Below are 121,896 nucleotides of genomic sequence, written 5' to 3' on the forward strand. Positions count from 1 at the left end.
AAAATGGGGTCATTTGGGGGGGTTTTGTGCCACCTGGGCATTCCATGGCCTCCGAAACTGTGATAGGCAGTGAAGAGTGAAATCAAAAATTCACGCCCCTTAGAAAGCCTGAAGGCGGTGCTTGGTTTTCGGGGTCCCGTACACGGCTAGGCTCCCAAAAAGTCTCACACATATGGTATCCCCGTACTCAGGAGAAGCAGCAGAATGTATTTTGGGGTGTAATTTCACATATTCCCATGGCATGTTTGAGCAATATATCATTTAGTGACAACTTTGTGCAAAAAAAAAAAAAAAAAAAAAAAAATTTGTCTCTTTCCCGCAACTTGTGTCGCAATATAAAATATTCCATGGACTCGACATGCCTCTCAGCAAATAGCTTGGGGTGTCTACTTTCCAAAATGGGGTCATTTGGGGGGGTTTTGAACTGTCCTGGCATTTTATGCACAACATTTAGAAGCTTATGTCACACATCACCCACTCTTCTAACCACTTGAAGACAAAGCCCTTTCTGACACTTATTTTTTACATGAAAAAGTTTTTTTTTTTTTGCAAGAAAATTACTTTGAACCCCCAAACATTATATATTTTTTTAAAGCAAATGCCCTACAGATTAAAATGGTGGGTGTTTCATTTTTTTTTTTCACACAGTATTTGCGCAGCGATTTTTCAAACGCATTTTTTGGGGAAAAAACACACTTTTTTAAATTTTAATGCACTAAAACACACTATATTGCCCAAATGTTTGATGAAATAAAAAAGATGATCTTAGACCGAGTACATGGATACCAAACATGACATGCTTTACAATTGCGCACAAACGTGCAGTGGCAACAAAATAAATACATTTTTAAAAGCCTTTAAAAGCCTTTACAGGTTACCACTTTAGATCTACAGAGGAGGTCTACTGCAAAAATTACTGCCCTCGATCTGACCTTCGCGGCGATACCTCACATGCATGGTGCAATTGCTGTTTACGTTTGACGACAGACCGCCGCTTGCGTTCGCCTTAGCGCAAGAGCAGGGGGCGACAGGGGTGCTTTTTTTTTTTTTTTATTTTTTCTTTATTATTTTTTTGCTTTTTTATCTTATTTTTAAACTGTTCCTTTCATTTTTTTTTTTTTTAAATCATTTTTATTGTTATCTCGGGGAATGTAAATATCCCCTATGATAGCAATAGGTAGTGACAGGTACTCTTTTTTGAAAAAATTGGGGTCTATTAGACCCTAGATCTCTCCTCTGCCCTCAAAGCATCTGACCACACCAAGATCGGTGTGATAAAATGCTTCCCCAATTTCCCAATGGCGCTATTTACATCCGGCGAAATCTAAGTCATAAAATGCTCGTAGCTTCCGGTTTCTTAGGCCATAGAGATGTTTGGAGCCACTCTTGTCTCTGATCAGCTCTATGGTCAGCTGGCTGAATCACCGGCTGCATTCTCAGGTTCCCTGTTGAGACAGGAGAGCCAGAGAAAAACACGGAAGACGGTGGGGGGGGGGGGGCATTCCCTCCCACGGCTTGTAAAGGCAGTCTAGAGGCTAATTAGCCGCTAGGATTGCTTTTACATGAAAGCCGACCGCTGGCTGAAAAGAATGATACCAAGATGATACCTAAACCTGCAGGCATCATTCTGGTATAACCACTCAAAGTTGTGAATGGCGTACCTGAAGACAAAAAAATGGTTAACAATAAAGCACAGTAAACAATAAAGTATAAATAATTACATACCTGAAAAACAAACATGATAAAACATAATAACAATAACAATAACAATAAAACACTGCAGAATAGAATACAGTAAAAAAAGAGCAGAACAATAGAGAGAGAGAATAGAGAGAGAGAACAATAAAACGACAACTATTTTTTTTTATTTTATATATATTTTTTTTTTTTTTACACTTTTTTTGTAACTAACTTTTATAACTGTAACCGGTTCCAGGTTCGGGTCTCTCAAAATGCGATGGCATCTTGGGAGACCCTGTGAAAGTGTGCCTAGTCTGTGCAATGCTGTACCCTACGCTAATACTCAACTAGTGTATGGTAGCGTTCAAAACATTCACCAATGCAAAGACCAGGATTGTCAGGACAGGAGGGACAATAATAGCGAGTGTCACGCCTATATCCGCGTTTGCTGCAGACACAACATCTTTTTTGGGGGTTCGTTGGGTAGGGGTACTCGGGAGCACATAAAAATGCCTCTCATGCAGCCGACTGCATTTCGTTAGGGGATGTGAATGGGGGAAGTACGGGCGCTGCAGAAGCGGTGGGTTCCCAATTAGGATTGGCGAATGCAGCAGGAAGGGCACTATGGGCACGACGGCCCTGTGTTTGTCTTTTTGGTGGCAGCGGGACACTACTTGTGCTTGTCACCTCACCAGCTTGAACTGCACTTATGGGACTCGCCACGTCACCAAGTGTTACTGCAGTGCTGGTTTGACTACGACCGGGGTGTACTAGGCCGCTGGTGCTTGCCAGTTCAATAAAAAGCTTCCAAAAAAACTGTTAGCGATCGCAGGGATCAGGCCTGACTCTGCGAACGCTGCAGTTATGCGTTTAGTGTTTTGTAAGTGACAGTGATCGATCGATACTGCACTTGGGTGGGCTGGACTGGGCCGGGCGGAGGGGCAAAACGCAGGTGCTAGCAGGTATCTGGGCTGATCCCGCTAACACTGCGTTTTTGGGAACCCTAAACTGCTGGGGACGCTAGTATAGATCTGATCTGATCGGATCAGATATTGATCCGTTCAGATACTATACCACTAAAGGAGGCGTATGCTGCGTGCGTGGGTGTTAGTGGTACTGGCGCTAACCTGACGCTGCCTGGGGCCGGTGCTTGCTAGTTCACCAAAATGCTACCAAAAAAACTGTTAGCGATCGCAGGGATCAGGCCTGACTCTGCGAACGCTGCAGTTATGCGTTTAGTGCCTTGTAAGTGTCAGTGATCGATCGATACTGCACTTGGGTGGGCTGGGCTGGGCCGGGCGGAGGGGCACAACGCAGGTGCTAGCAGGTATCTGGGCTGATCCCACTAACACTGCGTTTTTGGGAACCCTAAACTGCTGGGGACGCTAGTATAGATCTGATCGGATCAGATATTGATCCGATCAGATACTATACCACTAAGGGAGGTGTACGGTGCGTGCGTGGGTGTTAGCGGTACTGGCGCTAACCTGACGCTGCCTGGTGCTTGCTTGCCAGTTCACCAAAATGCTACCAAAAAAACTGTTAGCGATCGCAGGGATCAGGCCTGACTCTGTGAACGCTGCAGTTATGCGTTTAGTGTTTTGTAAGTGACAGTGATCGATCGATACTGCACTTGGGTGGGCTGGGCGGAGGGGCAAAACGCAGGTGCTAGCGGGTATCTGGGCTGATCCCGCTAACACTGTGTTTTTGGGAACCCTAAACTGCTGGGGACGCTAGTATAGATCTGATCAGATCAGATATTGATCCGTTCAGATACTATACCACTAATGGAGGCGCATGCTGCGTGCGTGGGTGTTAGCGGTACTGGCGCTAATCTGACGCTGCCTGGGGCGACGCATATCACCGCCGGGCGATCAGGGGGCTAAACCTTTATTAGGTAATAAACGGCGGGTGCCCAGACACTATAAAAAATAAACGAACTAACCTGCGTCACCCGTAACGGTTATACGGTGATCAGTGGTGAAAGGGTTAACTAGGGGGCAATCAAGGGGTTAAAACATTTATTAGGTAGTATATGGGGGTCCCTGTCACTATAAAACGCTGACGGCGAACCTAAATATTTACCTCACTAACTAGCGTCACCAGCGACACTAATACAGCGATCAGAAAAATGATCGCTTAGCAACACTGGTGACAGGGGGTGATCAAGGGGTTAAAACTTTATTAGGGGGGGTTAGGGGGGTACCCTAGACCTAAAGGGGGGTAATACTCACTGTCCCAACACTGTAACTGTCACAAACTGACACTATGCAGTAATCAGAAAAAAAAAAAAAAAAAAAAAAAAAAAACCTGCTGGTGTCAGTTTGTGACAGGGGGGGGGGGGTGATTGGGGGGGGATCGGGGGGCGATCGGGGGGGGGATCGGGGTGTTTTGTATGCCTGGCATGTTCTACTGTGTTGTGTAGTGTGTTTTCACTCACATTGATGTCTTCTCCCCTCGGCGCTGGAACGGAAAATACCGAGCCGAGGGGAGATGACATCATTTCCTTTGCTGCTGTTTAGCATACAGCAGCAAAGGAGTGTTCCCATTGGCCGGCGGCGATCGCGAGGGGGGGGCCACGAACGGATGGCCTCCCCCTCATCTCGGATCGCCGGGGAACAGAACGGGACCGCTTCGGGCACCGGGGGGGGTCCGATCGGACCCCCCACCCGCGAGAGGCAAATCACGTACATGTACGTGATTTTGCCTGCCCGTGCCGCCTTGCCGACGTAAATCGGCGTTAGGCGGTCCTTAAGTGGTTAATAAACTGACATCTCTGTGTTTCTGTGAATTTCTGGTACTGTAATCTCGTAAAGTCTCACGAGATTCCAGTATCAGGGGCCGTTCCCCACTGTTTGAAGCGTTTGTAGATCGCTTCACTCCTCCAAAGGTAAAGCGATCTACTCCGCTTCATAAACAGGCACACAGAGGAGAACGATTTCCACTGTGAATGCCGGAGAACGAAGCACTGAATAGATTTCACTGCTTCATAAAAGGACACCTGAATGTGGACTGTTTAAGGAGCTTGTTGCACAAATAACTTTATTACACTTTATGATATCTATTTATTTAATCCATATTGAGCACTATTTGACTGTGCGTGTGTGCCCAGCAGAAGCAGCCAATCATATATAGTGCTCAAAAAGTGTAATAAAGTGATTTTTTGCAACAGCAGGTACTACTTTTAAATAGACTACTAGATGCGACTACAGGAGATGACCAGACTGCGAATGCGACATACTACAGGAGATGACCAGACTGCGATGACTACTATGATGCGACTACAGGAGATGACCAGAGACTGCGAATGTGACATACTACAGGAGATGACCAGACTGCGAATGTGACATACTACAGGAGATGACCAGACTGCGAATGTGACATACTACAGGAGATGACCAGACTGCGAATGTGACATACTACAGGAGATGACCAGACTGCGAATGTCACATGCTACAGGAGATGACCAGACTGCGAATGTGACATACTACAGGAGATGACCAGACTGCAAATGTGACATACTACAGGAGATGACCAGACTGCGACTTCGACATACTACAGGAGATGACCGGACTGCGATCACTAATATGATGCGACTACAGGAGATGACCAGAGACTGCGAATGTGACATACTACAGGAGATGACCAGACTGCAAATGTCACATACTACAGGAGATGACCAGACTGCGAATGTGACATACTACAGGAGATGACCAGACTGCGAATGTGACATACTACAGGAGATGACCAGACTGTGAATGCGACATACTACAGGAGATGACCAGACTGCGAATGTGACGTACTACAGGAGATGACCAGACTGCGAATGTCACATACTACAGGAGATGACCAGACTGCGAATGTGACATACTACAGGAGATAACCAGACTGAGAATGCAACATACTACAGGAGATGACCAAGTAGCCAGTTTTAAAATGTAAACTTTCAGCAATGCACAGCTATAGAGGGAGGGTAAAAAAACATTGCCAGGGCGGGTTTAGTAACTGTGAGTCTAAAGGTAGAAAGACCTCCCACTCTCAGGGGTTCGGAGGCGGAGCTTACCGCTGTAGGGGAGGGGCTTACGGTGGTAGGGGTGGGGCTTTAGCGGTAGGGGGCAGGAATATTTGTGGTCCAGGAGAGGTGATCTCAGCGCTCCGAGGCACATACAGAGTACATGGGGCGGGGTAGGGCAGGGTCAGAGCATCAGTGGAGCTCCCTGCCCCGCTGCGCCGGGGGCTATATTAGTCCGGGGGGGTGGGTGGGAGTTTTTTTTCATGCAGAGGGCAGCTTTTTTGCCGCCCCTTCCCCCCATGGCTGCCATACCTTAGATACGCCACTGGTTGGGAACTATGTAAATATATATGGACCTAACTGTACATTGGTATACAGATTTGGGAATTTATTCTGTTTTTAAAGTCCCACTCTGGGATAAAAATGTTTTTCACAGTAGTTTCCTCCCAGAGGCAAAAGAAAAAAAAGTGATTTAACCTGGATAAACATTGGCAAGTGCCTTGTGATGTCATGTCACATGACTAGGGTAGGTAAGAACTCACCTGAGACTGCCCTACCTATGTCTGCTCCACTTACCCCCCTCCTCCTCTACTTATCAGGAATGACAACGCAAAACATAAGTGGAGTTAAAATGGCTGAACCCCACCTTTTATTAAACATACACTTTCTATATAAAAGCATAATATAACCATACATAACTTATCAAGCCATCAAGATTAGAGATCCCTGACAGTGCCACATTGCCAATTTTTTTATGTCTGAGGCACCAGATAGCTGAGTTGCCACCCCAGCCGCAAACATCGGCTCGGAACCTAAACCAGCTGACCTCAGACACCCACCGATCTTAATATTAATATGTATTGTACCGTACACACTCAAGGACTACCTACATCAGATGACTCCCCACAGTTTTCCAAATAACCATGAATAGACCTCCGTCAAGGACCCCAACTGCCACAGCGCCACAAATGTAAAACCTTACACTTATGCGCCCCTCCACACCCGAAAAGCTTGTTGTAACCCTTCCTCCAAACCCAAAAGCCACAGATCCGTATCCACTGCATTAGGGTGGACACCATCACCCCTAAGAAACTGCCAAGTATCGGTCTCCAAATCCAAGTGGTGAATAAATAAACCCCCATTCCTAACAATAAACCTCCCCACCTCCTTGTTCACCTTGACCCGTGCCTTATTAATTTTTTTGACTGATCTGGCCATCCGCCAAGACATACGAGCCACGACATCTGACCAAAGTATGAGCATGTCAGGGAGCGCAGTTTGAAGTCTAAGAAAATCAAACTTTACTTCCCTGATGAGCTCCCTACTGGAGCGGAGACCCAAATCATTGCTCCCCACATGAAGAATCAAAATAGTGGGGGCCCTGTCCAACCTGGCAAAATGAGTGACCTCCGGGACTACCCGGCCCCATAGCATCCCCGGGACTCCGATCCAACGGATGTTACCCAAATCACGAGGTAGTCCTAACTGCCTGCCATTGTGCCTAACCTCTGCCCTCCTGGGCCCCCAAAACACAAAAGAAGGTTTCAGGATCCAGACGAGGCATCATGAGACACCTGAAAAGAAAACAAAATCACAGTGCACCCCAACAGGAACCAGGAACAACAACACAAAACAGTAGTACAAAACAAGGAAAAAAAAAACCTGCCTAAAATTATCTAGAGCAAATGCGGCCTAACATACGAGCGGAATCGGTTGGACTCCCACCAATGCGCCTAACAGTATTCTCATCCAATCCCTACTGGGACGCCTCTGTGGCTGTCCCAATACGAAAGGAGTGCGAAAAGTACTCAAACAGGCAAAACCCAGCAGCCGCCAGGCATGTACAAAAGACTGCTACAAATTGAAATTTAGATAGACATATGCCATCCTAATGCAGGAACACGGCACCACCGGTCCGCGGTCACACCAGAAAAAACTGTTCCAAGGCAGGCACCGGACAAAAACGGGGACCATTACTCCGAAAAAGCTGCACTAACATGACCTTGCCACTCTGGTCCATCTTGGATCGCTGAATCAAAATCCTGACTGAATAAGTGGAACAAGCAACGTCCCCCACCATCAAATCCCCAGCTACCCATTTAGAAGGACTAACCAGCTCGCTAATGCGAAGAGCCCCAAAAAAGGCCACCAAAAAGGACGCCCTGAACAATGTTTGTTCATAAGAGGATGAACAGACCATGCGTAACTGTCCTCAGATAGCACCTAGAATAGAAAAAGACACTGGGCGCCGTAAATCGATCGCTCGGTGACCCTTCCGATACCCACTCATGGCCTGTCATACCGAAAACGCCTTAGTACAATCGTGCACCCCCAGCAATTTGAAACAAAAGGCCAGGAAGGCCAATTTTCTATCCACCGCAGAAGCTGATACACCCCTTCCAAAATTGTGACTCACAAAATAAAGTACCAACAAAGCCACGTCCACCCCCCCCATCGCCTACCTCCTCCAACAAAGAAATCCATTCGTTCCAGGCCCTTGAGTAAGCCTCCCAGGTCGCAGTACTCAACGAATCCTGAATCAATCCAGCGGTGACTCCAAAGCAATCCTCTAAAGCGGCCAGGGAGAAGGCATCCCATGCTGTTCCGCTTCCAGTGCCAACACGCGAAACTCGTCCCACTGAAATTGAGATAAAGCATCTGCCACTTTGTTGCAAATTCCCGGAATATGTACAGCATAAATTAAAACGCATTTAGGCGAAGACAAAGCAAACCAAATGTCGCAAAAGGCGCACCACTGGTAGAGAAGATGCCGATGTAGAATTAATCGCTGACTCTGCGCCCATATTGTCACAGTGAAAGCGAACATTTTTTTGCGAAAAGCCTCCCCCCATATCTTAAGACAATTGGAAACAGCTCCAACAGTACCAGGTTTTTGAGAAAGCCAGCTGAATGCCACTCCTCTGGTCACTCTTACGTGCTCCATTTCCCCTGGAAAAATGCTCCATAGCCAGCTGAACCAAAACCAAGTCCGCGTTGCTCACTGGACCAGCCATCTAGAGGGAGCGTCCATTATAGGACTCTAAAAAGAGATCCCAAATCTTAAGATCGACCCGGAGCTCTCTGGTCAGACAGATATAGTGCCGTGGGGCACCAACACGTGAAGTCACCGGTGCCAACCGGCGGCTGAAAATCCTGCCCATCAGAATAATCTAACAAGCGAAATTCAGTTTACCCAGTAACTACTGTAATTCCCGCATCTGTACTTTCCAGTGACCACAGGCCTCCTTGACCTTCTTCCTCAGCGCTACCAACTTATGAAATGGCAGCTGGCATTCCATGGCCAATGAATCAATCGTAATGCCAAGAAAAAAGAGCTCCGTCATAGGACCTTCTGTCTTGTCTGGGGCCAACGGAATACCGAAGCGTTCCGATATATGCTGTAAGGTCCCGAAAAGAATCGCACAAATCCGAGTAACCCGAGGGCCTGATGCAAAGAAAGTCACCCAGATAATGGATGACTGAGTTCACACCCGACACATACCGCACTACCCAGTCAACAAATGAGATGAAAGTCTGGAACAGGGCACATAAAATTGAACAACCCATTGGTAAACAACGATCGAGAAAATACGAGCCCTGCCAGTGACAACCCAACAAATGGATACTGCCAGGATGCACCGGAAGCATCCATCTTTGCCAATAGTGAACAGCGGCCATATTGATGCACCCAAGAGATGGCCGCATCAAACGATGTATAGGTAACCGCGCAGGCAAGCGGATCGATACCATCATTGACAGAGGCTCCCTTAGGATAAGTTAGATGATGGATCAGTCTGAATTTGCCATTGTCTTTTTTGGGACCACCCCCCAAGGGCGAGCCAACCAAACCCGGAAATGGCAGAGATGAAAAGGGGCCGCTCTTCTGCCCAAGGGCAACCTCCTTAAAAGGTTCCTCCGATACCACTTCCGGGTGAAGAAGCGCCGAACTGTGACCTCTTCTTCTCCTGCCAGCAGCTCTGCCTCTCTCCTCCTCCAGCATGCGATCCCTGCTGTGTAAGCTGGCCATGGCTCAGAGGTGTCCGCTGAGCCGTGCTGGGGGTCTGCCTCTCGCTGACGCCATCCCCGCTCACCGCCACTCCATCCACTCTCCCAGGACCCGGCCAGGACCCGGAGGTAGTCACTTTTGTCTTCCTGGCAGAGGCAGACATGCCCGACCTCCCCCGCCACAAATCCAGACCACGAGGAGGGCCCCTGGCCGCACCAGGAGACAGGCTGATGCCCACAGATGTACCTCTCCCCCGCCGGGCTGTCCCACTAACAGGCACATTGCCAGTGGAGGCAGCCGCATGCTCCTGAATCCGGATGATGGAGGAGGTGACAGTGGCCATGCGACGGTAAGTGTCAACCCCCCCGCGTGCTCCGCCTGAGACAAAGATTCCTCCCAGGTCTGCACCCTGCAGAAGCTGGCATGCGCTTAGCAGGGGGGCCTGGAGGGTCCAATTGTGGGCTCTCTAGCGGCCGCTGAGCCCTGGGCATTTGATCTGGGCTAAAGTGCTCCGGGGGCCGAGAGTGGAGTGGAGGGCCCCGCTTGCGAGGGGCTCTGGTGAACCCCTTGAAGAGCGGCTGCAACCTGGCTCTGAACCCAATCTGAGCCATGAATATCTGCTGCAGTCCTAAGTTGAGCCATCAAATGCTCCAAATCGTTTTTTTTTTTCAGGACCCAGCACCGCCCAGGACAGCAGATGTTCTTCCAACGATTTCCTCTCAGCAAGTGAGCCGGGACCTCCCCTTCCGGACAACTGAACTCCCAGCCCCTCCCTGTCACACTGTACTCTGAGCCAATAAGGTAAGTGCAAAGACTGACTAAGCCCTGCCAGCCTGCCAGCAAACTGCAATAAAAAAATTGGGATTTTTAGCTCACATACATCGCAACACATGTTCAAGCTGGCCAAACTGCATCAAAGTAATCCCTCTCTGGCCAGTCCCTACTCTGCTCTGCAATATGCAAATGCTGCAGTGTATATAGTGCGAATATGGGGCAAATAGACACAAGATGTAGGAGCACTACAAGTCTCAGGTCTGGTCACTGACCTGCAATGCAATAGAAGAAAGATATACCTGTGCTCAAATCCCAATAACTTCTACATGTATATAATCTAGCAGGTGCTAAAGGGGTGTGCACCCATCAACAGGTGCCCCTGTTCCGTCAGATTAGGCGACCGATGAAAATTGTGTAACGGAAGTGACGTTCCGTCACGGCCATCTTTGTACACCTACAGCCTACAATCTGAAGTCGCCAAGAGGACATCTTTTTACACCCACTGATATTCTGCATTTCACACTTATTTCTATCATTAAACTGAGCTTATATCATAAAAAAACAGTATTTAGAAGTCCGTGACACTGTTTTGATGTTGAATTTTAAAAGCAGCTGCAAGCCTGCCGATCTCACACGTTTGATAATCTGACAGAAGACCACTGTTTTTAAAATTAAAACATCAAAACAGTATCACAGACTTCTAAATACTGTTTTTCATGATATAAGCTTAGTTTAGTGGTAAAACTAAGTGTGATATGCAGAATATCGGTGGGTGTAAAAAAAAGATGTCCGCTTGGCGACTTCAGACTGTAGGCTTAGTGTGGCTGAGTGCGGGGTGTACCAAGATGGAGCTGAGGGAACGTCACTTCCATTACCAAATCTGACGGGTCGCCTAGTCTGATGGAACACCCTTTCTCCTAATTCTAATAAGAGTTCCTCCAATCAAAGGAAAGGGTGTAAATCATACACTACAGTGGAATGAAAGGAAACCAAAAATCTGTAAGCACATTTTACAGGTTGCTGAGAAAGAAAGGCTAGGTAGTATGGACAGAATTCTATGCAATGCAGTACAGAGCGAAAAATCAAAGCACAGCAATCCATAGGAAGTGAACAGAGATCTCATAAGTGCACAGTCTATAGTAAATTAAACAGATTAAATGTAAAGTGTAAGTAAAGACAATTTTTATTTTTTTTCATAAAAAGAAAGGTAAAATCCCCCTTTGGGATGGTTTTTGCTTCCTGTTTTCTGCTGGGGAAATTTCTTCTTACTTCCTGTACTGGACACACAACAGGAAATGAGGGGGAATCTCTCCAAAGTGAACCGTATTCCCATCTAAGATATTTGTCACCGGAACAGGTTTCCCCTTTGGAAGATTTGCCCTCACCTCTTGTTCTGGTGACAACTCGCAATTTGTGGATTTCCTATCACTTGGTAGAGTACAACTCAATATCAATCCCACGCACAAGGCAGTAAAGTGGCAGTAAAGTGGTTGTAAACAAGCGGGATTTAGGTTATTGTGGTATTACACTCCGGAAAGGCTCCACAAGATTTTCCCTCAATGTACGGATCTTTGTTGAAGATGTGGGGAGGCGACTGGCTCGCTCCTTCTGGTCCTGTCACATCCTCCAGCCCTTTTGGACAGAAGTGTGTCGCATAGTGAAAAAATTCACCCAGGAGGTGCCAGAGATCCCTGAGTTCTTCCTCTTACACCACCAAGAGATTCCTACTAAGGTCTACAGGAGATCTATTTTGCTCCTCCTGCTTACAGCGGCGAAAAGCTGCATCCCCTAGCTCTGGAAGCAGACACAGCCCCCCATCGGTGGCCGTCTGGTTGGAAAAGGTAGCGGAAATCAAAGCAATGGAGGACCTGGTGGCCAAGGAAAATGGCCTTAGTGAGCAATTCTCAAAAAAATGGTTTTATTGGCACAAGTTCGTTTACAACGAGGAATTTAGAGAGCTGTCGATCTAGCTTCCCAGTGGCACGAAAAAATTGGAAGCTCCCCGGACGGGGATGGTGGGACTGGCTGGAGGTATATATATCTTCTCAATCCCCCCCCCCCCCCCCCCGTGGGGGAGGAGGACCTTAATTTTTTCTTTCTTTCTCTCTCTATTCTTTTCTTATCTTCCTTAGCTGATACTTTTTTTCCACATCTCTTTGGTCGTATGACCTTGGGATCAAAGCGGTTCTTGTTGTCCTTTTTTTATATATAATACTGTGTTTACCGTAAAAAAATTGGCCATTCAGGATGCAGAACCTCTCTTTTCCTATGCAGATTGGTGGAACCCCACAGATATTTATTATTAAAACTGCGCTGACTGTATCATTGAGTGTACTCGGGGGAGTTCACTGTTACCTTTATACATCCCACTGGGGTTGTCTCTGTATTTCCGCATGCTCGTCCTTCTTAAATAAAGAATTTATAAAAAAGTGGTTGTAAACCTGTGAAATGAATAAAGCATATCTTTCTATAGTGTGTAGTTCATCTGCCTTAGGCCCCTTTCACACTTGTATGACTTGTCCTACGATTTGGGCCTGCAAAGTCGCATGACAAGTCGTTCCCCATGATTTCCAATGATAACCGTTCATATTAGTACGACTTCAAGTCGTGCAGACATCAAAATAGTCCCTGCACTACTTTGGTATGACTTTGGTGCGAGTTACCCAGGCATTCCCTGAAATCACTGCAAAAATCGCCGCAAAATCGCGCCGCAATATCGTGGTAAAATTGTGTGACTTTGAAGTTGCGCTAGTGTGAAAGGGGTCTTAGTCTATAGCATCTACTGTAATTTTTGGATACAGGTTATTCTCTCCTTCCTCTACCAGAATGAGTCACTTCTGACAGTTTATGCCAACACCAAACCATCCTGCTAAAGGGCTGCCCCCCTCCAACACAGGACAGGTAAGTGTGTGTGTATTCCTTCCATTCAGGTCGGAGATTACACTCAGCTGTCGTTTGTGCTGTGCAGTGTGTGACATCAAATACCTGCCCCTGCCTTATGAAGCTCAGGAATGCTGTGTAAATTATGGACTTTGAATGGATGTAGAGGAAAAAGTGCTACACATAAACAGGTGCAACTTATATAGGAGGATTTGTTTCATTTCTGTGTATCTCCGGAGGCCAGTCACTTCACTGAGTATATGTAAGGGTTTACAACCACTTTAAATCCAGAGATCAGTATAACAGCAGTTTAGCAGCGGTAGTCCCTCTATTTCTCTTATTATAAGTACAGGTACAGGACAACTGATGAAACACTTTTTTTTACATAAATAAGTTTAATTTAATGAAAAAATCTATTTGACATAGTAAATAGATGACACACAGACCGACAGACCGTTATAGCACATCAGTTTACAATTTAACCAAAATAATGACCCTAAAATTATTTTTCTAAGACCCCTTTCACACTGGGGCGGTGCAGGCGTCAGCTTTAAAGCGCCGCTAGTTTTAACAGTGCTATACCGCTGTTATAGCGGCGCTATTTGGAAAGGGTTAATAGCGCCCAAAAATCATCGCTGCCAAAGTGCTTTGCAGGTGCTTCGGCAGCAGGGCCCATTCAATTTAATGAGCAGGGGTGGTGGAGGAGCGGTGTATACACCAAAGAAATAGGAAAGGGTACTAATAAAGTAACCAAAATGGGACTTTTAAGGCATGGAAACAATGGAGGGGCAAAACAAAACAAATAGTGATCATAATATTTATTGAAAAAGGTTCATAATATATCACAATGTTCAAAAAAGTTAAAAACATGCAAAAATGATTTTGTACAGTGTTATTGTTCTGGTAGCTACTTTCCCCTTGAACACAAGCTGCACTCTTGCCCCTGCCGTAGGATTGTCTAAAGGCTACATACTATTTGCTATAAGTATCCTATGGTTTATGGAAACCTTCCGGATACTACAAACTTGTACAGGAGGCCTAGTCCCTTTAAGATAATGAGATTTTCTTGTTTTCTTGCTACGCCTTTGAACCTTGATCGTGCCCTGAAGAAGCCTCATGGCGAAACGCGTAGACGCACAAGGGCTCACTGTACAAAATCATTTTTGCATGTTTTTAACTTTATTGAACATTGTGATATATTATGAACCTTTTTCAATAAATATTATGATCACTATTTGTTTTGTTTGCCTCTCCATTGTTTCCATGCCTTTTGGTTACTTCATTAGTACCCTTTCCTATTTCTCTGAATTTGCGGATGTGGCATCAGGAGTGCCTCCCCTTCTTATTCTTCCGGTGTATACACCACTCTTCCACCGCCTCAAAGATGCTGCTTGCAGGACCTTTTGCCCCATCCTGCAAGCACACGGCACAAGTGTGAAAGTGGCTTGAGAGGCGCTTTTCAGGCACTATTTTTAACACTAAAACGCCTGAAAAGCGCCCCAGTGTGAAAAGGGTCTTAGTCTTGATACTGTGGGGATATCTAATATGTGTGGTATAATATTTCCTGCAGATATGTGCATTCTGACTGCATGTATATTACAGTATATTTTATCCTTGGCTATTCTTTTAAACTTAAAGTGGTTGTAAAGTCAGAAGGTTTTTTATCTTCATGCATTAACCACTTAAGGACCGCGCCTATTTTTCAAACTTGTGGTTTACAAGTTAAAATCATTTTTTTTTTTTTGCTAGAAAATTACTTAGAACCCCCAAACATTATACATTTTTTTAAAACACCCTAGAAAATAAAATGGTGGCCATTCCAATACTTTCTGTCACACTGTATTTGCACACTTTTTTTTGGAAAAAATACACTTTTTATTTTATATTGTGAAAAATAATGTTATGCCGAGTAAACTGATACCCAACATGTCACGCTTCAAAATTGCGCCCGCTCGTGGAATGGCAACCAACTTTTACCCTTAAATCTCCATAGGTGACATTTTAAAAAAATTCTACAGGTTGCATGTTTTGAGTTAATTTTTTTTTTCTTATTTATTTTACCTTTATTTTTTCTTTTTACACTGTTTTTAATAAAAAAAAAAAAAAAAAAAAAATGTGTCACTTGTATTCCTATTAATGAAAAACATCCATTGTAATAGAAAAAAAGCATGACAGGAGCTCTTAAATATGAGATCTGGGGTCAAAAAGACCTCAGATCTCATATTTACACTAAAATGCAATAAAAAAAAATATATATGTGTCGTTTAAAAAAAAAAAAAAAATGTCCCTTTAAGAGCTATAGGCGGAAGTGACGTTTTGACCTAGCTTCCACCCTGCAATGGTATGGAGCTGGGTGGGGGCCATCTTCCCCTCACTCAGCTCCATACCACAGTGGGGGGAGGACCCGATCACCTCCGCCGTTGCCGGAGGCTCCAGTAAGCGACGGAGGGCACCAGAGCGCGACGGAAGGGAGGGCCCCTCTCCCGCCGCCGATAAAAGTGATCTTGTGGCAAATCTGCTGCAGAAACCACTTTTATCTAAAAGAGGACTGCCCGCCGTTGAAGAGGATACCGGGGTTATGGCAGCTAGTGGGCGGTCCGTAAGTGGTTAAGAAAAAAAGCCTTCTGTGTGCAACAGCCTCCCTCAACCCCACTAACACTTACCTGAGCCCCATCTCTAACCAGCTATGTCCACAAGTGTCTTGGCCATCCAAGACTCTCCCTCCTGATTGTCTGAGACACAGCAGCGGCGCCATTGGCCCCCCGCTGCTGTCATTCAAAGTCAGTTAGTCAATCAGGAGAGAGAGGGGCAGGGTCAGGGCTCTGTGTCAGAATGGGCACAGGGAGCTGTGACTCAGCTTGGGTGTCCCCGTAGCAAGCTGCTTGCTGTGGGGGCACTGAACAGGAAGGAGGGGCCAGAAGCACAGAAGAGGGACCTGAGAAGAGGAGGATCAGAGTTGCTCTGTGCAAATCCACTGCAACAGAGCAGGTAGGTATAACATGTTTGTTATTTTTATAGAACAAAAAACTAGACTTTACAATCACTTTAACTTACTACTACAAGGGTGATATAAAGTGGCTGTCTTAGAAGACAAGTGAGCCAAGGACCATGGGGAAGGACATTGGTGGGTATTAATAACCTATTAAATAGACTTTATGGGTAGCCGTACAAGTGTACAACGCCAGCTGGTAGTCCAGTTTTAATGCTAGCCAATGCAATTTTAAATTGGCACCTGGAGTTCAAATGGTTAAAAAAAGGAACACCAAGATAGTAGATGAAATGCAATGGCTGGAGTAAGGCTTCAGCCCCATATGAAGTCAAATTTACCAAAGGTGGATCCAGCCCTTTGAGGGTTGCTATATAGGGACATACTGTATACATACTGTAGCTCCCAACTGTCACTGATTTCGAGGGACTGTCCCTGATTTGGAGCAATGTCCCTCTGTCCCCCTCATTTGTCCCTCATTTTGGTCTGATCCATATAGTTGTATATTAAAATGCCCTTTTTATCTTTCAAAAAGTATTTCCCAGTACTAAACCTTTCATCCAAATTCTAAATTGCTGCATTTGTAAACTTTAAAAGCCAATATAAAAGGAATAGTACTGGTAAAAAAAAAGCCCTTGTGGATTTAATTAACATTTTTTTGTTAATTCTCCTTTAAGGGGGGTGTGGCAGGGGGCGTGTCCTATGGCTACATACGTTTTCTGGTAGGTTTCCCACATTCCCATGTGAAAATGTTGGGAGGTATGAGTATATCAGTGGCTGACTCCTTCCACCGCTTCTTTGTGTCTATGGTAATATAAACTCACAATCCAAAACATTCAATGGCTTTCATTATAACCAAATTAGCAGGAAAATGCTTTAGTAATGTCCATTAGTTCACTGTGATCATAGGATGCATTTTCTTTCCTCTGTTTATGCCTTGGGAAGTGTGAACAAAGTACAGTGTGAATATGTACAAGCCGAAGCTGAGTTTGGACTCTCGCCACATTGCTCTGTATTGCTGAATCCGTATTGCCTTCTTCAAATCCTACGTCCTGAAATATAAATGGTGATCGCAGATCGTAACAAGTTTCTCCACTTCACACACTCAGCTTTCTACACATTTATTTATTTCATTCTAAATTAATATACCACTAAGACATGTGGCTGTTATTGCCCCACTTCTGAAAAGTGAATCACGGCAGATCACTTTTCAGAGGTGTATGGCACGCAGCAAAGAGGCAATATGCCAGCTCCAGCGCCCCCATTCATGGCCCTAGTCAGTTGTAGGGTGGTTCCATACATTGAAGGCAGCAGGAGGGATTATTTCTGCCTGGGCCGCAAAGCATAGCGGCCTAGGCATGTATAAATTCCTGTCCAGCTGCACTTGCACTTAGGGGGATGCAGGTGGTTTTACTGCCCCCCAACTGCCTGGTTTTACTACCCCCAACTGCAAGTCTAAATAAATCCCTAAATAGTATGTAAACCAAACATTTCATATTCCTGCTATGTGCCTGCTGTACCATGTACTTGTATGAAAAAGTCTCCTGTTCTCCCTGTATTGCTTCCTTTATGTGAAATCCCTGGTAATCCTGTTAGTCCCCTCTGCTTTCCTACTAAAAACTGACCACACTAAGCAGGAGAACACACCGTGGTCAGCTCTCTAGCTATGCTGGGAACTCAGCCTGCTCTCCTCAGACTTGTCCTGACATACCCCTTCCTTCACAGCCTTTCACTGGGGAGCTCAGTGTGTTGCTGTTTCTCCTCCCCCAGCTCTTATGCAGCTGAAACCAGAGGGTATGTGGTCACTTATAAAAACATTATAAATACCCTTTTTTTATATGTATACACAAATGTTTTGCCTTTCATGTATATTTTAAACTGAATGGTTTGTTTTACAAGATGGGGAATTATAATCACTTTAAGGGAAATTATATATTTTTTAAGAGGAACTGAACTCTGGAAGCTGGGCCCCAAAACAAAGCAGGCAGAGGACTATTAAACTTGAATTTTTGTGACACTTTAAAGGCCAATTTATAATCTAGCAACCTAAAAGTGGTTGTAAGGGCACAAGTTTTTTTACCTTCATGCATTCTATCCATCATTATGGTGGGCATCTCGGACTGTTAAAAGAAGTTGAAAAATATCAAATTTACTGGCAGGATCAACAGTTGAAAGTAAAGGGAAAAAAAGAGTAAAAAAACAAATGCAGTCACTGCATCTAAAGGATTGGTAAGCTGCAATATAATACATTTTAGTTTTTGGGTTCAAATGCACTTTAATCACAGAACATTTTTCCTTTTGGAGATGTCTTGGTTCCGCACCTCATACCTTTTATCATTTGTCTTCCCCAAACATATTATATATTTTTTTGTGACAGATAGGGCTGTAATTCGGTAGCAGATCTGGATAGTATGCATTTTTCCGTACTTTTTCCCAACACAACATTTACATAATTTGCGCAACCCTCAAAATGTATTCCACAACATAACCAACAATTAATGCTTAAAGTTGAACTTTACCTTTAACAACGCAATAACAACAATTCTTTAGCAAGTAACATACATTCCACAGTAATAACTTTGCTACCAAAATTAGTGTGTGCTGTAAATTGCCTCCAGCATTATTCCTGCTGGAGGCTACCATTTTGCTGAAGCCCAGAGCCCCTGAGCAGCAGTAAATCTTTAGGCTGACAGCAGATCAGCCTCTACAAATTAGGCCTAGTTCCTAAAAATAAAGAGCAACTGAGTATGTGCAGAGTAGAGTGAGACAGTGTATTACTGGATTTTAAACAGTAAAGGCACTTATTAATGTTTTACATAGCTATATCTGCAAAATGGGCCAGCCTGAAGTTATCTAGCATGACTTAATTTTCTGACTAAAGTTCCACTTTAAAATTATATATATATATACATATATAGTGTGTGTACTGTAAATATATGGATGTAAGTTCCAAAATAGGAAGGTAAGCAGTAGCTGCAGAGTCATGAAGCAAGCATTATGCACTTTTACATAGTGTGTAAATGTTTCATACCTGAGAGAGACTGGCTGGAGATTCGACGGCTGCACTGGGTTGGGTTCCTTTAAGGCATGTAAAAAAAATGTAATATAATTCATATTTGCTGCAGGATCAACATTTAAATTCTCACACCTGTTACACTGAAGTCTCCTTAGAAGTGACATTTTAGTATTTGGTAGAGTCTGAGGGCTAAAGTGGAACTAAGGTGACAAGGGCCCTTAGTAGAACCTGACATGTTGTAAAAAATATCAAGTGCATAATTGCACATTAGGGAAAACTTCTTTATCTCTTAGTCTGCCCTCTTCTAGAGATGCCAGGTCAACACTCCCCCTAAACCACTTGTTCGATGGTGACAGGGTGGTGTCACATCCTCCATGTTTCTCTCCTCATTGGGCACCAAGCAAGGGTCACATGGGAGGCTCACCCTGGGGTGGGTTCTTCTGGTCTATGCTAAGCAATTTGCACAGGGCGAGTGAGGGGGGGTTATGGGGTTGGTTGGGGCTTTGTTTGCGCCCCTCCAAAAAAATGGAGCACCAGCCGCCACTGCACATAAGGTACCTTTTACTTGAGCCACACTCACAACCTGGAAAGATGACTAAACATGAACAAACGCTAATATACTCTATCAATGTCATATACACCAACACGGTCACTTGTCCATTTAGGAGGGACACGCAGAGCCAATGCCCTTACCACCTGTCCAGTGTATCACCCCTACCTCACTCCCAGTAACGCTATGGGGTCCTGCTGTGCACCCAGCGCAGACTCCATGCGTGCACTTCATTTCACTTAACTCTAATGCCCTGTACATACGGTCGGACATTGATTGCACATTCCGACAACAAAATCCATGGATTTTTTCCGATGAATGTTGTCTTGCATACACACGGTCGCACAAAGTTGTCCAAATTTCCGAACGCCAAGAATGCGGTGACGTACACCACGTACGACGAGTCTATAAAAGGGCAGTTCAGTACCAAGCGCGGCACCCTTTGGGCTCCTTTTGCTGATCTTGTGTTAGTAAAAGTTTGGTGAGAGACGGTTCGCGCTTTTTCAGACTTGTGGTTTTCAGATCCTATTTCTGCTTTTCAGTTTGTGCTTGTGGGTTTGTATCTGGTCTTCAGTGCGTGCAGCAAGCTACCATTGATTTATCATTGTGTTCTTGTTCATTCGTTACTGATTTTCAGGTCGCGCTTCACAGGCCTTGCTGTTCTTCAGTGCGTGTTGTTACTTCGTTCTGAGCAGCCGATCGTTTTCTAGCCATGTTGCGTATACGTACTCATCGTAGAGTTCATGCTGTGCGGGGGCTTGGTGTTGGGGTCCTTACTTTGACACAAGTCCAGTCCATGAACAGGGTGGGGAGGAGTTCATGGACCAAGAATTGGTTGCTCCAGCGTGACCAGTTCTGTCACATGCCTTTGCTCCGTGAGATCCGTGAGAATAATCCTGATGATTTCAGGAACTTTCTCCAGGTGATGGACCCCGTATTTCACCGTTTGTTGGCTTTGCTGACCCCCTATATCAGCAGGCAGGATACCTGCATGAGGCAAGCCATCACTCCGGAGCAGAGGCTAGTCGCCACCCTGCGGTATTTGGCGACGGGGAGAAGTCTGCAGGACCTCAAGTTCTCGACAGGCATCTCCCCCCAGGCTCTGGGGATCATTATCCAAGAGACCTGTTCTGCCATCATCCAGGTCCTGCAGAAGGAGTATATGAAGGTAAGATTTTTATCCTTTAATATCACATTTTATTGTATTTAATATTTGATAATATATTGTATTTCTTTCCTCATTCCCTAATTACCATGATTGTAATATGCTGTGAATGTCCACTTTGTCCTCATGCATGCTGGATTTTTATGTAATTTCTTTTTGGCCTTCATACATATTTGCCTTCACTTACCTCCCCAACATGCTCTCCTGGGCCTATATTCACCTCGTGTAGTCACTTAACAATGTATTTTGTCAGCTCCATAGTAGTGCTTTACCCTAAATACCCCCCCGGTTCGGTTCGCACCAGAACCTGCGAACGGACCGAAAATTCGCACGAATGTTAGAACCCCATTGACGTCCATGGGACTCGAACGTTCGAAATCAAAAGTGCTCATTTTAAAGGCTAATTTGCATGGTATTGTCCTAAAAAGGGTTTGGGGACCCGGGTCCTACCACAGGGGACATGTATCAATGCAAAAAAAACTTTTAAAAACTGACGTTTTTTCGGGAGCAGTGATTTTAATGATGCTTAAAGTAAAAAAAAAAAAAGTGAAATATTCCTTTAAATGTCGTACCTGGGGGGTGTCTATAGTATGCCTGTAAAGTGGCGCGTGTTTCCCGTGTTTAGAACAGTCCCTGCACCAAATGTCATTTTTAAAGGAAAAAATCTCATTTAAAACTGCTTGCAGGTTTAATGTAATGTCGGGTCCTGGCAATATGGATGAAAATCAGTGAGACAAACGGCATGGGTACCCCCCAGTCCATTCCCAGGCCCTTTGGGTCTTGTATGGATATTAAGGGGAACCCCGCACCCAATTTAAAATAAGGAAAGGTGTGGGGCCACCAGGCCCTATATACTCTGAACAGCAGTATACAGGCGGTGCAAACAAGACAGGGACTGTAGGTTTGTTGTTAAGTAGAATCTGTTTGTAATTTTGAAAGGGTACATTTTTAACGTGTTTAGCTCCAGCCAAAAAATCTTTTTTAAGCTTTTTGGAAAACATAGGGAAGGGTTATCACCCCTGTTACATTTGTTTTGCTGTCTTTCCTCCTCTTCAGAAGATTTCACCTCACTTTTTGTCCCAATGACAAATGTTTTTTGAAAATTTGGGGTTTTTTGTGGAACAAGGATTGGAAAGCATCAGTGGAAAGGAGAAATGTTTTTCCCATATTAACTCTTACAGGAGAGAATTTCCCTTCCTAGGAGTAGATTTCATCTCACTTCCTGTTGTCTCCTTCCGTTTGCAAGTAGGAGTCGTTTGTAAGTTAGATGTTTGAAAGTAGGGGCCTGCCCTATATACTCAGCAGAAATTTGGGCCTTAGGTGTTGTTGTGGCCACAACACTGTAAGCCCTCACAGGGCCCTGCTGTGAAATATTAGATCAAGAATTGTAATTACATGCCCCTGTTGAACAGGGGCAGAAAAACTGGGCCTTTGGTGGTGGTGGTGCTGGTGCCACAACACTGTAAGTCCTCACTCGCTCTTGGTGGGTGCAGAAATGGGCCCTGCTGTGAAATATTAGATCAAGAATTGTAATTACATGCCCCTGTTGAACAGGGGCAGAAAAATTAGGCCTTAGGCACTGGTGCTGGTGCCACAACACTGCAACCCCTCACAGACACTCTAGTTGGAACGCAGGAACGAGCCCTGCTGCAAAGTATTGCATCAAAAATTGTAATTACACGCCCCTGTTAAACAAGGGCTGAAAAATTGGGCCTTAGGCACTGGTGCTGGTGCCACAACACTGCAACCCCTCACAGACACTCTAGTTGGAACGCAGGAACGAGCCCTGCTGCAAAGTATTGCATCAAAAATTGTAATTACACACCCCTGTTAAACAGGGGCAGAAAAATTGGGCCTTAGGCACTGGTGCTGGTACCACAACACTGCAACCCCTCACAGATACTCTAGTTGGAATGCTGAAATGAGCCCTGCTGCAAAGTATTGCATCAAAAATTGTAATTACACGCCCCTGTTAAACAGGCACTGAAAAATTGTGCCTTAGGCACTGGTGGTGGCGCCCAGAACCAAAAATGTTCTTACAAGCTATCAGCGTGATCATTGAGGAGGAAGAGGATAATTACTCAGGGATAGTCACTCAGCATCAGCATAGGCAGTCTTTGAAGGGATCTGAGATTTCCAAAAAAATTATTCGGTTACATCAGCATCAGGTGCTTGGTAGCTGGTGGTGATCCAAGACTGATTCATTTTTATGAAGGTCAGTCGATCGACCGAGTCGGTGGACAGACGCACCCTGTGATCGGTTACCACGCCTCCAGCAGCACTGAATGTGCGTTCCGAAAGAACGCTGGATGCAGGACAGGCCAGTAGCTCAATTGCATACTGTGCAAGCTCTGACCAGTGATCCATCCTCAAGACCCAGTAACCCAGAGGATTTTCGGTGGGAAAGGTGTCCAAGTCTGATCTTGCCCCTAGGTATTCCTGCACCATGTAAAACAGACGCTGGCGATGGTTGCTGGAACCGATCATACCTTGGGGCTGCGGACCAAAAAATTGTCTGAACGCATCGGTCAGACGGCCACCTTCTCCACCGCTCCTTCTTTGACTGACCGAAGCCTCAGCAACACGTTGTCCAGAAACAGGAGTTTGTAACCTCCCAGTCTCTGGGAACGCGTTGCACAGACCTTTCTGCAAGGCCTCCCGAAGATGTTTCATCCTCTGCTCCCTCTGCGATGGCAAGATAAGGTCCGCAACCTTACCCTTGTAATGTGGATCAAGGAGGGTTGCCAGCCAGTATTGGTCCTTCTCCTTGATACCACGAATACGAGGATCCTTACGCAGGCTTTGCAGGATCAGGGAGGCCATGCAGCGTAGGTTTGCTGAGGCATTCGGTCCGGAGTCCTCTGGGTCACTAAGGACGACATGGTCCGCAGCCACCTCCTCCTAGCCACGTACAAGTCCATGTGTTTCTTGGGACTGATCCCTTAAAGACTGCTGCTGATGCTGAGTGCCAGGCTCCACCTCCATACTGACACAATCTTCCTCCTCCTCCTCCTCGTCCTCTTCCTGTGTGATCGGCGGGCACGTAGGAACACTGTCTGGATAAAGGGGGCCTTGAGAGCTAAGGAAGTCCTCCTCTTCCTGCCTCTGTTCTGCCTCAAGTGCCCTGTCCATTATTCCACGCAGCGTGTGCTCCAACAGGTGGACAAGGGGGACAGTGTCACTGATGCATGCACTGTCACTGCTCACCATCCTCGTGGCCTCCTCAAATGGTGACAGGACAGTGCATGCATCCCTGATCATGGCCCACTGGCGTGGGGAAAAAAAAACAAGCTCCCCTGACCCTGTCCTGGTGCCATAGTCGCACAGGTACTCATTGATGGCCCTCTGCTGCGCGTGCAGCCGCTGCAGCATGGCCAACGTTGAGTTCCACCTGGTTGACATGTCACAGATTAGGCGGTTCTTGGGCAGGTTAAACTCCTTTTGGAGGTCTGTCAGCCGAGCACTGGCATTATATGACCAGCGGAAATGCACACAGACTTTCCTGGCCTGCCTCAGGACATCCTGTAAGCCCGGGTACCTGCCCAAGAACCGCTACACCACCAAGTTAAGGACGTGAGCCAAACAGGGCACATGGGTCATTTGTCCCTGTCGGAGGGCAGAGAGGAGGTTGGTGCCATTGTCGCAAACCACCATTCCTGCCTTAAGTTGGCGTGGCGTCAACCACCTCTGAACCTGCCCCTGCAGAGCTGACAGAACCTCTGCCCCAGTGTAGCTCCTGTCCCCCAAGCACACCAGCTCAAGCACCGCATGGCATCTTTTGGCCTGTGTACTTGCGTAGCCCTTTGAACGGCTACGGAGTCCTGGTTCCGAGGACAAAGCACAGGAAGAGGCCATGGAGGAAGAAGAAGAGGAGGGGGTGGAGGAGAGAGGTGTGTCACAATCATTAGCATTTTGGAGGCGTGGTGGCGGAACAACCTCCAACACTACTGCACCTTGTCCTGCATCCTTCCCAGCTGCTAGCAGAGTCACCCAATGCGCCGTGAAACTTAGGTAACGTCCCTGTCCATGCCTGCTGGACCATGAGTCAGCGGTAATATGCACCTGTCCAGCGAGGCATGGACATTGCCTTCCACATGCCGGTAGAGAGCCGGAATCGCCTTCCGTGAGAAAAAGTGGCGTTTGGGTACCTGCCACTGAGGAACCGCACATTCCACAAACTCACGGTAGGGGGCAGAGTCTACTAACTAAAAAGGCAGCAGTTGAAGTGCTAGCAATTTTGCCAAGCTAGCATTCAACCGCTGGGCATGTGAATGGCTGGGAGCAAACTTCTTTCGGCGGTGCAGCAGCTGGGACAGGGAAATTTGCCTGGTACAATCTGACGTCGGTGTACCAAAAGCAGATTACCCACAAGTACTTGGCTGTGACACACCTAATTCTACACCTTCATTCCTCTCAGTGCAGGTCTCAGAGAGGACTGAAGGTATAGTGGGGTTGGAGATCTCAGCTGATGAGGAGCAGGGAGAGGTCCTCTTTGTTCTTTGGTGTGGGTCTTTTAGATACGCTTGCCAATGAACTGCATGGCAGGTCAACATATGTCTGGTCAAGCATGTGGTACCCAAGCGGGAGATGTTTTGGCCACGCGAGATACGCTTGAGACATATGTTGCAAATAGCAGCGGTGCGATCTGATGCACTCGTCTCAAAAAAGGCCCACACCAAATAACTTTTTGAATAACGCGCAGAGACTGCAGCGCCCTGCACATGTGGAGCTTTGGGGTGTGATGCAGTCAATGTGCTGCCCTTAGACTGGCCCCTGGAGGGCATCCTGCCTCGTTGGTGATGTGCCGCCTCCCCCTCCTCCTCCTCCTCTCTCCTATCAGGCACCCACGTTGAGTCAGTGACCTCATCATCCCCTCCCTCCTCATCACTGGAGAAAACCTGGCAGTATGCTGCAGCAGGGGGAGCATGACTGCCAGATTGCTGTCCTTCTTGAGCACCCCCTCTGTCCGTGCTCACGTTACTGCCTTCATCTAGCTCAGTATCATCATCAGAGCCTTCCAAACGCTGGGCATCCTCCTGGGGCATGTACCCAACACTGTGGTCAAACAGTTCGAGGGACTCCTCAGGAGGACATGGTGGGGCTAGGGAAGGAGTCACTGATGACATTGAGCCGAGGGAAGAGGCCGCTGCTTTGCCAGACAAATTACCCTGGGCAGAGGTGAGAGAGGATGAGGAGGATGAGGACGGCTTGGTCATCCACTCGACCAAGTCTTCCGCATGTTGCGGCTCAACACAGCCAGCTGCCGAAAAAAAGGCCAAGCGTGTCCCACGGCCACATGCTGATGAGGATGCACCGTCTCCACGACCAGCACTAGACACAGAGCCTGCTTGCCCTCTCTTATTGGCTTGTGACTGTCTGCCTCTCCTTCTTGGTCTTCCAGACATACTAATGGCCTGTAGCTGCACTAAGCTGGGATATATATATATATATATATATATATATATATATATATATATATATGTACTGATACTGCAGCTAGCAAAATCAACTGCCTGCCTGTAGTATGAGAACACCACCAACCTTCTACAGGTAGCTTTAGCTGAACACTGTGAGGTGGACGCACCCCACTAACTTGTAGGTTTAGCTGAACACTGTGAGCAGGACGCACCCCACTAACTTGTAGGTTTAGCTGAACACTGTGAGCAGGACGCACTGCACTAACTGTAAATAGTCTAGCTGCCTGACTGTGGTACTAATAGGATCAAAAGAACACCAGCAATTTTTTTCAGGTAGCTGTAAATACTGTAACAAGACAAGCCTGCCTGTCAGTAAGAAGATAACAGGAACGGATCTAGCTGAACACTGTGAGCAGGACGCACCCCACTAACTTGTAGGTTTAGCTGAACACTGTGAGGTGGATGCACCACACTAACTTGTAGGTTTAGCTGAACACTGTGAGCAGGATGCACCCCACTAACTTGTAGTTTAGCTGAACACTGTGAGCAGGACACACCCCACTAACTTGTAGGTTTAGCTGAACACTGTGAGCAGGACGCACTCCACTAACTTGTAGGTTTAGCTGAACACTGTGAGCAGGACGCACCCCACTAACTTGTAGGTTTAGCTGAACACTGTGAGGTGGACGCACCACACTAACTTGTAGGTTTAGCTGAACACTGTGAGGTGGACGCACCACACTAACTTGTAGGTTTAGCTGAACACTGTGAGCAGGACGCACCCCACTAACTTGTAGGTTTAGCTGAATACTGTGAGCAGGACGCACCCCACTAACTTGTAGGTTTAGCTGAACACTGTGAGCAGGACGCACTGCACTAACTGTAAATAGTCTAGCTGCCTGACTGTGGTACTTATAGGATCAAAAGAACACCAGTAATTTTCTTAAGGTAGCTGTATATACTGTAACAAGACAAGCCTGCCTGTCAATAAGAAGATAACAGGAACGGATCTAGCTGAACACTGTGAGCAGGACGTACCCCACTAACTTGTAGGTTTAGCTGAACACTGTGAGCAGGACGCACCGCACTAACTTGTAGGTTTAGCTGAACACTGTGAGCAGGACGCACCCCACTAACTTGTAGGTTTAGCTGAACACTGTGAGCAGGACGCACCCCTCTAACTTGTAGTTTTAGCTGAACACTGTGAGCAGGACGCACCCCACTAACTTGTAGGTTTAGCTGAACACTGTGAGCAGGACGCACCCCACTAACTTGTAGGTTTAGCTGAACACTGTGAGCAGGACGCACCCCACTAACTTGTAGGTTTAGCTGAACACTGTGAGCAGGACGCACTGCACTAACTGTAAATAGTCTAGCTGCCTGACTGTGGTACTAATAGGATCAAAAGAACACCAGTAATTTTCTTCAGGTAGCTGTATATACTGTAACAAGACAAGCCTGCCTGTCAGTAAGAAGATAACAGGAACAGATCTAGCTGAACACTGTGAGCAGGATGCACCCCACTAACTTGTAGGTTTAGCTGAACACTGTGAGGTGGACGCACCACACTAACTTGTAGTTTTAGCTGAACACTGTGAGCAGGAGGCACCCCACTAACTTGTAGGTTTAGCTGAACACTGTGAGCAGGAGGCACCCCACTAACTTGTAGGTTTAGCTGAACACTGTGAGCAGGACGCACCCCACTAACTTGTAGGTTTAGCTGAACACTGTGAGCAGGACGCACCCCACTAACTTGTAGGTTTAGCTGAACATTGTGAGCAGGACGCACCGCACTAACTTGTAGGTTTAGCTGAACACTGTGAGCAGGACGCACCCCACTAACTTGTAGGTTTAGCTGAACACTGTGAGCAGGACGCACCCCACTAACTTGTAGTTTTAGCTGAACACTGTGAGCAGGACGCACTGCACTAACTGTAAATAGTCTAGCTGCCTGACTGTGGTACTAATAGGATCAAAAGAACACCAGCAATTTTCTTCAGGTAGCTGTATATACTGTAACAAGACAAGCCTGCCTGTCAGTAAGAAGATAACAGGAACGGATCTAGCTGAACACTGTGAGCAGGACGCACTGCACTAACTGTAAATAGTCTAGCTGCCTGGCTGTGGTACTAATAGGATCAAAAGAACACCAGCAATTTTCTTCAGGTAACTGTAAATACTGTAACAAGACAAGCCTGCCTGTCAGTAAGAAGATAACAGGAACAGATCTAGCTGAACACTGTGAGCAGGACGCACCCCACTAACTTGTAGGTTAAGCTGAACACTGTGAGCAGGACGCACCGCACTAACTTGTAGGTTTAGCTGAACACTGTGAGCAGGACGCACAGCACTAACTTGTAGGTTTAGCTGAACACTGTGAGGTGGATGCACCCCACTAACTTGTAGGTTTAGCTGAACACTGTGAGCAGGACGCACTGCACTAACTGTAAAAAGTCTAGCTGCCTGACTGTGGTACTAATAGAATCAAAAGAACACCAGCAATTTTCTTCAGGTAGCTGTATATACTGTAACAAGACAAGCCTGCCTGTCAGTAAGAAGATAACCGGAACGGATCTAGCTGAACACTGTGAGCAGAATGCACTGCACTAACTGTAAATAGTCTAGCTGCCTGACTGTGGTACTAATAGGATCAAAAGAACACCAGTAATTTTCTTCAGGTAGCTGTAAATACTGTAACAAGACAAGCCTGCCTGTCAGTAGGAAGATAACAGGAACGGATCTAGCTAAACTGAATACAGTGTATATATATATATATATATATATATATATGCAACACCTGGGATGCATATATATACACAATACACTGTAAGTGCAGCTAACTGACTGACTGTTCTGCCTAATCTATCTAACTCAAATCAAATGACACTGTCTGTCTCTCTCTCTCTCAATGAACGCCGGAACACACACTACACAGGGCCGCCGTGCAGGCGGCCTTATATAGTGTGGGGCGTATACTAAATCCCCTGAGCCATAATTGGCCAAAGCCTCCTTGGCTTTGGCCAATTACGGCTCTCTGTTCAGATGGCGCTGTGATTGGCCAAGCATGCGGGTCATAGTGCATGCTTGGCCAATCATCAGCCAGCAATGCACTGCGATGCCGCAGTGAATTATGGGCCGTGACGCGCCACACGAATTTGGTTGAACGAGCGAACAGACGATGTTCGAGTCGAACATGGGTTCGACTCGAACACGAAGCTCATCCCTACCCCCTAAAATGTTTAAAATTGTGATGTGTGCTTTAAATCCTGGCAGCGTGCCAGAGGCTTTTTTTTTGGGTCCCAAAACCATTTGGAACCCTCCCTCCCCCCAACTGCTAAGTCAGCTGATGCCAATCCTCTATCTGCTGACTTTGCCAAACCCATACACACTATACCCACCTCTTTTGTGGTCAGATTTATGGATGAATTCCCCAAAGCATGTAGTGCAAGGGCCTGCCTGAATACTTTCAAATGGTACTGTTTAAAGTTTTTGTATCCTATTATTATCTTGATAGGTAATAGCAGAATGTAAAAATGTGCTAAAATGTGTACAGTGTGTATTTATCTCTTTGTATTATGACACTTCTTACCTGTCCAGCGGGCTGCCAATAGTGTAAGTAGGGAGGGGCTGGGCAAAGTAATACACATTATTTAGGCATTCATCTCTTAATGAAGTGGAGAGGGTTACCTGTCCAAAACATCCCCCCCCCATACATTTTTTTAAATGGCCCATGAGAGGGAGGGGGGAGGAATCTGATAGGTGGACCTTATACCTTTGTATTTAAATACTCCCTAAAATAAATGTTATACTGGTGTTGGCCAAGAATGTTTGTGTCTAATCTGCTTTCCATGTTTATGTGCAAAATTATTATTTTTTTTTTCTTGTTTGACTCCACAGTTTCCTTCCAACCCACAGGAATGGCAGACTGTGGCCTCCCACTTTGCCCAGCGGTGGGACTTTCCTAACTGCAGAGGGGCAATTGATGGGAAACACGTCCACATCGTCCCACCACCCAACTCGGGGTCATACTATTACAACTACAAGGGGTTCAATAGTATTGTGATGTTGGCGGTGATGTCGGCTACTTACAAGTTCCTGTATGTGGACATGGGGAAGAATGGCCGGATGTCAGATGGTGGACCGGGCCATAGCCGAAAGACAGCTGCAGAGCGGTCGGCTTATTCTGGGTGGGTGTCCATGGACGTCCTACCAGAATCCTGCTCTCGCGCGCCCCCTGGGGCGCGCACCCGAGAACATCCGTGACCGCTGGGTCCAGAGGACCCGGCGCATCACGGGTCACAGGAAATGGCCGCTGATCGCGGCCGTTTACCATGTGATTGCTCTGTCAAATGACAGAGCGATCACATGTAAACAAACCAGAGTCATGTCATGACGCCGGTTCCTCCCTCCCCTCTGTGTACTGATCGGTACAGAGGGAGAGGAGAGGGGGAGGGATCGGATGGCAGCAGCGCTGTTGGCTGGATCTGTAGTGCCCACAGCGCTGCTCAGTGACAAATACAATCACATCCATGGATCCATCCATCCATGCTCAGCCATTCCTCCATACTCTAATGCCCTGCAATACCCAGCACTACCCTGCAATACTCTGCACTACTCTGCAATGCCCCACAATACTCTGCAATACCCCGCAATACTCTGCAATACCCCGCAATACTCTGCAATACCTCACAATACTCTGCAATACCCCATAATAGTCTGCAATACCCCACAATACTCTGCAATACCCAGCACTACCCTGTAATACTCTGCAATACCCCGCAATACTCTGCAATATCCTGCAATACTCTGCACTACCCTGCAATACTCTGCAATACCCCGCAATACTCTGCAATACCCCGCAATACTCTGCACTACTCCGCAACACCCGCAATACTCTACAATACTCTGCAATACCCCGCAATACTCCGCAATACCCTGCAATACTCTGCAATACTCTGCAATACCCTGCACTACTCCGCAATACCCAGCCATACCCAGTCATACCCAGTCATACTCTGCAATACCCAGCCATACTCTGCAATACCCAGCCATAGGAATAATCATAGCGGCTGTTCCACTGCTTGATCGTTCTTATGGGAGGCGAGAGGGGACGCCCCCCCTTCCCGCCGCCCTCCGGTGCTTCTACCGACTCACCGCTATGATCGAAACAAGGATCTTTTTTTTTTTATTTCAGGCTTCCCAGCCTAGAGGTGAGATGTGGGGTCTTACTGACCCCATATCTCACTGTAAAGAGCACCTGTCATACCATATTCCTATTACAAGGGATGTTTACATTCCTTGTAATAGGAATAAAAGTGATCAAAAAATTTTTTTTTTGAGAAAAAAGTGTCAAACTAAAATAAATAAAGTAAAATGAACAATAAAAAGAAAAAAACATTTTTTTAAAGCGTCCTTGTCCGTGTGCTCGTATGCAGAAGCGAATGCACATGTAAGTCCTGCCCACATATGAAAACGGTGTTCAAACCACACATGTGAGGTATCGGTGCGAACATTAGAGCGAGAGCAATAATTTTAGCCCTAGACCTCCTCTGTAACTCAAAACATGTAACCAGTAAAAAATTTTAAAGCATCGCCTATGGGGATTTTTAAGTAGCGAAGTTTGGCGCCATTCCATGAGCGTGTGCAATTTTGAAGGGTGACATGTTAGGTATCTATTTACTCGGCGTAACTTCATCTTTCACATTATGTAAAAACATTGGGCCAAATTTACTGTTTTGTTTTTTTTTAAAGCACAAAACTGTTTTTTTCCCCCAAAAAAAGCGTTCAAAAAATTGCTGCGCAAATACTGTGCGAGATAAAAAGTTGCAATGACCGCCATTGTATTCTCTAGGGTCTTTGCTAAAAAAAACATATATAATGTTTTGGGGTTCTATGTAATTTTCTAGCAAATAAATGATGATTTTTACATGTAGGAGAGAAATGTCAGAATTGGCCTGGGTGCTCCAGAACGCCTGAAGGTGCTCTCCTGCATGTTGGGCCTCAAAATGTGGCCACGCCGTGTAAAAGTCTCACACATGTGGTATCGCCATACTCAGGAGTAATAACAGAATGTGTTTTGGGGTCGAATTTGTGGTATGCATATGCGGTGTGTGAGAAATAACCTGCTAATATGACAATTTTTGTGAAAAAAAAAAAAAGAAAAAAAAAATCTTGATTTTGCAAAGAATTGTGGGAAAAAATGACAACTTCAAAAAACTCACCATGCATCTTTCTAAATACCTTGGAATGTCTTCTTTCCAAAAAGGGGTCATTTGGGGGGTATTTGTACTTTTCTGGCATGTTAGGGTTTTAAGAATATAGATAGGCCGTCGGTAATTCAGGAGTGATCAATTTTCAGATATTGGCACCATAGCTTTTGGACTCTATAACTTTCACAAAGACCAAATAATATACACCAATTGTCTCCTTATTTTTACCAAAGATATGTAGCAGTATAAATTGTGGCCAAAATTTACGAAGAAAAATTACAAATTTGCTAAATTTTATAACAGAAACAAAGAAAATTTCATTTTTTTACCAAATTTTCAGTCTTTTTTCTTTTATAGCGCAAAAAATAAAAAAACCAACGGTGATTAAATACCACTAAAAGAAAGCTCTTTTTGTGTGAAAAAAAGGACAAAAATTTCATATGGGTACAGTGTTGTATGACTGAGTAATTGTCATTCAAAATGTGAGAGCACCGAAAGCTAAAAATTGGTCTGGTTAGGAAGGGGGTTTAAGTGCCCAGTTGTCAAGTGGTTAATGAACCAACCCTGACGGCACTTGAAGCTGGCCGTCCTGGCTTGCCCCCCCTGAGTTCCCACGAGGTCCATCTAAGATACATGGAATACTTTGCGGGTAGGGGGGCCATCAGTATATGAGACATTTTTAAAATAATTTTTTTTTGAAACTGAACAAATATTTGTTTACATTTACGGCTTGTCTTTCTTTTAGCTGACCCTGACTGAAATTTGGGGAGTCCTGAAAATGGCGTGATTCTGTAAAATTATAAAGCACTCTTGGGTGTTATTTACTAAAGGCAACGACACTTTGCACTACAAGTGCACTTGAGACTGGACTGAAACTGCACTTGTAGTGCAAAGTGGATTTGCCCTTAGGAAATAACCCCCACTGACACTGAAAACACCAATTTTACCACAAAAAATGTTTATGAGCATTGAAAGAAGAAGCCACACATTGTTGATTATCAATCTTTTTAATCCAAGCAAAATCACATGTGCATTTATAAAAGATTTTTAAAACAAACCAACATGTTTGTTGTATAACAAATTTTTAGGTCACATTAATAAAAAGTAGAAATTGCCTTTTAAGGTAAAACAGGCATGTTTCAAACCAGCAATAAATACATAAATCTGGGACTTACAAAGTTCAACTTTTATAGAAATTGAAGGCAATATCAGACATGAGTATTTATAAACTGTGTTTGATATTGCGTTCACATGGGGTGATGTCACCCCTGGAAAAGCCAAATTTTGAAGATGCACACAAATTGCCAAATGTCAACATGTGCTAGCTGCCATCATGGGGGATCAAGGGATGTGTTTTGTGGGTGCAACTACTCAGCTACTTTATTATTGAGGAAGGGGTTGCACCCCCAAACGCATACATTGATCTCCCGTGATGGCAGATAGCACATGTTGACACACTGTATGCATCTTCAAAATTTGGCTTTTCGAGAATATATCAAAATATGTTCAAAAAATTTTCCGGACAAAAAAACTGAAATAATTCGGGATTTTGAGGGGTTTTAAGTTCTCCCTAAAACATCAATGATGTTCTTCATTTTGTTTTGAACATCATTGATGTTTTGCTTGATGTTTTCCAAGTCCCTATTACACCCCATGATCTCCCCGATCAGGATCTGGGCATTTTCACTGGTGAAATGACCTTCATCCACAACATCACGATCACCTAAACATATATAAAAAAAAAAAACACACCATGTATTATAAATATGCCGGCATCCATCTCTTACCTGAGCCTGTGGTTGCAGACACTCACCTGTTGTGGTGACAATTTCCACAACGTCTCCCTCCTCCTCCTCTGCTTGTCTTTGAGGGATTTCCACTTTTTCCTGAGGTGGGGGGTCTGTGGTCTCCTCTGATGAGTGGTGTCCTCCGTGTCTTTTCTCCCCCATGTAAAAAAATAGGTATACTTGGCACACAGATATTTGATGGCAGAAATAGGAATATAAAACATTGCCTGGAAGTGGGGTACAATTGTCTGTTTTGGCAGAGTTCCAAGATGAAGAAATATTTTTGTCCTTTGTAAAGCTTGAATACTTACCTGTTTTGTACAAGCTTCACAGATGGAGACACCCCTATAGTATACACTGGAGCACCTGCGTGGGCCCCCTAATAAAAAGGGTGTTCTGGTGCACACTAGTGCTCCAGTGTCCAGATGTGTAAACAGCTGCTGAGTGTCCTCTCCTTACACAGAATCTAGTTTGCAGTTCATTCTAGTTACAAACCCATCTAGACACCAAAATTATTTTAAGAGAAGTAGGCCAGAAAAAATGTATTGAACTGCATCTGGACAAAACATGGTGTTTTATTGGCCGAACGAATAATGTTTCCTACGAACGAATAATGTGTCCATGAACATGAAATTTGCCATTTTAAACTGTACAACAGTAAAGAAAAGCACATGGAGCAGTACGAACGTCATAAAAATAAAGAATAGGAACACAGGACAACTACTTACTTTTTTGCAGCACTCTCCTGATCCTTCTATACTGATCGTGCTCCCTTAATTTGAGGTCCGACCACCGCTTCCTCAGTTGATCCTTGGATCGACATACCCCAAAATTTCTGTGCAGACTCTTCACAACGTTCGCCATTATCTTGGCCTTTCTGACATTGGGGTTGGGGTAAGGTCCATACTTCCCATCATATTCGGTCCTTTTCAAGATGTCCACCATCTCCACCATCTCCACAAAGGTCATATTCGATGCCTTAAATCGTCTCCTCTGGGATCCTGACGTTTCTGGCTCCGGGCTTTCCTCCTCCTCCTCCTCCTCCTCGTTGCTGTAATTAGCACGCACCTGCTCTGTCTCCGCCATGTGCTCTCCCCCACTGCGCCGAACGAGAAGGGGCGGGGAATAGACTAGAAAGAACGTCAGGGGCGGGCGGAGTTTCCCGCATGGGCAGTGTATATAAAGCATAACACGCGTGCATCGTACGTACGATCTGTGAGCGGAGGAAGGAGTATAGGAAGCGCCGATCGTGATAACAAAGGTAACATTTAAACTTGGGCCTATACTGCTTAGAGATTGAGGCCTATATTGGGACAAGATTAGGAAACTTTAGCCTGACATTAGGGTTTGTCTTGTGTATTGCAGATAAAATGGATGGCTTCAATGACCACAACTTTCTCCCCCTGTTCATAGACAAATACAGGGAGCTGCCCTGTCTGTGGTAGGTAAAACATCCACATTATAATCATAAACAAAAGAGGCAGGCAGCGCTGGAGAAACTGCTGGAGTTGGTGAAGCCGGTGGTCCCCACAGCAACCATCCCCTATTTAAAAGCCAAATTGGTGGCCTGAGGAGCACTTATCTTAGGGAGTGCAATAAGGTCCAGGATTCCCAGAGATCCGGAGCTGCAGCAGATGACATTTATGTCCCCAGGATGTGGTACTATGAGAGACTGCGATTTCAGTCAGACCACACTGAAGTCAGGGAATCCCTCTCCACTCTTCCTTCCACGCTTCCTTCCACCCTATCTTCCACCCCAGCTGAGGCTTCCGATGTCCAACCTGAGCCTTCCAGCCAGGAAGAAGTGGAGGAGCCCAGCTGGAGCCATGTATAGCATTGTTCTACAGATTTCTGGTCAAAAAATAAATGATGTTTACTAGATGTTATTATTGATCACTAATTGCTGATTTAATAAAGTGTTTTACATATCAATAGACAGTAGTGGGCAAAAATAATTGGGACAAGAATGAAAAATGCTGGGCTCAGAATGATAATCTTTTATATTTGTTAACATTCAATTTGCAACAGTCATGAGATAAAAATTGTGTGTGATTGATGAAGAAAAAACTAAAACTATGTCCCTTTTTCATACACAGGAAGACCTCAGCCAGGAGGAGGCTGTGGAATGTGGCACACAGGAGGAGGCTGTGGAATGCAGCACACAGGAGGAGGCGGGGTTTAGTGGTCACCAGAAGGAGGCGGGGCTAATTGGCAGCCAGGAGAAGGCCGGGCCCAGTAGGAGCCTCACAGAATCGCAGGTCCCTCCCCTCTGCCTTCCAAAAACAAAAGACCCAGGAAGAGGAGTAACGTGCAGGATTCAGCACTCAGGCTGATTCACGAGGCTTCTGCGTCCCTGAGAGCCACCCCCACTCATGAAGAGGCCTTTGCCTCCATGGCTACCACCAAACTGCAGGACATGCAGGAGGGCCAACGCCTCATGTGTGAGGAAATCATTTATCAAACATTAACTAAGGGGTTGAGGGGCGAAATCACACCCAATACCCAGCTGAGTGAGTTGGACCATCCTTCTCCTCCTCCTCCTCCTCCTCCTGCCACAACTACACCACCACAGACACAGCGTGGAAGGAAGCGTGGAAGGAAGACCAGAGAGTGATGGCCTGGGTTCAGTCTGGTCTGACAAAAGATGCAGGCTCTTGTATGACCACAGCCTGGGGACATGCATGTCATCTGCTGCTGTTCATGATTCTCTTGGACTTCTGGACCAGATTGTACTCCCTTATATATGGACTCCTCAGGCCACCAATTTTGCCTGGAAATACTTGATGTGTGCCCTGGGGGCCAAAGGCTTCGCCAATTTCTGCTGTTTCTCCACCGTTGCCTCCCTCTTTCTTTGGTTATGAGCCCTTAATAAATTTTTAATTTGATTTATTATACTCGCCTATGTGTGTTTTCCTTCAAAAAGGACAGTTTGTTTGTGAGGAGGCAGGTACATTTCAAAAATACAATGTGAAATTAACAAGAGACACCAACACCAAGCAACCTCCTTGAGATTAAATAATACAAGATCATAATGGTGTTGTGGTAACTTGACACACAATACACACACAAAACTATTCTGGAGTAAAAAAAAAAGAAAAATAAAACACAAAATCAGGCTTTTAAAAATCCAAAAAAACATATTTAATATAAAAACATCCAAAAAATAATAATAATAATATTTTTTTGGTAGATGTGACAAATAAAAATATTATATTGATAAATAATAAAGAAAGAAGTTTGTGAAAACTCTGTGTGAATATTGAGCAGCAAAACAACTTCATTCTTCTAGCATTATAAAGAAGAACAGAGTGCGCTGCATTAAACATTTTAAAACATTGCAGCGTGACGAAAGTACTATATCCATTCCGAACGCTAATTTTACCAGCCTGAGCTGTTCCGTCTTGGAAATTATTCTGAGCATGCGTGGCACTTTGTGCGTCGGAATTGTTCACACATGGTCGGAATTGAAATCAATCAAATCAAATTTTGTTGTCGGAAAATTTTATAGCCTGCTCTCAAACTTTGTGTGTCGGAATATCCGATGGAAAAAGTCCGATGGAGCCCACACACGGTCGGAATTTCCGACAACAAGCTCCGATCACACATTTTCCGTCTGAAAATCTGACCGTGTGTACAGGGCATAACTCTTCCATACCTGTGTGCAGGCTGAGGGCCTTGGAAATGCAGATGTGCTCCCATCACTATGGGAGACGGATCGCGGGCGAAGGAGCTTCGACAACATCTCCCTCGCTGCAAGAGGTTGTCTCACCTGCCACATGAACATGCTTAAGGAAATGTTTGAAACTTTGCCTTTGTCTGGTTTGAAGTTACTAAAGGGCTGCAATGTAAGTACCCAACACACGTAATCTACAGCTCGGGTCACTAGGTACATTGGAGTACAAAGACAACAGTACAAGGAGTTTGTGAAGCTACAGTGGTTACCAAGGGTAACAAAGGTTTCTCTAGCAGCCTGTCATTACAGGAAGCGCAGCACGCTTCACGCATGAGCAGTAGGGAACCGGCTGTGAAGCCACAAGGCTTCACTGCCAGTTTCCCTTACAAGTAATGGCGGCAGCACACGAGAGGCAATTAAAAAATTGGCTGGGGTGCCAACATCGCAGGATTCCTGGACAGGTAAGTATCCTCATATTAAAAGTCAGCAGCTATAGTATTTGTAGCTGCTGACTTTTAATTTATTGGTGGGGGGCTGGAGCTTCTCTTGAATAGAATTCCCATTTATAGAGCTGTCGTAGGAACAGGTGACCTTACTAGAATGTTTTTCCTTACCTCTTTCTCTGATGAAAACTGAAAATTACTGGGTTTCCTCTTATTTCCTGATTTAATGATAATGGTCACCAGGGCAATTAGAGGGATAACTCTCCCCAGTGGGAAACAGGAAGCAATAACAAAACTTCTCAAAACTCAAAACACTACATATACTTTAACTACTTGAGTGGTTGCAGCTTACCAATCCTTAGATGAGGTGGCTGCATTAGTTTCCTTTAAGGCTTCTTTACGTTATTTTCCCCTGTTGGTCCAGCCAGTATTACACTTCCTGTCTTAAGGTGACTATGCTCACTCCTCCACTTTTTTTATGGAGGATCAGTGTAGACACCCTTGGGCAGTAGCATGGTCAAACTGTGGAGAAGTCAGTGTTAGATGAGCCAACTTCAGGGACAAGGTTGTCAGGTGCCCAGGGTGAGAATTGCAAACTACATACCCTCCCCCTTCTAGTTTTGTCACCTTACCCCTTTAAAACTGAACACACATGAATTACACTGTTCTGTGCCTGATTAAGATTGTAATTAAACTCACTTGGTGTTTTATCTGCATTAAATTAGCCTCAGAACCTGTGTAATTCATATGTGTTTGGGTTTAAAGGGATGATTTGGCAACCCTACCCACTTCCCTATGTGGAGTAGGAGATGGAACTGATGTTAGTGTAGCATCCTCTACCTTAGGTAGGTAGGTGCTAGTGTAGGTTTTGTGCAAGCTGCCAGCGCAGGTAAATTTAAGCAGGCCTATGCTGTGAGCTAGGCCTGTTTGTTTTTGATCTGGGGGCAGGGGAGTGGTTTAGTAGGTGACTGACATGTACTTTAGCTCTTGGGCGCCTCCTCTGTTTCCAGGGAGAAGGTTCTGGAAAAGGGACAGGGCAGAGAGCTGGAGTGACATGGGGTGCATGTGAGGAGCTCTGACCAATCCCCAACTAGGATTGGCAGGGGCAGGCCTCCTACATATACCCATGGTCAGCCTGCTGGGGAAGGAGTTATCGGCTGGGTGAAACTGGATGATGGAGTGTTAGACTGTCGTGTCTGAGGGATCCCCCCTTTCTGGGGGGGTGGTGTACCTCAGGCGGGGAGCTCGGGAGCTGGGAGGGAGCCTCTCCTTACACAGTCATGGAAAGGTGTCCTGGAACAGGAGCTGGGGGAGACAGTTGGTCCGCATGTCTGGAGTAAAGTCATTCAGGAAGGATCCAGGGCAGGTGTCGGTGAGTGGAAAGCACAGTGGAAAGCTCTGGAAGAGACATGCCAGGGGAGCTGGATGTAGAGCCAGAGGGCAGGCAGGATTTGCAAGTTGGACTTGCTGGGATCAGTAGTCCATCACCATTTAGTCTTCTCAAGTAAATCTGTTGCTGCCACAAAGGGGTACTGCAGATCCCAGCCTACAAAGGGCTATCAATTAAAGACACTGGGACTTATTCAGAGTGAGGCCTAGCCATGCTGACGGTGTAACAGGATACTAAAATTGGACAGTGAAGTAGTGTGCTGGAGGAAGTGTGCTGGAAGAAGTGTTCTGAGGTAAAAGTCTGTCAAGTTTAGGGTCAGCCATCTTGTTCTGCTGAGAAGTATGACCAGGGCGTTTTTATTCAGCGGGAACGCGGGGGAATGCAGTTCCGGCACCTTCACCACTGACAGCAAGTGGTGCTGGGGTGTGCTGCAGGGTCTATTGATACTCACTGCTAGGGGATCTATTCTAGCTGGAGGGTATCTATTTTTGTATGGGGTCTATTGTTTCTGAGGAAGTCTAGTGTTGCTGGTGGAAGACCTACTGTTGCTGGGGGTGGGTCTTATATTACTGGGGGGTCAGTTGTTGCTGGGAGAGATCTACTGTTGATGGAGGGGTCTATTGTTGCTGGCTGCCGGAGAATCTATTGATGCTGGCTGTGGGGAGATCTGCTGTTGCTGCTGGGAGTCTATTGTTGCTGGGGGGGATTTTTTGTGGTGGGGTGGTCTATTGTTGCTGGCGGCGGCTCTATTGTTGGTGGCAGGGGCTCTATTGTTACTGGCTACAGGGGTTCTATTTTACTGCTTTTCTTGTTATAATTACCAAAGTCCTTACGGATTACTTAGCACCACAAATTGATACTTGGTTCTGTATTGTCTAAAAGGGCAGTACTGGGAAGTGGGTAGGGGATGGAACCAAGGAATAGTGCTCGGAGGTGGGTAGGGGTGGAGAAAAGGGGTGGCTCAGAAAGGGGGAGTTCCTGCACCTATTCTCTGAGAAAAAAAGCCCTGAGTGTGATGCAGTTAGTTTTATTCTACAAAGTACAATTTATCCTATATGCATCCCATGTCCCTTTTGCTCAACCAAGTTCAATCCCCAGTCTGGCAACAGGGTGAAATGTGTGGATGCTGTAACACGTAGCAACCCCGCGGGGCCATCGCTACAGTAGCATGCACGGTGCACTGAAACAAAATGTATGCAATGTTTGTGGAAAAGGATCTAAGGAGGGAAAGTGGCAAAGGGTTTTTTGGGAGATCTGAGGAGCAGAGAGGAGGTCTAGGGTTGAGTTGTCCCCCCACCCGCTGTGTACTTAGGTCACACCTGAGTACACTTCACATAAGTGACTAAAAAATGAAAACCCAACTTCAGCAAACACCTTTTAAACAGTTATGTAAAGTTTTTTTTTCCTTTGTATAAGGCCCCTTTCACACGGGCAATCCGCCCAACGGACTCCACTTTGCAAAGTGGGAGATTGATCCACTGATCCCCGCTGAGCAGGCAGATGACAGGTCCGTCTCCACTCACTGTGCAGAGATGGACCTGTCAGAGCCCCCGTTATCCTCTATGGGGAGATCGGAAGAAAACAGACAGCCTGTCTGTTTTCATCCGATCTGATCCGCCAGATGGATGGAAAATAGGGTTTCCATCCGTCTGTATTTCATAGGGTGTAAGCGGACATGTCACTGCTGATTTCCGCTGCCCCATAGGGGTGAATGGAGGCTCCGATCAGGTCCACCTGAAAAACTGACAGGTGGGCCTGATTGGAAAGCTGTGTGAGGCCGGGTTCACACTAGTACAACACCACCGTCGTATGACTGTGGATCTGACTTGGTCTGGTATGAATCTTTAGGGGAAACTCCTCGCTATATTGAAAAAAAAAAATGGTATGGGTTCCCCCTCCAAGACCATACCAGACCCTTCAGTCTGGCATAGATTTTAAGGGGAACTCCCCACGCCAAAAAAAGGCGCGGAGTCCCCCCAAAATCTATACCAGACCCTTATCTGAGCATGCAGTCTGGCATTTCAGGAAAGGGGGAGGGGACAAGCGAGTGCCCCCCCTCCTGAACCATACCAGGCCACATGCCCTCAACATGGGGCTCTACGCCCCCCAACCCCAAAGCACCTTGTCCCCATGTTGATGGGGACAAGGACCACTTCCCGACAACCCTGGCCATAGGTTGTCAGGGTCTGCAGGGGGGCTTATCAGAATCTGGAAGCCCCCTTTAACAAGGGGGCCCTCAGATCCCGGCCCCCCACCCTATGTGAATTCGTACGAGGTACACTTTTTTTTAGGTGAATGGGTAGGGGTACAGTGTCCCCCATACTCATTCACATAGGGTGGGGGGGCGGTATCTGGGGGCCCCCTTGTTAAAGGGCTTCCAGATTCCGATAAGCCCCCCACATACCCCGACAACCAACTGCTAGGGTTGTCGGTAAGAGGCGCTTGTCCCTATCAACATGGGGACAAAGTGCTTTGGGGTGGGGGGTGGCACAGGGCCGCCTGCCCCAAAGCACCAACCCCCCCATGTTGAGGGCATGTGGCCTGGTATGGTTCGGTGGGGCGCTTGCTTATCCCCACCCCTTTTCCTGACCTGGCGGGCTGTATGCTCGGGTAAGGGTCTGATATGGATTTTGGAGGGGACTCCACGCCATTTTTTGGGACCAAAGTTCAGATCAAAGTCGGACTAAAGTAGTGCAGGGACCATTTTCAAAGTGGGACCTACTTTTGTTGAACCAGTTAAGACGGCTCTCATGACCAGGCCATTTTTTGCTATTCAGCACTGCGCTACTTTAACTGGTAATTGCGCGGTCAAACAAAATTTTTATCATTTTTTTTTCACACAAATAGAGTTTTCTTTTGATGGTACTTGATCACCACTAGTTTTTTTTATTTTTTTATGATATAAACGTCTTTATATAAAAAGACCTAAATTAAAAAAAAAAAAAAAACACTTTTTACTTTCTGCTATAAAACACATCCAATAAATAAAAAAAAAAAAAAAACATTTCTTCATAAATTTAGGGCAATATGTATTCTGCTACATGTTTTTGAGAAAAAAAAATCCCAGTAAGCGTATATTGATTGGTTTGTTTGAAAATTATAGCACCTACAAACTATGGTGTATATGTACTGGAATTTCATTTTTAAAAAAATTTTTTTAATTGTTTATTTATATCAGAAAACCGGTTCACCGGGACAAACAACAAGATATTTTCACTTGTAAACATCCATAAAGACAAAGATGCATGTGTATAGTAATTACACTACAAAAGCGTAAAACGAGAAGAGAGGGTTTACATTGCTATAGAACTTGTGCGGCATGGAGAAATATAACAGTTTTGAGTGACTTATTGATAGTATTCCAGTGGCCTTACATATGACCCGTCTTCTCCAAATTCTCTGTCTATTTGTATTACTTGCGTTTTGATAATAATATGTCGGGATATCATATTCCCTTTGTGAGCGATTCCCTGTTGGTTTTATATTTTTTTTGAAGGAAGGAGAGACAGAATAGCAGAGAGAGAAGAGTAGAGTAGTAGTGGGCAAGACCCGAAAAAAGACAGAAAAAGAAAAAGGAAGTGGTAGGGGTGGAGGGAAGGGAGGGGAGGAATGAGAGAGGGTATGGGGGAGAGGTGAAGGGCAGGGAGACAAAGGGTGGTAATTCATGGACGCAAATATTGGCTATCACCTGTCATTTTCTATTCCTAAACACCTGTTGTCGTGTGGTATCACTTGCCCTGGAGGGCTTGTCCCTCCTCCGAATATTTGAAGATGTTCCATAACTGCCAGGTTAAGGAATTTAAATTTTTTATACTACTAAAAGCGGCGATCAGCGACTTAACAGAGCTGCAATAGTGCAGCAGCCAATCTGACACTAACTGACGCTGGAGGGGAACTGACTAACTGAGACTGACATCACCAGTGACACTAATACAGTGATAATACTATACACTGTCACTGTACTGTACTAATGACTCTGGCTGGGAAGGGGTTAACATCTAGGGCAGTGTATCTCAACTCCAGTCCTCAAGGTGCCCCAGCAGGTCATGTTTTCAGGCTCTCCATTATTTTGCACAGGCGATTTAGTAAATACCAAAGCCGTTTCATCTGAAGGAAAATCCTGAAAACATGACCTGTTGGGGTGCCTTGAGGACACTGATCTAGGGGGATCAAAGGGTTAAATAGGTGCCTGACTATGTGTAATGTGTGTACAGTGTGCTGCTGTTACTACTAGATCTCTCAGTTTCTCATCTCTGCTGACAGATCGCTCCCTCTGGTAAACAACCCAGAGCTCTGGGCAGTGATTGCACACAGCCGATCAGCAGGTCCCAGTCGTGAATCGTGGCTGGGACTTGCTGACAGGCTTCCGCTGTGTACAATCACAGCGAGGGGCCGGCCGGGGGGCACGCATGAGTGCTCTAAACCCGGATGTAGGCAGCGACGTACAGGTTCGCTGCTGTGCCCGCTCGTCCGCAGTACATGGCCGGAGGGCGGTTGCCTAGTGGTTAAGCACCCCTGTTGGTGGGTAAATGGATTGGCTCAGGAAATTGAAAAATATCAAATTTACTGGCAGGATCAACAGGTGAAAGTAGAGGGGAACAAAAGCCTATAAAAAGTAAACCAATGCAACCTTGAACATTTTTCTGTACATTTTTGCCAACATTTACATATATTGCGCACAGCTAGATATTCACCCCAACATATAACCGACAAATGTCTGCTGATTAAAATATCATGTGTATATTATGGAGGTGTAGCAAAAGAGGATGGTGAGAATGCAGCTGCAGAGTCATGATGTAACCAAGCATTGTACACCTTACATTTTTTTCACAGTTTCATACCTCATAGACACTCTCATCAGTTTGATGGTTTTCACTGGGTCCAGGATTTTCTGGAGGCGTTGGAATGGATCCACGATTTTCTCTCTGTATGTAAAAAAAATGCAATACATTTCCTATTTGCTGCAGGATTAACATTTAAACTTTATACAATGTTAGCAATGAGGTCCACTTAGAAATGACATTTTAGTATTTGGTAGATGCTGAGTACTAAAGTTGAAATTAGATGGCTAGGGTTCCTAGTAGCATTTGCCATATTGCTAAAATATGCAGTGTATATTAAAGAAAAATTTACCTCCATATCTTGTAGTCTGCCCTCCTCTAGCAATGGCAGGTCTGTGCTCCTACCATGTTTCTACCATCTTCTTAAATTCCTGTTCTAGACTTGGCATCTCCTTGCTAGGTGGCCAGTGATAATGTAACTCCTGTGGATGCTTGCCGGAGTTGCATCATCCTGGCATTCAGATGTACTCTTTTCAGCTTTGAGATATTGGGAGTGTACATTGTACAATGCACTCTGCATGCACCAGACAAAAAGTACATAAAAAAAATAAAAAAAAAAAAGTTTGCAAACAAGTTCCACCCAAAAGGGGAAGGTCGACTTTAAGGACTCCAGGACTATTCACACCCTTACATGCCACATTTGGTATGTTATTTTTTTTTGGGGGGGGGGGGGACGTAGTTTTGACAGTTACCCAGCTCCCACTTCCGCTCAGGCCACACGGGTCCCAGAAGATTGCTCGGCCATTGAGGAGGCCGCAAGCTGTCACAGCTGCCCACTGTTGTGATGCCGGTTGCCGAGAAAGTTCCCCTCGGCGGATAAGGACCCCCCTCTACTGCGCAGGCGCTGCGCCTGCGCAGTAGGAGCCGGCGGAAATAGCTGAAGCCGAATAGTTGTAAATCAGCTGTACACGGCACCTGTAAGAGGGCCCCTCGCGGGCTCCTTCGCTCGCCGCGCTTCGGGCACGGCCTTGCTTCGCTCTTCACTTTTTTATTCTCCCTCTAGGTCCATTTGGATGGTGGGGCTTGAACCTGGACCTAGGGCGCAGGCGCCGTGTACAGCTGATTGAAGTTTTTCATGTTCGGCTATTTTCGGTGGCTCCTTAGTCGTTCGTACTGTGCAAGCGCTGCGCCTGCGCAGTACAGGGGGGTCCTTACCCGCCGGGGAAACTTTCTCGGCAAGACACCGGCGCTGGGGAGAGGCAATGGAGAGAACCGAAGGTTCGGACGGCTGTGTATCACGATCATCGGACAGGTGAGCGTGTGTTTATTAGAAGTCAGCAGCTACACTTTTTGTTGCTGCTAACTTTTAATAAACAGAAAAACGTCTGGAACTCCCCTTTAACCCCTTAAACGACCAACCGCCGCAGTTATACGGGGTCAGGAGAGCAGGCGCGCACGCGTCTGCTGCACAGCGGGGGTTCCGGAACCCGTGGCCGACGGTCGCGATGACCACCGGCCACGAGCGATCGTGAGCAGGAGAGACAGAACAGGGACGAGTGTATGTAAACATACACTTCCCTGTTCTCTTCTGACAGGAGTGACAGATCGTGTGTTCCTATTAGCTAGGAACCACGATCCATCACTTCCTCCAGTCAGTCCCCTCCCAGTCAGTCAGGGAATTGCGCTATTGCGATTTTTTTTTTTTTTTTACCAAAAATATGTAGAAGAATACAAAACTGAGGAAAAAAAATATTTTTTATATATTTTTGGGGGATATTTATTATAGCAAAAAGTAAAAAATAATGCGTCTTTTTCATAATTGTCGCTCTTTTTTTGTTTATAGCGCAAAAAATAAAAACCGCAGAGGTGATCAAATACCACCAAAAGAAAGCTCTATTTGTGGGAAAAAGGGACGTCAATTTTGTTTGGGTACAACGTCGCACGACCTTGCAATTGTCAGTTAAAGCGACGCAGTGCTGAATCGCAAAAAGTGCTCTGGTCAGGAAGGGGGTAAATTCTTCCAGGGCTGAAGTGGTTAAAGTGGAACTTCACCTCTAAAGGGAAGTTCCGATTTTCTGCCCCCCTTGAAATTTTAGACACTTTGTTGGGGGGAGGGGGGAAGTTACCTGGTTTTGATTGCCTAACCTCTGCAGCAATGCTGGAAGCACTCATACGTCTATTTCCCAATGACAACCTCTGGATATGGCGCTGAGCATGTGCACTCAACTTCTTTGGTGGACCATGGCGAGGCCTGTTCTGAGTGGAACCTGTTCTGTTAAACCGCTGTATCGTCTTGGCCACCGGGCTGCAGCTCTTTATCAGGGTCTTGGCAATCTTCTTATAGCCTAGGCCATCTTTATGTAGAGCAACAATTCTTTTTTTCAGATCCTCAGAGAGTTCTTTGCCATGAAGTGCCATGTTGAACTTCCAGTGACCAGTATGAGAGAGTGAGAGTGATAACACCAAATTTAACACACCTGCTCCCCATTCACACCTGAGACCTTGTAACACTAATGAGTCACATGACACCAGGGAGGGAAAATGGCTAATTGGGCACAATTTGGACATTTTCACTTAGGGGTGTACTCACTTTTGTTGCCAGCGGCTTAGATATTAATGGCTGTGTGTTGAGTTATTTTGAGGGGACAGCAAATTTACACAGTTATACAAGCTGTACACTCACTACTTTACATTGTAGCAAAGTGTCATTTCTTCAGTGTTGTCACATGAAAAGATAGAATAAGATATTTTCAAAAATGTGAGGGGTGTACTCACTTTTGTGAGATACTGTATATATATATATATATATATATATATATATATATATATATATATATATATAAAAGGCCAATCTGGTGGCCTGAATTTATGGGAGTAGCCTGGAGGGTATTTAAGCAGCCCACTCGCTCATGCTCCTTGTCAGTTCCAGTGTGCGATCTGTTAGGTCACCAGGCTGACTGTTCAGCTCACTTCATGTTCCTGAGTCTGTTGTTCCCGAATACAGTGTGTTGCGGTTGCCTATTTGTGGTTATTTGTGGTTTTCAATCAAGTCTTGCTCACTGTCACAGGTAGGATTCATTACTATGTATTCGTATCATGTTCACAAGCTACATTGTAACATTCAGCTGTATACATAAACACAGTTAACCTGAAGAACCTCAGAGCATGACACAGCAGAAAGAGAACAATTTTTAATACTTAGAACCCTCTGGAAGCACCTGCTTAAACCTTCACTTTTTTTATTGTCCTAGAAAAAGGAACAGGAAAAAAAAAAAAAAAATCTCTCCAAAATGAATAGGGATTGAAGAGTCGTCATAGGAACAGTTATCCCCACTAGAAAATTTTCCCTTAGCTCTTCTTCTAATGAGTTGCTAAATTTTCTATTGTAAGTAGGGGGCAATACTTCTTTTAGCAAAACCCCTCCCCTGTGTGGGTACTGTTGGTAGGACTAGCTTCTTTATAATCTGGGGTCAGAAGAATTTAGGGTAGAGGTTGATGGGAAAAGATAACCTATGGAATACTATTATGTGAGGTTACAGCCCAGGGAAAGTATGCCCTTCGGGGTAGGGTTGGTAGAGGCTTCATCAGAGATCTCATCTAAGGGAACCAACACTGAGAGAACTTCAAGTGTTGGATGTCATCCTTGTTTTAAAGTTTAGTTCAGACTGTGCAACATTGTTGATGTCGGGTGCAAGGAGAAATGGGTATATTGGTGCAGTGGAAGGGGTGACAGTAAAACTTTGAAATGGCTAATTGCATTATACAGAGCAGGTAAGTATAGACATGTTTGTTTGTTTGTTTTTTTTCAAATATTCCTTTACAATCACTTTCAGCCCACACTTTTTAAGCAGTTTTGTAAATGTTTTACCTTTCATATAAAGGTTTTAAATCTATGGTTTAAAACTGATTATTACTAAGAATATGGTGAAATCAACCTGCGCTAATGAGCAATGTGTGATAGAACGAATGTATATATACAAAAGGTGCAGCTGCAAAAAAAACTCCAAATATCTATGAAGTGACAAACATGTAAATAAACTAAATTGCGCTAGCAAAAAAAACTTTTCCTTAGTAAAAATTAATTAAAAGTGCTTAGAGAACACAATATGTGTATAAACAATAACAATGTTTCGTCATACGTGACGTCTACGGGGGCACGGTGCCCCCGTAGACGTCACGTATGACGAAACATGTAGGGCGTGGCCTCGCAGTGCTAGCCATCACGTGTTCTGGAAAGTTTATTTTGCACGGGCGTTCTGCCTTTGATTATGCCGGCTTTTTTAATAGAATTTTATATCTGGATTTTTTAATGTTCACTTGTGGTTTGCTTTAACCAATAAATACTCTAAACGTTATCACACTATTGGAGTTTTTTTTCTCCTTATGCCGTTTTTTCCTGCATGTGGACTTTTCCATTTCTGAGTCCCCCCCTTTGAGATTGGGATAGTTGGACCATCCCGGCCATACGGAAGTCGGCGGTACACGCTGCCAAGACCAGGAGACTAACAGCTGGTCCCTGCAGAGGGCGAAATCTGCAAGCGGATAAGACCTTGCCACAGGGGAGGTCCATCTTTTGGGGTAAGCGCACATCTATTACTTCCTTCACCGCTACCAATGCACATCTGATCTGAAGTATCTTGGTGTACCAATCCTTAGTGTGTGGCGATGAAACACATGAAGTGGACTTTTTGTTTTCTGGTCAAAATGATTCATATTATTATGGACGGATTATGAGTGGCTTTTTACTTATGATCACTGATTTTTAATATATTTTCTCCACCTTTGTATAAGCACTTTATGCACTTATTGTTTATACACATATTGTGTTCTCTAAGCACTTTTAATTAATTTTTACTAAGGAAAAGTTTTTTTTGCTAGCGCAATTTAGTTTATTTACATAAAACTGATTATTGTAAGTATCCCAGTCAGTGGTAAATGGTTTGTCTCAACCCTCTTACTGCCACATTTGCTGGAGAGATTGGCCTGGTAATTTGTTGGCAGGATCACAGGCGAAAGTAAAGGAAAAAAAAAGCCTAATAAGAAAATGAATGCAGCCAGCAGAACAAAAGGATAGGCAAGCTGCAATTTAAAAAAATGTATGTTTTTGGGTTTAGATATGCTTTAATCCCCTTGAGTCCACTCTGGTCCATCCTGGAATTGCTGCACAGAGAAAAATAAGAATAAAAGGGAGAAGAATGGGTATTTCAAATCTCTGGGCCAGCTGTGTGTGCACTGACAGCTTAGCATCCCTAAAGGCAAGTACTATATAGCGGGGACTGGGGGCGTCGAGGAATTGGAATGGTGTTGGTTTACCTTTTCATTTTATTCTGAAAAGGTAAACTAATACTTTAAGCTGACCATAAATGGATCAAAATTCAGCCAGTTCAACAGGGACAAGCTGAAGCTTGGTCCATGTGTAGTTGTCTCTGTTCAACAGAAGTCGATTGTTAGATTGACTTCTGTCGAATGGGAATGTTGGGAATTTTTTACTTAATCAGTGGTTGCAGCCAATCGGCTACAGTGCTGATCAGTGTATCCTGGCAGTGGAGTCCCGCTGTCATAATACAATGTCCCAGAGGGAGATTCCTCCATCCACCTTGCTTGTGTGGATGGAGGACTCCCTTATTTCCCCCCCCCTGCTGGCTGAACAAAACTAAACATCTATGGCCAGCATTTTAGTTTCTTTAACCAAGCAGTGATAGTAAATCATTCTTTAGAACTCAAGTCACAATCAGCATATTGTGAAGCTCCTGGTCTTATCAGACAGAAATCTTCATGTTAGCCTGGGTTCACACTGGTACGATACGGCAGTTGTATGACCGTCAATCCGACTTTGCCGTGCAACTTTCATGTCCGACTTCCATGTGACTTCAATGAACGGGATCCCACACACCAAAAAAAACAAAAAAAAATAAAAACGGTGTGCTGCGCTCCCCCCCCAACATCCAGACCTTTATCTGAGCATGCAGCCCGACAGGTCAGGAAAGGGGGGATGAGCGAGCACCCCCCTCCGGACCATACTAGGCCACATGCCCTCAACATGGGGGGTGGGTACTTTGAGGCAGGGTGGTCTCTTGGGACAAGGACCTCTTCCCAACAACCCTGGGCAGTGGTTGTGGGGGTCTGCGGGCAGGGAGCTTATCGGAATCTGGAAGCCCCCTTTACCAAGGGGGCCTCCAGATCCTGCCCCCCTAGTGAATAAATACGGTGTACATTGTACCCCATTGACCCCAAAAAAGTGTCAAAAATAAATAAAAACAGTATACAGGTTTTTGACAAAGTCCTTTAGTAAAAATGAAGAATGTCGTAGCTCCAACGTGTCTTCTCCCTCCGGTGATGTCTTCTCCCTCTGGTTTTTCTCCCTCCGGTGATGTCTTCTTCCTCTGGTTCTTCTGCCGGTTCTTCCCCCTCTGATGGTGTCTTCTTCCTCCGGTTCTTCTGGTTTCTTCTTCCTCCGCTTATGTTTTCTCCCTCTGCTAGCTCCCACAGTTGTGTTAACTCCGGTGTCTGCCATTTCTTATATAGCTATGGGGCGTGGCCATCCTCTGACATCATCCGGAGACCCTGCCCCTTGTGGCGTCACAGCCTGGGGCATGATGGGTCAGTGACGACACAAGGGGGCGGGGTCTCCAGATGACGTCACCAGATGAACATGCCCCATGGCTATAGAAGAAATGGCAGATACTAGCGCTAATACAACAGCGAGAGCTAGCATCTGGAGAAGACATCAGCGGAGAGAGAAAAACTGGATGAAGAAGACATCACTGGAGGGAAAAGACATCACCGGAGGAAAAAGACACGTTTGAGCTACAACGGGGGACATTCTTCATTTTTAATAAAGGACTTTGTCAACAACCTGTGTACTGTTTATTTTTTACACTTTATTGGGTGAATGCATTGTGTACAATATACCCCTACTCATTCACATGGGGGGGCCGGGAGCTGGGGGCCCCCTTGTTAAAGAGGGTTTCCAGATTCAGATAAGCCCCCTGCCCACAGTCCCCCACAAGCACCACCCAGGGTTGTCGGGAAAAGGCCTTTGTCCCCATCAACATGGGGACAAGGTGCTTTGGGGTGGGGTGCGCAGAGCCCCCCTGCCCAAAAGCACCCACCTCCCATGTTGAGGGCATGTGGCCTGGAATGGTCCAATGGTTAGGTTATTAAAAAATATCCCGAGCTTTGACCATCTCATGGAGCACTGTTCAATCCATCATCCGAAAATGGAAAGAGTATGGCACAACAGCAATCCAAGACATGGCCGTCCACCTAAATTGACAGACCGGGCAAGGAGAGCATTAATCAGAGGAGCTGCAGAGATCCACAGCTCAGGTGGGAGAATCTGTTTACAGGACAACTATTAATCGTGCACTCCACAAATCTGGCCTTTATGGAAGTGGAAGAGTGCCAAGAAGAAAGCCATTGTTGAAAGAAAGCCATAAGAAGTCCCATTTGCAGTTTGCGAGAAGCCTTGTGAGCAAACGTGGAAGAAGGTGCTCTGGTCAGATGAGACCAAAATTGAACTTTTTGGCCTAAAAGCAAAATGCTATGTGTGGTGGAAAACTAACACTGCACATCCCCCTGAAAGCACCATCCCCACCGAGAAACATGGTGGTGGCAGCATCATGTTGTGGGGATGTTTTTTTTCAGCAGGGACAGGGAAGTTGGTCAGAGTTGATAGGAAAATGGATGGAGCCAACTACAGGGCAATCTTACAAGAAAACCTGTTAGAGTCTGCAAAAGACTTGAGACTGGGGCAGAGGTTGACATTCCAGCAGGACAACGACCCTAAACATACAGCCAGAGCTACAGTGGAATGGTTTAGATCAAAGCATATTCATGTGTTAGAGTGGCCTAGTCAAAGCCCAGACCTAAATCCAATTGAGAATCTGTGGCAAGACTTGAAAATTGCTGTTCACAGATGCTTTCCATCCAATCTGACAGAGCTTGAGCTATTTTGCAAAGAAGAATTGGCAAAAATGTCCCTCTCTAGATGTGCAAAGCTGGTAGAGACATCCCCAAAAAAGACTTGCAGCTGTAATTGCAGTGAAAGGTGGTGCTACAAAGTATCGACTCAGGGGGGCTGAATACAAATGTACCCCCCCCCACACTTTTCACATATTTATTTGTAAAACATTTGGAAAACCATTTATCATCATTTTCCTTCCACTTCACAATTATGTACAACTTTGTGTTGGTCTATCACATAAAATCCCAATATAAATCATTTACGTTTTTGGTTGTATGACAAAATGTGGAGAATTTCAAGGCGTATGAATACTTTTCAAGGCACTGTATATATATATATATATATATATATATATATATATATATATATATATATATATACACACAGAAGTGAGTACGCCCCTTACATTTTCGTGAGAAAGCCCGCAAACCGCAAGCGGTTTAGACATTAATGGCTGTGTGTTGAGTTATTTTGAGGGGACAGAAAATTTACACTGTTATACAAGCTGTACACTCATTACTTTACATTGTAGCAAAGTGTCATTTCTTTCAAGCCGGTTCACACAGGGGCAGCACGACTTGCAGCGCGACTCTGTAAGGCGACCTGCACACGACTTCAGCGGCGTCTTACAAAATGACTTCTGTATAGAAGTCAATGCAAGTCGCCCTGAAGTCGTCCCCAAGTAGTACAGGAACCTTTTTCTAAGTCGGAGCGACTTGAGTCGTTCCTATTAGAACGGTTCCATAGTACAGAACGGAATGCAACTTGTCAGTCGGCTAAGTCGCCTGACAAGTAGCCCCTGTGTGACTCGGGTCTCAGTGTTTTCACATGAAAAGATTGAAGAAAATATTTACAAATATGTGAGAGGTGTGCACACTTTTGTGAGATACTGTGTGTGTGTGTATATATATATATACAGTATATATATATATATATATATATATATATATATATATATATACACACACACTGTATATATATATACATATATATATATATATATATATATATATATATACACACTGTATATACAGTATACTGTAAGTATATAAACAGAAACCTGATAGATGTTCTAATTCCTCTGGACTCTATCCAAAACAAAAAAAGTGTTGCCCTTTGGTTATACTTGTTAAATATTATTGGTCCGTTTTGAGCTAATTCCTGAATCCTTAGGCCCCTTCGATCAGGACCCTTCATTTAGGCCAGGTTCACACTTGCTGCGGCCGCAACCACGGCTCGCAGCAAGGGGTCAGGTGCATTCCTGTTCTGTTTCAGGGGCGAATGAGGTCCAAATTTTTGCCTGAATTCAGACCTAAAACAAAGCCAAAGACGCATAGGACCCCTTTCCAGTGCGCTCCGCAGCCACCCTCGGAGATGTGTGAACCGGCTCCATAGAGAGCCAGTCACAGTCTCCTGTCATGCGAATTGAATGTGGGGAAACCCGCATCCAATTCGCATAAGTTTGAACCCAGCCTCTATGGAACGGCAGGTACCCCTATGGAATGACAGGTGTAAACGCACATAAGTCTGACTCCGATCCGATAAAAGAAAGGGGAACCATCCCCTTCCATCTAGGCAGATTGGTTCAGAGGGCAGTTGGGTGTAAACAGACAGTGGAGACATATAGACAGACATATAGAGCAGAGAAATTTGTGTCCACTCTGCAAAAACTGGGCAGACAATGACTGATCAGCAGATAGACCCCCTGCTGAGCAAAACTGAGTCTGCCTCATGTAAAAGGGGCCTTAATCAATCTCCTCCCACACTCACCTCTTGTACACTCTGTCTACGTTGAGGTTCAGGACCATAACTATTACATGTAGGACAATCACGTGTAGTAGCAGACTCAGTCTTTGGTGTGGTGTCTAAGAAAAAAAAAATGTCAGCGTGTAGTTAGAATCTGTTGATAACCAATCAATGCAAAGTGCAGTTGCACTCTGTAAGTTCAGTAGCTCCAGAGCTTAATAAATGAGCAGAAGCTCTGCTGACTTCCATCATCCAATCCTGTTCAAACAAATATGCATTTTTTTAAATTTTCCTTGCATGTGATTGGGTATTCTTTGCATAGTGAAGGTTTACCTTATTTACTAAGCTTTGGAGCAACAACACTTTGTGAAGTGCACAGCCTATTTCCCTTTAGTAAATCAAACCCAAAGTCTCTCCCTAAATAATAGCAACATCACTATCCTGCTTGTCTCCGAGCTGGCTCACACCATTTGCATTGTACTGCAGTCCTGTTTTGTCAGTTCATACTACTGCATTGCAGTAATGTGCTCTGAAAAACAGTAATGCATGGCATACTTTTTTTCATTGCAGTGGGTTGCAATGCTGCTGTAGAAAATATAATTGCAATTTAGTGGAAAACAATAGCAAGTGAAATTACAATGTGGCTTGTTTAGCAATTATACATGCTATATTATTTTTTTTATCTTATTACAAATTACCTTTCTTTTTCAATCTACAGCTGCTGTAATTTTCTGTGAAAATTCAATGCAATATGCCAACCTGGAGGCATTGGTGTACAGAACGCCTCCAAAAGTGTCATTTCCAGCTTGTGCGATTGGCTTACAGATTTTTCTAGAAATTTGGACTAAAATACAAGTCAGATTTTAGGCACCCCCTGCAATAGTAATTTCATTTTTGGTGAGATACTCCTCAAGGGTTAAATACTTCTAATAACTTATTTACTAAGGGATGCAGACACTGCAGCTTTTTCTCATCAGCCTTCAAAAGCATTGAGAGTACAGCAAACTATGTTTTGAAAATTATATTTTACATGTTCATTATTTGCCACAGGGTAATAGTTTAGTTTATTATTTGCATGGGTCTTAGAGTGCTGCACCTATTTTCTGAATAATTGTTCAGCATTACTATTATCCACTGTAATGCCCCGTACACACGATCGGATTTTCCGACAACAAATGTTGGATGTGAGCTTGTTGGCTGAAAGTCCGACTGTGTGTATGCTCCATCGAACATTTGTTGACGGACTTTCTGCCAACAAATGTTGGCTAGCAGGTTCTCAAATTTTCCGCCAACAAAACTTTGTTGTCGGAATTTCCAATTGTGTGTACACAAGTCCGACGCACAAAAGTTCACGCATGCTCGGAATCAAGCAGAAGGAGCACTGGCTATTGAACTTCCTTTTTCTCGGCTCGTCGTTTGTCTTGTACGTCACCGTGTTCCCACGTTCGGAATTGTTGGCCAACATTTGTGTGACTGTGTGTATGCAAGACAAGTTGGAGCCAACATCCTTCAAACAAAGATCCACGGTTTTGCGGTTTTGTTGTCGAAAATGTTATTATTATTTTTTTGTGTTTTATGATATTGCCTCTTGTCCAGATGCAGATTGGTAATGAAGTCAGCTTATCTGCATAATTTGGTTTGTGAGTTCCTGTGTTCCCACAGGGGGTAGGACATGAAGCTGCCCTCATTAGGAAGCACATAAATTATTGTATCCTGCTTGAAGATAGGCATCTGGCTCTATCTACTGAATTCAAAGTACCAGAGATAACAATGAAGGGGGCTTCAATCTCGTTCTGAGGTTTCCCCAGTGATGGACACAGGGGAACTTTTGTCTGCCTGTTACACTAGAAGGAGACTAGAAAATACATGGACTGCTACTGAGACTACCTTTGCTTTCTGCACTGGGACTTGTTGTGTTGTGTGGCCTTCTGAACACTGGGACTTTTGCTCTACTCTCTGCTCTTCCTTCAACTACTATCTGTTTGGCCCTGAAGCTGAAGTCAGGACACACAGCCTTTTGAGGACCTGAGATGGCTTTGTGAAGGACCTCTGCCCTCTGGGCCTCCTTTTCCCGTTCACTCTGTCTGGACTTCCTCTGCTGAGGCCACTGTTGGCTAGTGAGTCCCTGACTTACTGCCATGTGCCCCTGGACTTTGCTGTACTGGGTTTTGGCCTGCTACTCACTGTGCCCAGCTTGTGCCTTGTGATTCTGGACTAAGCCCCGGCTGTACTAAATTGCTGTCCTGGGCCTCTGAATTTTGCTGTACTTAATTGTGGCCTGCTGCTCACTGTGCCCAGATTTTTGCCATGTGACTCTGGACTGTGATTGTGGCCTGCTACTCACTGTGCCTGGATTGAACCCCGTGCCTCTGGACTTATCCCTTGATGTGCCCTATTGCCACCCTATTATATTTTTGTATGTCCCTCACAGTGTGGAAATTATTGCCCTGTGGCTTTCCCTTGTCTGATTCCCTGTTTTTTAACCTCCCAAAATAAATAACCCCTCGGTCAGGGGCCCTTAAATCCCTCTCACTCTCCGTGTGTGTTCTGTTCCACCAACACCTCCGTAACATCCACAATTAGATTATAGATAGGTGTCCAGCAGTTGGGTTAAAATTTTGTATATTCCCTTACCATAAGCGCAGAGTACTCTCTATTTTTCCCATCAGAATAAAAGAGTGGACCAGGTGATCATAATGAACCAGACCCTCCCATTCAGAATCAGTATGCAAAGGACATGGTCAAACAAACAGCTATTTCTTCAGAGCAGAAACAGGTAGGTCTCTCAAACTATGTTTGTTAAAACCCCTGCAATGTACATTGATCACCCAGAGGGGATTGTTTTTTTTAACAAAAGTGGAGTTACTCTTTAATGAAATGTCACTTGTGTTCACAGCAGCAGCTGGTGAGGCAGTTGGTGTGAATGAGCCCTTAAATTATATTTCAGTACATATCCTTTATTCTCTTTAGTCCCTAAGGTGTATATTTAAAAAGAAGTGCATGTGACCTTCACCAGACATACACTACAAGTGCATGTGTTTTAAATTACAGTCCTTGATTCCTTCTGTATATATATATTTTTTGTATGATGGTTGGTTTTTCTATGTGGTAACTATTGTTACTTATTCTGATTATATTAGCCTCTTGCTCACAGTGACGTGTATTGGAATTAGACCATCCGGTTTGTTCTTTTGCTCCGGTGTCCGCCCAGGGAGAGCTTTTTACATGTGTGTGTTTCTTTTTTTATGCAGACAAGGTGAATATATATCTGACTGATTATACTGCTTATGAGTCCAATGGGTCTTGTTTTACAAATGTGATAATATGATGTATGAAAATATGATGTTAGATTTTGTTTCAATATAGTGAGACCTGTTTCTCTCAGACTACCCCTGAGTGTGACCTGATGAAGCGAACCAGCGAAACGCATTGACGCACAGGGGCTCACTCATCTTACGGTGAATATGGTGCAACAGCATACTTTTATAGTAATATGTCCATGTTGTCTACATTTTACAAATATGTGAACACATGTTTTTAAGCTCCATGTTTTTGCTTCATGCTAATTCTTTTTATTGTATTGTACCAATAAAGTTCATATTTTACATGTTTCATGTGGTCTAAAATACCTCTAAAGTACAAACCTTAAGGTTTTTCCCTTTCCCTCCTATCTCCAATTATTATGAATGTGGCAATAGGAGTGATTCCACTATTAATAAATAGTCATTGATTCACCTCCAGTAAAATATTCAGATAATGTTGCATTCACTACTTTATAAATATTCCCCTAAGACTTTTCTTTCCATGCTCCTTTGAGTCCTAGAATGTTTTTTTTTTAATTTGGGAGATATCTCTGTTCCATATCTCATCCTTTTTAGGTTTTGTAGTCAATGTTTTTTTAAGGAAAAATTGACTTACGCAGACAGCCAGGGAATGGTAAAATAAGTTAATGAGTTCTGTTTTACAGCCCCTCAACCGCCAAACCACAATTTAACATTACCGGTAGCCATGTTTGTACACACTGTTACAATTGTTTGTGGTTTATCAATTAATTGATTGGTTGATGTAATTAATTTATTAGTATTTATATTGCCATTATTTTATTTTGCCTTTCTTCTGATCATACACCATTGCATTAATAGTCAAGCAATAGATCCATATTGCAATGATCTCTTGCTGCAGGAGGAGGCAGAACAGATCTAGGTCAGCTCTGCCCTAGATACAGACTACAACCATAGTGATAGGAAGTAGCTTGTTGCTTTCTCTGTGTATAATTGTGAATGCATCGTGTTACAGTGCTGTACTACACAGCACTCTTAAGCTAAAGCCAGCCATAGATGAAGCAATTTTTTCCTGCAACCCAAATCGCTCAATACCCCCATCCACACAGTCAGTGTGGATGGGGAAATGGAGCCATCCCGGCTAGGAGAACACACAGTGATTTTTGCTAGCAGCTACAGCCGCTGGCAATAATCGCATAAAAAACCCAACAGGCTGATTGTACCCAAGTTGATCGGTCGATCTACTTAGGTACAATCAGCCTGTCCATACATGTACATCTAAGGCCGGCTTTAGTTAACACATGCAGGAAGAGGAGTGGGTAAATAGGCAATTGAGTACTAGTTTTACTGCACCCTGTATGGCCACCTTAACCTAAAATGGCTTGAAGGCAGAGGCATAGCTTGAGGGCACCGATGCAAAAGTTGACCTGTGCCCCCCACTACCATCTGCTGCTTCCACCGTGCACCAAGATACTCTCACCAAGATATTGAAGCAGTATGGTGGCTGTTTCGCTGTCTCTCTTCTCTCTCTCCTGCGGCCGGCTGCATGTGCACACAAGATGGGGAAAGGCAGGCCACACCCTGAACTGCCGGGTGAAGGCGGTAGGCTTGTATATAAAAGAGGAAACTCAGAGGGCCCGACCTGGTACATGCCCAGGGTGGGCAGACCCTCTGACTTCCAGATTCACATGCAAGCCCATTGCTTTCACTCAACAGCCTAGAGTGTGGCCTATGTGCCCCCACCTTGTGTGCATGTGCATGGTTGAGCAGTGCTGAGCAGGGCGGGGAGAGAGGGGCAGTACTGGGCAGGGAGGCTGAGCAGAGAGTGCACTGCTGGGGGAAAGAGCTTGGCCTGTAACCCTGTATAAGTGAAACTGAATACTCAGAGGGCCTGCGATGGGACTGAGCAGGTCCCTGCCCGGCTGGCCTGGGCCCTCTGAGTTTACCAAATTACTTACTCAGGGTGACACAGCAAGTGCTTTTTCCCAGTGACACAGTGTAAGACCAAATATGACAGGGAGGCCGTACGGGCCCCCTGCAACCACTCAAGCTCCGTCCATGCTTGAAGGGGTTGGTACACATGCCACACCTGCTATGTTTTGGTCCACATCCAGGGCCAAATTTATACCACAGGTCATGTTCTTTGGGCAAAATTTTATCTCCTGGGCTTAGTGCTGGACTACGGCTGTCCAAAAATGATTATGGCCTGGAACCCACAAGGATCATAGAAACTTAATGCTGATTTGAAATGGTTCTAGAATAAATATCCGATATCCTGACACCTTTTTTAAAATAGTACTTGAGATTGGGTATTCTGCTGATACTTATTAGTTTAGTGTCTCTCAGCAACCTTCAACAAGCAAGGTAATAATTCCTACAATATAATTGCATGAATTTCGGGGTTTTTTGTACCTTTGTTGTTGCAAGCAAGTACAACGATAAGAGCAATCACCGCCAAAACAGCAAGAGAGCCAATCACTATGCCAGCTATAGCTCCAGCTGAGAGTATGTCATTGTCTGTAAGCATTGAATGAAAAAAAAGAAATAATGAGTCCACTTTGCTTATGTATTATGGTCTTACAATAATTTGCAGTAACCTATGTTATCCAATTGTATTACATTTTTCAGTAGTTTAGGTCAGTGTAAGCAACTAGTAAATATTTGCTATAGTAATATCTTGATATATGATATATTGAATATAAGCCATTGTGGCTATAAGGACCAAAATGTAACATTTCATGGAACCTAATGGTGCATATTACAAAAAACGATATAACAGAGAATAGTAAGAGATGTTTTCTCTGAAATTATGGACTAACGTTATATCAGTAATACTATAAATCAAATGAGTTTGGCTTCTTTCACATGGGTGGCAAAGAGGTAGTAAAAAAAGCAGTTGATACACTTTATTACCACCCCTTGACTGCCCGTCTAAATTCTACAATGACAGTGGGAGGGGGTGGTACACATGCTGTGGATATATTTTTTTCTTTTCAGCAGTAATAGGCTTAACTTAGTTTCTTGAATTTCACAGGTGGCACTGCCTATTAAACTCAATCATTGAGTTCAGTGGGGTCATGTCACACCTGTGAGCCAAAAGCTTGGTAGGTGCACAATATACTCTATATTGCCAAAAGTATTGGGATGTCTGCTTTACACGAATATGAACTTTCATGGCATCCCAGTCTTAGTCCGTAGGGTTCAATATTGAGCTGGCCCACCCTTTGCAGCTATAACAGCTTCAACTTTTCTGGGAAGGCTGTCCACAAGGTTTAAGAGTGTGTCTATGGAAATGTTTGACCATTCTTCCAGAAGTGCTTTTAAGAGGTTAAGGTAAAGGGTTAAGGTACAGGCCAGTCAAGTCCCCCCACCCCAAACTCTCTCATCCATGTCTTTATGGACCTTGCTTTGTGCACTGGTCCAAATCATTTGGTGGAGGAGGGATTATGGTGTAGGGTTGTTTTTCAGGGGTTGGGCTAGAGTTTGGGGTGGAGGAACTTGACTGGCCTACACTGAGTCCTGACCTCATCCCGATAGAACACCTTTGGGATGGAGACTGTGAACCAATCTCATAAACCTTGTGGACAGCCTTCAAAGAAGAGTTGAAGCTGTTATAGATGCAACGGTGGGCCAAGTCAATATTGGACTAAGACTGTGATGCCATTAACTGCTTCAGCCCCGGAAGATTTTACCCCCTTCCTGACCAGAGCACTTTTCGTTGATTTTTACTTTTTGCTATAAAAAAATATCCCCCAAAAATATATATAAAAAAAAATGTTTCCTCAGTTTAGGCAGATATGTATTCTTCTACATGTTTTTGGTAAAAAAAATCGCAATAAGCGTATATTGATTGGTTTGCGCAAAAGTTATGGCATCTACAAAATAGGGGATAGTTTTATGGCATTTTTATTATTAATTTTTTTTTTTTACTAGTAATGGCGGCGATCTGCGTTTTTTATCGGGACTGCGATATTACGGCGGACACATCAGACAATTTTGACCCATTTTTGGGACCATTGGCATTTATACAGTGATCAGTGCTATAAAAATGCATTGATTACTGTGAAAATGTCACTGGCTGTGAAGGGGTTAACACTAGGGGGCGATCAATGGGTTAATTGTGTTCCCTAGTGTGTGTTCTAACTGAAGGGGGAGGGGACTGTGTAGGGGAGATGACAAATCACTCTGTATGAACAGATGATCTGTCTTTTCTCCCCTCAGAGAATGGGAAACTGTGTGTTTACACACACAGATCCTGGTTCTCGGTGTGCCACGAGCGATCACGGGAGCCCGGTGTTGTTTTGCCCAGCCGTGCCATTCTGCCGCAGTATAACTGCGGCGGCTGGTCGGCAATTGGTTAAAGTTCATGCGCGTGTAAAAGCAGGTGTCCCAATACTTTTGGTGGTATAGTGTATTTGTACTTTTAAATGAGATTGTTCAGTCAGATTGTAATGTGTGGGCTTAATCCATTTTCAGCTGCTTGGCATGGGTGTCCTTTTAGAGAATGCTTTGCATTGCATCAATGAATGCAAAGTGTTCTCTGATTAAATGGAATCAGAGAATGCTTTGCATTCATTAAGAAAATGCAAAGCATTCTTTGAATGGTGCCAGTGCCGTGCAGCCAACCTCTTGTATCCAGAATGCAGCAAACGTATGGTATATGTAGAGTTACATTGGTCCAAACTAGACCAATATACCACTATGTACAAAATTCCATACCTGGAATATTTGAAAGCTGACATTTCCTTGTAAAGCAATTTTTATCATCATCATGGGCCGCAAGCATCATCTGTTCTGCCCTTATTATGATTTGTCACTGCACAGTAAGATCTGGATAGCCAAGGGGGACCACAAACCCAGGACCCAACAAGCATGAAAAAAAAATAACAACCTATACATATTCTGTGATAGTTGGTTGCATTACCTACAAAATCTAATGCTACTGTCAACACTTCCAGAAATGCCTTATGCCGCGTACACATGAACAGACTTTTCGACCGGACTGATCCGACGGACTATCCGACGGACTTTCCCAACGAATGGACTTGCCTACACACGATCACACCAAAGTCCGACAGATTCGTAAGTGATAACGTACGACTGGACTAAAATAAGGAAGTTGATAGCCAGTAGCCAATAGCTGCCTTAGCGTCGGTTTTCATCCGTTGGACTAGCATACAGATGAGCGGACTTTTCGATAGGAACTGGGTCCGGCTGAGTTCCGACGTAAAGATTTGAAACATGTTCCAAATCTAAAGTCCGGCAGATTTTCAACCGAAAAAGTCCGCTGCAGGTCCGATGAAGCCCACACACGGTCGAATTGTCCGCCGGATTTGGTCCGTCGGACCAGTCCGGTCGAAAAAGTCCACTCGTGTGTACGCGGCATAAGAGGTATATACTGAGTCCTCTGTCTACCATGTACACAGAATTTTCCAATGGTTACTTTCCTGTATTCGATTGGTTGATATTACACATTTTACCGATTTACGTGATAGTCTTGATAGCTTTGTCTTTTAGATGGAGATTATTTCTACTTATGGTTAAGTTTGTACTCTGAGTGTTGTGCCTATGTGCCCTATTTAATTTAATATATCAATACTGGACACATAAATCTTTTAAAAATCCTTAATAAAAATGATTCAACATACTAAAAAAAAATAAAAATAATAAAATGTCCAACCCATTATGAATAGCTTACTTTCTTTTTCTACCTCTACGTTAAACATAAAGGAGTTGGTTCCGATTGCATTCTCAGCTTTGCACATATAACTCCCAGCCAATTCTTCTCTTATATAGTGGAGAATCAGGACCGAGGAATAATCATTTGATACAATTGAGAAATCTTCTCCTGTGGACAGCTCTGTTTGGGTTGGTTCCATCTGAAACCAGGAAAATTTGGACGGGAAGATCTGAGCAGACATTGCACTGCTTAGGGTAACTGGGAAGAAGGTACTGCTGCCCTTCTTTACGAACCTTGTGCTGTCATTGAAGCCTGGGTATTGTGGAGTATCTGAAAAGCAAATTAACATATATTAAACAAGCTAAACTTTTACATGTTCTCAGAAATTGTTTAACAAATATTTTTTACCACCTACCCCATCAGTGCAGAACTTACCACACACTTTACAACCTGACCGTACAAACTTTTTACAATAAACTTCCTTGTAAAACAAGGACCTAACTAAACTATCCAAATAGCCAGTAGGGATGAGCCGAACACCCCCCGGTTCGGTTCGCACCAGAACCTGCGAACGGACCGAAAATTCGCACGAACGTTAGAACCCCATTGACGTCTATGGGACTCGAACGTTCAAAATCAAAAGTGCTCATTTTAAAGGCAAATTTGCATGGTATTGTCCTAAAAAGGGTTTGGGGACCCGGGTCCTGCCCCAGGGGACATGTATCAATGCAAAAAAAACGGCCGTTTTTTCGGGAGCAGTGAATTTAATGATGCTTAAAGTAAAAAAAAAAAGTGAAATATTCCTTTAAATATCGTACCTGGGGGGTGTCTATAGTATGCCTGTAAAGTGACGCGTGTTTCCCGTGTTTAGAACAGTCCCTGCACAAAATGTCATTTTTAAAGGAAAAAATCTCATTTAAAACTGCTTGCGGGTTTAATGTAATGTCGGGTCCTGGCAATATGGATGAAAATCAGTGAGACAAATGGCATGGGTACCCCCCAGTCCATTACCAGGCCCTTTGGGTCTTGTATAGATATTAAGGGGAACCCCGCACTCAAATTAAAATAAGGAAAGGTGTGGGGCCACCAGGCCCTATATACTCTGAACAGCAGTATACAGGCAGTGCAAACAAGACAGGGACTGTAGGTTTGTTGTTAAGTAGAATCTGTTTGTAATTTTGAACGGGTAAATTTTTAACGTGTTTAGCTCCAGCCAAAAAATCTTTTTTAAGCTTTTTGGAAAACATAGGGAAGGGTTATCACCCCTGTGACATTTGTTTTGCTGTCTGTCCTCCTCTTCAGAAGATTTCACCTCACTTTTTGTCCCAATGACAAATGTTTTTTGAACATTTGGGTTTTTTTGTGAAACAAGGATTGGAAAGCATCAGTGGAAAGGAGAAATATTTTTCCCATATTAACTCTTACAGGAGAGAATTTCCCTTCCTAGGGGTAGATTTCATCTCACGTCCTGTTGTCTCCTTCCGTTTGCAAGTAGGAGTCGTTTGTAAGTTAGATGTTTGAAAGTAGGGGCCTGCCCTATATACTCAGCAGAAATTTGGGCCTTAGGTGTTGTTGTGGCCACAACACTGTAAGCCCTCACAGGGCCCTGCTGTGAAATATTAGATCAAGAATTGTAATTATATGCCCCTGTTGACCAGGGGCAGAAAAATTGGGCCTTTAGTGGTGGTGGTGGTGCTGGTGCCACAACATTGTAAGTCCTCACTCGCTCTTGGTGGGCGCAGAAATGGGCCCTGTTGTGAAATATTAGATCAAGAATTGTAATTACATGCCCCTGTTGAACAAGGGCAGAAAAATTGGGCCTTTGGTGGTGGTGGTGCTGGTGCCACAACACTGTAAGTCCTCACTCGCTCTTGGTGTGCGCAGAAATGGGCCCTGCTGTGAAATATTAGATCAAGAATTGTAATTACATGCCCCTATTGAACAAGGGCAGAAAAATTGGGCCTTTGGTGGTGGTGCTGGTGCCACAACACTGTAAGTCCTCACAGACACTCTAGTTGGAACGCAGGAACGAGCCCTGCTGCAAAGTATTGCATCAAAAATTGTAATTACACGCTCCTGTTAAACAGGGGCTGAAAAATTGGGCCTTAGGCACTGGTGCTGGTGCCACAACACTACAACCCCTCACAGATACTCTAGTTGTAACGCAGAAACAAGCCCTGCTGCAAAGTATTGCATCAAAAATTGTAATTACACGCTCCTGTTAAACAGGGGCTGAAAAATTAGGCCTTAGGCACTGGTGGTGGCGCCCAGAACCCAAAAATGTTCTTACAAGCTATCAGCGTGATCATTGAGGAGGAAGAGGATAATTACTCAGGGATAGTCACTCAGCATCAGCATAGGCAGTCTTTAAAGGGATCTGAGATTTCAAAAAAAATTATTCGGTTACATCAGCATCAGGTGCTTGGTAGCTGGTGGTGATCCAAGACTGATTCATTTTTATGAAGGTCAGTCGATCGACCGAGTCGGTGGACAGATGCACCCTGTGATCGGTTACAAAGCCTCCATCAGCACTGAATGTGCGTTCCGAAAGAACGTGGATGCAGGACAGGCCAGTAGCTCAATTGCATACTGTGCAAGCTCTGGCTAGTGATCCATCCTCAAGACCCAGTAACCCAGAGGATTTTCGGTGGGAAAGGTGTCCAAGTCTGATCTTGCCCCTAGGTATTCCTGCACCATGTAAAACAAACGCTGGCGATGGTTGCTGGAACCGATCATACCTTGGGGCTGCGGACCAAAAAATTGTCTGAACGCATCGGTCAGACGGCCACCTTCTCCACCGCTCCTTCTTTGACCGACCGAAGCCTCAGCAACACGTTGTCCAGAAACAGGAGTTTGTATCCTCCCAGTCTCTGGGAACACGTTGCACAGACCTTTCTGCAAGGCCTCCCGAAGATGTTTCATCCTCTGCTCCCTCTGCGACGGCAAGATAAGGTCCGCAACCTTACCCTTGTAACGTGGATCAAGGAGGGTTGCTAGCCAGTATTGGTCCTTCTCCTTGATACCACGAATACGAGGATCCTTACGCAGGCTTTGCAGGATCAGGGAGGCCATGCAGCGTAGGTTTGCTGAGGCATTCAGTCCGGAGTCCTCTGGGTCACTAAGGACGACATGGTCCGCAGCCACCTCCTCCCAGCCACGTACAAGTCCATGTGTTTCTTGGGACTGATCCCTTAAAGACTGCTGCTGATGCTGAGTGCCAGGCTCCACCTCCATACTGACACAATCTTCCTCTTCCTCCTCCTCCTTGTCCTCTTCCTGTGTGATCGGCGGGCACGCAGGAACACTGTCTGGATAAAGTGGGCCTTGAGAGCTAAGGAAGTCCTCCTCTTCCTGCCTCTGTTCTGCCTCAAGTGCCCTGTCCATTATTCCATGCAGCGTGTGCTCCAACAGGTGGACAAGGGGGACAGTGTCACTGATGCATGCACTGTCACTGCTCACCATCCTCGTGGCCTCCTCAAATGGTGACAGGACAGTGCATGCATCCCTGATCATGGCCCACTGGCGTGGGGAAAAAAAAACAAGTTCCCCTGACCCTGTCCTGGTGCCATAGTCGCACAGGTACTCATTGATGGCCCTCTGCTGCGTGTGCAGCCGCTGCAACATGGCCAACGTTGAGTTCCACCTGGTGGGCATGTCACAGATTAGGCGGTTCTTGGGCAGGTTAAACTCCTTTTGGAGGTCCGCCAGCCGAGCACTGGCATTATAAGACCGGCGGAAATGCACACAGACTTTCCTGGCCTGCCTCAGGACATCCTGTAAGCCCGGGTACCTGCCCAAGAAGCGCTGCACCACCAAGTTAAGGACGTGAGCCAAACAGGGAACATGGGTCATTTGTCCCTGTCGGAGGGCAGAGAGGAGGTTGGTGCCATTGTCGCAAACCACCATTCCTGCCTTAAGTTGGCGTGGCGTCAACTACCTCTGAACCTGCCCCTGCAGAGCTGACAGAACCTCTGCCCCAGTGTGGCTCCTGTCCCCCAAGCACACCAGCTCAAGCACCGCATGGCATGTTTTGGCCTGCGTACTTGCGTAGCCCCTTGAAAGGCTACGGAGCACCGCTGGTTCCGAGGAAAAAGCACAGGAAGAGGCCATGGAGGAAGAAGAAGAGGAGGGGGTGGAGGAGAGAGGTGTGTCACAATCATTAGTAGTGGCATTTTGGAGGCGTGGTGGCGGAACAACCTCCAACACTACTGCACCTTGTCCTGCATCCTTCCCAGCTGCCAGCAGAGTCACCCAATGCGCCGTGAAACTTAGGTAACGTCCCTGTCCATGCCTGCTGGACCATGAGTCAGCGGTAATATGCACCTTACCGCTGACCGCCCTGTCCAGTGAGGCATGGACATTGCCTTCCACATGCCGGTAGAGAGCCGGAATCGCCTTCCTTGAGAAAAAGTGGCGTTTGGGTACCTGCCACTGAGGAACCGCACATTCCACAAACTCACGGAAGGGGGCAGAGTCTACCAACTGAAAAGGCAGCAGTTGAAGTGCTAGCAATTTTGCCAAGCTAGCATTCAACCGCTGGGCATGTGGATCGCTGGGAGCAAACTTCTTTCGGCGGTGCAGCAGCTGGGGCAGGGAAATTTGCCTGGTACAATCTGACGTCGGTGTACCAAAAGCAGATTGCCCACAAGTACTTGGCTGTGACACACCTAATTCTACACCTTCATTCCTCTCAGTGCAGGTCTCAGAGAGGACTGAAGGTATAGTGGGGTTGGAGATCTCAGCTGATGAGGAGCAAGGAGAGGTCCTCTTTGTTCTTTGGTGTGGGTCTTTTAGATACGCTTGCCAATGAACTGCATGGCAGGTCAACATATGTCTGGTCAAGTTTAGGTACAATGAAAAATCTGGACAGATGCACTCCGGATTGAAATAATAAAAGTAAAATCTTCTTTATTGAAAAAATTACATGATTTAAAATTTGTACATTGCTCTGTTGGGATAATGCAGTATAACCGCTAACGCGTTTCACGCTTCCATTGAGCGCTTACTCATAGCTGGTTTGTACAACAATGATAACCACTTATATGCACATCATACGTCTCACACATGACCCCATATTGATTATATAACTCTGAACAGCTGATCATTGGATCATATGGGGTCTTAACTTACATGCATAACTTACATGCCTAAACGTCAGCTTCAGCACTTATCTCAGTCTCGGGGAAAGAAAGTAGATTCTGTATTTCCCTAATTTTTCTTCTTCAAAAGATTTTTAAAGCAATATAAACTTTTTATTTATAGATATTTTTTGTATTGTTTTTGTATTGTTCATATGAACACTTTGTTCACACATTTACGTCTTTAATAAAGATTCCATCATAGAACACACACCCAATCAATTCTAAGTTAAGACCCCATATGATCCAATGATCAGCTGTTCAGAGTTATATAATCAATATGGGGTCATGTGTGAGACGTATGATGTGCATATAAGTGGTTATCATTGTTGTACAAACCAGCTATGAGTAAGCGCTCAATGGAAGCGTGAAACGCGTTAGCGGTTATACTGCATTATCCCAACAGAGCAATGTACGGATTTTAAATCATGTCATTTTTTCAATAAAGAAGATTTTACTTTTATTATTCCAATCCAGAGTGCAGCTGTCCAGATTTTTCATTGTACCTAAACTATTGGAATAGCAACTGCTAGCACCTGGAGCTCTCACAATCATCCACCTAGCGGAGGACGGGGAATTTTGAACCCAGTTACCTAGAGCGGTGGTTACCAATCTGCATATGTCTGGTCAAGCATGTGGTACCCAAGCAGGAGATATTTTGGCCACGCGAGATACGCTTGAGACATATGTTGCAAATAGCAGCGGTGCGATCTGATGCACTCGTCTCAAAAAAGGCCCACACCAAAGAACTTTTTGAATAACGTGCAGAGACTGCAGCGCCCTGCACATGTGGAGCTTTGGGGTGTGATGCAGTCAATGTGCTGCCCTTAGGCTGGCCCCTGGAGGGCATCCTGCCTCGTTGGTGATGTGCCGCACCCACGTTGAGTCAGTGACCTCATCATCCCCTCCCTCCTCATCACTAGAGCAAACCTGGCAGTATGCTGCAGCAGGGGTAGCATGACTGCCAGATTGCTGTCCTTCTTGGGCACCCCCTCTGTCCGTGCTCATGTTACTGCCTTCATCGAGCTCAGTATCATCATCAGAGCCTTCCAAACGCTGGGCATCCTCCTGGAGCATGTACCCAACACTGTGGTCAAACAGTTCGAGGGACTCCTCAGAAGGACATGGTGGGGCTAGGGAAGGAGTCACTGATGACATTGAGCTGAGGGAAGAGGCCGCTGCTTTGCCAGACAAAGTACCCTGAGCATGAGTGAGAGGATGAGGAGGATGAGGACGGCTTGGTCATCCACTCGACCAAGTCTTCGACATGTTGCGGCTCAACACGACCAGCTGCCGAAAAAAAGGCCAAGCGTGTCCCACGGCCACATGCTGATGAGGATGCACCGTCTCCACGACCAGCACTAGACACAAAGCCTGCTTGCCCTCTCTTATTGGCTTGTGACTGTCTGCCTCTCCTTCTTGGCCTTCCAGACATACTAATGGCCTGTAGCTGCACTAAGCTGGGATATATATATATATATATATATATATATATGTACTGATACTGCAGCTAGCAAAATCAACTGCCTGCCTGTAGTATGAGAACACCACCAACCTTCTACAGGTAGCTTTAGCTGAACACTGTGCAGAGCTCGCAAAAAAATAACTTGTAGGTTTAGCTGAACACTGTGAGGAGGACGCACCACACTAACATGTAGTTTTAGCTGAACACTGTGAGCAGGACGCACTGCACTAACTTGTAGCTTTAGATGAACACGGTGCAGAGGTCTCACTACACTAACTTGTAGTTTTAGCTGAACACTGTGAGCAGGACGCACTGCACTAACTTGTAGCTTTAGATAAACACTGTGCAGAGGTCTCACTACACTAACTTGTAGTTTTAGCTGAACACTGTGAGCAGGACGCACTGCACTAACTTGTAGCTTTAGATGAACACTGTGCAGAGGTCTCACTACACTATCTTGTAGTTTTAGCAGAACACTGTGAGCAGGACGCACTGCACTAACTTGTAGGTTTAGCTGAACACTGTGAGCAGGACGCACTGCACTAACTTGTAGGTTTAGCTGAACACTGTGAGCAGGACGCACTGCACTAACTTGTAGCTTTAGATGAACACTGTGCAGAGCTCGCAAAAAAATAACTTGTAGGTTTAGCTGAACACTGTGAGCAGGACGCACCACACTAACTTGTAGTTTTAGCTGAACACTGTGAGCAGGACGCACTGCACTAACTGTAAATAGTCTAGCTGCCTGACTGTGGTACTAATAGGATCAAAAGAACACCAGCAATTTTCTTCAGGTAGCTGTATATACTGTAACAAGACAAGCCTGCCTGTCAGTAAGAAGATAACAGGAACGGATCTAGCTAAACTGAATACAGTGTGTATATATATATATATATATATATATATATATATATATATATATATACAACACCTGGGATGCATATATATACAGAATACACTGTAAGTGCAGCTAACTCACTGATTGTCCTGCCTAATCTATCTAACTCAAATGAAATGACACTGTCTCTCTGTCTATCTATCTCTCTTTCAACGCCGGAACACACACTACACAGGGCCGGTGTGCAGGCGGCCTTATATAGTGTGGGGCGTGTTCTAAACCCCCTGAGCCATAATTGGCCAAAGCCACCCTGGCTTTGGCCAATTACAGCTCTCTCTACCGACGGCGCTGTGATTGGCCAAGCATGCGGGTCATAGTGCATGCTTGGCCAATCATCAGCCAGCAATGCACTGCGATGCCACAGTGAATTATGGGCCGTGACGCGCCACACGAATTTGGCGCGAACGGCCCATAAAGTTCAGAATTCGGCGAACGACCAAACAGCCAATGTTCGAGTCGAACATGGGTTCGACTCGAACACGAAGCTCATCCCTAATAGCCAGTATCCAATCATTCAGGCCCTTGCACTATATAACTGTGAGTATAACTAAAAGAGATTGTACAGTCAGGTTATAATGTGTGGTGGGCTTAAATCACATAGCAAAATGCTTACTTTCAGCCTTGCTCTTGAGATCTTTCTTGTGCAGAACCTCACGTCCCCGCCAGACCCTGTGCATGTGCAATAACTTCATTACTTTCTGTAGCTGGTTCCATACTCATTCGGATGGCTGTATCCATCAAGACAATGGGCCCAGCCATAGGGATGAATGAGGCTACAGTCTGCTTGTGTAGTAGGCACATGGCTCCAATGGGACCTTTTTTACATGTTAATCTGAGCATCTCCAGAACAATGCTGAAGGTACGTATTTTGCTATGAGTGTTATACTTATGAGGAAGGGGAGAAGACTAGACTGAGATGATGTCATCAAGTCTGCTGCAGGTTGAAGGAAGCTTTTCCTTCACCAGTGACCAAGCTGTAACATTTCAACTTTGTAATGAGTCAAAAGGTGAGAAGCTCTAATAGGGACTAATCTGTAGAAGGCATTTATAAATACAACCAAGAACTGCAAAGGAACCAAGAATTACATGACTGTATCATCTCTGAGTCAGTATTTTAATCCAGGAAGTAGGTGCTGATGCTGGATGATGCCAGAACCAACATGGCGTCATCCTTCTGTAAAGAAAATTACCGGTAGTTGAAAGCATTGTCAAGGAGTGTACTGTAACCTCTGTGAGAGATAATAATTACTTGGAAGTAAACTGAAAGAAGTGGAAGAGCGATAGCATCTTGCTCCAAATATTTAATCCACTGGCAGCACTCTCAGACAGTCCTACTGGAAGCGTCGCAACCAATGCATTTTACCCATAACAGCATTTAATCCCTACAACTAAGGCCTGTGATTGTTGAAACCTGTTAGAAGCTTGGCTCCCAGCCGTAGTATCTGTGTATGCTGCCAGTGGAATAAACATTCAGAGCAAAATGTCATTGTCACACCCCTTTCAATTGATTTCAATGTATAGCGGAGAGAATGTGAACTCCTGGGCTTGATCACCAAGCTGATACATACAGGACGGAGGAGGGCACCGACTGCTTGTAAGCAGTGACATGAGCTAAGATTCTTGTACAGTAAATACCTGGAAATGTTACCCTTACACATCACAGTGATCACAAGGCACAGAGATATTCTAAATGGCTCTGTGCAATTTTCTTATAAACACAGTGCTCTTTAAAAATGGGAGTCCAGAACACTGTGGCCACTGCTCCTCTGCTCAAAGATGTACAGTGGTAGTGAAGTGGTCAAAGAATGGCATGTCCATTGTGATGTGCTGGCATCTACTGGATACAGTATGTGCATTGTGATGTTGTAGGTGGGGCCTGAGTTAGGAACCTTATAATGGGAGGGAACACTAACACACAATCAGGGAGATTTATTAAAACTTGAGCACTCATAATCTAGTGCAGATGTGCTTGGTAGGCAATCAGCTTCTAACTTCAGCTTGTTCAATTAAGCTTTGATAATAAAACCTGGAAGCTGATTGGTTTTTATGAAGACCTGTACTAGATTTTGCACACACCAGTTTTGGTAAATCAACCCCAATGAATTGGGAATGGATGTCTTTATATAAATTTGGCATAGTCTATTAACAGCACAGATAACTGATCTTCAGCACTGGCATAGACAATCCACAAAACATACAATCAGACAATATTACCAGAGAATAGCTTTCATTACCAGGGACTTCTTGGATAGGCTGTAGCCCTATTGTCAGTTTATACTGGCTCATCGCTTTCCCACTGCTTCCCAGAGTGTCCACTGTGCCTTCTCTGAGCTATCCTTCCTCATCCGGAAACTGATTCTATGCTAAGCACTGTTCCTCAAAGGCGCGTTCCTTTCCCTACCTCACAATCGCCAAAAGAATTCCAAAATGATGTGGGGTTCATTATTTTAAAGGTTTCCTCACCAAGATGGCTGCCCAAGTCTCCTGAGAGTTCAGTGTCTAATGCGGCTACATTCCTCTCAACAAAGCTAAAGAAGGAACCAATTTCTATATGAAACTTTCCTTCCCATGCAATAATGGAATAAGGCCATCTGCAGATGGGAAACCTAACTGCAACTGCCTACAGTGTTATACAGTCACCAGCCACCTTAGGTACACCTTGCCAGTTCTGGGTTGGACCCACTTTTGCCTTCAGAACTGTCATAATTCTTTATGGAAGAGATTCAACATGGTGTTGGAAACATTCCTCAGAGATTTTGGTCCAATATGACATGATAGCATCACGCAGTTTCTGCAGATTTGTCGACTGCACATCCATGATGCGAATCTCCGTTCCACCACATCCCAAAGGTGCTCTATTGGATTGAGATCTGGTGACTGTGGAGGCCATTGGAGTACAATGACCCCATTGTCATGTTCAAGAAACCAGTGGTGAGATGATTTGAGCTTTGGGACATGGTGCATTATTCTCCTGGAAGGAGCCATCAGAAGATGGGTACACTGTAGTCATAAAGGGATGGACGTGGTCAGCAACAATACTCAGGTAGGCCATGACATTTAAATGATACTCAATTTGTACTAAGGGGCCTAAAGTGTGCCAAGAAAATATCCCCCACACCATTACACCACCACCATCCTGAACCATTGATATAAGGCAGGATGGAGCCATACTTTCATGTTGTTTAACCTAAATTTTGACCCTACTATCTGAATATCCCAGCTGAAATCAAGACTCATCAGACCAGGCAACGGTTTTCCAATCTTCTATTGTCCAATTTTGGTGAGCCTGTGTGAATTTTAGCATCAGTTTTCTGTTCTTAGCTGACAGGAGTGGAACCCGGTGTGGTCCTCTGGTGCTGTAGCCCATCTGCTTCAAGGTTCGATGTGTTTTGCATTCAGAGATGGTATTCTTGGTTTGGTTGGTTGTAATGAGTGGTTATTTGAGTTACTGTTGCCTTTCTATCATCTTGAACCAGTCTGCCCATTCTCCTCTGACCTCAACAAGGCATTTTCCTCCGCACAACTGCCGCTCACTGGATATTTTCTCTTTTTCAGACCATTCTTTGTAAACCCGATAGATGGTTGTGTGTGAAAATTCCAGTAGATCAGCAGTTTTTGAAATACTCAGACCAGCCTGTCTGGCACCAACAACCATGCCACGTTCAAAGTCACTTAAATCCCCTTTCTACTCCATTCTGATGCTCAGTTTGAACTTCAGCAAGTTGTCTTAACCATGTCTAGATGCCTTAATGCATTGAGTTGCTACCATGCGATTGGCTGATTAGCAATTTGTGTTACCAAGCAATTGAACAGGTGTACCTAATAAAGTGGCTGTTGATTACAGGTGGCACTGCAGCACTATACACATAGTAACACGCTTTGATGTGTGTTTTAGTAATGCCCTAACAAAACATGTAGATGTGAAACCCAGGAGGTGTGAACTTCAGGAATTATCTTTACAACTTACATTGGTCTGGCTTGGTACAATGTAATTATATATCTTGTATCTGGAGGGCCGCTGGATCTGTGGAAAACTAGTGTAGTACATACAGTCATAGATGAGGTCTTCCAGGTCCTGCTTGAGGGGCTTCACCTCAGAACACTGAACACAGGGAGTTGATCTCTCAGCGCCACCACCATTCAGAGAAAGCCTTGCATTTTTTCAGTGACTACAAAGTGTTCTCTGATTGGACAAAGTTGAGTGAAGGGATGGTTGATGTCACAATCTAGCCTCATCCTATCAGACAATGCCTTGTGTGCACTAAAAAAAAATACAATGCATTCTATGTTGGGGTGTATGCCTATCAAGCAAGCAACCCCCCTGTTTTTAGTGTGCAGAGGGGAAGCCAATGGAGCAGGACCCCGGCAGTTTGTGCTATCACTGTATGCAGGCCCTCCAGATATGGATAATTGCTTCCTGCCAAGCTGGACCACTGTAAATTGGCAATAAAGATAATTCCTGGAGTTCTGCTTTAATTTCTAAGCCCACATGTGTAAAATGACCACTTGATACTTATTGCATCCTACTGCCAACATTTCCACATGTAACTCCTGTAAAAGCTTTTATAAATGGTGCCTATGTATCTTACCAATAATCACTGAGCAGGTTTCATTAGATCCCTGATGTGTTCCAGTGCAAGACAGTGCAGTTCCAAGGGGGAATTGGTCAAATGGTATCTCAGTCATAACTCCATCCAACTCTGTTAAGTTTGCACTTTGGTATATCATGTGAACCTGAGCAGGTGGGTACCCTCCAGGCCAGGAGCAATAAAGTTGGATGCTTTGGCCTGACCCCTTGGCATCACATGTAATCTGCCCATTTGGCAGCCCTATAATTGCAAAACAAAAGTCATTATGGCATGACAAAAAAAAGAAGCAACGAAGGCCTCATGAACACAAGTAGGAAATAAAAGCCACTTTTTGAACGTATAAACAAACACGTTTCATGTCATTTCATTTATAGTGGCTAGAACGAATTCACATTCTAGCCTCTAGAATGAAATGGAATGCCATATGTGCATAAATGTGCATTAACGTTTGTAAATACGCACCAGACCAAGCTTTTTTTACTCTGGATTTTTCTTCAAGCTCCTGGGAGACAGATCCAACATAAATTGGATTATTTTAGGATGCCTGTGACTGTGAGCATCCAGCCTAATAGTAATAACTGAGAAAAGAGCGTGCTCTACAGAAGGGGAAAATTTGCTCACAGTGACCAATACAATTCCTTGAATGCAAATTCTTCAGTTTTTATTCTTCTAGTTTTTATAAACATGTTTTTCCAAATCTACACATACTTTACTTATTTTAGGGTCTGGGATTCAAGAAAACTTGGCCAAGACTAGACAAAGAACAAATTCTGTATAAAAAGAAAATTTGAGTTATAAGATATTTTAAGCCAATATATATATATATATATATATATATATATATATATATATATATATATATATATATATATAATTAATATATAAACAAACAATAATTAATAATAATAATACTATATATAGAGATATCTATAGATGTCTATATCTGTAGATATCTCTATATATATCTTTATATATAATCATAAATTAATGTAGCTCTTTATTCATTAACCATTAAATGCATTAAATTAATGTCATAAGCACCTGAACTTGACCTGGTATCAGGCGCCTGCAGTCCCTGTAAGGCAGGGGTGCCCAACCAGTGGCCCATGACATCCTGCTCTGGGATCCGCTATGCCAATGCATCAGTGTTGTGAATGAAGCCAGCAGTAGAGGAAGCAAGCGGCTGCAGAGAAGAGCCACGTAAGCTGATGCTTCCTGCATAGCGCCGTCTCCTGTCTCAAGCAAAGTGATACCAAATGCACTCTGCCTGGGACAGCAACTGCCGGCAATACCTAAATGGAAGACTGTTATTAAAGTGGTTGTTAAGCCACTCTAACCTGTATACACCATCAGCACTGCCTTTTATTGTAGTATCCCCCTCTGTGTGTGATTTATAAAATTAAATGCTGCAAATACCTAATTTCACTGCTGAGATTGCGATCACATGACTGGCCAGCTTTCTCCTTTTCTCCTCTGAGAGATGCAGTGGGCGGGGCTGAGATTCCTCTGCTGATATCAGTCTGGAGGGGAGGAGAGGGCTGGCTGGTGATGTGATCGCAATCTTGGCTCTTAAATTAGGTATTTACAGCATTTATATTTATAAATCATTCAAAGAGGAGGACACTGCAATAAGAGGCAGTGCTGATGGTGTATACAGGTTCGTGTTATGAGAGCAGCAGGAGGGGGAGGGGGAGCTCACACACAGACAGAGAGGGGAGGGGGGTAGGAGGATACAGGAGCAGAGCAGATAGCAGGCTGCTGATGATAGAGGCATGTAAACTGACCACGGTGTCTGGTCTCAGCAGCCATGATACACCGTGGTCAGTTTACAGAGGGGTGGAGAGAAACTGGCAGGATCAGCCAGGTTTTTTAGGTGTTACAGGGGGCCAAATGACACAGGACAAGCACTGTATCATATAACATGCTTTAAAGGAGCAGGATCCATTTTATTTTTTTTTTGGGGGGTTAACAAACTCTTTAAAGGTAAGTTTATTACAAAATCACAGTGTATATATGAGCATATCTATTCTGCAGTGGTTACTCTGGGCTACTTAAAATTGATCTGCAGGTGCAGCGCATTGCACCTGCGGGTTACCTGCACTGAGCCATAGACTTTTGTTATTACCTACAGGTTTGGTGAGCTTTCAGAAAGTGCACCACACCTACAGGATATAATAGAAGTCTATGGCAAAGTGCAGTTAACCCGCAGCAAAGCCACAGGTGCACTGTGCTACACCTGCAATGTGGGTAAACCCTGCACATCAGTGTGAAAGCCTTAGGCCCCTTCAACACGATCGGGCTAACCAAATCGGACTCTCCATTCACCTCTATGGAGCGGCAGATGTAAACGGACTTGTGCCCATGTACACCCGCCTACCTTCAATCCAATTCACTAAAAAAAAAACATAAGGGGATTCATCCCCTTCCATCTGGGCCAATCGCATTGGAGGGCCCATAGAGTAGGCTGTGTCCGTGACCTGTCATCCGCCCGCTCTGCTCATTGTGGCCTGCAACCGGTTACCAAGTCGCTTAAGTGGCCTTCGCTCTTCAAAAGGTTGGGCACCCATGCTGTAAGGCCTTGTTCAAACTTGCCCAAAATACTGACACTGAATAAACGCACCTATAGCCTTAATGTGCTATGTTTGACATGTTTAATGAGCGTTAAAGGTACGTTAAAAATGCTCCCAAGCACCCCATGTGTAAACTAGTGTTAAAGGTGTGTTAAAATGCACCGCAGTTGTATTGCAAACGAATGCCGGTGTGTTACTATTAACTTGAATGGAGGGAGTCAAAAATGCTTCAATTCCTTCCAAACTCCAAATGAAGCTTCATTTTTGAAGCTCAGCAATACAACACAATGTAAAAGCTTCATGTTTTGATAATTTGAACAGAACACTGTGTGCTGTCCATATTATCAATAGCAGACTGCTTTACTAAGAGTTTGAAGAGTATTAAAAAGCGTGCCCTACACTCCTGCTTTTAATGCCATTGGGAATAGGACCTAAACAGAGCTTAGACTGGGAGAGGGAAAAGCAGCATAAAGAGCCAATCTGTTGTGCCTATGTTTTAACAAGAAGTATGCTGATAGGAGGAGAGAAGAGTGATTAGTCTGCTGCTTCTTCTTTCACTGTCCATTCATGGACATGGGGAAGTACAAGTGTTACCTACAGTAACGACATTAGAGAAAAAAAATCACATCTCCTTCTCTGCCAAATAAGGCTTCAGTTTGTGGCAAAACTGTGTAAATCCCAGAAATGGACAGACAGAAATACAAATCCTTTGGGAGGTAAAACAGTTTCCTTTGTTTGCCTAAATATTTCATCTGTGTATTTAGTTGTTTGAAAATGGAATTAATAAATATATTCATTAAACTCGTGCTCTCTGTTAAGTGTGTGCAAAGTACTATAAATGACGTCATCAGAGCGTGCTGACGAAACGCATTGGGTGTGGTCGAGCGTGATACGTCACTTCCTCCCTCAATGGAATGCAGGTGCAGTGCACACGGCATCCCTACTTCCTGCATTGTATGTTTGCTTTTACATTGCATATTGCGATGGAATTTTGTTAACAATTTTTAATAAAATCGTGACAAACTTCACTATGGGAGCCTGTCATATTAAACTGACCACATAGATATGTACAAACACGTTAAAGTGGTTGTAAACCCTAGGACAAAAAAAAAAAACCCTGCAAGACAAAGTCATAATGAGCTAGTATGCATAGCATACTAGCTCATTATGAATTACTTACCTGAGATTGAAGCCCCTGCAGCCGTCCTCGTATACCGCTCTGGCGGCCAACATCACTCCCGGAGTTACTTCTGGTTATCGCGGGTTCCAGCGCTGTGATTGGCCGGAGCCGTGATGACGTCACTCCCGCACATGCACGCAGAAGCCTCCGGTAACAGCACACTCACTGAAGCAACGGCACGTACGTGCCAATGCTTCAATTTGCTTCAGTGCGCATGTGCCGATGATGTCGGCACATGCAAATACAAGGAATACCTCCTAAACCGTTCAGGTTTAGGAAATTTCCAGGGTAGCTACAGGTAAGCCTTATTATAGGCTTACCTGTAGCAAAAAGTGTGTTGTAAGGGTTTACAACCACTTTAAATAACAATACAGATAGCAAACTATGGGTACGAAATGTGCCACTTACAAAATGTCCCTACGTTGCGGAGCGATTGATCATCTCATGAAATAAAATTGATAAAAACCATAGAGTCACCAAGGTTGGAAAATATGGTGAGACCCTTGAACTGAGTGGGGGGCCGTTCGGCAAGCACTGAGACCACCTGGCGCCAAAAGAGGAAAAGTATGAATAAATATGAGGCAGAAAATGGGGGTATGGGTAAAAGCAGGGCCGAGTGTGTTTAACATAAGAAAAACACATGGTGCAGCATTATAAACCAATTACCCAGTGTATTTGTGTTCAGAATAATCCACACAGGGGGATATCTATGACGTATCTTGTAGGTATACACTCATTGTTCTTCTATTATGCATAGGTATACAAGCAGTATATGGGAAGATCTATAAATAAAAAGTGTAGAATCTATCACAATCAAAATATGAATGCATATATACACTGGGTAATTGGTTTATAATGCTGTACCATGTGTTTTTTTCGTATGTTAAACACACTAGGCCCTGCTTTTACCCATACCCCCCTTTTCTGCCTCATATTTATTCATACTTTTTCCCTTTTGGCGCCAGGTGGTCTCAGTGCTTGCCGAATGGCCCCCCATCAGTTCAAGGGTCTCACCATATTTTCCAACCTTGGTGACTCTATGGTTTTTATCAATTTTATTTCATGAGATGATCAATCGCTCTGCAACGTAGGGACATTTTGTAAGTGGCACATTTCGTAAACATGGTTTGCTATCTGTATTTTTTTTTAACGTGTTTGTACTTAGCTATGTGGTCAATTTAATGTGACACAATTTCTCTACCCATAGACCATATCAACCGTACAGTGCAGAAACCTCCCTGATGAAGGAGTCTTAGAACTCTGAAACGTGTTGGAATTTGCCTATGCAACCTCTGCATGCTGACTGTTACAGCAACTTTGTGCTACTACAGTATGTTATAAGTATTTTCGTACCCTACTTTTTATGCACTATTTGATAATGTGACTTTGTGTATTGTATAGTAATTACTTTTTCTATCAATAAAAAGCTACTTTTAAAATTAATCAAACGTATACTCTTTGAGCCTTTATAGTCCCATTTCCAAAATGGGGGGAAACCTTTGCACCTTATCTAATAATGAATGTCTCATTTCCACACCCTAAAGTGAGTAAACTGTCAGTTACCTCCCTAAGGAGCAAAAATGAACTTTCGTTATCACACAAGGAGATCCCATTATGTTATGTAGGAACAATGACCTCCACATAGAAGTACTGCAAGCATTGGCTAAGAATCAAGCTTTCTAGCACTGGAGCGATAGGTAACCATTTATGGCCATTCTAAGTTACAGCCAATGGGTACACTTTAGCATGGCTATGAAGTTTGCAAGGCACTTACAAGTCAGGTAGTATGGATTGCTGGTGCCGTTATTCAAGTAGTTGCTGACATCACAAACGAAAGGCCCTTGTTCGTTCCTCGTCACGGGACTGACGATGAGGGTGGAATCATTGTTTGTAAGGTGATATCGGGGGTTCTGTGGCAGTGGTGACCCCATGAATGTCCATTTGTAGCTTACATCTGTTCCATATGATGAACATTTCAGAGCCACGGAATCCTTGTCCACAGTGATAGGACGTGTAGCGTTATTGCTAATAGTCACTTCGGAAACATTCACTGTCAATCAAAACACAGTATATGGTTTTAGAAGAATCCCCAGACAAGAACAATTAGCGAAATGTCTTACTCAGGAAGCCTTACAAGTGTAAGTCCATTCCTTTTACCTTAATCTGACAAGCTTCCTATGGAATTTTTCAATTGGAAGGTGTAAGGCTTCCAGAGGGCCTATAAGCAGGACTGCCACCATTGTATGTTATGCAAACTTTATCCTGTAAGGAGGCTGCATAGGGAGTGAATCGTGGCTGTGAATAAATGTCTCCCAAATATTAAAGTCGGAAGAAAACACCTATAATAAGGCTTCCCTATAGGCATAGCTCCCAACTGTCCCTGATTTCGAGGGACTGTCCCTGATTTCCATCTTTCCTCCTCATTTGTCCCTCATTTTGGTCTGCTCCATATAGTTGTATATAAAATGCTCTTTTTATCTTTCAAAAAGTGTTTCCCAGTGCTAAACCTTTCATCCAAGTTCTAAATTGCTGCATTTGTAAACTTTAAAAGCCAATATAAAGGAATAATAGTGGTAAAAAAAAGCCCTTGTGGATTTAATTGACCTTTTTTTTGGTAATTCTCCTTTAAGGGGGTGGTGCAGGGGGGCATGTTCTATACCTACATACATTTTCTAGTAGGTGTCCCTCATTCTCATCTCAAAATGTTGGGAGATATGCCTATAGGTACTGTAAATATCTCCTAAACGTGCACCGTTTAGGAGATATTTACTTTAGAAGCAGCCAGTGACATCAACTGTGCATGCCCACTGAAGGAATGGCATACCCTTGCCATTCCTTCAGAGCCCTGTGCCATAAACAGTGACTCCTGCACACATGCGCAGAAATGACATCATTGCGGCTCAGCCATTCATACTGCCGAAGCTCGTGAACCTGGAAGGAGGACCAGGCGAGTGATCCTCCTGCTGGAGGGCTTTGTTTTCTGGTAAGTTTGCCATAATGTGCTAGTATGCAATAAAAGTCTGTTTTTTTTTGCTAGTATATTTGCTAGTATGCAATGAAAATCTGTTTTTTTTTTTTTGGCTAGAAAATTTGTTAGAACCCCCAAACATGATATATATTTTTAAAGCAAAGCAGAGGCCCTAGAGAATAAATTGGTGGCTTTTGCAATTTTTTAGGTTACATGGTATTTGTGGGAAAAACATAAAAAGTAAAAGGAATTGCGCTAATGCATGTGCAAAATAACATAAAAACGATATATATAAAGTTAAGTGCAAAAGTAGAAATAAAACTGGATGTGAATAACAGTTGATGATAATCCACCGTAATGTCCCAATAAAATAAGAGCTCAATGTAATATGTAAAGAACTCCAATTCGCCCAAAAAGTGCAAAAACAAAAAGTCCAAGTAATAATACGATCAGTGACAGCAAAGGAGGGTCCACCACCAGTTATAGAAGGGGTTGCTCCTTACCAGATGGCCATGACCCCCCACTACAGAGGGTCACAGCAAGCAGATAAGATTGTAACACAGAGATTGGGGACTTCTATCAGCATCCACCAGGGGTCGCCTCACCGTCAGTCACTCCAGCAAAGCCAATGGCAGGGATACACCATAGAATGAAAAGGAGCTCACATAGTGTAAAACCATTGAGAATTTATTTAAAATCAAATAACAAAGTGAACACTTACAAAGCGTATGTAGAAAGAAAGCCTTAAGTCCGGTTCCTTGGCCACAGGAGCACGGACAAACCCGTCCTACTGGAACACAACACTGTTTGGGGGTGACGTCAGCGCGTCGTCTGGCTCCGCCCTACGCGCTTCGTGACATCATCACGTCTTCCAGGGGCACGTCTTAGTGCCCCTGGAAGACGTGATGATGTCACGAAGCGCGTAGGGCGGAGCCAGACGACGCGCTGACGTCACCCCCAAACAGTGTTGTGTTCCAGTAGGACGGGTTTGTCCGTGCTCCTGTGGCCAAGGAACCGGACTTAAGGCTTTCTTTCTACATACGCTTTGTAAGTGTTCACTTTGTTATTTGATTTTAAATAAATTCTCGATGGTTTTACACTATGTGAGCTCCTCTTCATTCTGTGGTGTATCCCTGCCATTGGCTTTGCTGGAGTGACTGACGGTGAGGCGACCCCTGGTGGATGCTGATAGAAGTTCCCAATCTCTGTGTTACAATCTTATCTGCTTGCTGTGACCCTCTGTAGTGGGGGGTCATGGCCATCTGGTAAGGAGCAACCCCTTCTATCCCTGGTGGTGGACCCTCCTTTGCTGTCACTGATCGTATTATTACTTGGACTTTTTGTTTTTGCACTTTTTGGGCGAATTGGAGTTCTTTACATATTACACTGAGCTCTTATTTTATTGGGACATTACGGTGGATTATCATCAACTGTTATTCACATCCAGTTTTATTTCTACTTTTGCACTTAACTTTATATATATCGTTTTTATGATATTTTGCATATGCATTAGCGCAATTCCTTTTACTTTTTATGTTTTTCCCACAATTGATGTTTATTGTCAGGATTGCAGCTTTTCAACGATTAATTGTTCATTTTGGTCTATAGCGCAGTTTTTCTTTCCCTTTTTTTATACATGGTATTTGTGCAGCGGTTTTTCAAATGCAGTTTTTGGAAAAAAATACACTTTTTAAATTGTAAAGCAAAAAAACCCAGAAAATATAACCCAAATTTTTTGTAAAATATAAAAGATGATATCATGCCAAGTAAATAGATACCAAACATGTCACGCTTTAAAATTGCGCACGCTCGCACAGCGGCGACAAACAACGTAAATTTTATTATCCATAGGTGACGTTTTAAAAGCCTTTACAGGTTACCACTTTAGATGTACAGAGGAGCTCTAGTGCTAGAATTACTGCCCATATTCTGATGTTCATGGTAATACCTCATGTGTGGGAAGATTGAGGTTTGCGTGCGTTCGGGACGAACGCATGTGTTCACCTTTGTGTTTTAAATATTAATTTATATATATATTTTTAATTTTACACTGTTGCTTTACATTTTTTTTTTTTGATCACTTAAACATCCATGTGACAGCAATAGGCATGTGACAGGTATTCTTTATGGAGGGATCTGGGGTCTATAAAGCCCCCAAACACACTTAGATCTTCTGCAGATTTTGGTCTTCAGATTTACCAAAACCATGTAGTGCAAGGGCCTGCCTGATTGTATATGAATTGAAACTCTTATGGGGCGTACACACGGTCGGACTTTTCGTCTACAAAAGTCCGACAGCCTGTCCGACAGACTTCCGGCGGACTTTCGGCGGACTTGCAGCAGACTTTCTAACGAACGGACTTGCCTACACACGACCACACAAAAGTCCGACGGATTCGTACGTGATGACGTACACCGGACTAAAATAAGGAAGTTCATAGCCAGTAGCCAATAGCTGCCCTAGCGTGGGTTTTTGTCCGTCGGACTAGCACACAGACGAGCGGATTTCGGGGTCCGTCGTAGTTACGACGTAAAGATTTGAAGCATGTTTCAAATCTAAAGTCCGTCGGATTTGAGGCTGAAAAAGTCTGCTGAAAGTCCGGAGAAGCCCACACACGATCGGATTACCAGCCAGCTTTAGTCCGTCGGCGTCCGTTGGACTTTTGTAGACGAAAAGTCCGACCGTGTGTACGCCCCATTAAGGTTTGACCTCATATTATATGTTTTGGGTAAATCTGAAGACAAAAATCTGCCGAAAATCTAATAGTGTGTATGGGGTCTAAGACCCCAGATCTCTCCTTTTCACTTGAAAGCATTTAAAACACCAAGATCACCTTCTTTGAATACTTTCAATTTTTTAAAACTGGCACCTTTAAAACTTAAGAAAACCGGAAGTGATGCCATGACATCACTTCCGGGTTACCATATTTGAGACCCGATCAAAGCAGAACCCGGCTTTCTTTGGGTCTCTGGCCAGCTGCTGAATGTGCTGGCTGGTCGATCAGGTCTCCTGGTGGGGGCGAGGGGCCCTCCCACTGCTTAGCTACTCCGGTTGTTATTACAAGAGAGACAACCATCGGCTCTAAACAACGGTAGTGGGGTGATGTCTGCAGCTGCCTACAACTACTTTAAGTCAAATGATTTACGAGGTACGTGGCGTGATTTGGTGGCAAGTGGTTAAAACAAATAGAAAATAAACACACACAGGTCATTTACCAAGCTTCATTAACCACTTAAGGACCGAGCTTCTTTTTGAGATGTGTTGTTTACAAGTTAAAAACATTTTTTTTTGCTAGAAAATTACTTAGAACCCCCAAACATTATACATTTTTTTCTAACACCCTAGAGAATAAAATGGTGGTCGTTGTAATACTTTCCAAAGAAGAATATCCCCCTTAGTGGGACTTTAATAGACCACCAACTCTTGAGATAAAAAATATGTTTTTAATGGTATACTATAAAAAGACGTGAAAACGTCTACAACATACAAAAATACAAATATACATTCCATTCAGAAACAGAACAGAAGATATACAGATGAAAAGGATATATCAATATATATTGAGCGAATCTACTTGGGACAGACCATCGTTAGAGCCTGTGTAATAAAGGCTACATAACAGGCGGATGAGTAACCAACCGTCCCAAAGTGGATGTATGTAACTCTCAAACCCCTGATGAAGGTATCAGAATACTGGAAACGTGTCGGGTATCGGGGTATATCACCCCTAGGAGAGTACATTTAACATTATCCTTTTCATCTGTATATCTTCTGTTCTGTTTCTGTATGGAATGTATATTTGTATTTTTGTATGTTGTAGACGTTTTCACGTCTTTTTATAGTATACCATTAAAAACATATTTTTTATCTCAAGAGTTGGTGGTCTTTTAAAGTCCCACTAAGGGGGGTATTCTTCTTTGGTCCTATACGTGAGGGATGGGACCACCACACTCTACATTTGATATGATGGAAGCCTCTTTCTTTCTTGTAATACTTTCTGTCACACCGTATTTGCACAGGGGTCTTACAAGCGCACTTTTTTGGGAAAAAATACACTTTTTTGAATGAAAAAATAAGACAACAGTAAAGTTAGCCCAATTTTTTTTATATTGTGAAAGATAATGTTACGCCGAGTAACTTGATACCCAATATGTCACACCTCAAAATTGCGTCTGCTTGTGGAATGGTGACAAACTTTTACCCTTAAAAATCTCCATAAGCGACGCTTTAAAAAATTCTACAGGTTGCATGTGGCGATACCTCACATGTGTGGTTTGAACACCGTTTTCATATGCGGGTGCTATTCATGTATGCGTTCGCTTTGGCACGCGAGCTCGTCGGGACGGTGCGCGTTTAAAAATGTATTTTTTTTTCTTATTTATTTTACCATTATTTTTTACACTGTTTTTTTTTTTTTTAATTTGTCACTTTTATTCCTATTACAAGGCACGTAAACATCCCTTGTAATAGAAAAAAAAGCATGACAGGACCTCTTAAATATGAGATCTGGGGTCAAAAACACCTCAGATCTCATATTTACACTTAAATGCAATAAAAATAAAAAAAATAAAAAATTGTCATTAAAAAAAAAATTAAAAAATGTCCCTTTAAGAGCTATGGGCGGAAGTGACGCTGAGATGTTCATAGGGCTCTTTAATGGTTCTGAAGAACTGACCATCAAAGAGCCCTATGAACTTCTCAGATCTTTCATTGCCAAAGATGCTGGAGTTTATCCGTGGAATTCCTATCTATGAAGGAGGTCTTTTTGCTTTATTGAATGAGGTGTTTTGACTCTCTGTGGAGGTGATCGATTTGTGGAGGAGGATTGCTGGGATCATAACCTATACATTTAATGTGTGTACCCTACACACTGATGGTAAGAGTCAGTAGTATTGGGTGCTGGTGGTGGCTTTCCTATGTGTCCTTATCCATATTTATCAACTAGAGGACTTTGTTTCGATCGTCTTCAACCAATTTATTTTTGATGAACTTTTCGTTTGTTTATTTTATATTTTTTTTAGCGCTACACCTCTTCTTATATATTGTTGTTGGCTGCAGGGGATCTATTTTACTGCTTTTCTTGTTATCATTAACAGATTTCAACAAATTTCTTAGTACCACAAATGTTACTTGGTTCTGTGTTCTCTAAAAGGGGCTCAAAAGGTAGGTGGGGTCGAAACCAAGGGGTAAGTCCAAAAGGGGGAGTTCCTGTGCCTATTTTTTGAGGAAAAAAGCCCTGATTATAATACAGGATATATATAGTGACAACAGTTTGCTCAGCATTTTACAATATAAAGGGGGACAGTACAATTACAACACAGTTCAATACAGAAGAAATAGGAGGGCCCTGCTTGTGGAATTTTAGTCCTGTGGTCAAACTATATGGGCAAAAATGCTGAATTTTAGTTTTGTCTTAGCTATATTTAGCACATCTTGTCATTTTAATCTGGTTCTTACCTGCAACATTCACAAACAAAGATGTGCTACTGTTCTGGCTCACTGGATTCTGGATGACACAAGTGTAGTATCCAGTGTCAATGTCCAGGATTGGATCGAAATTCAAGATGGGGCTGGAGTCATTGCAGCCTAGATGAGGCAGGTTACAATTAACAACCTGCTCATTTTGATAGAAGTAGACCTTGTGCACGGTCTGAACTCCTGCATTGCATGTTAGACGCAGGGTGGTACCATTCACCGGGCGGATGGAGGAAGAAGCTGTGATGGTTGGGGGAGTGAGGAGGTCTGTGGAGTAAACCAAAAGAAGAAAAGTTAGTATATTCGTTTTTGCAGCAGAATAAATGAGAAGCCATCTCACAGGTACCATGGTGAGGAAGAGATAAAACAAGTTCAATCGGTTTGACTAGTTTTCAATCCTGCTCATCAAGAAGAAGGCAAAATAAAGAAAACAATGACAATCTGGTTATTTTCCTAGATCTAATGAATTCTACTAATTGTATATGAAGATATTACTTCCAGTACAAATCTTTATTAAAAATAATGTAAACTCTTGGTCATCATCACTGCACATAGCACAAAACTTAAAAGTATATTAACCTGTAGAGTTTAGTGTCTTTCTAAGCAGGAGGAGAAAAGATTTCTAAGAGTGGTCAATAAACAGCCCAATATTCTCACATTAAGGGACCACTGCCCAAATACAGGACAACGTGCTAGGGCAGGGGTCTCCAACCTTTCTAAACAAAGGGCCAGTTTATTGTCCTTTAGACTTTAGGAGGGCCAGTCTGTGGCCAGCATGAGTGGAAATTCTGTCCTGGCATCAGTGGGGATAAACATCACCACATCTGGTATAAGGGTAAGAAATAGTGCCCCATCATTGGTATCATAAGGAGGAATAGTGCCCCAGGAATAGTGTCAGTGGGAGAAATGGTACCCCATTGCTGGTGTCAGTTGGCAGAATAGTGTCTTATATGTGGGAGGAATAGGGCCCCAAGGGCTGGATAAAGGCAAGCACAGGACCGTAGTTTGGAGACCCCTGTGCTAGGAAATATTGTGTTGTGCGTTTGACTTTCACATGCAACAATCCGGCATCCATAGGGACAGGCTGAGTGATAGTAATTCCAAGTGTTGGGATAACTTGTTATCCTATTGAGCACCTATTGTTCTCTTTTCTGTATAGACATAACTGTAGTCAGAGGCTCAAAGTATTGAAGCATTGATCTTAACATCATCAACTTATGTACTGAAGTCTCAACAGTATAATGTAGATTATTCCATTTAAAGTGATTGTAATTGATCACCTTGTAAAACAAACCATTCAGTTTAAAATAGAAATGAAAGGCAAAACATTTGTAAATAAATATGAAAAAAAATTATAAATACCTTTTTTCCCTTTTTTATTAATGATCACATTCCCTCTGTTCTCAGCTGCATAAGAGCTGGGGGAGGAGAAACAGCAGCACACTGAGCTTTCCAGTGAATTGCTGTGCGGGGGGGGGGGGGCATGTCAGGACAAGTCTGATCATTGGAGGAGAGTACACTGAGTTCCCAGCATAGCTCTCCTGCTTAGTGTGTTCAGTTTTTAATAGGAAAGTAGAGGGACCAGAAGGAACCAGTCATTTCACATAAAGGAAGCGATACAAAGAGAACGGGATACTTATTCATACAAGCACATGGTACAGCAGGCACATGTAAGGAATATAAAGTGTTGGGGTAACAAATGTTTTAAGGTTACATAAACTATAAAGTAGAGTTGGGTAGAGGCAAACAACCACCCCCTCGGCAGCCGGTGGCACCTCAACCCCCCCCCCCTGCAAGTTCGGCTCACTGTCTGCCGGACGGTCCTAGGTAGCAGGTGGCAGGCATCAGGCAGTGGGCATCGGGAAGCGGCTCCTGTGTCCTCTCCCTCTCCTCCTCCTCCCTTACGCTGTGCGTCTCCTCTCCACCTCCTAGGCATCCAATAGGATCGCCTGTCCTTTCAGCTAATCAGGTGACCCGCTTCCTGATTGGCCGGGAGGAGGATCAGTGTTACAATAGCAAATATTGATTTGCTATTGCAACACACCTGGGTGGGCTCAGTTCACATTCTCTGCGCACAGAGCCCACCCTATTTTGAAGCCTATCAGAACCCCTGGCTCGAATCAGGTGCTAATCAGGTGCTTCAACCCCCCCCTCCCCATTGGAATCCATGCATCCATCCATACTGAGTATTCAGCAGTGAGTACTAGCCTAACCTAGACACATTGGAGTTTAGTAAAACTGGTGTACTCAGACTCTGGTGCAGCTGCACATGGCAGCTTCTAACTTAAAAACCTGGAAGCTGATCGGTTTCTGCCCCAGATTTTGCACTCTCCAGCTTTAGTAAAAAACCCTTTGTCTTTGGCCTTTAAAGGGAGAGCTTTCCTTTTGTACATTCAGGACTGCGTTCCTGCTGAGGAGTCCCTGTTTTGAACACTTAGTGTGGAGTTAATGTCTTCATTTGCAAGTTCTTCCGTTACTGGAGTATCCCTAGGCTCACCCTCGCTCTATCAAAGTTCATAACCAAAAAAAAGACATGGACAGCGTTTTTCTGACTCAAGTGATTGGGGAAAACCATGTGCCTGGCTGTTACGTGCCTATCAGGGAATGGAACCTGGGATCAAACACACACTTCTATTTCTGAAAGCATTCTTAATTTATAGCATTTTTTTGCACATGGGCTTTATTTACTAAAGCTGGAAAGTGCAAAATCAGGCTCACTTCTGCATAGAAACCAATGAGCTTCCAGGTTTTATTACCAAAGCTTAATTGAACAAGCTGAGGTTAGAAGCTCATTGGTTTCTATGCAGAAGTGAGCCTGATTTTGCACTTTCCAACTTTAGTAAATAAACCCCATTGTGTACTTAAAAGTGAGGTATGCCTGTATATATATATATATATATATATATATATATATATATATATATATATATATATATGTATATATATATGTATATTATAAATTTACATACCCTGGCAGAATTTATGATTTCTTGCCATTTTTCAGAGAATATGAATAATAACACGAAAACTTTTCTTTCACTCATGGTTAGTGTTTGGCTTAAGCCATTTATTTATTATCAACTGTGTTTACTCTTTTTAAATCATAATCACAACAAAAAACTACCCAAATTACTCTAATCAAAATTTTACATACCCCAGTTTTCTTAATACCGTGTATTGCCCCCTTTAACATCAATGACAGCTTGAAGTCTTTTGTGGGATTTGTGGATGAGGCTCTTTATTTTCTCAGATGGTAAAGCTGCCCATTCCTTTTGGTAAAAAGCCCCAGTTCCTGTAAATTCTTGGGCTGTCTTGCATGAACTGCACGTTTGAGATCTTCCCAGAGTGGCTCAATGATATTGAGGTCAGGAGACTGAGATGGCCACTCCAGAACCTTCACTTTATTCTGCTGTAGCCAATGACAGGTCGACTTGGCCTTGTGTTTTGGATCATTGTCATGTTGAAATGTCCAAGTACGTCCCATGTGCAGCTTCCTGGTTGATGAATGCAAATGTTCCCCCAGTATTTTTTGGTAACATACTACATTCATCTTGCCATCAATTTTGACCAAATTTCCTGTGCCTTTTTAGCTCACACATCCCCAAAACATCAGCGATCCACCTCCGTGTTTCACAGTAGGAATGGTGTACCTTTCATCATAGGCCTTGTTGACTCCTCTCCAAATGAAGTGTTCATGGTTGTGGCCAAAAAGCTAAATTTTGGTCTCATCACTCCAAATGACTTTGTGCCAGAAGGTTTGAGGCTTGTCTCTGTGCTGTTTGGCATATTGTAAGTGGGATACTTTGTGGCATTTGCGTAGTAATGGTTTTCTTCTGGCGACTCGACCATGCAGCCCATCTTTCTTCAAGTGCCTCCTTATTGTGCATCTCGAAAAAGCCACACCACATGTTTTCAGAGAGTCCTGTATTTCACCTGAAGTTATTTGTGGGTTTTTCTTTGCATCCCGAACAATTTTCCTGGAAGTTGTGGCTGAAATTTTAGTTGGTCTAACTGACCGTAGTTTGGTTTCAACAGAACTCCTCATTTTCCACTTCTTTTTTTTTTCAAATATATTTTATTGACGCTATTCAAGAGTTCAGATTACAAACATTGACATCCTATAAGATTTACAAACTCATCAAATGTATTGTGTTAAGATAGAGGTGAGGTGAGAAGGTATTGAAGGTAAGAGAGGGGAAAGGTTTAAAAGTGGGGAAAAGAGGGGGCGAGAGAAAGAGAGCTGGAAATAGAAGATTAAAAGGGAAGTGTAGGGGGGGGGGGAGGCCGAAAGGAAACATTTGGAGAATATCTCCCCTCGGCACCCCCGACATTGCCCTGAATACCAAGTGTCAGAAATAACAAACAACTCATGAGAATAACCTCACAGCGGTAAGGGAATTATACGGGTTACAGCTATGATATTAATGTACACATCCAGACAGTAACCATAGGGTATAAAAACAAAGAGTCCACTCCAAAGAGAAGCTTGACCAGGTGTAGATGTAAAGTTAATTAAGGAGGTGACTTTTTGCTAGGTAAAAGACCCTTTTTCAGTGAATGAGAAAGGGGACGGTTCCAAGTAAGTCTTTCTTTCTGATGCTGTTAGGCAGTTAGCGACGAAGGAGGACCATCTCTTATAAAACATTTGTTTGGACCTTGCAGGATGGGTTACGGTATTTAATTTTTCTCGGCATAATATGACTTTGAGATTTTTTTATTGTTTCGGATAGGGTCGGAGGTTCAGTGGATATCCAGTGGTTGAAGATGTTTCTGCGGGCTAGCGTTAGAAGTGTTCATTGTGATTGATCCTGTGGTAGTACTTTGGAGATCACTGGGGAATCCTTTCTTTGTGGTGGGAAGCCGAATAGCAGAAGCATAGGGTCCTTGTCAGGCATAAACTTAGTCACTCTTTGTATGTATTGGAGGATTGTAGACCAGTAGTTGTCTATCCGTGGACATAGCCAGAGACGGTGAATTAAAGATGGTTTGGGAAGTGAGCACCATGGGCAGGTATTTCCCGAGGTGGAAGGATGATTTGTTGAAAACGGATAATAGGCCCTATGCAACATTTTAAACTGAGTTTCTCTCCAGGATTCGCATGTTGTAATGTGTCTGGTTATCTTGTAGCCCGTTAGGATGTTGTCTAAGTCTGCTTGACCCGGAAGGTCTTTTAACCAGGATGCCATAGAGGTGCTGTGTAGAGATTTTGTGAATTTTCCGAGTAGAGGGCGTTATATGTCCGATATGGAGTGTCGGTTGTCTGCAATTAACTTATCTATGAGTGAAGGTTGGAATCTTAGAATTCTCTTCGGGCAAGTTTTACTGATGAAATCCGCGTATTGCATAATATGCAGAAAATGATGAGGAGGTAGATTGAATTCTTTTGCTAGAAGTTGAAATGGTTTGAGGGTATTGTGCGCTCCATGGTAGAGAGCATATACGTTGGTTAGACCTTTGTCCCTCCATTTGGAGAATGGTTCGTATAGGAGACCTGGTGAGAACATTGGGTTACCTTGGATTGGAAGAAACTTGGATACATAGGGAGACAAACCCAATTTTTTCCTCACTTCCCGCCAAGCAATTATTGTGTCCCTGAAAAGCAAGTTTTGTTTGATATGTCTTGGAGTTTTCTGAAGCGAGCTATGCAAGAGAGCGGCTAAGTTGAATGGATGTACCGTGTCCGATTCTAGACCAGAGTTGGAGTATTTAGATGATTGTAAGATCCAGTCCAATCCTGTTCTGAGTAAGCAAGCTAGGTTGTACACTCTAATGTTCGGGAGAGTGGCTCCGCCCTCACTCTTCGGGAGAAAAAGTTTGGTCAAAGCTATTCTCAGTTTGCCTTTTTTCCATAAAATGTTTGTAATTGCTCTGTTTACAATCTGTATATCTTTATGTTTTAATAGCAAAGGTGAAGTTTGAAGGGGATATAAGAGGCGGGCAAAGCTGACCATTTTGAATAGTGCACATCTCCCAAGGAGTGAAAGCGGTAGGTCGGACCAAGCTCCCAACTCACCCACAATTTTTGATATCAGGGGAGGATAGTTGAGATAATAGAGAGAGGAAGGTTCCTTGCCTATTTTTATTCCCAAATAGGTAATGTGTTTCTCGTTTATGTGGAAGGGTGAAGAGGATAACCAAGATCGTGAAGGTTTTGTACTGAGGGGGAGAATCTCGCTCTTGGCGATGTTTATTTTTAAGCCCGAGCATTTGCGAAAAGAATCAAATACTTTTTGGATGACGGGGATATCATCTTGGGGGGAGGTAGTGAAAATCAGTATATAATTCGCGAAAAGAGCGACCCGCGTGTCGACTTGCCCGAATGGGATTCCCTGAATGGAGGGTGTGGTGCTGAGGTATCTTGACAGAGGTTCAATCGCCAAATTAAAGAGTAAAGGGGAGAGGGGGCATCCCTGTCTCGTGCCCTTATGAAGCCGTATGAGGTTGGATTGTATGCCTGCAGCTATTACCGTGGCTGTGGGGGCAGAGTAGAGGCTATGAATAAAGGGGTAAAATGGGCCAGAAATTCCTAACTTTTGCATTACCAAGGATAGCCATTGAAAACTTACGTTGTCAAAAGCCTTTTCGGCATCTAGGGTGATTATACCTACATCTTCTAATGGGTGTTGTTTTGTGTATTCCAGTGCTGCTAGAACTTTTCACAGATTGGAGGAGGATTTTGGAGTCTATGTTAAGTAGGGAAATGGGGCGATAGGATCCTGGATCCTTTGGGTCCTCTCCTTTTTTGGTAATAAGTTTAATGATGGCTTGTTGCCCTGTCGGGAGATAGGATCCGCCATCCCAGATTGAGTTGTAAACTGCTAGTAAAGGAGGGGTAATTTCCTCTCTTAACAATTTGTAAAATTCGGGTGTATGTCCATCCAGGCCTGGAGCTTTGCCGTTGGTTAGGCCGCTAATGGTAACCATAATTTCCTCTTCTGTGATTGGGGTGTTTAACAATTTCAATTGGTCTTGGGTGAATTAAGGAAGGGGGGTAGAGTCAAGCCAGGTAGTCATTATAGTGGGGTCCATCGCCTCCTGGTCATATAGGTTGGTGTAGAACTTTTCTAGTGTTTTATTAATGTCCTTGGGAGATGTGGAGATAGTACCATCCGGGTTATGTAAGGAAGTGATATGCGTGGGATGATATGTGTCCTTAGTGAGTCTGGCAAGCAATTTCCCTGCCTTATTCCCATAATTATGAAACTGTAATTGATTATAAGACATTTTCATACGTTCTAAATTGTTTGCCCAGGTATCAAAAAGATCCTTAGCTTCAGGGTAGGGCTGGCAGCCTTAGGCCTGGGGGGCAAGTCCAGTCAAGTGGCCCATTGAACCACCGAATCAGCTCACCATCCATCTACACCGCATTCCCCGCACAGAGAGAGAGAGAGAGAGGGAGAGGGGGAGAGGGGGAGACTGCTCCATATTGCCCCAGAGAGAGAGAGAGACCGCTTGACACTGCCTGCACACAGAGAGACCGCTTGACACTGCCTGCACAGAGAGAGAGACCGCTTGACACTGCCTGCACAGAGAGAGAGACTGCTTGACACTGCCTGCACAGAGAGAGAGACTGCTTGACACTGCCTGCACAGAGAGAGAGACCGCTTGACACTGCCTGCACAGAGAGAGAGACCCCTTGACACTGCCTGCACAGAGAGAGAGACCCCTTGACACTGCTTGCACAGAGATAGAGACTGCTCCACATTGCCCGCAGTGTGAAGGCGTCACTCTCTGTGGGGGCAGTGCGAAGGGGTCACTCTCTGTGGGGGCAGTGCGAAGGGGTCACTCTCTGTGGGGGCAGTGCGAAGGCGTCACTCTCTGTGGGGGCAGTGCAAAGGGGTCACTCTCTGTGGGGGCAGTACGAAGGGGTCACTCTCTGTGGGGGCAGTGCGAAGGGGTCACTCTCTGTGGGGGCAGTGCGAAGGGGTCACTCTCTGTGTGGGCAGTGCAAAAGGGTCACTCTCTGTGTGGGCAGTGCGAAGGGGTCACTCTCAGTGGGGGCAGTGCGAAGGGGCAGTGCAAAGGGGTCACTCTCTTTGGGGGCAGTGCGAAGGGGTCACTCTCTGTGTGGGCAGTGCGAAGGGGCAGTGCAAAGGGGTCACTCTCTGTGGGGGCAGTGCGAAGGGGTCACTCTCAGTGGGGGCAGTGCGAAGGGGTCACTCTCTGTGGGGGCAGTGCGAAGGGGTCACTCTCTGTGGGGGCAGTGTGAAGGGGTCACTCTCTGTGGGGGCAGTGTGAAGGGGTCACTCTCAGTGGGGGCAGTGCGAAGGGGTCACTCTCTGTGGGGGCAGTGCGAAGGGGTCACTCTCTGTGGGGGCAGTGTGAAGGGGTCACTCTCTGTGGGGGCAGTGTGAAGGGGTCACTCTCTGTGGGGGCAGTGTGAAGGGGTCACGCTCTGTGGGGGCAGTGTGAAGGGGTCACGCTCTGTGGGGGCAGTGTGAAGGGGTCACTCCATGTGGGGGCAGTGTGAAGGGTCACTCTATGTGGGGGCAGTGTGAAGGGATCACTGTGAAGGGGTCACTCTCTGTGGGGGCAGTGTGAAGGGGTCACTCTCTGTGGGGGCAGTGTGAAGGGGTCACTCTCTGTGGGGGCAGTGTGAAGGGGTCACTCTCTGTGGGGGGGCAGTGTGAAGGGGTCACGCTCTGCGGGGGCAGTGTGAAGGGGTCACTCTCTGTGGGGGCAGTGTGAAGGGGTCACTCTCTGTGGGGGTAAAAGTTTCCCAGCCATCAGAATACAGTGATCACTGCTGGCAGCTATAGCAGCCAGCAGTGATTGCCAAAAAAAAAAAAAAAAGACATGCTGGCTGTACTGAAGTCAGTTGATAGATTGAATTCTGTACAACCAGTCTACACATAGATAGATCAAAATTCTGTTGGTTCAGCAGAAAATTAAATCTGTCTATGGTGGCTTAAGTTCAGCAGTCTTTGGGTTTAATATCATCCTCAAATCTTCTGAAAGGAGTGCTCCACTTAGGTGTAGAAATTCACTTTGAACTCCACCTTATTTCCAGAACTCTTTAGGTATTAGATGTGCAAACAATAAGGTGACAGCACTTCGAATACCTACAGAGGGTAATGGAAATAAGGTGGAGTTCAAAGTGAACCGTGTCATTACCTGCAGGGACTGGCATTTAGGGGGTTAAAACAGGCAGGGAGGAAATGTGATATCACCTCCTCTGTCTGTCACTTTTCAGAGGAGTGGCAGTGCCTGCTGTAAGTGAATACAAGCCTTTGGGCTAACACTGGTGTACTGGCAGTTTTCTAAAGCCATAGTCCCTCAGACTTCTTTTAGGTTGCACATTTTTGCTGAATTTTCTGAAAGTGCACCAAAGATGCAGCATTCAGGACGTTTTGTACACTTTCAGGACATGCAGTAAAAATGCGCAGCCTCTATGGGATCAGGGGCAACATGCAGGAAGACTGCCAGTACACCAGCACTGCAGACAACCTGCAGCATGCCAGTGTGAGCCCACATCATAACACCTAGGGCAAGCAAAGTAGTGTGGCTGCTAGAAAAAAAAAAAAAAACCTCTTTGGCTGCAGAGAGGGGGAGGGAGGAGGAGTTCACTTACTTGGACAGTCCCAGTATTCGAGCCGACTGCTCAGATTTAACTTTCCCGCCCACACATCTTCTTCACAGACAGCACACGGGCTGCCCAAAGTGTGGGCGGGGCTGCACGGAGTGTGGGCGGGGAAACAGAGAGCAGGTCCAGCCTCTGCCAGCCATTAGTGTGGAGGAGGGAGGGGCTGGGCGGGGCGGGGCGGGGCTGGGCTGTGCTCTGTAACACAGACTGTCAGCCCTGAGACATCGCTGGCTCACGGTACTGAATGGAGATGCCGCACTCGGCCAGCTCAAAAACTGCGCATGTGTGGTTTTGAACTGGTGACACAGCAGCCTTTATAGAGTATTTGAGAGCAGCCCAGGGGGCAATTGCATCTCTGCCCCCCCGGCCCAGCCCGCCCCTGCTTAGCTTCCAGCTAAGATTTATGGTTTTCTGCTTTTATGGTCATATGACCATCTGAAATAACCAACTGTCATAAGGCCTATAAATGTAGCCCAACTTGAAGATTCTTAGGAGGTGGTGTTCCCCAAGACATAGTTACCTGTACCCCACTGAGTATGTCACTAATTATGATCAACGGTGCTCAGGTTGGTCGAGTGGGGAGGAGGGTTTTAGACGTTTAGGAGGATCTTTCCTTGGGCTCCTTTGTTCCCTTGGACCATGTTTCACTTTATCGGTGTAGGTATCAGATGTGGGTTGTCCGGGCGGGAGTGCTCAGAGAAATGCGTTTGCTTTTTCCAGAGACTGGAAAGTAAGCTGTTCCCCGTCCAGGGCTTGTAAGCGTAGGATAGCAGGATACGCTAACGTGAAGCGGATGCTCCTTTTGTAAAGCTCTGCACAAATCGGTTGAAATTCCTTGCGTTGGCAGGATACCTCAGCCGAATAATCCGCAAACAGTAGGAGTTTGTGACCCTCTATCACCACGGACCGAGCTTTTCGGAAGCTCTGCAGTATGTCCGTACGGTCAGTGTAGTTAAGATACTTCACTATGACAGGTCTCGGGTGCTGACGATCCTTCGCCGGGGCTCCGATCCAGTGAGCTCTTTCCACCGTGCAGCGGCGGTTTATGCCGAGGGCCTCTGGGAGGATGGAGGTACATAGGTCTAGTAGGTAACCCTGTTTGTAAGATTCAGGGAGACCAATTATCCTCAGATTGTTCCTCCTGGAACGATTCTCGAGATCTTCCATACGTTCATGTAGATGTTGCTGGTCTTGTATGAACTTTTCCATTTCTGCGCTGATGTTATAGTGATCATCCTCTACTGAGGATATGCGCTGTTCAGCTTTGGTCAGTCTCTTGGAGTGTTCTCCCAGGTCCTTCCTCAGCTGCAGTATGCCCTCAGACACTGCTCTGTCCACTGCAGCTGTAATGGTGGGTAATAGCAGTGCAGCTACCGCCTGGGCTATTTTGTCATGGGAGCTGTGTGATTCCTGGTTCCTCTGCTGGCTAGTGTCCATTGTCTCGTTTGGTGTCTCCTTCTCACTGGGGCAGCCGTGTATGTGAGGCTACTGGGCGCTCTGTGTGGGGGAAGAGGCTCGTGCTGCGGCGGCCATCTTGGATGACACAGGCGCTCCTGAGGGAGAGGGAGACGTGTCCCTCGATCTGGAACCTGAGCGTGATCGCGGCTGGGTGAGATACCGCTCCATCTGCGGCGGTGTGGGGAAGGTATGTGAGTTGTTTACCGGCTAATATAGAGCAGCACCTGGGTTTTTTAAGCTGGTTCTCCTGCGGGCTGAGTGGAGCCACCGGTCTCCCTGTCCCTCACATACGGCGCCGGAACCGGAAGTATTTTCCACTTCTTGATTAGAGTTTGAACACTGCTGATTGGCATTCTCAATTTCTTGGATATCTTTTTTATCCCTTTCCTGTTTTATACAGTTCAACTACCTTTTCCCGCAGATTCTTTGTCAATTCTTTTGCTTTCCCCATGACTCAGAATCCAGAAACGTCAGTGCAGTAATGGATGAAAGATGCAAGGGTCTGTCAGGAGTCCAGAAACTCAATGACCTTTTATACACACACATTCATTACAAGAAAACAGATCACAGGTGAGGATGGTTACCTTTAATAGCCATTCAAATCCCTTTGTGTCAACTTGTGTGCATGTTATCAGGCCAAAATCACCAGGGTATGTAAACTTTTGATCAGGGTCATTTGGGTAGTTCCTGTTGTCATTATGATTTAAAAAGAGTAAACACAGTTGATTGATAATAAATGGCTTCAGCCAAACAGTAACCATGGGTGAAAGAAATGTTTTTGTGTTATCATTCATAGTCTCTGAAAAATGGCCAATAAATCATAAGTTCTTCTGGGGTATGTAAACTTATGAACACAACTGTATATATAGTGACAATAAAAACACTGCTATTTTTGATCTTCCTCCCCTGCAAGATCATGACGGCCTCTAAACCAGTTTTGGATATGTATATATATTTATCTAAATAGAGAGAAGTCATAATGGTTGGGCATAGTGAATACAGTAAGACCTTGGTTTGAGAGTAACTTGGTTTGAGAGTGGTTTGTAAGACTGGCAAAATTTTGTTTTGATATACAAGTAGTGTCATGTAGCGGGGGACGGTCTAAGTGGACAGCTTTGCCCCGGATGCCTGCATACTTAGATGTGTCTTTTTTAATCATTAACCATGTGAGTTGCTAAATGTTGTACCTTCATTAAATGTAACCATATTGCTACACTTAGAGGCGCCTCTCTTCTCTTTTATACCCTGTAGCTCCTGCTAGATTTTGCTTCTAATCCTCTTGTGGAGGCTTCTGTCCGTCACATTCCTATAATCTTTTTATATGGACTATAAACCGAAGGACTTATGAATAAATGGTTGTGTAAAGAATCATCTGAGTTTCCATTATTTCTTATGGGGAAATCTGCTTTGATATACAAGTGCTTTGGATTACAAGCATGTTTCTGGAACGAACTTTGCTCGCAATCCAAGGTTTTACTCTATTTTATAAAAGAGAATAGTAGATATTTGTAATAATATGTATAATAATATAATATAATAATAATAATAATTTTACATAGGTTGGACTTGATGGACTTGTGTCTTTTTTCAACCTCACCTACTATGTAACTATGTAATGTGACAAAGTAATTCTATCTTATTCCAAGAAAAAAATTTAAATAATTGAGTTTGTGAGATCAAATTCCAGCCAGGAAGTGTGGATAATTATTATGTGGTAAGATATTGGTACAAGGAAGTTCAACACTATTATCTGGTGGAATTTCTGATAACTGGAAATTTACATATGACTAAGTTAACCATTACCTCAAAAGCCTTACAAAGACCCTAAAAACTTTAAAAGGCTGTAAAATAAAATTAAAAAATGCCATATGAACAGATCATACCCAATCAACCAACTTAAAGTGGAGTTCCACCCAAAAAAATTTCATTATTGTGCATAAAAAAAAAAAAACATTTAGTGAAAAATTTTTTTTTACTCACCTCTTAATGCCTGTTGCTAGGGGGTCCCTCGTAATCTCCCTCCTTCAGCGCCTGGGCTCCTGACGTCACTTCCCTTGGCGCAGGAAGGGAGATCACCTCTCCCCCGCCTCTCGTCAATCATCTGGGACATGTCACAGGTCCCAGATGATTGCGCGGCCAGTTACGGCGCGGGTCGCGCATGCGCAGTGGGTGCCCGGCTGTGAAGCCACAGCCGGGTGCCCACAGTTACAATGCCGGCGCCGCCGAGCAGAGGGGGAGATGAGCGGAGCTTCGATCCCCCGCATTGCTGGACCCAGGGACAGGTAAGTGTCTGATTATTAAAAGTCAGCAGTTGCAGTATTTGTAGCTACTGACTTTTAATTTTTTTTTTTTTTTTTTAAGCGGAACTCCGCTTTAAAATCTAGATTTAATAAAATGGTGCGCAAAGACAACTGCAGTTCATACTTACTGACCTAATTAATGTTAACTGAAATGTAATTGGTTGCAAAGGTTAAAGGGTAACTCCACTTTCGTGGGGAAAAAAAAATAGCAAATAAAGAAAAAAATAATGTAGCGCATATAATCGCGACACTAATCATATTGTAATTGAATGTTATTAAAAATGACCTTTCTTTTTCAATCTGCAGCCGCTGTAATTTTCTGAAAATGAAGTGCAATATGGCTACCTGGAGGTGTTCTGTACACATAATGTGTACTGACCACCCCCCAAAAACATCATTTCCTGCTTATGTGATTGGCTCACCAATTTTCCCACAAATCTGTCTAGGATACAAGTCAGATTTCAGTCATCCCCTGCAACAAAAATTAAATTTTTGGAGAGATACTTTCAATAGGAGCACATCTAAAGGGATGCAGGTCCAGCAGATTTCCTCGTTAGTGTTCTGCAGCTGCACACCTGACAGTTAATTATGAAACCACTCCCATTAGACCCACTCAGTACAGAGGCACAGACGAACACACAGGGATTTCTTCAGAATAACTCATGGGGGAATGTTTTTTTCTCAACAAAAGTGGAGTTACACTTTAACTACACTTTAACTGCTCTCCTCTTTTCACTCCACCCTGCTGGTTGGGCAGCAAAAGAGCAGGAACAGGCTCATCAGGGCATCTCTCTGCTCATACTGCTGCCTCCTACTTTTGGTGTATTTCCTGTCAGTACATTTAAATGAAGAGCACCTGATTAGCTCCCTTTCTTGCCACTTCCTCTCCCAGTCTGAGTGTTGCTGTGTGGTTGTGGTGGGTGATAGAGAACAATGTTGGTTTGATTGATGGGAAATCATTTTTTTTCTCTATTGGTTATTGAGTTGGGTTAATGCTGAGTGTACAATTTCATACAGATGTAGAGTCAGCAGTGATACTGTAACGATTACGTAGTTGCAGATTGGTCGGTATCCTGATTATGACTAACTCTGTAATCACTTGTACTTTGTATCTACATACTTTCTTTAAACAAACTATCTGAGACAAAAAAAAAATTATATATACAGTGGGAACGGAAAGTATTCAGACCCCCTTAAATTTTTCACTCATTGTTATATTGCAGCCATTTGCTAAAATCATTTAAGTTAATTTATTTTCCTCATAATGTACACACAGCTCCCCATATTGACAGAAAAACACAGAATTGTTGACTTTTTTGCAGATTTATTAAAAAAGAAAAACTGAAATATCACATGGTCCTAAGTATTCAGACCCTTTGCTGTGACACTCATATATTTAACACAGGTGCTGTCCATTTCTTCTGATCATCCTTGAGATGGTTCTTCACCTTCATTTGAGTCCAGTTGTGTTTGATTGATACTGATTGTACTTGATTAGGAAAGTCACACACCTGTCTATATAAGACCTTACAGCTCACAGTGCATGTCAGAGCAAATGAGAATTTATAAGGTCAAAGGAACTGCCTGAAGAGCTCAGAGACAGAATTGTGGCAAGGCATAGATCTGGCCAAGGTTACACAAAAATTTCTGCTGAACTTAACTTTCCTAAGAGCACAGTGGCCTCCATAATCCTTAAATGGAAGATGTTTGGGACGACCAGAAACCTTCTTAGAGCTGGCCGTCCGGCCAAACTGAGCTATCGGGGGAGAAGAGCCTTGGTGAGAGAGGTAAAGAAGAACCCAAAGAACACTGTGGCTGAGCTCCAGGGATGCAGTGGGGAGATGGGAGAAAGTTGTAGAAAGTCAACCATCACCTGTCTGAAACAGTCCCAAAAGTGAAGCATGGTGGTGGCAACATTATGCTGTGGGGGTGTTTTTCAGCTGCAGGGACAGGACGACTGGTTGCAATCGAGGGAAAGATGAATGCGGCCAAGTACAGGGATATCCTGGACGAAAACCTTCTCCAGAGTGCTCAGGACCTCAGACTGGGCCGAAGGTTTACCTTCCAACAAAACAATGACCCTAAGTACACAGCTAAAATAATGGAGTGGCTTCACAACAACTCAGTGACTGTTCTTGAATGGCCCAGCCAAAGCCCTGACTTAAACCCAATTGAGCATCTCTGGAGAGACCTAAAAATGGCTGTCCACCAACGTTTACCATCCAACCTAACAGAACTGGAGAGGATCTGTAAGGAGGAATGGCAGAGTATCCCCAAATCCAGGTGTGAAAAAGTTGTTGCATCTTTCCCAAAAAGACTCATGGCTGTATTAGATCAAAAGGGGCTTCTACTAAATACTGAGCAAAGGGTTTGTATACTTAGGACCATGTGATATTTCAATTTTTCTTTTTTAATAAATCTGCAAAAATGGGGTGCTGTGTATACATTAATGAGGAAAAAAATGAACTTAAATGATTTTAGCAAATGGCTGCAATATAACAAAGAGTGAAAAATTGAAAGGGGTCTGAATACTTTCTGTCCCCACTGTATATATATATATATATATATATATATATATATATATATATATACACACACAGTATATCTATATTTATATAGATATACACACACTGGCCACTTTATTAGGTACACCTTGCTAGTCCCGGGTTGGACCCCATTTTTGGCCTTCAGAACTGCCTTCATTCTTCATGGCATAGATTCAACAAGGTGCTGGAAACATTCCTCAATAATTTTGGACCATAGTGACTTAATAGCATCACGCAGTTGCTACAGATTTGTCGGTTGCACATCTATGATACAAATCTCTCGTTCCAACACATCCCAAAGGTGCTCTATTGGACTGAGATCTGGTGACTGTGGAGACCATTGAAGTACAGTGAGCTCATTGTCATGTTCAAGAAACCAGTGGTGGGATGATCTTTGTGACATGGGGCATTATCCTGCTGGAAGGAGCCATCAGAAGATGGGGACACTGTAGTCATAAAGGGATGGACATGGTCAGCAACAAACCCCAAATTCTGACCCTATCATCTGAATGTTGCAGCTGAAATCGAGACTCATCAGACCAGGCAACATTTTTCCAATCTTCTTTTATCCAATTTTGGTGATCCTGTGTGAATCGTAGCCTCAGTTTCCTGTTCTTAGCTGACAGGAGTGGCACCCGGTGTGGTCTTCTGCTGCTTCAAGCCCATCTGCTTCAAGGTTTGATGTGTTGTGCGTTCAGAGATGGTATTCTGCATACCTTGGTTGTAACGAGTGGTTATTTGAGTTACTGTTGCCTTTTTATAATCTCAAACCCATTGCCCATTCTCCTCTGACCTCTGACATCCATAAGGCATTTTTCATCCACACAACTACCGCTCACTGGATATTTTCTCTTTTTCAGACCATTCTCTGTAAACCCTAGAGATGGTTGTACATCAAAATCCCAGTAGATCAGCAGTTTTTTAAATACTCAGACCAGCCCGTCTGACACAAACAACCATACCACGTTCAAAGTCACTTAAATCCCCCTTTTTCCCTATTCTGATGCTCGGTTTGAATTTCAGCAAGTCATCTTCCTTCACCATGTCTAGGTGCCTAAATTCATTGAGTTGCTGCCATGTGATTGGCTGATTAACAATTTGTGTTTCCAAGCAATTGAACAGGTGTACCTAATAAAGTGGCCGGTGAGTGTATATATCTTAAGCCCAACTTAAAGGGTTAGTTCACTTTTACCAAAAAAACAGCCTATGCATGTAAGGGACAACTGTAGATAAAAACAAACTGTGCAGTTTTGACTAAAGTTGAAAAATGCCCTTGCTATACGTGTAGGCCATTTACGTACCTCCTGAAGCCTGACTGGAATACTCCAAGAACATTATTGGATGTTGCTAAGTGAGGTCTAGTCATTACTGCACACCTTCACCATCACTGGAGGAGAGAAATAGCACATGAGGGGGTTTGAATCAGTAAAAGAGCTCACTCCTGATGTGGTAGAGGTGTGGTAGAGGTAAGCAATAACGACTAAGGGGTTGATTTACCAAAACCTGTAGATAAAAACAAACTGCGCAGCTCTGATTAAAGTTGCATAATGCCATTGTTATCCGTGTAGGCCATTTACCTCATGAAACCTAACTTGAATACTCCAAGGATGATGCTTAGACATTGCTAAGTGAGGCCTAGGGTTTGGTTTACTTAAACTAGAGAGTGCAAAATCTGGTGCAGCTGTACATGGTAGCCAATTAGCTTCTAACTTCAGTTTGTTTAATTAAGCTTTGGCAAAAAAAAAAAAAAAAAAAAGGAGGCTGATGGTTTCTATTCACAGCTGCACCAGATTTTGCACTCACCAAACCTTAGGCCTCAATTAGCAATGTCTAAGCATCATCCTTGGAGTATTCAAGTTAGGTTTCATGAGGTAAATTGCTTACACTGATAGCAATGGCATTTTGCAACTTTAGTCAGAGCTGCACAGTTTGTTTTTAGCTACAGATACCCCTTATCTGCATAGACAGTTTTCTGGTAAAGGGCAAACTAAACATTATAATTTCCTGTTGAATAGTGTGGGCAAAGGATAGAACTGCTGACCGGTTTTTATTGCTCTCTCTCTCTCTCTGCTATGGGGTTTTCCCAGTGAAGGCGGACAGGGAAAAGAAATTTCTTTAACAGCAATATATACAGTTGTGCTCATACATTTACATACCCTGGCAGAATTTATGATTTCTTGGCCAATTTTCAGAGAATATAATAACACAAAAACATTTCTTTCACTCGTGGTTTGTGTTTGGCTGAGGCCATTTATTATCAATCAACTGTGTTTACTCTTTTTAAATCATAATCACAGAAACTACCCCAATGACCCTGATCAAAAGTTTACATAACCTGGTGATTTTGGCCTGATAACATGCACACAAGTTTACACAAAGGGGTTTGAATGGCTATTAAAGGTAACCATCCTCACCTGTGATCTGTTTTCTTGTAATTAGTGTGTGTGTGTATAAAAGGTCAATGCGTTTTTGGACTCCTGACAGACCCTTGCATCTTTCTTCTAGTACTGCACTGACGTTTTTGGATTCTGAGTCATGGGGAAAGCAAAAGAATTGTCAAAGAATCTGCGGGAAAAGGTAGTTGAACTGTATAAAACAAGAAAGGGATATAAAAAGATATCCAAGGAATTGAGAATGCCAATCAGCAGTGTTCAAACGCTAATCAAAAAGTGGAAAATTAGGGGTTCTGTTGAAACCAAAGCACGGTCAGGTAGACCAACTAAAATTTCAGCCACAACTGCCAGGAAACTTGTTTGGGATGCAAAGAAAAACCCACAAATAACTTCAGGTGAAATACAGGACTCTCTGAAAACATGTGGTGTGGCTGTTTCAAGATGCACAATAAGGAGGCACTTGAAGAAAGATGGGCTGCATGGTCGAGTCACCAGAAGAAAGCCATTACTACGCAAATGCCACAAAGTATCCCGCTTACAATATGTCAAACAGCACAGAGACAAGCCTCAAACCTTCTGGCACAAAGGCATTTGGAGTGATGAGACCAAAATTGAGCTTTTTGGACACAACCATAAACACTACATTTGGATAGGCATCAACAAGGCCTATGATGAAAGGTACACCATTCCTACTGTGAAACACGGAGGTGGATCACTGATGTTTTGGGGATGTGTGAGCTACAAAGGCACAGGAAATGTTGTCAAAATTGATGGCAAGATGAATGCAGTATGTTATCAAAAAAATACTGGAGGAACATTTGCATTTATCAGCCAGGAAGCTGCGCATGGGATGTACTTGGACATTCCAACATGACAATGATAAAAACACAAGGCCAAGTCGACCTGTCATTGGCTACAGCAGAATAAAGTGAAGGTTCTGGAGTGGCCATCTCAGTCTCCTGACCTCAATATTATTGAGCCACTCTGGGAAGATCTCAAACGTGCCGTTCATGCAAGACAGCCCAAGAATTTACAGGAACTGGAGGCTTTTTGCCAAGGGGAATGGACAGCTTTACCATCTGAGAAGATAAAGAGCCTCATCCACAAATACCACAAAAGACTTCAAGCTGTCATTGATGTTAAAGGGGGCAATACACAGTATTAAGAACTGGGGTGTGTAAACTTTTGATCAGGGTCATTTGAGTAGTTTCTATTGTGATTATGATTTAAAAAGAGTAAACACAGTTGATTGATAATAAATGGCTTCAGCCAAACACTAGCCATGAGTGAAAGAAAAGTTTTTGTGTTATCATTCATATTCTCTGGCAAATGGCCAAGAAATAATAAATTCTGCCAGGGTATGTAAACTTAGGAGCACAACTGTACATAGTTGTTGTTTTGCCTAAAGTGAAACAAAAGCCTAACTATATCTATTCCTAAAATTGTTCCCCTCCCCCTTCTCCTACCTATCCTGCCTAACCTATATACAAATGATAAATATACTTACAATGCTGTAAAAAGTATTTTCCCCCTCTCTTCCTTTATTCTTTTGCATATTTTTCACACTGAAATAATTCAGATTATCAAACAAATTTTAATAGTACACAAAGATAACCCGAGTAATTACAAAATGCAGTTTTTAAATGATTTAATTTATTAAGGGAAAGAGCTGCACACCTATGCAAATTTTAGTGCTTTTTGCCTTTTGTAGATTTGAACTACAGTTCATTTAACATGGGTTCCTGTGGAACACGTTCTGTAGTGCATATCTGCAAAATAAAAAAAGCACTAAAAATGCATAAGTGTGAATCAGGTTAAAGGGGTTGTAAACCCTCGTGTTTTTTTCACCTTAATGCATCCTATCCTACTTGCCACACCCAGGCCTGATTATTGCCAGACCTGCTGAATCAAGAAATCACTTAGGTAGAAGCTGTCAGACAAAGTGAAGCACGCTAAAAGATCTTAAAAAGCAACACATCATGCCACAATCTAAAAAAATTCAAGAACAGATGAGAAACATAATAATTGACTTGTATCATTCTGGAAAGGGTTATAAAGCCATATCTAAGCCTTTGGGACTCCAGTGAACCACGGAAAGAAATATTATCCATAAGTGGAAAAAACATGGTGAACTTTCCCAGAAGTGGCCGGCCTACCAAAATTACTCCAAGAGCATGACGACTCAACCAGGAGGTCATAAAAGAACCCAGAACGACATTTAAAGAACTGCAGGCCTCACTTGCCTCAGTTAAGGTCAGTGTTGATTCAATATTAAGAAAGAGAATGGGCAAAGATGGCATCCATGGGAGAGTTCCAAGGTGAAAGCCACTGCTGACCAAAAAGCACACAAAGGCTCGTATCACATTTGCCAAAAAAATCTTGATTATTCCCAAGACTTTTGGGCAAATTTTCTGTGGACCGATGGGACAAAAGTTGAACTTTTTGGAAGGTGTGCATTCTGTTTCATCTGGAGTAAAACTAAAACAGCATTTCATTAAAAAAAAACATAATTTCAATAGTCACATATGGTGGTGGTGGTGGTGATGGTCTGGGGCTGCTTTGCAGCTTCTGGACCTGGACGATTTGCCACAATTGACGGAACTATTAATTCTGCATTCTACCAGAAAATCCTGAAGGAGAATGTCCGGCCATCAGTTTGTGGCCTCAAGCTTAAAGTGGAGTTCCACCCACTTTTACAACTCTTCAGCATCCCTCATTAAACTGTGCACTGTAAACGAATTGGATATTTTAATTTTTTTTTTCTCAGCACCTACTGTATATCTGCTGTATTCATTTTTCACTTCCTCCTCCCTGACCGTGGCCCATCACATCATTTCCTGTTTGCAATGCCTTCTGGGAAGGGGCGGCAACTTCCTCTGACACTGCCATTGCTATGGAAACCTGACCTGAAACCTATTACACTGCTTGTGCTGCACTGAGCATGTGCGAAATCTGCAAGGATGAGATCCAGGAAGAAATACAGTCTGGCTTCAGATGCCCACATTTAAGATGGCCATGGCCTGCTGTAAGTTTATAAAATAACAAACTACTGCTATAAACTAACAAAACAGACCTTAGTTTACAGACTAACTTTACTAGAATACATTAAGCTTGTGTATTATAGGGGTATTTTTATTTAAAAAGTATAATTTTGGCCGGAACACCACTTTAAGCTCACTTGGGTTATGTAGCAGGACAATGATCCAAAACACACCAGCAAGTCCACCTCTGAATGGCTCAACAAAAACAAAATTAAGGTTATGGAGTGGCTTAGTCAAAGTCCGGACCTAAATCCAGTTGAGATGCTGTATTATGGCCTTACACAGGCCGTTCATGCTGGAAAACCCTCCAATGTGGCTGAATTAAAACAATTCTGCAAAGAAATGTGGTCCAAAATTGCTCCACAGCGATGTGAAAGACTCATTGCCAGTTATCGCAAACACTTGATTGCAGTTGTTGCCGCCAAGGGTGGCACAACCAGTTGTTAGGTTTAGGGGGCAATTATTTTTTCACATAAAGCCAGGCAGGTTTGGAGAGATTTTTTCCCTAAATAAATGAAATCATCATTTAGAAACTGCATTTTGTATTTACACGGGTTAGCTTTGTTTAATATTAACATTTGTTTAATCATCTGAATCATTTAAGTGAGACAAATATGCAACAAAAAAAAATCAGGAAGGGGCAAATACTTTTTCACAGCACTGTACCTATATTTAATCTGCCCCAGTCCAGTCACATGATCCCGCAGCTCTGGCTCTCTTGTGTCAGTAAGTGCCAGCTGCAGGGGAGAGAAGGGACAGCAGGGCAACAGCTGAACTATGGGAGCCTATGGGTGAGTTTAGGTAAGTATACAGACCTTTTTTTATACGGTAGGCAGGGTCGGTTAGGCTTTTCATCCAGTTTACGCTCATACACTTGTAAATGCCACATGCCTGTAAATGCGCATAAACGCACGTTTTGCCAGCTCCTGGCAGAAAGATTCAGCATAGATAGGAGAATTTTAATATGCCCATGAAGCCTAAACCCAAAAACTATAATGTAATATAGTCAGCTTGCTAGCTCTTAGATGAGGTGCCTGCATTTGTTTCCTTTATTTAAAGTTTATTTTTTCACATGGTAATTGTGGGAATCGTAACACCCTTCCTGTTCTCTGTGGCTACGCTCAAATACTCCACTGTATGTGTGAAGGGAGCCATGTTGTCAACCAGGCTGAAATCCAAAACATTTCTTCCACTCTAGATCTCCATTACATTGGTGTGTGTGTGTGTGTGCGTGTGTGTGTGTGTGTAAAATTGTTCAAAGAAGAAAAATAACACTGCTTGCATTTACAGTTTAGTGGAAACAGCCGCGTTTGATATCTTATCGGGTGTCACTTACAGACAAATTGCATTGACTTGTTGGTGTGAGGAATAACAGCATAATCAGTGAGGAATTAAAGATTATGTAAACCCAGCACTTCATATTCCTGATATATGCCTACTGCACTATGTACTTGTATGAATAAGTATCTTGTTCTCTTTGTATTACTTCCTTTGTGTGAAATCCCTGGTGTTCTTGCCAGTCTCTCTGCTTTCCTATTAAGAACTGACCACACTAGGCATGTGAGCACAGCGTGGTCAGTTCTCTAGCTGTGCTGGGAACTCAACTTGCTCTCCTCAAATGTTTAGACTTGTCCTGACATGCCCCCTGCACAGCCATTCACTGGGCATACCAGTGTGCTGCTGTTTCTCCTCCCCCAGCTCTCTAAACGCCTTATGCAGCGGAGAACAGAGGGTATGTGTTCACCTTTAAAACACAGAAAAAGCATATGCATAATGTTTTTTATATGTATACATGCATATTTTGTCTTTCATTTCTATTTTAACAACTTGCCGCCCGCCCACCGTCAAATTACCGATCGTGGCTGCGCCGTGTTCCTATGACACAGTTCTTTAACCATGTGATCGGCTGAGTCCAATCACAGCCGGTCACATGTATATGCGTAAGTGCTGCTAATCAGCTCTCCTCGCCTCACACTGACAGAGTGTGCCACCAATCAGTGCCCATCAGTGACACCAAGCAGTGCCCATCAGTGACACCAAGCAGTGCCCATTAGTAAAGCCAATCAGTGCAGCCTTTCAGTGCCGCCCATCAGTGCTGCCTATCTGTGCCGCCTATCAGTGCCCACCAGTGGCACCTATCAGTGCCCACCAGTGCCACCTATCAGTGCTCATCAGTGGCACCTATCAGTGCCCACCAGTGCCACCTATCAGTGCTCATCAGTGGCACATATCAGTGCCACCTATCAGTGCCCACCAGTGCCACCTATCAGTGCTCATCAGTGGCACATATCAGTGCCACCTATCAGTGCCCACCAGTGCCACCTATCAGTGCTCATCAGTGCCACCTATCAGCGCCGCCAATCAGTGCCACATATCAGTGCCACCTATCAGTGCCCATCAGTGCGGCATATTAGTGCCTCCTCATCAGTGCCACCTAATCAGTGCCCATAAATGCCCACCCATCAGTGCCCATCAGTGAGTATCACATCACTGTAGCCTATCAGTGCAGCCTCATCAGTGCACATCCGTGAAGGAGAAAAATTACTTAGTTACTAAATTTACTAAACTTTTTATTTTTTTAATTTTCGGTATTTTTTTTTTTTTTTAGTAAAGATTAAAAAAAAAAACAGCATTGATTAACTACCACCAAAAGAAATCTCTATTTGTGTGAAGAAAATGATTAAAAATTAATTTGGGTACAGTGTTACATGACCGTGCAATTGTCATTCAAAGTGCGACAGCGCTGAAAGCTAAAAAATTGCCTGGGCAGGAAGGGGGTGAAAGTGCCGGTATTGAAGTGCTTAAACTGAATGGGTTGTTTTACATGGTGAGGGTTCACATACTGTACATTAATGCTGCTAAATCTCGAGAATGAGCAAAGAGGCCATACTGCTTTGCTGGGGTTGCCTGCCTACCAACATGCAGGAAATGCACCGCTTTTTTACCTTTAAGACTTAGAAGAGATTGGATGCTCGGTGAAAATGAATTGTACTTCTACTATAAGAGCATTAGAATAAAATCATATAAACATTTTCACATAAAAACAGTTCTGCAGAAAAGTATAGTTACTTACTGTACACATTAAGCTGGACCTTTTCGGTCGATGTTACACCTCCAAGCTTGATAGTAATTGTATACGTTTTGTTGTCTGTGCTGATCAGCTGATCAATTCTCAGCGTCCCATTTTCAAACAGTTCGCATTTGTTTGCAGCGCAACGTCCAAGGTATGTTGGATTTGAACCTGGCAAAATATCTGCAATTATGGTAGGCGAACCGTCTATTGTCCAGGATTTCTGATGCCCTGGAGTGATGTTTATACCCTTTGCATGGAGATATCCGGATCCGCCAATAGGCGCACTAATCTGCCCAAACGATGTAAGGGCACCTGTAAAATCAAAATGCAAAGTCATGATAAAGGCTTCTCTATGCTTTTGGAGTGAGTCACGCCTCTATTCTGATTGATGGCTTTAATACTGAGTAAAAGTTAATCTGAAAAAATACTGGGGCCCCCAGTTCGAATCCCAACAATGACAGTACCTGCATGGACTTTGCATGTCCTCCCTGTGTTTGCATGGGCTTCATTTGAGTACACTGGTTTCTAGTAGACATGTGCATTCGTTTTTGTCCGAATGCATTTTCGTCCGAATTTTGGGTATGTTCGTTATCGTTTTAACAAACAATAACGAACGTGCAGAATTCGAAAACCGAAAGATCCGACATAAAAAAATGCTATATTTTTGTTTTTGTTGTGACAACAGTTCGATATAGATAGGATATTCGACATGACGCTGACAATAGCGATCTGTGTCCATCGAACCTGTGGTCAAATGTGCCTAACCTTAGCTCTATTAGTCCAAGATTATTCTACATAGAGAGAAGAGATTCGACATAGAGAGAAAAGATTCAACATTATAGAGACAATAGCAAAAAAGGTCGAATGTCCCTAACCTAACTCTATTAGTCCAAGACTATTCGACATAGAGAGAAAAGATTCGACATGAAGATTCGACGAAGCAGTCGCCGCGAGCGGACATTTATGGTCAAATGCTCGCCCATAGGCTATAGAAGAATTCTAATGTTGGTTGATTAGTAATAATAATTAATAAATATAATTATTACTAGTGTCATACAACATTATAAATTCTACTATAGCTTGTAGGTGGAACATTCGTCCGGAAATGTACGATTGCGGCATCGTACAGTTTAGCTGCTCCGTCGAATCTTCTTAGAACATTCAACAGACACCATAAGCCTTCAATGACAGATTCGACCTTAATTAATTTGGATTTTCGGATTAATGCATTTTTTAACAAAACAAAATAAATAAAAACGAATTTCGGGAGTAACTAAATAAATCTATTTTTCGGACGAAAACGAAATTCTGAAACAAAATATTTCAGTGTGCACATGTCTAGTTTCTAGGGATGCACCGATACTATATTTTTTTTACAATGAGTACAAGTACCAATACTTTTTTTTAGTACTCGCCAATACCAATTACTGATACCTACCGCAACTGTTTTGTTTTAACTTCAGCTGTCAGCATAAATGAAATGATGAAATAAATAGATTTTTTTTAAATTTAGCACTTTTTCCATGTGAAATGTGTATATATATATATATATATATATATATATATATGTGTGTGTGTGTAAAAATATTCACTAACAAAGCATACAAAAAGTTTTAATTGTTTATCATTTATAAAATAGATGTGCACAATGAAAAACAGCAGGAAAATAATAATTACATGGAGGAGAATAGGGAGTTAATTAAGGCTGATTAGAATAAATTAAGGGTTATTAAGGGGTTAAACAGAGGAACATTTGTTCATCTCTTTGATCTGCAGATGAAGAAATAGAAATATACAAAAAGAAACAATGTTTCTTTTTATTTTAGTGTTTGAGGGCTGAGCAATGTTGTTAATAAACATTGCCAACTGCTTTTTTTTTTTTTGACAGCTCCAATTACCGGACTTCTTTCACACTGAGGAGACCCACTGACAGCTCAAAGAAACGAGCCTGAAAGTATCGGTTTCAGGTATTGGTGCATTTGCACGAGTACCGATACTTGCGCAAATGCTCGGTATCGGCACCGATACTAGACTCGGTGCAACCCTACTGGTTTCCCACCACACCTCCAAAGACATTCTGGAAGGTTAACTGACTCCTGTCCAAACTGGCCCTAGTGTGTAAATGCTTATGAGATAGGGACCTTAGATTGTAAGCTTTTTGAGCACAGAGAGTTATATGAATGTATAATATGGAAAGTGATGCTCTAAGTATCAGCTCTAAATAAATACCTGAAAAAAATAATACACACAATAGTGGCTCTCAAAGACATTCTGTGGGTTTTATTTGATTGGTTGTGGTGCTTGGGAGGAGATTTTTGCATGCAATGGACTTTTCCTGGCCAATAAAAAGCATGCATGCACTTATTAGGGGATAACGAATGACCGCTCAATTGGTCAGGGGTGCAAAGTGTTAGAATTGGTTCAATAAGTAACTATGAAATAAACACTTAAAAGATGAACTCCAGGAAAAGTAAAAAAGCTTTCTTGCAGCAGGACTGCATCTACACTGCAAGGGTTTACTGCTTGTTTCTGTTTGTGGGGCTTGGAAAAGCACCTACTTACCTGGTCCTCTGCTCCAGTAAGTTCCTTCAAGCAGCAAGACTGGCCCCAGCTGTCTGACACTGAGGGACAGTCAACTGCTGGAGCATGCTGAAGGGCTGTCTGCCAGGGGAGCAGATGATCAGGTGAGTAAAACTGCTCTTATTTCCCCTCCCAAGGTATTTTAATACGTATCCCTCTATCTTAGGCTATATTATTATCATGCGCGATTTATATAGCGCCAAGAGTTTATGCAGCGCTTTACAATGTATAGGGGGGACAACACAATTACAGTACACAATTACAGTGGTGGTACAAAGGATAATAGCTGCAGAGAATGATTTGATAGAGGTGGCTCGGGGACAGTTGTTATGTGGGTGTGGGATAGGCCTCCCTGAATAAATCAGTTTTCAGGGATCTCCTAAAGGTGGACAGGTTAGGGGCTGATCGGACATACTGGGGGAGGGAGTTCCAGAGGATGGGAGAGGCTCTGGAGAAGTCCTGAAGGCGAGCATGGGAGGAGATAACAAGGGAGATAGAGAGCAGGAGGTCCTGAGAGGAGTGGAGGGGATGATTTGAGCGATATCTGCAGATAAGGTTGGTGATGTAGATGGGGGCGATGTTGTGAATGGCCTTGTATGTTATGGTTAGCATTTTAAATTTCGCACGGTGGGGTAGGGGAAGCCAGTGAAGAGATTGGCAGAGAGGGATGGCAGTCACGGATCGATTAGTGAGGTGTATTAGTCTAGCAAAAGCATTCATAATAGACTGAAGGGGGGATAGCCTGCTTAAGGGTAGGCCGTTAGTTAGTTGATTTGTGGTGTCATTAGTCAGAAAGGGTCGAATTCTGGAGATGTTGCGGAGGTTAAGGCGGCAGGATTTAGCCAGTGATTGGATATGGGGGCTGAAGGAGAGGTCAGAGACAAAGATTACACCCAGGACCTTGGCATGTGTGGAGGGATCAATGGTTGTATTGTTGATATTAATGGTAAAGTCACAGGGGGAGGACCGTGAAGGAGGAAATATAACAAGCTCAGTTTTAGAAAGATTACGTTTGAGGAAGTGGTGTGACATTCATACCGATATGTCATTCAGTAAGTTTGAGATCTGTGAGGAGATCAAAGGGGTGAGTTGAGGAGTGGAGAGATAAATCTGTGTGTCATCGGCATAGAGGTGGTATTGGAAGCCATGGGGGGTTATCAACTGGCCCAGGTAAGAGGTATAAAGTGCGAATAGGAGAGGCCCAAGGACGGAGCCTTGGGGTACCCCAACAGAAAGAGGAAGGGGAGCGGAGGAGATGGAGTTGTAAGTGACACTGAAGATGTGCTGAGATAGGTAGGAGGAGAACCAGGACAATGCAGAATCACGGAGGCCAAGGGAGTGTAATTTGCTGAGGAGGAGCAGGTGGTCAACTGTGTCAAAGGCAGCAGAGAGGTCTAAAAGTATGAGTATGGAGTAGTGGCCATTGGTTTTAGCAGTTATTAGGTCATTGGTGAGTTTTAGTAGGGCAGTTTCAGTAAAATGTTGTGGGCGGAAGCCAGACTGTAGGGGGTCGAGAAGATTGTTGTCCGTGAGGTAGCGACTCATATTCACACTGATCCGGCACAAAAGTTGTACGACTTCCGATCCGACTTTGCCCTGCAACTTCGTGTCTGACTTCCATGTGACTTCAATGAATGGGATCCGATTTTGATCCGACAATACCAGGCCCTTTGAGTCTGGTATGAATTTTGGGGGGACCCCAGGGCAAAAAAACCCCCCAAAAAAACGAGACCATTCCAGACTCTTTAGTCTGGTAAGGATTTTGAGGGAAAAAGAAAAAAAAAAAAACATACCAGACCCTTATCTGTGCATGCAGGTCAGGAAACACCCCATGGCTGTATAAGAATGGGCAGACATCTGGGATGACACAAAGGTGGGAGCCAGCGTCAGAGGAGGACCGGATCGCCGGTGGAGAAGATAGCAGCTGCAGAGAAAACAGCAGTGGAAGAGAAGAAAGCAACAGGGGGAGAAGACTGGAGGAAGAGCACAGCACCGGAGGGAGAAGAACTGAGGAAGAACACATCAGCGGCGAAACCGGAGATAGAAGACATATTGGAGCTATGACGGGGGACATTCTTCACTTTTCATAAAGGACTTGTCAAAAACCTTCTCTTGTTTTTATTTACACTACACTGGTTTTTTTTAGGGGTGAATGGGTAGGGGTACAATGTACCCCATACTCATTCACATGGGGGTGGCAGGATCTGGGGGCCCAGATCCCAATAATCTTAAAAGGAGGCTTCCAGATTCCAATAATCCCCCTGCCTACAGACCCCTACAACCACCACCTAGGGTTGTTGGGAAGAGGCCTTTGTCCCCATCTGCATGGGGAGCTGCATGCTCAGATAAGGGTCTGGTCTGGATTTTTGGGGGGACACCACACATTTTTTTTTCCTCTCAAAATTCATACCAGGCGGAAGTGTCTGGGATGGTCTTGGGGGGGGGGGGGCCCACAATGTTTTTTGTTTTTTTTTTACATTTTGGCTTGGGGTTTCCTCTCAAGATCCTCAGAGCACAAGTTGTTGCATCAAGTTGGATCAGTTAAGATGATGAACCTGACTTCAATTCAAATCAATGGGCTAAAATCGTGCCCATGTCGGACCAAAGTAGTGAAAGAAGCATTTTCAAACTCGGACCGACACAAATTGAACCAGTTAAGATGGTTCTCATAGGGAACCATTGATTTTGACATGTCTTGCGATTTGTGAATCGCACAGAATCCCTGTTCAAATCGCATGCGATTCTCTGCAGTGTGATTTGCGCCCATTCATTTTGCATTGACGCAAATCGTACCACAAAATTTCGGTTTTGGTATAGGGAGCATTTACCTAGTACCGATACTCACACAAATGCTTTGTATTGTCACCAATACCGGCTTCAGCACCAATGCCGATATAAGTATCAATGCATCCCTGGTTTTAACCCTCCCTTAGGCTTGATTCACATCTATGCACGTGACTTTTGAGCATTTCTGCAGTGCTTTTTGCTGTGCTTTCCACGATTTTGCCGCAATTACATGCTTTTCTGCAGCTTCTCTATTGAAGTCAATTGAACCAAAAAACGTAAAAAAGCACAGTTTTGTATTTAAAAAAGTCCCTGACCCTTTCCAAAAATGCAGAGGCACAAAAATGCATTGATGTGAAAGTGTTCCATAGGAACTTATGTTAAAACAAATGTGCTGCATTTCTTCAAAAAGCATGAAAAAACGCATTGTGTGAATGAAGCCTTACGCTAGCCAAAATGAAAAATAAAGTTTTTCCTTTAGTTCTACTTTAACACCTACAGTTACCAATTTTAAAGTAGATTCAAGTACTTACACTAGCTGCATAAGAAATAACGTTTGTTTTTTATTAATACATAACTGGATTAATTTGTGTTTTATGATATCTGCCTCGACTTTCGATGTAAGATAAAATATATAAAAGTCCACAGATAATGTGAAAACACCTGATAAAGGCTTTGGCAAGGTGGTAGAATCTAAAATCCAAATGTTCCAAATTAAATCCTCGTCTCTTGTGCAGATGTGCTCAGACTGGGTGCCTCACATAGATGTGCATTCACCCCAGGACTATAAGGCACTTTTAAATGTGAGTGGAACTATTTTACTTTTGATCAAATAAACTCGTTTATAATGGCATTGCGCAATGAGGATCTCCTTTTGTCATTTCCATCCACCTATATGAGGTTTTTCTCTGCATGAGACGTCAGTCAACAGACTTCTACAGGGGTATCCCCACACGCTTAAGAGACCACACTAGAGATAGGTGGTCAACATCCAGGGGTGAATGCACACCTATGTGGGGCACCCAGTCTGAGCACATCTGCACAAGAGACGTCAATTAAGCACAAGCACTTTATATCGTCACCTAATGGGACTGTATTCGTTTTATGTGTGTATATGAATTTGATTAACATTAAGCGCAGCTAACTGTTTTCATATTGTCTTTTGCTTTTGTAGCAAATTTTTTACTGCAGCTGGTGTTTTGTTGAATATTTCCTTATTACTCATAGGCGCTAAGGTCTTATTTCTTGACAATGATTTTCTTGTATCAATGAAATTAAACTCAAGATCTCTTCTCTACAGTTAAGGTAAGCCTTCTGTCGAAGGTGGTGTTATTGCAATGCTTTTACCTACTCAGTGTACACCTCTATTCCTGCAAGCACCTGAGCCCTAAAAATAAAGGTATATTTGAAATTGCAGGTATAGATAAGATCTAACATTATGGGGGGACCCCTCTTTCCCCTATACTTCTGCCCCCTTCTTCTACTTCCCTCCATGCTTCCACTTTTTGGTCCTTTCTCTCTCCCACCCTTTTTCCCCATCCCCCCCCTTCTTCCTTACTCTCCCCTCCGAACTTTTGTTTTTTGCCATGTATCAGCATCTTTCGGCAAGTGCCAAGGGTGCTCACCCCCTATATTAGGGGATGTTCACAATCCCCTAATATAGGGGTGATGTATTGTTTTTCTTTGTGCTCAGATATAAAATACTGAGAAGACGCAAGGAAATAAGAGTTGAAGTCTAGACTGATATCAGATTGTTCGTGATGACCCTCGATAATAGGTAAAGTTGTTCCTCACATTATTCTCTGCTGATAAAGCCCTGAATAGAGAGCAAAGTTGAGATTAAGGTTTACACAGATGATGTAAACCCAATAATGTAATGATTGTTTAGACATACGGTGTATGTAACCACATTATACAATGTAAAAAATCATAAGGGTTGATTTACTAAAACTGGAGAATGCAACTCTTGGTGCAACTCTGCATAGAACCCAATCAGCTTTCAGTTTTTTTTTCAAAGCTTAATTGAACAAGCTGAAGTTAGAAGCTGATTGGCCACCGTGCACAGCTGCACCAGATTTTGCACTCTCCAGTTTTAGTAAATCAACCCGATTATCTTGGGTGTAATTCAAAAGACTATTTCAATATTTCAGCTTTCAATTAAACACTATGTGGTGATCCTGCCATGAAGGTCCTTGTCCAGGCACTTCCTGTCAGAGGGTGGCAACAGCTTATCTCAGTCTTCTAACGGCTCTCCTGCATTGTCATGCCCATTTAGGTGGAGGGCATGGGCAACCATGACCATGCTCATTGTGTAGGCATGTCCCACCATTGTCACCATACGATAACTTCCCCTGAGCAGTGATATTCAGCTGTTGTTGGACCACATACATGTATATAGGAAATAGTAAAAAACAAAAATGGAAGAAAAGTGAAAACTGTATATTCCAACATGAAAAAAAATGGTTTATGATACACAATGCTTTAGAAAGTCATTGCAATCCCCAGTTTTAGTGAATAAACCCCTATGAGTCAACTATGAATTATTCATTATATCAATGTCTGTAAGCTGCCTAGGCTCTGAGGAAGCAAAGCAAACCCAAACAATAACATTCCCACCATGCTTCACAGTTGTTAGGAGGTTCTTCTTCTGAAATGATGCCTTCTGTGTTTGCCTAAATGTTTACAAAGAAGTCTATCTTTGGTCAAAATTTAACTTAACAAGCTGATTGGCTACCATGCACAGCTGAACCTGATTTTGCACTCTCCGGTTTTAGTAAATCATCCCCATAATCTTTTCAATATTTCAGCTTTCAGTAAAATAATAAGTGGTGATCCTGCCATGATGGTCCTTTCCAGGCACTTTCTGTCATAGGGTTTCAACAGCTTGTCCCAGTCTCCCAACGACTCTCCTGCATTGTCATGCCCTTTTGGGTGGAGGACATGGGCAACCATGACCATGCTCATTGTGTAGGCATGTCCTACCATTTTTACCATAAGAAAACTTCCCCTGAGCAGTGATATTCAGCTGTTGTTGGACCACATACATGTATATAGGAAATAGAAAATACAGTTATTACTTTTCTTCCTTTTTTGTTTTTTACTGACATGAAAAAAATGGTTTAAGATACACAATGCTTTAGAAAACCATGCCATTCAGTTAGGGTCTACATCTACTTTATGAAGCTCCAAAAAATGCATAGCTGTGGGATCAGAACATTGCAAATTAGTTCAAATTAGAGTCTTGGTTATTTCAAGTGGGGCATCCCTCAAGATCACTAAACCTGCATAATTATATACTCCTAGGTAGAGTACCCCCCAAAAGCGGTCACCTTACCTGAGAAAATAAGAGAGAAAAGGAGGATTAGTTGCATTGTGATTCAGGTTCTGTCAGTGTGTGCGTCTGTGTGAGAGTAGGCAGGGTATCATCAAATAAAGATGTAATGAGGAAGGTGATCTGTTTTTGTGTGTACACAATGTCACTGCCAATAAGTATTTATAACACCAATACTTCATTTGCATCTGGCATGTGTGTAGGAAGTAGAAGTGTGCTGACAATTCACTATGTGCAGAGATTGATTCAAGGGTCAGTCCTCCCGAAACTGATATTTCTGCTATGGATGGATGTTGATAGACTGAATTAACTCTTGTCTTTTTTAGCTATAAAACTCATTTTATTTAGTTTTTTTGTTTTTTGCCTATGATGATGTATGAACTCTGATATTTCTGCAATGGATGGATGTTGATAGACTGAATTAACTCTTGTCTTTTTTAGCTATAAAACTCATTTTATTTTATTTTTTTGTTTTTTGCCTATGGTGATGTATGAACTGATGGGATGAAATACAACATGTGGCAGGGGGAGCCCAAAGTGTTGAATATCTTCAGTGGCTGGGTAGCAGCAAAGCAGCAAAGCTACTTAGTTTGAAGACATGAGCTGATGGAAAGGTAAGTATACATCTTTTTTTTTTTTTACAGGGACTCACATATACTGTACAGCAATATAACACATGTACCTTGATAAATGCATAACACCATTTTTTGGTGTCCATCTCTGGTTGTCCAGCAATCAGCACTGGAACTTGCTGGCAAACTCATGGGGGTTGATGTACTAAAGGCAAATAGACTGTGCACTTTGCAAAGTGCAGTTGCTCTCTTTGAATGCAGTTGCTCCAGAGCTTAGTAGATTAGGTAAAGCTTCACTTTACAAAGAATACCCAATCACGTGCAAGGAAAATTTAAAAAAATGCATCTTTGCTTGCACATGATTGGATGATAGAAGTCAGCAGAGATTCTGCTCATTTACTAAGCTCCGGAGCAACTGCTCTTCAAGCCTATAGCCAGGGGAGTTGCTAGGTGGCAAAAAGACCAGGGGCTTGAGCCCGAAGTCCAAGGCCAGCGCGGGCGGGGGGGGG

The 121,896-nt window shown here is 43.8% G+C and overlaps 1 protein-coding gene across 1 annotated transcript; it reads right to left on the minus strand.

The window, feature by feature from the left end:
• Nucleotides 1–14,598: 14,598 nt before the first annotated feature.
• Nucleotides 14,599–121,579, minus strand: LOC141110629 (cell adhesion molecule CEACAM1-like). The gene is made up of 12 exons (XM_073602076.1): nucleotides 120,819–121,579; nucleotides 112,121–112,432; nucleotides 87,709–87,993; nucleotides 81,057–81,332; nucleotides 75,533–75,772; nucleotides 63,461–63,772; nucleotides 60,175–60,279; nucleotides 54,506–54,600; nucleotides 44,830–44,913; nucleotides 19,370–19,416; nucleotides 18,419–18,458; nucleotides 14,599–17,390 (listed from the first exon to the last, which is right to left on the minus strand). The coding sequence occupies exons 1-11, from the start codon at nucleotides 120,853–120,855 to the stop codon at nucleotides 18,440–18,442; spliced, it is 1,812 nt and encodes a 603-aa protein (XP_073458177.1). The 5' UTR covers nucleotides 120,856–121,579; the 3' UTR covers nucleotides 14,599–17,390; nucleotides 18,419–18,439.
• Between the last annotated feature and the right edge of the window lie 317 nt (nucleotides 121,580–121,896).

The sequence above is a fragment of the Aquarana catesbeiana genome, linkage group LG10, assembly GCF_042186555.1.
Source record: "Aquarana catesbeiana isolate 2022-GZ linkage group LG10, ASM4218655v1, whole genome shotgun sequence".
NCBI classification, from domain to species: Eukaryota; Metazoa; Chordata; class Amphibia; order Anura; family Ranidae; genus Aquarana; species Aquarana catesbeiana.

Coding starts and splice junctions, on each gene's coding strand:
- LOC141110629 (XM_073602076.1), bottom strand. CDS start 120,855: ATGCAACTAATCCTCCTTTTCTCTCTTATTTTCTCAG. Junction 60,280..63,460: donor CGTAGAGGTAGAAAAAGAAA/GTAAGCTATTCA, acceptor CAATGCTTACAG/ACAATGACATACTCTCAGCT. Junction 44,914..54,505: donor GTAGACAGAGTGTACAAGAG/GTGAGTGTGGGA, acceptor TTTTACATACAG/AGAGAAAATCGTGGATCCAT.